The 144179-nt window shown below is 38.6% G+C and overlaps 1 pseudogene; it reads left to right on the top strand.

Moving 5' to 3' along the window:
* The first annotated feature begins 38546 nt into the window (after nt 1-38546).
* LOC131820963 (small nuclear ribonucleoprotein E-like) lies at nt 38547-136052 on the top strand (annotated as a pseudogene).
* The last annotated feature ends 8127 nt before the right edge of the window (nt 136053-144179 follow it).

Genomic DNA, 144179 nt, shown 5'->3' with positions numbered 1-144179 from the left:
GTTATTGATACTTATATGTCTGTTATCTAGGTGTATGTGTTGAACAAGGTGAATCTGGGATCCTTCTACACTACCATCTTCCCCAGAAGTCCTACAAGTAACTCATTTTAGAAATAAAGAGAAAAAAGGAGCTGAAAATGAAGGGAAGGAAAGATATTCTATTCAAATGCCAACTCAAGGAACGTAGAATTTTCTATATTTATGTCAGACAAAACAGACTAAATAGAAAACCTATCTTTTGAGATAAAAACCATTATATAATGATGAAAGAGTCAGTTCGCCATGAAGTTGTAACAATTATACAAACACAGGAAATCAAACCGCTTAACCACATGACACAAATATTGACAGATGTGAAGGCAGAAATTGACAGCAATAAAATAATAATAGTATGTTTCAATACTCCACTTACAATGATGAATAGAACAACTAGTCATTAAAATAACAAAAACAAAAGCAAAAAAAACCTAAATAGCTTGCCTGTAAGAGAAAGAAAAAAAAAAAACACAAGATACCACAGAAATACATAGTGCGATAACAGAATATACTAACAAATCAGATAACTGGGGGAAAAAATATAATTCTTACAAACACAAAAGTGGCTGAGACTGAATCATGAATCTTGAATCCAAGAAGTAGGACATCTTAGATCAACAGAGAAAGAAAATGTAATTAGGAAATTAAAATCTCCCAGTGTAGAAAAGCCCAAGACCACATGGTCTCATTGGTGAATTCTACCAAACAGTAAAAAATAATTAATGATAATCTTTGTCAAAATACTAAAAATAATGATATAGAAGGACCACAATCAAAATCATTCTATGATGTCAATATTATCCTGATGCCAAAGCAAGATAAAAACAATACAAGAAAAAAATATTTAGTTTTTCTGATATAAATATTGGTACTCCAGATTTCTTTTGACATACATTTGCATGATAAAAGTTTCTCTACCCTGTCACTTTCAATTTTCAGGTATTTAGTTCTTAAATGAATGTCAAGGGGGAATTGAGATGGAAGCATAGTAGGAAGCCTCGGGCTTGTCTCATCTTTCAGTCACATCTATCAAACCATTCTGATTACCCAAGAAATTGACCTGAAGACTGATAGAAGAAACTGCAAAACTAGAGGGAGAGAAGAGGCCACATCAAGGAAGGTAGGAGTATGTGGTTTGGGGGATAAATGGATCTCAGGTGCTGCAGGAGGTGGAGCTCTGGTCATGGAGTAAAGTGAGAGAAAGAGCACACAGTGGAATGCACAAGGAGAACACTGCCCCAAAGTCATTGGCTGGAAAAATAAGAAGGGCTAATTTTTGTGGGTGGGGTTTGAAGACTGGAGTTTTGCTAGCAGAGTTCTCTGGGATAGAGCCCTGAGAGTCCTGCCCTACTCCTAGAGAGAAAGCAGGCAAACAGCAAGGGACAGATGGCATGATATGAGAAATGACTTGTGAACACAGAGGAGATATGATTTGCTCTTCTTGGACCATGTCCATGAGAGATATCATTTATGGAGATGCTGTTCTGGGCACAAAGGAGACAGTAGCAACATTTCCATTCTCTGACCCTCAGCATAAATGAAGATCCACCTGTCAGGAGTAGCTCAACCTTGACACTGGTTGCCTAACCTTCTTGCTTCTGTCCCCCACTCTGGTGTGACTGCCCTTCTCAATCAAAGCTCCCTCAGTCCCAGCACAGTAAGACCCTCTCCCAGAAGACCATCAAAAACCCCTACCACACTACATCCTTAAAGTTCTTAGTTTTAAAAGTCAACAGGCTCTGGTCATCTGGGTGTGATAGTGGGTTAAAGCCTCTGCCTTTGGCTCAGGTCATGTTCCCAGGGTCCTGGGATGAAGCCTCACATCGGGCTCTCTGCTCAGCGGGGAGCCTGCTTCCTTCTCTCTCTCTCTCTCTCTTTCTGCCTGCCTCTCTGCCTACTTGTGACCTCTATCTGACAAATAAATAAATATAATCTTTAAAAAAATTTTTTTTAAAGTCAACAGGCTTGCCAAGGGTAGAGATAAGAGGGCACTGTCCTGCTCCTGGAAGAAGGCAGGTAAACACTTCAGAGGCAGACAACATGAAGATAGCAGTCTAAAAAACAACTGTAATATATAGGGAAAGATTATTTACTCTTCTGGGAGCACTTCCCTGACAGCAGAAAGCATAGAGACCTCTCTCCAGAGACAAAGGAGCTTGCTGATGCCTCCTCCACCTCTTAGCATAAACACAAAACCACCTTCAGTTACTAGCACAGTGCAAACATGGCTACCAGCTGACACCAGGTCCCACATACATTCACTCTGCCTGTCCAGGCATTCTAAGTCCTGTTTGATTCAGTCCCAGTGTGGCAGGTTCCTTTTTAGAAGACCAACATAAACCCCTTCCCATTTTGAGGTTATCTTTGTGTATGGTGTTATGGGGTGGTCGAGTTTCATTCTTCTAGATGTAGCTGTCTAATTTCCCCAGCACTACTTAATGAAAAGACTGTCTTTTTCCCACTGGATTTTTTTTCTGATTTGTCAAAGATTAGTTGATCACAGAGTTGAGGGTCCATTTCTGGAGTTTCTATTCTGTTCCACTAATTTATGTGTCTGTTTTTGTGCCAGTCCCATGCTGTCTTGATGATCACAGATTTGTGTTTTTCTTTTGTGTGTATGTGTGTGTGTGTGTGTGTGTTATATTAGTCACCATACAGTACATCATTAGTTTTTGATGTAGTGTTCCATGATTCACTGTTTGTGTATAACACCCAGTGCTCCATGCAATCCGTGCCCTTCTTAATACCCATCACCAGGCTCACCCATCTCCCCACCTCACTTTGTTTCACAGAGTCTCATGGTTTGTCTCCTACTCCGTTTTCTCTCTCTTCATTTTTCCCTTCCTTCTCCTAATATCCTCCAAGCTATTTCTTATGTTCCACAAACAACTGAATTTAAAAAATATATATATATATACACTGAAAAATTAAAAAATATTTAAAAAATTAAAATATATACACCCTTATATGCTGATTATTGCAGCATTATTTGTCACAGCCAAGTTATGGAAGTAACACAATTGTTTATCAAGAGATAAATGGATGAAAAGATGTGGTTATATTTATACACACAATGGAATATTATTCATCCATAAGGAAGAATGAAATATTTCCATTATCAGCAACATAGAGGGATCTATCAAGTAAAATGCTAAGTGCAATAAGTCAGTCAGAGATAGATATGATTTCACTCATGTGTGGAATTTAAGAAACAAAAGAATAAGGACAGGGGAAGAAAAGACAACAAACAAACACCAGACTCTTAAATACAGAGAACAATGTGGAAGTTACCATAGGAGAGGTTGTTGGGTGGGGGATTAAATAGGTGAAGAAGATTAAGAGTACACTTACCTGTGACTAACATAATAATAAAAAAAAATACTTAAAAAGGTAAGAAGGGCACCTGGGTGGCTCAGTTGGTTAAGCGATTGCCTTGGGCTCAGGTCATGAGCCTGGAGTCCCAGGATGGAGTCACACTTTGGGCTCCCTGCTCTTCAGGGAGTCTGCTTCTCCAGCTGACCTCTCTCCTCTCATGCTCTCTCTCTTTCTCTCTCTCATGCCCTCTCTTTCTCTCTCTCAAATAAATAAATAAAAATTTAAAAGATAAAAAAGGGAAAGAATAAGGAGGAGGAGGAGGAGGAGGAGAAGAAGAAGAAGAAGAAGAAGAAGAAGAAGAAGAAGAAGGAGGAGGAGGAGGAGGAGGAGGAGGAGGAGGAGGAGGAGGAGGAGGAGAAAGAGGAGGAGAAGGAGGAGGGGACATACAGATAACCCAAAGACACATGAGAAGATGTTCAACATAAATCATCATCAAGGGAATAAACATCAAAACTATAGTGAGATAGCTCTTCACACCTGTCAGGAAATGGATAGAGTCAACAACACAAGAAGCAACAGGTGTTGGGGAGGACATGAAGAAAAAGGAATCCTCTTGCACTTTTGGTGGGAATCCAAACCAGTCCAGCCACTGTAGAAAACAGTATGGAATTTCCTCAAAAATTTAAAAATAGAACTACCCTATGATATAGTAATCACACTGTTCGTATTTACCCAAAGAATACAGAAATATTTATTCAAAGGGATATGTGCACCCCTATGTTTATAACAGCATCATAGTAGTCAAGATATGGAAACAGCTCCAATTTTCATTGACTGATGAGTGTATAAAGAAGTGGCATATGTGTATACACAAACACACACACACACACACACACACACACACACACGCACACACAAGAATATTACTCAGCCATAAAAAAGGAAGAAATCATGCCACTTGCAATGACATGGATGGTGTTAGATAATATAATGTTAAGCAAAAAAAGTCAGAGAAAGAAAAAAAGCGTAAGATTTCACTCATGTGGAATTTAAGAAACAAAGCAAATAAGTAAAGGGAAAAAGAGAGAGACAAACACATTAAGAAACAGGCGCTTAATTATAGAGAACAAACTGATGGTTATCAGAGGGTAGGTTGGTGGAGGGATGGGTGAAATGGGTGATGGGAGTTAAGTAGTGAATTTTTGATAAGCACTAGGTGATGTATGGAATTATTAAATCACTGTATGGTACACGTTAAACTAATATAGCACTGTATGCTAACTAACTGGAATTAAAGCAAAAACTTAAAAAAAATAAAGTATATTATAAAAAGCCTAAAAAGAATACACACACAAAGAAGAATACACTTACACTTACCTTGATGAGCAGTGAGTAATCTGTAGAATGGTGGAATCACTATATTGTACACTTGAAACTAATATAACATCGTATGATAATTATACTGAATTAAAAACAAACCAAACAGCTTAAAGGATCATTACAGAAAAAAAAAATAAGAATCTGTCAATACAAATGTTAAAAATCAATAACACTGGGGCACCTGGGTGGCTCAGTTGGTTAAAGGACTGCCTTCAGATCAGATCATGATCCTGGAGTCCCAGGATTAAGTCCTGCATTGAGCTCCCTGCTCAGCGGGGAGTTTACTTCTCTCTCTGACCCCTCCACCTCCTCATGCTCTCTCTCTCTTCTCTGATTCTCTCTCAAATAAATAAATAAAATTTTAAAAAACCATAACATAATAGACATTTTTATCATGTGCATATGGTACGTATTCTAAAATAGATCACATGTTAGGTGAGAGTAACAGTTTCAACAAATATAAGAAAATTGAAATAATTCCAAGAATCTTTTCCAGACACAATTGAATGAAAATAGGAATCAATAACATCAAAAAAGAGGGAGATTCACAAATAAGTGGAAACAGAACAACATGAGCTTGAACAATCAATGGGTTAAACCAGAATCTGAGGGAAATTAAAAAATATCTCAGACAAATGAATTGAAAACACAACATTCCAAAATATATGCAGTGCAATAAACATAGTAATAGAACAGAAGTTCACAGCAAAAAGATGCCTACATTAAGAAAGAAGAACGATCTCAAATAACCCAATTTCATACATCAAGAATGTAGAATAAGAATAATAAAATAAGCCCCAGTTATCAGAAGAAAGGATGTAATAAAAATTGGTTAAAAGCAGCTAACCAGTTCTTTAGAATATGCTCTCTAGCCAAGTCTAACTTTATTTAGACACTGTAGATGGACAAGCTTGATTGTTTGAACCAAAATGGGAACATTAAACAAACATCACAGCCCTCACTAATAACATTGTAACTTTGCTGTCAAGTGTAGAATCCTTCCTTCAAGAAAAAACTTGCGACCATTTTGTATGGCTTGTCTGGAAACTTCTGTAAATCTTATGTTTTAGTAAAATATTTTTATATTTAGTAAAATATTTTTTGTTAAAAAAATTGGAGCAAAACGAAATAAAATAGACAAGAAAAATATAGAAGAAAATCAAGAAACCTAAGAGTTGATTTTATGAAAAGGGACATAAAATCAACAAATCTTTAGCTAGACAAATTAAGTAAGAGTATATTTATATATTATATTATATATATACAAATATATATGTGTGTATACTCATATATATACACATATGTACATACTCATATATACATACACAAGTACATGTATACATATATGTATATATGTATACATATAACATGTATGTGGTATATTACATGCATTATTATTTAAAAGTAGGAAATACCACCATTTGCAAGGACATGGATGAACCTGATGGACATTATGTTAAATGAAATAAGGCAATACAGAAAAAAAATTATACATGGTCTCACTTTAATGTATATAATCTAAAAAAAATCTAATTTAAACTTAGATCTCATTTCTCCATATGTAATCTTTTAAAAAGTAAAATTTAAATAGATAATAATGGTTGTTTACCAGGGTGGGAAGAGGGGAAATTCAAAGATGTCAGTCAAAGAATACATTTTCAGTCACACAAGGTGAAAAAGTACTTGAGATATAATGGACAATAAAATGACTATAATTAAAACTTTATTGTATGGATGAAATTCACTTCACTAGGTAGATCTTAAGCATTCTTACTACAGGAAAAAATGCAGTAACTGGTTTTGTTATCTTGAAGGTTATAATTATTTTGCAATGTATGAGTAGAACAAATCATCAAATTATACACTTTAATGTGTTTAATTCTTTTTTAAAAATATTTTATTTATTTATTTGACAGACAGAGATCAAAATAGGCAGAGAGGCAGTCAGAGAGAGAGGGAAGCAGGCTCCTTGCTGAGCAGAGTGTCCAATTCGGGGCTTGATCCTAAGACCCTGGGATCATGACCTAAGCCGAAGGCAGAGGCTTAACCCACTGAACCACTCAGGTGCCCCAGGCAATAGTTTTTTAAATATGTCTCCAAAAAAACAAATGACAGTATTGCACACCTAAAACTAGCATTACACTGTATTTAAACATAATTTAAGTTAAAACTAATTTTAAAAATTGGGAAATAAAAGAATAAATAAGTTGGTTCTCATAAAATTAAAACACTTTTGCCTCAAAGAACACCATCAAGAAAATTAAAAAGTAAATACACATCAGACGACACAGATACATATTTGCATATCTTGCACCTAATGAAGGCCTGTGTATACAGAGTATATCACAGAACTCTTACAACTCAATGAAAACACAAATAAACCAATTAAAAATGGCCAAATTATTTGAATACACATTTCTCCATAGAAACTATACAAATGAAAACATGAACAAGAAGAGTAGCTCAACATAATTAGTCATTAAGGAAACACAAATCAAAAAGATAATTGAATACCATTTAACACACATTAGAATGCCAATAATCATGAAAATGGAGGGAAAATATTACTAGCAAAAATATGCAGAAATTGGGACACTCATTTATTGCTGTTAAAATATAAAGTGATGCAGCTCTTTTGGAACAAAGTGTGGCCTTTTCTCAAAATGGTAAACTTAGAATTATCATATGAGCCAGGGAGCAGTTAAGATGGCAGATGCATAGGGTAACCCTAAGCTATTCTAGTCCCATGAACACTGCTAGATAATTATCAAAACATTCTGAACACCCAAGTAATCTATCTGAGGACTGAGGAGGAAAAGCTGCATGGCTACAAGTAGAAAGGTGACCAACTCTCAGAAAGCAGGTGCTGCAGAGAGTTGATTCAGGGGAGAAAAGAGCCATGGGCACTGTAGATGGAAGGGAACCCTGAACACAGACAGAAGAGAGAGGGGGGAAGACAGAAAGAGAGAGAGAAAGAAAGAGAGAAAGAGAAGGAGTGAAAAGAAAATGAAAACACACTCAAGGGACTGCACAAGACAACTCTTCCCCCAAACCACTCACTGGGTGAAGGACAAGAGCTGAATACCACAAGTCTTTATAAATGGAGCACAAACTGAAATTTTAGAGGTCTTCATCATTGCCAAGGTCATGCCTGGCAGGTTTAGTGGTGTTCCAGTGGGGAAGGAGAGCACAGACCTGAGAGTGAGCAGCATGGTCTGAGGATCCCCTGAGTCACAGGGGGAGAAATAGTCCCCCTTCTTGCGTGGCATTTGGGAGACATGTCAGAGCCTCTCCAGAGACAGAAGACCATGCAGCACTATTGAGCTGCCCCATTCACCAGCATAGGAATAAAGATGTAGGCTGAAGGCAGTGAGACTTGGTGCTGGAATTCTTCTTCTTTTTTTTTTTTTTTTTTTTTTAAGATTTTATTTATTTGACAGATTGCACAAGCAGGGAGAGCAGGAGAGGGCGGTGGGAGGAAAGCAGGCTCCCTACTAAGCAGGGAGCCCAATGCGGGGCTTGATTCCAGGACCCTGAGATCATGACCTGAGCTGAAGGCAGAGGCTTAACCCACTGAGCCACCCAAGGGCCGCTCGGTGCTAGAATTCTACTGTGCTTCATCATAAACTCCAATCTGCTGTGTGACCATGCAACTGTTTTCTGGGACAAACTGGCACCTGGCCACAGTGCAGTGAGACTCTACTCTAGAGGATCAGTGCAGGTCCATGACATGTGTGTGTGGGGGGGGTGTCTCTGAAATTTGGAGTTTTGAAACCCAGTCATGTGCCTGAGATAAAACAGGATGCTGTGTTGCTTGGCAGGTGGACAACTTGGACAAAGGTAATGTGAAAGCAGGGATCTGACAGAATCCGGGGACACCGGATTGTTTACTATGTTGTGAGGGCACCCTGACTAGTGGGTGCTAACCCACTTCTTAGGAGAGGAGAGAGTGGGGTGAAGCCATTTTCCCTCCCTTCCCATCAATATTGACAAAATTCGGTGAATAAAACAGTGCCACCAAGTGGTGGCCAGAGCCACTACACCAAGTCCTGCCATGCTGCACCATTCAGGTTCACCTCCAATAAATAGGGCAAGTCCTCCTAAGAAACAGTACAAAAACCTCACAGCAGAAAATGAGTACAAACCCCTCACATGTACCAAGTCTACTGATTATACAATAACGAATACCTTCAGTTCTAGCTGAAACAATATCTAGATTACCTTCATTTTTTAATACTGAAAAAAAAATTTATTATTTTATATTTTAATTTTTTTTTAATTTTTGTTTTTTGGTATGTCAAATTAGCCAACACATAATACATCATTAGATTTTCATGTAGTGTTCAGCGATTCGTTAGTTGCGTATAGCACCCAGTGCTCATAACAACATGTTCCCTCCTTAATACCCAACACACAGGTACCCCATTCCTCCCACCCACCTTCCTTCTGAAAACCTCAGTTTATTTCCTGGAGTTCAGAGTCTCTTATGGTTTTTCTCCCACTCTGATTTCATTCCCTCCCTTCTCTATGGTCTTCCGTACTATTCCTTATATTCCACATATGAGTGAAACCATATAATTGTCTTTCTCTGCTTGACTTATTTCACTTAGTATAATCCCCTCCAGTTCCATCCATGTTGATGCAAATGGTAGGTATTAATACTTTCTATGGATGAGTTATTCAATTGTATATATGTACCACACCTTCGTTATCAATTCATTTGTTGAAGGACATCTCAGTTATTTCCACAGTTTGGCTATTGTGGACATTGCTGCTATGAACATTGGGGTGCAAGTGCCCTTTCATTTCACTACATCTGTATCTCTAGGGTAAATACCCAGCAATTGAATTGCTGGGTCAGAGGGTAACTATTTTTAATGCCTTAAGGAACTTTCATACTGTTTTCCAAAGTGGCTATACCAACTTGCATTCCCATCAACAGTGTAAGAGGTTCCCCTTTCTCTACATCCTCACCAACATTTGTTGTCTCCTGCATCATTAATTTTTGCCATTCTAACTGGAAAAAGGTGGAATCTCACTGAGGTTTTGATTTGAATGTCCCTGATGGCTAATGATGTTGATAATTTTTTCATGTGTCTGTTACCAATTTGTATGTCTTTATTGGAGAAATGTCTGTTCATGATTTCTGTTCACTTTTTCATTTGATTGTGTTTGGATGTTGAGTTTGAGAAGTTCATTATAGATCTTGGAAACCAGCCCTTTATCTGAAATGTCATTTGCAAAAATCTCCCATTCCATGGGTGGCCTCTTTGTTTTGATGAATGTTTACATCGCTGTGCAGAAAAATCTTATCTCAATGAAGTCCCCAAAACTCATGTTTGCTTTCATTTCCCTGGCCTATGGAAACATGTCTTGAAAGAAGTTGTGGCTGATGTCTTGAAAGAAGCTGAGGCTGTTGTCAAAGAGGTTACTGCTTATTTCTCCTCTAGAATTTTGATGGATTCCTGTCTCACATTAAGGCCATTCATCCATTTTGAGTTTGCCTTTGTGTATGGTGAAAAAGAATGGTTCAGCTGCATTTTCTGTATGTGGCTGTCCAATTTTCCCAGTACCATTTATTGAAAAGACTTTTTTCCACCGAGTATTTTTCCTGATTTGTCAAAAATCTGTTGACTATAGAGTTGAGGGTCCATTTATGGGGACTTTATTCTTTTGCACAGATCTATGTGTCTGTTTTAGTGCCAATACCATGCTGTCTTGATGATCACAGCTTTTTAATAGAGCTTGAAGTCAGGTGACCTGACACCTCCAGCTTTGATTTCTTTTTAAACATTCTTGTGGTGATTTGGGGTCTTTTCTGATTCCATACAAATTTTAAGATTGTTTCTTCTAGGTCTGTGAAAAACATGAATGTTATTTTATTTTATTTTTTTAGGTTTTTACTTATTTATTTGACAGAGATAGACACAACAAGAGAGGGAACACAAGCAGGGGGAGTGGGAGAGGGAGAAATTGGCTTTCCACCAAGCAGGGAGCCTGATGCAATACTTAATCCTGGGATCATGACCTGAGCCAAAGGCAGAACCTTAATGACTGAGCCACCCAGGTGCCCCGTCAATGGTATTTTAATAGGGATGACATTGAAAGTATATATTGCTCTGGGCAGCGTACAAATTTTCACAAAGTTTATTCTTCCACTCCATGAGCATGGGATGTTTTTCCATCTCTTTGTTTCTTCTTTAATTTACTTCATAAGTGTCCTGTACTTTGTATAGATCCTTTATCTCTTTGGCTAAGTTTATTCATATCTTATGGGTTTTGGTGCTATTGTAAATGGATTTTTTTATTTAATTTCTCATTCTACAGTTACATTGTCAGTGTATAAAATGCAACTGATTTCTCTGCATTGATTTTGTATCCTGAAACTTTGCTCAATTGTTGTATGAATTCTAATAAATTGGGGGTGGAGACTTTTGGGTTTCCCATATGCAGTATTATGTCATCTGTGAAGAGAGAGATTTGGAATTCTTCCTTGCCAATTTGAATGCCTTTCATATCTTTTAGCTGTCTGATTGTTGATGCGAGGAATTCTAGTACTATTGAACAATAATTGTTAGAGTGGGCATCCCTGTCATGTTCTTGACCTTGAGGGAAACATTCTCAGCTTTTCCCTGTTGAGAATGATGTTTGCTATGGGCGTTACATAGATGACTTTTATGATACTGAGTTTTGTTCTCTCTGTCCCCACACTTTGAAGAATTTTAAAAGGAAAAATATGCTGTACTTTGTCAAATGCCTTTCCTGCATCAGTTGAGAGGATTATATGGTTCTTGTTTTCTTTTTTAACAATGTGCTTTATCCATTGATTTGTGAATGTGGAACCATCCTTCCAGCGCAGGAATAAACCTCACCTGGTCATGGTGCATAAAACATTTAAAGTACTGTTAGATCTTTTGATGATTATTTTGGCATCCATGTTCATCAGAGCTATTGGTATGTAATTCTCTATTCTGATTTGGTCTTTGCCTGGTTTGGGATCATGGTAATGCTGGGCTCTAGAATGTATTTTGAAATACATTCTGTAAAATAGGTATGATTTCTTCTTTAAATATTTGATAGAATACCCTGGGAAGCAATTAGGCCCTGGAATCTTGTTCTTTGTTTTTTGTTATTTTTGAAGGTACTGTTTCATTTTTTTAAAGTACTGTTTCATTTTTCTAACTTGTTATTGGCCTATTCAGCTTGTCTATTTCTTCCTCTTTCTGTCTTGTTACTTTATAGGTTTCCAGGAAGGCATCCATATCTTCCAGGTTGTTTAAATTGTTGGCATATAGTGGCTGGTAATAATTTTTTAAAATTTATTTCTTTTCAGCATAACAAAATTCATTGTTTATGCACCACACCCAATGCTCCATGCAAAATATGCCCTCCACAATACCCACCACCTGGCTCCCCCAACCTCCCACCCCCCACCCCTTAAAAACCCTCAGGTTGTTTTTCAGAGTCCATAGTCTCTCATGGTTCATCTCCCACTCCAATTTCCCTCAGTTCCCTTCTCCTCTCCATCTCCACATGTCCTCCATGTTATTTGTTATGCTCAACAAATAAGTGAAACCATATAATAATTGACTCTCTCTACTTGACTTATTTCACTCAGCATAATATCTTCCAGTCCTGTCCATGTTGATACAAAAGTTGGGAATTCATTCTTTCTGATAGAGGCATAATACTCCATAGTGTATATGGACCACATCGTCCTTATCCATTGAAGGGCATCTTGGTTCTTTCCACAGTTTGGCGACTGTGGCCATTGCTGCTATAAACATTGGGGTACAGATGACCCTTCTTTTCACTACATCTGTATCTTTGGGGTAAATACATACTAGTGCAATGGCAGGGTCATAGGAAAGCTCTATTTTTAATTTTTTGAGGAATCTCCACACTGTTCTCCAAAGTGGCTGCACCAACTTGCATTCCCACCAACAGTGTAAGAGGGTTCCCCTTTCTCCACATCCTCTCCAACACACGTTGTTTCCTGTCTTGCTAATCATGGCCGTTCTAACTGGTGTAAGGTGGCATCTCAATGGGGTTTTAATTTGAATCTCCCTGGTGACTAGTGATGATGAATATTTTTTCATGTGTCTGAAAGCCATTTGTATGTCTTCATTGAAGAAGTGTCTGTTAATGACTTCTTCCCATTATTTGACAAGATTATCTGTTTTTTGTGTGTGTTGAGTTTGAGAAGTTCTTTATAGACCCTGGATATCAGCCTTTTGTCTGTATTGTCATTTATGAATATCTTCACCTATTCTGTGGGTATCCTCTTTGTTTTTTTGCCTGTTTCCTTTGCTGGGCAGAAGCTTTTGATATTGATGAGGTCCGAAAAGTTCATTTTCGCTTTTGTTTCCTTTGCCTTTAGAGACATATCTTAAAAGAAGTTGCTGTGGCTGATATCGAAGAGGTTACTGCCTATGTTCTCCTCTAGGATTCTGATGGACTCTTGCACCACATTGAGGTCTTTTATTCATTTAGACTTTATTTTTGTGTACAGTGTAAGAGAATCATTGCGTTTCATTCTTCTACATGTAGCTCTCCAAATTTCCCAGCACCATTTATTGAAGAGACTCTCTTTTTTTCCACTGCATATTTTTTCCTGTTTTGTCGAATATTCTTTGACCACAGAGTTGAAGGTCCATAACTAGGCTCTCTACTCTGTTCCACTGGTCTATGTGTCTGTTTTTATGCCAGTACCATGCTGTCTTGGTGATCACAGCTTTGTCGTAAAGCTTGAAAGCAGGTAACGTAAGGCCCCCAGGTTTGTTTTAGTTTTTCAACCTTTCCTTAACAATTCGGGTTCTCTTCTGATTCCATACAAATTTTAGGTTTATTTGCTCCAACTCTTTGAAAAATACCAGTAGAGTTTTGAAAATAATGGCATTAAAAGTATAGATTGCTCTAGGCAGTATTGACATTTTAACAATGTTTATTCTTCCGATCTAAGAGCATGGAATGGTCTTCCATCTTTTTGTGTCTTCCTCAATTTCATTCATGAGTGTTCTGTAGTTCCTCAAGTACAGATCCTTCACCTCTTTGGTTAGGTTTATTCCCAGGTATCTTATGGTTCTTTGTGCTATAGTAAATGGAATTGATTCTGTAATTTCCCTTTCTGTATTTTCATTGTTAGTTTATAAGAAAACAACTAATTTCTGTACATTGACTTTGTATCCTGCCACATTGCTGTATGAGTTCTAGTAGTTTGGGGGTGGAGTCTTTTGGGTTTTCCATATAAAGAATCATGTCATGTGTGAAGAGAGAGAGTTTGACTTCTTCATTGGCAATTTGGATACATTTTATTTCACTTTGTTTTCTCATTGCTGTTGCTAGGATTTCTAATACTATGTTTAACAATAGTGGTGAGAGTGGGCATCCTTGTCATGTTCCTGATCTCAACGGGAAGGCTGTAAGCTTTTTCCCATTGAGGATCATATTTGCAGTGGGTCTTTCATAGATAGATTTGATGAAGTTCAGGAATGTTCCCTATATTTACAGTGTTTTAATCAGAAGGATGCTGGATTTTGTCAAATGCTTTTTTCCATCCGTTGAGAGGACCATGTAGTTCTTCTCACTTCTCTTATTGATGTGTTCTAGTACATCAATTGATTTGCGAATGTTGAACCATCCTTGTAGCCCAGGAATGAATCCCACCTGGTCATGGTGGATAATCTTTTTAATGTGCTGTTGGATCCTATTTGCTAGATTCTTGTTGAGAATATTAGCATCCATTTTCATCAGTGATATTCGTCTGAAATTCTTCTTTTTGGTGGGGTCTTTTCGTGGTTTGGGGACCAGGGTAATGCTGGTTTCATAGAAAGGGTCTGGAAGTTTTCCTTCTGCTTCAATTTTTTGAAACAGCTTCAGGAGAATAGATGCTATTTCTTCTTTGAATGTTTGGTAGAATTCCCCAGGAATCCGTCAGGTCTTGGGCTCTTGTTTTTTGGGAGGTTTTTGATCACTGCTTCAATCTCATTACTAGATATCGGTCTATTCAGGTTGTCCATTTCTCCCTAGTTCAATTTTGGGAGTTTATAGTTTTCCATGAATGAATTCGTTTCATCTAGGTTGCTTAATTTATTAGCATCCAACTCTTGATAATAACTTCTGATGATTGTTTCTATTTCCTTGCTGTTAGTTGTGATCTCTCCCTTTTCATTCATAATTTTATCAATTTGAGATCTATCTCTTTTCTTTTGGATTAGTGCAGCCTGTGGTTTATCAATCTTACTGATTCTTAAAAAAAAAAAAAACAGCTTCTACTTTCATCGATACGTTCTACTGTATCTCTAGTTTCTATGTCATTGATCTCTGCTCTATCCTTGATTATTTCCCTTCCTCTGTGTGGAGTTGGTTTAAATTGCTGTTGATTCTCCATTTCGTTAAGGTGTAGAGAAAGCTGGTGTATTCTGGATTTTTTAGTTTTTTTGAGGGAGGCTTGGATGGCTATGTATTTCCCCCTTAGGACCGCCTTTGCTGTATCCCATAGGTTTTGGACTGAAGTGTCTTCATTCTCATTGGTTTCCATGAATTGTTTCAGTTCTTCTTTGCTCTCCTGGTTCATCCAAGCATTCTTAAGCAAGGTGGTCTTGAGCTTCCAGGTGTTTGAGTTCCTTCCAAACTTTTCCTTGTGATTGAGCTCCAGTTTCAAAGCATTGTGATCTGAGAATATGCTGGGAATAATCTCAGTCTTTTGGTATCAGTTGAGCCCTGATTTGTGACCCAGTATGTGGTCTATTTTGGAGAAGGTTACATGTGCACTTGAGAAGAATGAGTATTCTGTTGTTTTAGGGTGGAATGTTCTGTATATGTATCTATGAGGTCCATCTGGTCCAATGTGTCATTCAATGCTCTTGTTTTTTATTGATTTTCTGCTTGGATGATATGTCAATTACTAAGAGAGGCATGTTAAAATCTCCAACTATTAATGTATTCATATCTATATGACTATCTTGATCAACAGTTTTCTTATGTAATTGACTGCTCCCATATTGGGGGCATAGATGTTCATAATTGTTAGATCTTCTCGGTGGATAGTCCCTTTAAGAATTATGTAGTGTCCTTTGGTATCTCTGACTACAGTCTTTAGATTGAAATCTAATTTATCTTATATGAGAATTTCTACCCTGGCCTTCTTTTGCGGCCTATTGGCATGAAAGAAGCTTCTCCATCCCTTCACTTTCAGCCTGGATGTATCCTTAATTTCAAAATGGGTCTCTTGCAGACAGCATGTAGATGTGTCCTGTCATTTTATCCAATCTGCAACCCTGTGTCATTTTATGGGCACGTTTAGGTCATTCACATTGAGAGTGATTGTTGATAGATACGTTTTTATTGCCATTGTGTTAACTTTGAAGTCTTTATTTCTGTAGATTGTCTCCATATTTCTGTTTAATGATATTCTTAGGACTTTTCCTCTTTTACAGAACCCCCCTTAATATTTCCTGCAGTGTCTGCTTGGTGGTCACATACTCTTTTAAGCCTTGCCGGTCTTGGGAACTCTAGCTCTCCATCCATTTTGAATGTCAGTATTGCTGGATACAGTATTATTGGCTGCATGTTCTTCTCATTTAGGGCCCTGAATATATCTTGACAGCCTTTTCTGGCTTGCCAGGTTTCTGTGGGGAGGTCTGACGCTATTCTGATGGGCTTTCCTCTCTACATAAGGAGGTTCTTTGTCCTAGCTGCTTTCAAGAGAGCCAGTCACCAGTTATGATTCCTCATTCTTACTATCAGGTGTCTTGAGGAGTTTTGAGATTCTATAATCTTGGGAGGAGACTGTTCTGCCTCTAGTATATGAACGCTGTTTCCATTCACAAGATTGGGAAAATTTTCATGGTGAATTTGTTCCACTACATGTTCTAGACTTCTTTTTTGTCTCCTCCCCTTCAGAGATTCCAATAATTCTGATGCTGGAACATTTCATGGCGTCCTTTATTTCCATAATTCTGTTTTCGTAGCTTCTATGCTCTTTGTTCCAGGCTTCCTCCTGATTCTTTCTCTCTATTTGTCTTCCAGATCATTAATTCTATCTTCTTTCTCAGTTACCCTAGCTTTTAGAAAATTTAGTTTAGATTGGAACTCATTGAGAACATTGTGAACATCATCCCTGGTGGCTTTCAGTTCTTCCCTAATCAATTCCATTTTGTCATCCATCGCTTTCTCCAACCTAGCTATTGCCTGGATAATTGTTAGCCTGAATTCCCTTTCTGACATCCTGTTTATGTTCATATCTAAAAGCTCTGATAGAGGGCCCAGTCTCTGAATTTTTCCTGTGTTGGGCATTCCTCCTCCTAGTCATTTTGGTGAGAGATGACTGAACAGATGCAGCTGGATGTATCAACTGTGGTGCAGTCAAGGTGCACCCTGGAACACTTCTGAGCAATCAAGAGTCCCCACCCAAATGAAAGAAAAAAGAAAGAGAGAAAAAAGAAAGCAAAAAGACAGAGAGAGAGACAGGTAAAAAATAAAAGATAAAATAAAAAAGAAGGCCCAGTCTAAATGGGCCCCAAGGTAAGATTTATGAAGTATACAAACCAAAACAGACAAACAAAAAGACTGATAATAGTATATGACAAGAAAAAAAAATATATATATATATACATATATACAAAACAAAAAAAGAGCCTTGTCAAAAAGAACCCCAAGTACAAGATTTATATACTACCAGGACAAACATAAATACACAGAAACACTGGCAGAATAAAAATATGGCAGAGTAGTTATAAATTCTCAGTGTGGGTGAGCAAGGTTATTTTGATTCTTCCTGGATGTATCTTGATATCTTTGTTAAAGGACTCAACTTTCCTAAGATAAAGGGGGTTAAAAATTGGTATACCTATAGGGGTAGCATTGATTGGGGAAAGGGGATTACCTTGAAGTTTAAGTCTATAAGAATATTAAAAAATAAAAATAAAAAATAATAAACTAAACTAAACTAAAATGAAATTTTTAAAAATTTAAAAATATAGAATAGCAAAAAAAGAAAAAAACACACGGGTATATGTATTAAAAATTTTAGGTTAAAAGATTATTATGAAGTTTGATGTACTGGACATCTCACTGTGATGGTAAATAGGTTAAAAAATTATCTATATAAAAAAAATGAACCAGAATAGTGGGAACGAATTAAAAATGAAAGTTGTATCTTTGAAGTAGTTGTGGTTGTTCTCTTGTCGTTCCCCCCCCCCCCGCAGTTGGGTTTCTGGGGGAGGGGCCTTCCACGTGGGTTTTCAGGTAGTGTTTCCTGAGTTAAGTCCTCCCACCCCCCTCAAGGGGGTTGGCTCTGAGGAAGCAGGTCTTTCAGGCTTTTGTTCTCTAGAGGTTTTCTTGTTTGTTTTTTTCTTTTTTTTTTTTCTCTCACCTTGACAACTTTTGATGGTTTTTAGAGGTTTAGAGGAAAGCAAACTGCACCCAGACTTCCCTTTCAGAGAGAAGCCTCAGTCTGTTCCCCTCTGGGTGCTCCAGAGCACAGAAATTCCCCCTTGGCTGCTGGCAGAGCACGTTCCCAGTCGCGGTCCCTGGGGTTCTTGCTTGTACCCAAAACCATGACAGCGGCAGCTGTCTGGGCAGCTGCAGACCACCAGAGAGGTCCCAAGCAGCGATAGCATACAGAGATTTTCCTGCTAGCCTGGGCTGGGAGTGCTCAGTCTTTCCGGGTCCAAGAGCAAGGGGGCTGGCGCCTGCACACACCTTTCTCGGGGGAGGGTGTGGGGCGTGACTCAGACTCTGATAGCAAGGCACAGCGCATGCGTGAAGAGTGCAAAAAGACTGTGATTCTGCTGGCTGTCAAGGCTCCGAGCCCCTCACGGGAGCCACCACCCAGGCACCCTCAGGCTCGCTCATGGCTAAGGGACCAAGACCTGGTTTCTTCACCACACTCTCTCTGGCTCAGCACCAGGGGTGGTTGTCCTCAGTCTGGGGACTTAAGCCACTGTCCCTAACCGCCCCAATTCCCACAATTTCCCCCCACGATCCTTTGCTCTTTTTGAGTGCTTTCAACCAGACTCCAAGTTAATGCTGGTCGCCAGTCACAAGGCACTCTCGTATTGGGGTATTACTTTCCAATGGGTCGCTTTCAATGGCTCCCTGCCCCTTGTGTTTATTTTCAGATATCAGTCCAACGTTCTCACTCCGCTTTACCTGCCCATTGGTGTCTTCTGCCCCCATAGAAATCCAGACATGTATAATTCTAATCTCAGGCTGATTTCATGGGTGATCAGAGTTCTTTGGTAGGTAATCAGCTCACTTTAGGGTGCAGGTTGAAAAGGCACCTTGTCTCCCCACTGGTAATAATTTCTAATAAATGTTTCTTCTTCCTTGATATTAGTCATGGTCTCTTACTTTTCATTTTTTATTTTATTGATTAGGGTCATTTTCTCTTTATTTTTGTTAAATCTGGTCAAAGGTTTATTGATATTATTAATTGTGTCAAAGAACTGGCATCTAGTTTCTTGATCTGTTCTGTTTTCTGGTTTCTATTTAATTGATTTCTGTTTTAATCTTTATTATTCCTCTTTTATTTGGTTTAAGTTTTATTTGCTGTTCTTTCTACAGCCTTTTTAGGTTTAAGGTTAGCTTGTGCATTTGGGATTTTTCTAATTTTTTGAAAGAGGCTTGGATGATTATGTATTTCCCTCTTAGGGCAGCCTTTGCAGCATCCCACAGGTTTTGGACAAATGTGTTTTTATTCTCATTAGTTCCCATGAAAAGATGGAGTTCGTCTAAAACTTCCAGGTTAACCTAATAATTTTTAATAGGAAGATCTTAAATTTCCACGTATTTGAATTTCTTACATTTTTTTTCCATTTGATTGAGTTCCAGTTTAAAAGCTTTGGCCTGATAACTTACAAGGAATAATCTCAATCTTTCGATAGTGGTTGAAATCTGATTTGTGACACAGTATGTGGTCTATTCTGCAGAAAGTGCTTTTTAAAAATAAATAAATTACTTTTTTTCAGTGTTCCAAGATTCATTGTTTATGCACCACACCCAGTGCTCCATGCAATATGTGTCCTCCTGAATATACACCATCAGGCTAACCCATCCCTCAAATCCCTCCCTTCCAAAACCCTCAGTTTGTATCTCAGAGTCCAATATCATGCTTCATCTTCCCCTCTGATTTTCCCCAACTCACTTTTCCTTTCCTTCTCTTAATGTCCTCCATGTCATTCCTTATGCTGAACAAGTGAAACCATATGATACTTCTCTTTCTCTGCTTGACTTATTTCACTTAGCATAATTTCCTCCAGTCCCATTCATGTTGATACAAAAGATTGGTATTCATCCTTTGTGATGGAGATGTAATATTCCATTGTATATATGGACCACATCTTCTTTATCCATTGGTCTGTTAAATGACATCTTGGCTCTTTCCATGATTTGATGGCTATGGTCAATGCTGCTATGAACACTGGGGTACAGATGGCCCTTCTTTTCACTACATCTGTATAAATACTCAGCAGTGAAATTTCAGGGTAATAGAAAAACTCTATTTTTTTAAAATTTTCTTTTATCTTCTTTTTTCTAAATTTCTTTTCAGTATTTCAGTGGAAACAATAAATTCCAGAATTCGTTGTTTATGTACCACACCCTGTGTTCCATACAATACATGCCCGCCATAATACCCACCACCAGACTCACCCAATCTCCCACCCCCTTCCCCTTCAAAACACTCACAATGTTTTTCAGAGTCCACAGTCTCTCATGGATTATCTCTTCCTGCCATTTCCCCCAAATCCCTTTGCCTCTCCATCTCTCCATGTCCTCTGTGTTATTTCTTATGCTCCACAGATAAGTGAATCCACAGATGATTGACTCTCTCTGCTTGACTTATTTCACTCAGCATAATCTCTTCCAGTCCCATCCATGTGGATACAAAAGTTGGGTATTCATCCTTTCTGATGGAGGCCTAATACTCCATAGAGAATATGCACCACATCTTCCGTATCCATTCATCCATTGAAGGGCATCTTGGTTCTTTCCACAGTTTCACAACTGTAGGCTTTGCTGCAATGAACGTTGTGGTACAGATGGCCCTTCCTTTCACTACATCTCTATCTTCAGGGTAAATACCCAGTAGTGCAATTGCAGGGTCATAGGGAAGCTCTATTTTTAATTACTTAAGGAATTTCCACACTGTTTTCCAAAGTGTCTGCACCAACTTACATTCCCACCAACAGTGTAAGAGGCTTTGCTTTCTCCCCATCCTCTCCAGCACACGTTGTTTACTGTCTTGTTAATTTTGGTCATTCTGACTGGTGTAAGGTGGTATCTCAATGTGGTATAGATTTGAATCTCCCTCGTGGCTATTGATGATGAACATTTTTTTCATGTGTTTGATAGCCATTTGTATGTCTTCTTTGGAGCAGTGTCTGTTCAGGTCTTCTGCCCATTTTTGGACATGATTATCTGTTTTGTGTCTGTTGAGTTTGAGCTGTTCTTTATAGATCCTGGATATCAGCCCTTTGTCTGTACTGTCATTTGTGAATATCTTCTCCCATTCTGTGGGTTGCCTCTTTGTTTTCTTGACTGCTTCCTTTCCTGTGCAGAAGCTTTTGATTTTGAAGAAGTCCCAAAAGTTTATTTTAGCTTTTGTTTCCTTTGCCTTTGGAGACATACCTTGAAAGAAGTTGCTGTGGCTGATATTCAAGAGGTTACTTCCTATGTTCTCCCCTAGGATTCTGATGGACTCCTGTCTCATGTTGAGGTCTTTTATCTATTTCAAGTTTATCGTTGTGTATGGTGTAAGAGAATGGTCGAGTTTCGTTCTTTTACATATAGCTGTCGAATTTTACCAGCACCATTTATTGAAGAAACTGTCTTTTTTCCACTGTATATTTTTCCCTGTTTTGTCGAAGATCATTTGACCATTGAGTTGAGGGTCCATATCTGGGCTCTCTACTCTGTTCCACTGGTCTATGTGTCTGTTTTTATGCCAGTACCATGCTGTCTTGGTGTTCACAGCTTTGTAGTACAGTTTCAAATCAGGCAACATGATGCCTCCAGGTTTGTTTTTCTTCTTCAACACTTCCTTAGCGATTTGGGGTCTCTTCTGATTCCATACAAATTTTAGGGTTGTTTGCTCCAGCTTTTTGAAAAATACCAGTGGAATTTTGATCGGAAAGGCTTTGAAAATATAGATTTCTAGGCAGTATAGGCATTTTAACAATGGTTATTTTTCCAATATATGAGCATGGAATGGTCTTCCATCTTTTTGTGTCTTCTTCAATTTCTTTCATGAGTGTTCTGTAGTTCCTCAAGTACAGATCCTTTACCTCTTTAGTTACGTTTATACCCAGGTATCTTGTGGTTCCTGGCACTATAGTAAATGGAATAGATTCTCTAATTTCCCTTCTGTATTTTCATCATTAGTGTAAAAGAAAGCAACTGATTTCTGTACATAGACTTTGTACCCTCCCACATTACTGAATTGCTGTATGAGTTCTTGTAGTTTGGGGGTGGAGTCTTTTGGGTTTTCCATAAAAATTATCATGTAATCTGTGAAGAGAGAGAGTTGTACTTCTTCATTGTCAATTTGAACATCTTTTATTTCACTTTGTTTTCTGATTGCTGTTGCCAGAACTTACAATACTATAATGAGCAAGAGTGGTGAGAGTGGCCATTCTTGTCGTGTTCCCGGCCTCAAAGGGAAGGTTATCAGCTTTTTCCCATTGAGGATATTTCCTGTGGGTTTTCCATAGATAGATTTCATGAAGTTGAGGAATGTCCCCTCTATCCCTATACTTTGAAGAGTTTTAATCAGGACCGGATGCTGCATTTTGACAAATGCTATTTCTGCATCAATTGAGAGGACTATGTGGTTCTTCACACTTCTCTTATTGATTGGTTCTACCACATTGATTGATTTGTGAATGTTGAACCATGCTTGCAATCCAGGGATGAATCCCACCTGGTCATGGGGGATAATCTTCTTAATGTCCTGTTGGATCCTGTTTGCTAGGATCTTGTTGAGAATCTTAGCATCCATATTCAGCAGGGATATTGGTCTGAAATTCTCCTTTTTGGTAGGGTCTTTGCCTGGTTTGGGGATCAGGGTAATGCTGGTTTCATTAAAAGAATCTGGATGCTAACATTCTCAACAAGATCCTAGCAAACAGGATCCAACAGCACATTAGAAAGATTATCCACCATGTCCAGGTGGAATTCATTCCTGGGCTACAAGGATAGTTCAACATTCCCAAATCACAATCAATGTGATAGAACAAATTAATATGAGAAGAGATAAGAACCACATGTTCCTCTCAATTGATGCACAAAAACCATGTGACAAAATTCAGCATCTGATCCTGATTAACACGCTTCAAAGTATAGGGATAGAGGGAACATTCCCGAACTTCATAAAATCTATGAAAGACTCACAGCAAATATCATCATCAATGGGAGAAAACTTACAGCCTTCCCTTTGAGATCAGGAACATGACAAGGATGCCCACTCTCACCACACTTGTTCAACATAGTATTAGAAGTCCTAGCAACAGCAATGAGACAACAAATTGAAATAAAAGGTATCCAAATTGGCAATGAAGAAGTCAAACTCTCTCTCTTCGCAGATGACATGATTCTTTATATGGAAAACCCAAAAGACTCCACTCCAAAATTACTAGAACTCATACAGCAATGCAGTAACGTGGCAGGATACAAAATCAATGTACAGAAATCAGTGGCATTCTTATACAATAACAATGAAAACACAGAAAGGGAAATTAGAGAATCGATTCCATTTACAATAGCACCAAGAACCATAAGATACCTGGGAATAAACCTAACAAAAGATGTAAAGGAACTGTACTCGAGGAACTACAGAACACTCATAAAAGAAATTGAAGAAGACACAAAAAGATGGAAGACCATTCCATGCTTTTGGATTGGAAGAATAAACATTGTTAAAATGTCTATAATGGGGGGAGGAGTCAAGATGGTGGGGAATTAGCAGGCTGAGACTACTTCAGCTAGCAGGAGATCAGCTAGATAGCTTATCTAAAGATTGTAAACACCTACAAATCCATCAGCAGATCAAAGAGAAGAAGAACAGCAATTCTAGAAACAGAAAAACAACCACTTTCTGAAAGGTAGGACTGGCGGAGAAGTGAATCCAAAGCAATGAGAAGATAGACCCCAGGGGGAGGGGCCAACTCCCAGCAAGTGGCAGAGCAATGGATCACAAAATCAGGACTTTTAAAAGTCTGTTCTGCTGAGGGACATCGCTCCAGAGGCTAAACCGGGGTGAAGCCCACGTGGGGTCAGAGTGGCCTCAGGTCCCGCAGGGTCACAAAAGGATCAGGGTGTCTCAGTGTTGCAGAGCTTACAGGTATTACAATGGGGAGCCAACAGTGAACTCACAGCTCGGGTTTACCTTGAACCAGTCGCAGGCTCGGTGAGCTCAGAGCACGGCCAGATGTCAGGCAGATGAGAGTTACTGGGCGCTGTTCTCTGAGGGCGCACTGAGAGGGGCCCTGGGCTCTCGGCACCTCTGGGCCTGAGACAAGGAGGCCGCCATTTGTATTCCTGTCCTCTGGAACTCTACGGAAAGCACTCAGGGAACAAATGCTCCAAAAAGCAAACCCAAGCAATTACTCAGCCCGGCCCCTAGTAAGGGCGGTGTAATTCTGCCTGGGGCAAAGACACTTGAGAATCATTACAACAGGCCTCTCCCCCAGAAGATAAACAACAAATCCAGCCAAGACCAAGTTCACCTACAAAGGAGGGCAGTTTCAATACCAAGCAGAGCAGCAGAATTCCAGAGGAGGAGAAAGCAAAGCACGGAACTCATGAATTTCTCCCTATGATTCTTTAGTCTTGCAGTTAATTTAATTTTCTTTTTTTGTTTTTTACTTTTTTTCTCTTCTTCTGGGAAAAAAATTTTTTTTTAACTTTTACCCTTTTCTTTTTTAACGGTTTTTAACTACTTTATCTAATACACATATATATTTTTTTCTTTTTTATACTTTTCTTTATTCATTTTCTTTTTAAAATTCTTTTCATTCCTTTTTTTTTCTTTTTCTTTTTTTCGGTCTGAACCTCTTTTTATCCCCTTTCTTCCCGCTCACGATTTGGGAGCTCTTCTAATTTGCTTAAAGCATATTTTCCTGGGGTTGTTGCCACCCTTTTAGTATTTTACTTGCTCCTTCATATACTCTTATCTGGATAAAATGACAAGGCAGAAAAATTCACCACAAAAAAAAGAACAAGAAGCAGTACCGAAGGCTTGGGACCTAATCAATAAAGACATTGGTAATATGTCAGATCTAGAGTTCAGAATGACAATTCTCAAGGTTCTAGCCGGACTCGAAAAAGGCATGGAAGATATTAGAGAAATCCTCTCGGGAGATTAAAAAAGCCCTTTCTGGAGAAATAAAAGAACAAAAATCTAACCAAGTTGAAATAAAAAAAGCTATTAATGAGGTACAATCAAAAATGGAGGCTCTCACTGCTAGGATAAATGAGGCAGAAGAAAGAATTAGCAATATAGAAGACCAAATGACAGAGAATAAAGAAGCTGAGCAAAAGAGGAACAACTACTGGACCATGAGGGAAGAATTCGAGAGATAAGTGACACCATAAGATAAAACAACATTAGAATAATTGGAATTCCAGAAGAAGAAGAAAGAGTGGAGCAGAAGGTATACTGGAGAAAATTATTGGGGAGAATGTCCCCAATATGGCAAAGGGAACAAGCATCAAAATTCAGAAGGTTCAGAGAACGCCTCTCAAAATCAATAAGAATAGGCCCACACGCCATCACCTAATAGTAAAATTTATAAGCCTTAGTGACAAAGAGAAAATCCTGAAAGCAGCCCGGGAAAAGAAGTCTGTAATATACAATGGTAAAAGTATTAGATTGACAGCAGCTTATCCACAGAGACCTGGCAGGCCAGAAAGAGCTGGCATGATATTTTCAGAGCACTAAACGAGAAAAACATGCAGCCAAGAAAACTATATCCAGCTAGGCTATCATAGAAAATAGAAGGAGAGATTAAAAGCTTCCAGGACAAACAAAAACTGAAAGAATTTGCAAACACCAAACCAGCTCTACAGGAAATATTGAAAGGGGTCCTCTGAGCAAAGAGAGAGCCTACAAGCGGTAGATCAGAAAGGAACAAAAACAATATACAGTAACAGTCACCTTTCAGGAGATACAATGGCACTGTATTCATATCTCTCAAAAGTTACCCTGAATGTTAATGGGCTAAATGCCCCAATCAAAAGACAGAGGGTATCAGAATGGATAAAAAAAAAAAAAAACTCATTTATATGTTACCTACAAGAAACACATTTTAAGCCCGAAGACACCTCCAGATTTAAAGTGAGGGGGTGGAAAAGAATTTACCATGCTAATGGACATCAGAAGAAAGCAGGAGTGGCCATCCTTATATCAGATCAATTAGATTTTAAGCCAAAAACTATAATATGAGATGAGGAAAGACACTATATCATACTCAAAAGGTCTGTCCAACAAGAACATATAACAATTTTAAATGTCTACGCCTCCAATGTGGGAGCAGCCAACTATATAAACCAATTAATAACAAAATAAAAGAAACACATCAACAATAATACAATAATACTAGGGGACTTTAACACTCCACTTACTGAAATGGACAGATCATCCAAGCAAAAGATCAATAAGGAAATAAAAGCCTTAAATGACACCCTAGACCAGATGGACATCACAGATATATTCAGAACATTTCATCCCAAAGCAACAGAATACACATTCTTCTCTAGTGCACATGGAACATTCACCAGAATAGATCACATCCTCGGTCATAAATCAGGACTCAAGCCGTATCAAAAGATTGGGATCATTCCCTGCATATTTTCAGACCACAATGCTTTGAAGCTAGAACTCAACCACAAGAGGAAGTTTGGAAAGAACCCAAATACATGGAGACTAAACAGCATTCTTCTAAAGAATGAATGGGTCAATCAGGAAATTAAAGAAGAGTTGAAAAAAAACATGGAAACAAATGATAATGAAAATACAACGTTTCAAAATCTGTGGGACACAACAAAGGCAGTCCTGAGAGGAAAATATATAGCGGTACAAGCCTTTCTCAAGAAACGAGAAGGGTCTCAGGTATACAACCTAACCCTACACCTAAAGGAGCTGGAGAAAGAACAAGAAAGAAACCCTAAACCCAGCAGAAGACGAAAAATCATAAAGATCAGAGCAGAAATCAATGAAATAGAAATCAAAAAAACATTAGAACAAATCAATGAAATTAGGAGCTGGTTCTTTGAAAGAATTAATCTAATGGATAACCCCCTGGCCAGACTTATCAAAAAGAAAAGAGAAAGGACCCAAATAAATAAAATCATGAATGAAAGAGGAGAGATCACAACTAACACCAAAGAAATACAAACAATTATAAGAACATACAATGAGCAACTCTACACCAATAAATTTGACTCTCTGGAAGAAATGGATGTATTCCTAGAAACATATAAACTACCACAACTGAACCAGGAAGAAATAGAAAGCCTGAACAGACTCATAACCAGTAAGGAGATTGAAGCAGTATTCAAAAATCTCCAAACAAACAAAAGCCCAGGGCCAGACGACTTCCCGGGGAAATTCTACCAAACATTTAAAGAAGAACTAATTCCTATTCTCCTGAAACTGTTCCAAAAAATAGAAGTGGAAGGAAAACTTCCAAACTCATTTTATGAGGCCAGCATTACCTTGATCCCCAAAGCAGACAAGGATCCCATCAAAAAAGAGAGCTATAGACCAATATCATTGATAAACATAGATGTGAATATTATCACCAAAATACTAGCCAATAGGATCAACAGTACATTAAAAGGATCATTCTCCACGACCAAGTGGGATTTATTCCAGGGCTGCAAGGTTGGTTTAACATCCACAATTCAATCAATGTGATACAACACAACAATAAAAGAAAGAACAAGAACCATATGATACTCTCAATAGATGCTTAAAAAGCATTTGGCAAAGTACAGCATCCCTTCTTGATCAAAACTCTTCAAAGTGTAGGGATAGAGGGCACATACCTCAATATCATCAAAGCCATCTCTGAAAAACCCACTGCAAATATCATTCTCAATGGAGAAAAACTGAAAGCTTTTCTACTAAGGTCAGGAACATGGCAGGGATGTCCATTATCACCAGTGCTATTCAACATAGTATTAGATGTCCTAGCCTCAGCAATCAGATAACAAAAGGAAATTGAAGGCATCCAAATCGGTAAAGAAGAATTCAAACAATCACTATTCACAGATGATATGATACTATATATGGAAAACCCAAAAGACTCCACTCCAAAACTGCTAGAACTTGTACAGGAATTCAGTAAAGTGTCAGGATATAAAATCAATGCACAGAAATCAGTTGCATTTCTCTACACCAACAGCAAGACAGAAGAAAGAGAAATTAAGGAGTCAATCCCATTTACAATTGCACCCAAAACCATAAGATACCTAGGAATAAACCTAACCAAAGAGGCACAGAATCTATACTCAGAAAACTATAAAGTACTCATGAAAGAAAATGAGGAAGACACAAAGAAATGGAAAAATATTCCATACTCCTGGATTGGAAGAATAAATATTGTGAAAATGTCTGTTACCTAAAGCAATCTAGACATTTAATGCAATTCCTATCAAAGTACCATCCATCGTTTTCAAAGAAATGGAACAAATAATCCTAAAATTTATATGGAACCAGAAAAGACCACGAAGAGCCAAAGGAATATTGAAAAAGAAAGCCAAAGTTCATGGCATCACAATTCCGGACTTCAAGCTCGATTACAAAGCTCTCAGCATCAAACATCATGGTACTGGCACAAAAACAGACACATAGTTCAATGGAAAAGAATAGAAAGCCCAGAAATAGACCCTCAACTCTATGGTCAACTCATTTTCGACAAAGCAGGAAAGAATGTCCAATGGAAAAAAGACAGCCTCTTCAATAAATCGTGTTGGGAAAATTGGACAGCCACATGCAAAAAAATGAAATTGGACCATTTCCTTACACCACATACGAAAATAGACTCAAAATGGATGAAGGACCTCAATGTGAGAAAGGACTCCATTAAAATCCTTGAGGAGAATGCAGGCAGCAACCTCTTCGACCTCAACCGCAGCAACATCTTCCTGGGAACATCACCAAAGGCAAGGGAAGCCAGGGAAAAAATGAACTATTGGGATTTCATTAAGATCAAAAGCTTTTGCACAGCAAAGCAAAGAGTTAACAAAACTAAAATACAACTGACAGAATGGGAGAAGATATTTGCAAACGACATATCAGATAAAGGGCTAGTGTCCAAAATCTATAAATAACTAAGCAAACTCAACACCCAAAGAACAAATAATCCAATCAAGAAATGGGCAGAGGATGAACAGACATTTCTGCAAAGAAGATATCCAGATGGCCAACATATAAAAGTGCTCCATATCACTCGGCATCAGGGAAATAAAAATCAAACCCACAATGAGATATCACCTCACACCAGTCAGAATGGCTAAAATTAACAAGTCAGGAAATGAGAGATGCTGGCGAGGATGCAGAGAAAGAGGTACCCTCCTCCACTGTTGGTGGGAATGCAAGCTGGTGCAACCTCTCTGGAAAACAGCATGGAGTTTCCTCAAAGTGTGGAAAGTAGAACTACCCTATGACCCAGCAATAGCACTACTGGGTATTTACCCTAAAGATACAAACGTAGTGATCTGAAGAGGCACGTGCACCCGAATGTTTATAGCAGCAATGTCCACAATAGCCAAACTATGGAAAGAACCTAGATGTCCATCAACAGATGAATGGATCAAGAAGAAGTGGTATATATAAACTATGGAATACTATGCAGCCATCAAAAGAAATGAAATCTTGCCATTTGCTGTGATGTGGATGGAACTAGAGAGTTTTGTGCTTAGTGAAAAAAGTCAAGTGGAGAAAGACAACTATCTTATGATCTCCCTGATATGAGGAAGTGGTGATGAAACATCAGGGCTTAAATGAGTAGGAGAAGAATAAATGAAACAAGATGGGAGTAGGAGGGAGACATACTATAAGTGACTCTTAAACTCACAAAGCAAACTGAGGGTTTTGGGGGGAGGGGGGTTGGGAGAAGGGGGCGATTATGGACATTGTGGAGGGTATGTGCTTTGGTGAGTGCTGTGAAGTGTGTAAACTGGGCGATTCACAGACCTGTACCCCTAGGGATAAAAAAATATTATATGTTTATAAAAAATAAAAAAATATAAAAGATTTTAAAAAAATGTCTATACTGCCTAGAGCAATCTATACTTTTAATGCTATTCTAATCAAAATTCCACCAGTATTCTTCAAAGAGATGGAGCAAATAATCCAAAAATCTGTATGGAATCAGAAGAGACCCTGAATCACTAAGGAAATGTTGAAAAACAAAAATAAAACTGGGGGCATCACAGTACCTGATTTCTAGCTTTATTACAAAGCTGTGATCAGCAAGACAGCATGGTACTGGCATAAAAACAGACACTTAGACCAGTGGAAAAGAGTAGAGAGCCCAGATATGGACCTTCAACAATGGTCAAATTATTTTTGACAAAACAGGAAAAAATATACAGTGGAAACAGGACAGTCTATTCAATAAATGGTGCTGGGAAAACTGGACAGCTATAAGTAGAAGAATGAAACTCTACCATTCCTTTACACTGTCAACAAAGATAAACTCCAAATGGAAAAAAAGACCTCAACGTGTAACAGGAATACATCACAATCCTAGAGGAGAACATAGGAAGTAACCTCTTTGATATCAGCCAGCACTACTGCTTTTAAGATATGTCTCCAAAGGCAAAGGAAACAAAAGTGAAAATAAACTTTTAGGACTTCATCAAAATCAAAAGCTTCTGCAAAGCAAAGGAAACATTCAAGAAAACAAAGAGGCAACTCACGGAATGGGAGAAGTATTTGCAAATGACAGTACAGACAAAAGGTTGATATCCAGGATCCATAAAGAACTCCTCAAATTCAACACACACAAAACATATAATCATATCAAAAAATGGGCAGAAGATATGAACAGACACTTCTCCAGTGAAGACATACAAATGGCTATCAGACACATGAAAAAATGTTCATCATCACTAGCATCAGGAAGATTAAATTAAAACCACATTGAGATATCACCTTACACCAGTTAGAATGGCCAAAATTAGCAAGTCAGGAAACAACATGTGTTGGAGCGGATGTGGAGAAAGGGGTGCCCTCTTACACTGTTGGTGGGAATTCAAATTGGTGCAGCCACTTTGGAGAACAGTGTGGAGATTCCTCAAGTAATTAAAAATAGACCCTGCAATTACACTACTGTGTATTTGTCCCAAAGATACTGATGTAGTGAAAATAAAGGCCATCTCTACCCCAATGTTTATAGCAGCAATGGCCACAGTTGCGAAACTGTGGGAAGAACCACGATGTCCTTCAATGGACAAATGGATAAGGAAGATGTGGTCCATATACAGTATGGAGTATTATGCTTCCATCAGAAAGGATGAATACCCAACTTTTGTAGCAACATGGACAGGACTGGAAGAGATTATGTTGAGTTTTCACTCAGTCAAGCAGAGAGAGTCAATTATCATATGGTTTCACTTATTTGTGGAGCATAACAAATAGCATGGAGAACAGGGGGAGTTAGAGAGGAGAAGGGAGTTGGGGGAAATTGGAAGGGGAGGTGAACCATGATTGACTATGGACTTTTTAAAACAATCTGAGGTGTTTGAAGTGGTGGGCGATGGGAGGTTGTGGGAACCAGGTGGTGAATATTAGAGAGGGCGCAGATTACATGGAGCACTGGGTGTGGTGACAAAACAATGAATACTGTTATGCTGAAAATAAGTAAATTTTTTAAAAAGTGTCTGGAAGTTTTCCTTCTGCTTCAATATTTTGGAACAGCTTCAGGAGAATTGGTGTTATTTCTTTTTGAAAGTTTGGTAGAATTCCTCAGGAAATCCGTCAGGTACTGGGCTCTTGTTTGGGGAGGCATTTATTTATTTATTTATCTATTTATTTTTTATTGTTTTTATTTTTTATAAACATATATTTTTATCCCCAGGGATACAGGTCTGTGAATCGCCAAGTGTACACACTTCACAGCACTCACCAAAGCACATACCCTCCCCAATGTCCATAATCCCACCCTCTTCTCCCAAACCCCCTCCCCCCAGCAACCCTCAGTTTGTTTTGTGAGATTAAGAGTCACTTATGGTTTGTCTCCCTCCTAATTCCATATTGTTTCATTATTTCTTCTCCTACCCACTTAAGCCCCCATGTTGCATCACCACTTCCTCATATCAGGGAGATCATATGTGATAGTCGTCTTTCTCTGTTTGACTTATTTCACTAAGCATGATACGCTCTAGTTCCATCCATGTTGTCGCAAATGGCAATATTTCATTTCTTTTGATGGCTGCATACTATTCCACTGTGTATATATACCACATCTTCTTGATCCATTCATCTGTTGATGGACATCTAGGTTCTTTCCATAGTTTGGCTATTGTGGACATTGCTGCTATAAACATTCAGGTGCACGTGCCCCTTTGGATCACTACGTTTGTATCTTTAGGGTAAATACCCAATAGTGCAATTGCTGGGTCATAGGGCAGTTCTATTTTCAACAATTTGAGGAACCTCCATGCTGTTTTCCAGAGAGGTTGCACCAGCTTGCATTCCCACCAACAGTGGAGGAGGGTTCCCCTTTCTCCGCATCCTCGCCAGCATCTGTCATTTCCTGACTTGTTGATTTTAGCCATTCTGACTGGTGTGAGGTGATATCTCATTGTGGTTTTGATTTGTATTTCCCTGATGCTGAGTGATATGGAGCACTTTTTCATGTGTCTGTTGGCCATCTGGATGTCTTCTTTGCAGAAATGTCTGTTCATGTCCTCTGCCCATTTCTTGATTGGATTATTTGTTCTTTGTGTGTTGAGTTTGCTAAGATCTTTATAGATTCTGGACACTAGTCCTTTATCTGATATGTCGTTTGCAAATATCTTCTCCCAATCTGTCAGTTGTCTTTTGATTTTGTTAACTGTTTCCTTTGCTGTGCAAAAGCTTTTGATCTTGATGAAATCCCAATAGTTCATTTTTGCCCTTGCTTCCCTTGCCTTTGGCGTTGTTCCTAGGAAGATGTTGCTGCGCCTGAGGTCGAAGAGGTTGCTGCCTGTGTTCTCCTCAAGGATTTTGATGGATTCCTTTCTCACATTGAGGTCCTTCATCCATTTTGAGTCTATTTTTGGGTGTGGTGTAAGGAAATGGTCCAATTTCATTTTTCTGCATGTGGCTGTCCAATTTTCCCAGCACCATTTATTGAAGAGGCTGTCTTTTTTCCATTGGACATTCTTTCCTGCTTTGTCGAAGATTAGTTGACTGTAGAGTTGAGGGGCTACTTCTGGGCTCTCTATTCTGTTCCATTGATCTATGTGTCTGTTTTTGTGCCAGTACCATGCTGTCTTGATGATAAGAGCTTTGTAATAGAGCTTGAAGTCCGGAGTTGTGATGCCACCAACGTTGGCTTTCTTTTTCAATATCCCTTTGGCTAATCGAGGTCTTTTCTGGTTCCATATAAATTTTAGAATTATTTGTTCCATTTCTTTGAAAAAGATGGATGATACTTTGATAGGAATTGCATTAAATGTCTAGATAGCTTTAGGTAGCATAGACATTTTCACAATATTTATTCTTCCAATCCATGAGCATGGAACATTTTTCCATTTCTTTGTGTCTTCCTCAATTTCTTTCATGAGTACTTTATAGTTTTCTGAGTATAGATTCTGTGCCTCTTTGGTTAGGTTTATTCCTAGGTATCTTATGGTTTTGGGTGCAATTGTAAATGGGATTGACTCCTTAATTTCTCTTTCTTCTGTCTTGCTGTTGGTGTAGAGAAATGCAACTGATTTCTGTGCATTGATTTTATATCCTGACACTTTACTGAATTCCTGTACAATTTCTAGCAGTTTTGGAGTGGAGTCTTTTGGGTTTTCTACATATAGTATCATATCATCTGCGAAGAGTGATAATTTGACTTCTTCTTTGCTTTCTCTGATTGGCTTATTTCACTGAGCATAATCCCTCCAGTTTCATTCTTGTCGATGCAAATAATCAGTATTCATCCTTTCTGATGGCTGAGTAATATTCCATTGAATATATGAACCACATCTTCTTTATCCATTCATCTGTTGTAAGGCATCTCTCTTTCTTCCACAGTATGTTTATTGTGGGCATTGCTGCAATGAACATTGGGGCGCATGTGCCCCTTCTTTTTATTAGATCTTTATCTTTGCTGTATGCTTTATGGTTACCAGAGATATTATAAAACAACCTTCTATTTAAAAAATATAGAACAATATTATATTTTTTGAACAATAGTATATTTTTAATTAAGCCCAACTTAACTTCACTTGCAAACAAACCTCAACTACTTTATAGTTCGATCCTCCTAAACTTATATTATTATTATTAATTATATTAACATAAATTTATACTTATTTTTATACATTTGTCTTTTAAATCTTTTAGATGATAAAAATTTAATATATAAACCCAAATTACAAATTACTGGATTTTTTCCTGCCTTTACCAGAGATCTTTTCATCTTTACATGGCCATGAGAATCTAGAATCCTTTTTATATTTTTAAAGATTTTAGTTATTTATTTGACAGAGAGAGAGATCACAAGTAGGCAGAGAGGTAGGCAGAGAGACAGGGGGAAGCAGGCTCCCTGTCCAGCAGAGAGCCCGATGTGGGGCTTGATCCCAGGTCCCTGAGATTATGGCCCCAGCCAAAGGCAGAGGCTTAACCCACTGAGCCACCCAGGTGCCCCTAGAATCCTTTGATTTCAATCAAATGGATTACTTTTAGAATTTCTTTTTCTTATTGTTTTTTTTTTAATTTTTATTAACATATAATGTATTATTCGCTTCAGGGATACAGGTCTGTGAATCATCAGTCTTACACAATTCAAAGCATTCACCATAACACATATACACCCCAATGTCCATAATCCAGGCACCTTATCCCTTCCCCCCACCCCCGGCAACCCTCAGTTTGCTTTGTGAGATTTAGAGTCTCTTATGGTTTGTCTCTCTCCCTGGTCCCATTTTGTTTTATTTTTCTCACACTACCCCTCCCACAACCCCCCACCCTGCCTCTGAAATTCCTTTCAGAGAGATCATATGATAATTGCCTTTCTCTGATTGACTTACTTCACTCAGCATAATTCCCTTTAGTTCCACCCACATCATTGCAAATGTCAAGATTTTGTTTATTTTGATGACTGCACAGTATTCCCCTGTGTGTGTGTGTGTGTGTGTGTGTGTGTGTGTGTGTATCACATCTACTTTATCAATTATTCTGTTAATGGACATCTAGGTTCTTTCTACAGTTTGTCTATTGTGGATATTAGTGCTATAAACATCTGGGTGCACGTGCCCCTTAGGATCACTACATTTGTATCTTTAGGGTAAATACTCAGTAGCGTGATTGCTGGGTCACAGGGTAGCTCTATTTTCAACTCCATACTGTTTTCCAGAGTGGCTACATCAGCTTGCATTCCCACCAAGAGTGTAGGAGGGTTCCCCTTTCTCCACATCCTTGACAACATCTGTCATTTCCTGACTGGTTAATTTTAGCAATTCTGCCTGGTGGGAGGTTGTATCTCACTGTGGTTTTGATTTGCATTTCCCTGAAACCGAGTGATGATGAGCACGTTTTCATGTGTTCATTGGACATTTGGAAGTCTTCTTAGCAGAAATGCCTGTTCATGTCTTCTGCCCATTTCCTGATGGGATTATTTGTTCTTTGGGTGTTGAGTTTGGTAAGTTCTTTATAGATTTTAATACTAGCCCTTTATCTCATATGTCATTTCCATTCTGTCAGTTGTCTTTTGGTATTGTTGACTGTTTCCATTGCTGTGCCAAAGATTTTGATCTTGATGAAGTCCCAATAGTTCATTTTTCTTCTTGCTGCTTCCCTTGCCTTTGATACTGTTTCTAGGAAGAAGTGGCTGCAGCTGAGGTCTAAGAGGTTACTACCTGTGTCCTTCTCAAGGATTTTGATGGATTCCTATAACACATTGAGGTCTTTCTCCATTTTGAGTCTAGTCTTGTGTGTGGTATAAGGAAATGGTCCAGTTTTATTCTTCTGCATGAGGCTGTCCAATTTCCCAACACCATTTGTTGAAGAGACTGTCTTTTGTCCATGGGATATTCTTTCCTGCTTTGTCGAAGATTAGTTGGCCATAGAGTTGAGGGACCATTTCTGGGCTTTCTATTCTCTTCGAATGATCTATGTGTTTGTTTTTGTGCCAGTACCGTATTATCTTGATGATTACAGCTTTGTAATAGAACTAGAAGTCTGGAATTGTGATGCTGCCAACTTTCATTTTCTTTTTCAACATTCCTCTGGCTATTGGAGGTCTTGTCTATTTCCATACACATTTGAGGATTATTCACTACATTTCTTTGAAAAGAGTTGATAGTATTTTGATAGGGATTGAATTAAATGTGCAGTTTGCTTTAGGTAGTATAGAAATTTTCAGAATATATGTTCTTCTAACCCATTTCTTTGTGTCTTCCTCAATTGCTTTCATGAGTACTTTATAGTTTTCTTTCCCTCTTTAGTTAGGTTTATTATTAGGTATCTTATTGTTTTGGGTGCAACTGTAAATGGGATAGACTCTTTAATTTCTCTTTCTTCTGTCCTATTGTGTATAAAAATCCAAATGGTATCTGTGCATTGATTTTATATCCTGATTCTTGTTGAACCTGTCACATTGTCTCCCTCCAACCTCCAATCTTCCAATTGTCAGATGGATTTCCTGAGTGTTCCAATTGATCTGACATCAATACAGCTGTGCTGAAGGACAAGGAAAGCCCTAGTTCCCCTTAATTCTCTACCATCTTAACTTCACCATCAAAGCAATCATAAAACATTTCCAAGATCTATAAAGAACTTCTCAAACTCAACACCTAAAAAAAACAATAAACCAGTCAATAAATGAGCAGAAGACATGAACAGACACTTATCCAAAGAAGACATAAAAATTTCCAACAGACACATGAAAAAATGCTCCATGCCACTTGGCATAAAAAAATACAAATAAAAAATATAGTGATTACTTGTAATAAACCCCAACTGTTGCATGCAAATGTTGAATAGCTACACTGTATACTTGAAACTACTATTATACTGTACATTAACAAAGTGGAATTAAAATAAAATCTTAAAAAATATTAAAAAATATAGTGAGATATCACCTTACACCAGTTAGAATGATGGAAATTTACAAGACAGGGAATAGCAAATGTTGGCGAGGATGTGGAAAAAGGGGAACCCTTTTACACAGTTGGTGGGGATGTAAGCTGATATAGTCAGTCTGGAAAACATTATGAAGGTTTCTCAAGAAGTTAAAAATAGAGTGATCCTATGACCCAGTAATTTCACTATGGGGTATTTACCACCAAGATACAGAAGAAGTGAAAAGAAGGGTCACCTGTGCCCGAATGTTCATAGCAGCAATGTCCACAATAGCAAACTTTGGAAGGAACCAAGATGTCCTTCAGTGGATGAATGGATAAAGAAGATATGGTTCATATACACAATGGACTATTACTCAGTTATCTGAAAGGATGAATACCTGCCATTTACAACAACATGGAGAGTATTATGCTAAGTGAAATAAGTCAATCAGAGGAAGACAATTATCAAATGGTTTCACTCATATGAGGAATGTAATAAATAGTGCAGAGGATCATAGTAGAATGGAGGGAAAAGTGAATGGAAAGAAATCAGAAAGGGAGACAAACCATAAGAAACTCTTGATTTTGGGAAACAAACTGACAGTTGTGGAAAGTGAGGTAGGTGGAGGAATGTGGTCTGGGTGATGGTCATTAAGGAAGACACGTGAAGTGATGAGCACTGGGTGTTATATGCAACTAATGAGTTATTGAACACGACATCAAAAACGAATGATATACTTATGTTTCCTAATTTATTTTAATAAAAATAAATACATTTGCCTTCTATATAGAAAAAAAATAAAGAAAATAAAAAAAAAATTTTAGTGGTGCCTGGGTGGCTCCATTGGATAAACGTCTGGGTCTTTATTTTGGATCAAATCATAGTCTCAGGGTTGTGGAAACAAAACCCACGTTGGACTCCATGATAGACATGAAGCCTGCTTGATATTCCCTCTCTCTTCTCCCACTGCACCTCTCTTGCTCTCTCTCCCTCTCCCTCTATTATAAATAAATAAATAAATAAATAAATAAATAAATAAATAAGAGGGAGGAGAGGCAAGATGACGGAGGAGTAAGAGACTATTTCAACTGGTCCCTGAATTGAGCTAGATACCTGCTAGCACACTCTGAACACCCATGAAATCAGCCAGAGATGTAAGATTACACACTTCTGGATATCTATGAAGGCAGAGGAAGACAGATGAATTGAGAGTGTGTGGACAGATATCAGACAGTATATAGAAGGAAATCATTAGAAGTAAATCATTAGAAAGAAGTAAATCATTAGAAAGTAATACCCCAATGTGAAAGTGCCCTGTACTTAGGGACCAGGAATAGCTTAAAGAGTGGTGGCTACAAGATGGGAGGAGATTGATAACAGCACTCAAACAGAACAAAGGGACAATTGGTGGGACTGGGAAGCTGCAGCCATGGACCAAAGCCCACAGTCCCAGGATGGCCACAGCTGACATGTGCCCACAGCCAGTGTCCACCTACATCTGAGCAGGCACAGTGCACGTTCCAGTTGGTGGCCCCCGGGGATGACAGCTTTTGCAGCCACCACAGTCACGTCTGCTGCCTCCACTGCTGCTGGCACTGAAAATGTCTGGCATGGACTTGAGTCAGTTGTCCCGGGAATGACAGCAGCTGGAACCAGGCCCTCTTGGACCAGAATTGCTCATGGTTTTGGTGGAAGATGGGTACAGAGACAAACAGGGGTCTCGGGTAACAACTGAGACTATGGATGGGGGTGTGCACCACCTGTAGGAGGCTGCAGTGCTCCACAGAGATAGTAGAGGTCAGTCTGTGTATTCTGGACTATTCAGAGGGGAGCAGACTGTGAATTCTCTCTGAGCAGAGGTCTGGGTGCAGACAGTTTACTTTGCTCTGACCCTCTGAAAAGGTGCAAAAAGTCACCAGAGGACAAACACCTCCAGAGAACAAAAGCCTCAAAACCTGGTTTCCATTGAGCCCAGCCCCTTGATAGTGGGCAGAGCAACTCCACCCAAACAGTACTGACTGAAAAACTATGCAGGAGGGCCCTCCCCCAGAAAATAAGTCAGAAAAAAACAAGAGGATGACAATGACAGGGTCCCCATACAACTGGAAAACACCAATACCAGGGGGAAAAAATATACTGAGCTCCGGTATTGCCTCACAGTCTGTATATTTCTTAGAAACAATGTGTTTCTCTTTTTTAAATTTATTTTCATAATTCTTGTTCTTTTATTTTTTCTGTATTTACTATTTCAACTAGATGCATAATACAATATATTCCAGAGTAAATTTTTTAACTTGAACGTTTTTCATACATATACTTATTTTCCTTCTTTTAAATATATAGATATAAGATTCAATGTGGTCCTTTTTTTACTATTCAATATTATATCTTCATATATCCTTGTTCTAATTTCCCTGTATTGCTGGAAAGTTGAGTCCTTTAACAAAGATAATAAGACACACCCAGGAAGCAATGAAATACCCTTCCTCACCCAAATTGAGGGATTATAGAACTTCCTCTTACCCCCTCCTGTGCATTAGTTTTCCTTTTCTTTTGTCAAGCCTTCTCTCTCTCTCTCTCTCTCTGTTGTTGGTACAGTATAAATCTTGTTCTTGGGGTTCATTTTAAATAGGTTTTTCTCTTTTTTTTTTTTCTTTTCTTTGTTGGGTTTTTTGTTGTTCGCTCTTGTTTTTATACTTTATAAATCTTACACTTAGGGCTCATTTTGGCCGTTTCTTTTTTCTTTCATTTGAGGGTGCCTTCTGATTGCTCCAAAACTTGCCAGGGTATAAATTGTCTGGATCGTGGTTATATATACAGCTATATATCCACACAACTACCTCTTGCCAGAATGACTAGGAGGAGGAACCCCCCAAGAAAGGAAAAATTCAGAGACTGTGTCCTCTGCCACAGAACTAATGGATGTGGACATAACCATGATGTCAGAAATAGAATTCAGGGTAACTATTGTGCAGAAAATAGCTAGGTTGGGGAAAACCATTAGTGACAACATAGATTCTCTAAGGGCAGAAGTGAGAGATGATCTGGCAGAACTTAAAAAAGCTATCAATGAAATTAAAGATAATCTAATATAAATACTCTAACAGCTAGGGTTAATGAGGCAGAAGATCGAATTAATGATCTATAAGACAAAATGATATAAAAGAAGGATCAGAAGGAGGCATGAAACAAACAGCTTAGAAGCCATGAAAACAAGAGTTAGAGAAAAAAATGGTGCCATAAAACATTCCAATGTCAGAATTACTGGGAACACTGACAGGGTGAAGAGAAAGAGGACTAGAAGATATAGTTGAGTAAATCCTAGATGAGAATTTCCCTAATCTAGGGAATAAAACAAGTATTCATATCCTACAGCAGAGAGGACACCTCCCATACCAAGATCAACAAGGGAAGAAAGACCATCAAACATGTGACTGTGAAATTCAGGAATAATAAATTGAGAGAAATTGTCTTAAGGGAAGTTGGGGTAAGTGATTCCTTATGTACAGAGGGAGGAATATCAGAATAATGTCATGGCTGGAAAGTCCTACCAGAAAAATGGAAAGCCAGAAAGGGCTGACAAGACATATACAGGGAACAAAATTAGAAGATCATGCAGAAATAATACTTTATTCAGCAAGGCTGACATTCAGAATGGATGGAGAGATAAAAAGCCTCCAAGAATGGCAAAGATTAAAAGAATACATGACCTTATGTTTCTTGGTGCTATAGTAAATGAAATTAATTCTCTAATTTCCCTTTCTGTATTTTCATTGTTAGTGTATAAGAAAGCGACTGATTTCTGTACATTGACTTTGTATCCTGCCACGTTGCTGAATTGTTGTATGAGTTCTAGTAGTTTGGGGGTGGAGTCTTTTGGGTTTTCCATATAAAGAATCATGTCATCTGCAAAGAGAGAGAGTTTGACTTCTTAATTACCAATTTGGATACCTTTTATTTCTCTTTGTTGTCTGGTTGCTCTTGCTTGGACTTCTAATACTATGTTGAACAAGAGTGGTGAGAGTGGGCATCCTTGTCGTGTTCCTGATCTCAACGGGAAGGCTGCAAGCTTTTGCCCATTGAGCATGATAGTTGCTGTGGATCTTTCATAGATAGATTTCATGAAGTTCAGGAATGTTCCCTCTATCCCTATACTTTGAAGCATTTTAATCAGGAACAGATGCTGGATTTTGTCAAACGCTTTTGCTGCATCAATTGAGAGGACCATGTGGTTCTTCTCTCTTCTCTTATTAATTTGTTCTATCACATTGATTGATTTGCGAATGTTGAACCATCCTTGTAGCCCAGGGATGAATCCTACCTGGTCATGGTGGATAATCTTTTTAATGGATCCTGTTTGCTAGGATCTTGTTGAGAATCTTAGCATCCATATTCATCAGGGATATAGGTCTGAAATTCTCCTCTTTGGTAGGGTATTTGCCTGGTTTGGAGATCAGGGTAATGCTGGCTTCATAGAAAGAGTCAGGAAGTTTTCCTTTGCTTCAATGTTTTTGAAACAACTTCAGGAGAATAGTTGTTATTTCTTCTTTGAAAGTTTGGTAGAATTCCCCAGGGAATCTATCAGGTCCTGGGCTCTTGTTTTTTGGGAGGTTGTTGATCACTGCTTCAATTTCGTTACTAGATTTTGGTCTATTCAGGTTGTCACTTTCCTCCTGGTTCAATTTTGGGAGTTTATATTTTTCCAGGAATGCATCCATTTCATCTAGGTTGCTTAGCTTACTAACCAAAAGAGGTAAAGGATCTGTACTCGAGGAACTACAGAACACTCATGAAAGAAATTGAAGAAGACACAAAAAAGATGGAAGACCATTCCATGATCTTGGATCAGAAGAATAAATATTGCTAAAATGTCTATACTGCCTAGAGCAATCTATACTTTTAATGCTATTCCGATCAAAATTCCACCAGTATTCTTCAAAGAGCTAGAGCAAATAGTCCTAAAATTTGTATGGAATCAGAAGAAACCCCGAATCACTAAGGAAATGTTGAAAAAGAAAAATAAAATGGGGTCATCAAGTTACCTGATTTCAAGCTTTACTACAAAGCTGTGATCACCAAGACAGCATGGTTCTGGCATAAAAACAGACACATAGACCAGTGGAACAGAGTAGAGAGCTCAGATATATACCCTCAACTCTATAGTCAAATAATCTACCACAAAACAGGAAAAAATATCCAGTGGAAAAAAGACAGCCTCTTCAATAAATGGTGCTGGGAAAACTGGGCAGCTATATGTAGAAGAATGAAACTCAACCATTCTCTTACACTGTACACAAAGATAAACTCAAAATGGATAAACGACCTCAATGTGAGACAGGAATCCATCAGAATCCTGGAGGAGAACATAGGCAGTAATCTCTTCGATATCAGCCACAGCAACTTCTTTCAAGATATGTCTCCAAAGGCAAAGGAAACAAAAGCGAGGATGAACTTTTGGGACTTCATCAAAATCAAAAGCTTCTGCACAGCAAAGGAAACAGTCAAGAAAACAAAGAGGCAACCCACAGAATGGGAGAAGATATTTGCAAATGACAGTACAGACAAAAGGTTGATATCCAGGATCTATAAAGAACTCCTCAAACTCAACATACACAAAACAGATAATCATGTCAAAAAATGGGCAGAAGATATGAACAGACACTTCTCCAATGAAGACATACAAATGACTATCAGACACATGAAAAAATATTCATCATCACTAGCCATCAAGGATATTCGAATTAAAACCATATTGAGATATCACCTTACACCAGTTAGAATGGCCAAAATTAGCAAGACAGGAAACAACATGTGTTGGAGGGGATGTGGAGAAAGGGGAACCCTCTTTCACTGTTGGTGGGAATGCAAGTTGGTGCAGCCACTTTGGAGAACAGTGTGGAGATTCCTCAAGAAATTAAAAATTGAACTTCCATTTGACCCTGCCATTGCACTCCTGGGTATTTACCCCAAAGATACAGATGTCGTGAAAAGAAGAGTCATCTGCACCCCAATGTTTATAGCAGCAATGGCCAAGGTGGTCAAACTGTGGAAAGAACCAAGATGCCCTTCAACAGAAGAATGGATAAGGAAGATGTGGTCCATATACACTATGGGGTATTATGCCTCCATCAGAAAGGATGAATACCCAGCTTTTGTAGCAAGATGGACGGGACTGGAAAAGATTATGTTGAGTGAAATCAGTCAAGCAGAGAGAGTCAATTACCATATGGTTTCACTTATTTGTGGAGCATAACAAATAGCATGGAGGACAGGGGGAGATATAGAGGATAAGGGAGTTGGGGGAAATTGGAAGGGGAGGTGATCCATGAGAGACTATGGACTCTGAAAAACAATCTGAGGGTTTTGAAGGGGCGGGAGGTGGGAGGTCGGGGTACAGATGGTGGGTATTAGAGAGGGCATGGATTGCATGGAGCAATGGGTGTCGTGCAAAAATAATGAATACTGTTATGCTTAAAATAAAAATAAATTTAAAAAAATATGTGACCACCAATCTGGTACTACAAGAAAAATTAAGGAGGGGGAGTTCCTATAAAAGAAGAAATTTCCAAAAATTGATATGCATCAGAAATTTATAGAGATAAACTATAGAATCAAGGTCCTCACGGGCAACATGATGACAATAAACATATATCTTTCAGTAATCACTCTCAGAATGAATAGTCTAAATGGTCCCATAAAATGGCACAGAGTAGCAGATTGGATAAAAAGACAGGACCCATTTTTATGCTGTCTACAAGAGAATCATTTTGAACCCAAGGAAACATCCAGATCGAAAGTGAAGGGAATGGAGAACCATCTTTCATGCCAATGGACTGCAAAAGTAAGCTGGGTAGTGATTCTCATATTAGACAAATTACATTTTAAATCAAAGTCTGTAGTCAGACATACAGAAGGACACTACAGCATTCTTAAAGGGTCTATCCAACAAGAATATCTAGAAATTGTAAATATCTCTGTCCCCAGTATGGGCACAGCCAACCACACAAGCCAACTGTTAATCAAAATAAAGAGTCATTGATATGAAGACATTAATTGTAGGGGATATTAATATGCCACTTTCATTTATAGGCAGATCATCCAAGCAGAAAATCAATAAAGAAACAAGAACTTTGAATTACCCTTTGGACCAGATGGACCTCATAGATATATACTGAACATTCCACACTAAAACAACAGAATACTCATTCTCCTCAAGCACATATGGAATCTTCTCCAGAATAGACCACATACTGGGACACAAATCAGGGCACAACCTATATGGAAAGACTGAGATTTTTGCCTGCATATTCTCAGACTACAATGCTTTGAACCTGGAACTCAACCACAGGAAAAGTTTGGAAGGAATTCAAACATCTGGAAGCTAAAGACCGCCCTGCTTAAGAATGTCTGGATTAAGCAGGAAATCAAAGAAGAGCTTAAACAATTTATGGAAACTAGTGAGAATGAAGACACATCCATCCAAAACCTATGGGATATGGCAAAAGTGGTCCTAAAGGATATGGCAAAGGTGGTCCTAAGGAGGAAATACATAGCTATCCAAGCCTCACTCAAAAAAAAAAAATTGAAAAATCCCAAATATGCTAGTTCTCTTTACACCAAAAAGAACTGGAAAATCAATAACATGATAAGCCAACCCCATGCACAAGAAGCGAAATAATCAAGTTTAGAGCAGAGATCAACGAGTTATAAACTAGAGATATAGTAGAACGTGTCAACGTAATGAGAAGCTCGTTTTTGAAAGGATCAATAAGATTTAAAAAAAGCAAAAAACAACAACAACAACAAAAAAAAAAAAACACTGGCCAAACTAATCCAATAGAAAGGAGAGAGGACCCAAATTATTAAAAGTATGAAATAGAAAGGAGAGCTTATGACTAAGACTACGAAAATAAGAACAATTATCAGAAATTATTATAGACTTTAAAAAACAATCTGAGGGTTTTGAAGGGGCGGGGGGTGGGAGGTCTGGGTACCAGGTGGTGGGTATTATAGAGGGCACGGATTGCATGGAACACTGGGTGTGGTGAAAAAATAATGAATACTGTTTTTCTGAAAATAAATAGATTAATTTAAAAAAAGAAATTATTATCAACAGTTACATGCCAATAAGTTAAAATGCCTAGGGAAAAAAACAAAAAAGAAAAAGATGCATTCCTGGAAACCTGTGAACTTCCAAGACTGAAACAGGAAGAAATTGACAACCTGAATAGATCAGTATCTGTAACAAGATTGAAGCAGTGATCAAAAACTTCCCAAGAAACAAGAGTCCAGGACCTGACAGATTCCCTGAGGAATTCAATCATGCACTCAAACAAGAGATAATACCTATTCTTCTTAAGCTGTTTTTAAAACTAGAAACATAAGGGAAACTTCCAGACGTTTTCTATTAAACCAGCATTATGTTGATCCCCCAAGCAGGCTACGACCCCATCAAAAAGGAGAATTTCAGACCAATACTCCTGATGGATATGGATGCCAATATTCTCAACAAGATCCTAGCTAGTAGCATCCAACAGTACATTAAAAAGATTATCCACCATGACCAGGTAGGATTTATCCCTGGGATGCAAGTCTGATTTAACACTCACAAGTCAATCAGTGTGATAGAATGAATCAATAAGTGAAGAGATAAGAACCCCATGGTCCTCTCAATTGATGCAGAAAAGGCATTTGACAAAATACAACATCCTTTCCTGATTAAAATGCTTCAAAGTATAAGGATAGAGGGAAGATTGCTCAACTTCATAAAATCTATCTATGAAAAACCCACAGTAATATCATTGTCAATGGGGGAAAGCTGACAGTCTTCCCTTTGAGATCACAAATCTACACTTTCAAAATCATTCCAATCAAAATACCCCTGGTATTTTTTAAAGTGCCAGTATAAACAATCCTACAATTTGTATGAAACCAGAAAAAAAACCCAAATTGCCAAGGAAATGCTGAAAAAGAAAAACAAAGCTAAAGGCATCACGTTGCATGATTTCCAGCTTTAGTACAATGCTGTGATCACCATGACAGTGTGGTACTGGCACAGAAACAGACACATAGACCAATGGAACAGAGCAGAGAGCCCAGACATGGACCCTCAACTCTATGGTCAAATAATCTTGGACAAAGCAGGAAAAAATATCCAGTGGAAAAGATAATCTCTTCAATAAACGATGCTGGGAAAATTGAACAGCTACATACAGAAGAAGGAAACTTGACCAGTCTCTTACACCATAAACAAAGATAAACACAATGTGGATGAAAGACCTCAATGTGAGATAGGAATCCATCAAAATCCTAGAAGAGGACATAAGCAATAACCTCTTTGACACTGGGCACAGCAACTTATTTCAAGACACATCTCCAAAGGCAAGGGAAACGAAAGCAAAAATGAACTTCTGGGACTTTGTCAAGATAAATAGCTTCTACACAACAAAGGAAACCATCAACAAAACAAAGAGACAACCCACGGAATGGGAAGATACTCAGAAATGACACTACAGACAAAGGGCTGATATCCAAGATTTGTAAAGAACTTCTCAAACTCAACACCCCAAAAAACTGATAAGTCAAAAAATGGGCGGAAGACATGAACAGGCACTTCTCCAGTGAAGACATACAAATGGCTAGCAGACACATGAAAAAATGTTCATTCTCATTAGCCATCAGGGAAACTCAAATCAAAACCACATTGATAATTATCATATGGTTTCACTTATTTGTGGAGCATAACAAATAGTATTGAGGACAAGGGGAGATGGAGAGGTGAAGGGAGTTGAGGGAAATTGGAAGGGGAGGTGAACCATGAGAGACTATGGACTCTGAAAAACAATCTGAGGGTTTGAAGGGTTGGGGTGTGGGAGGCTGGGGGAACCAGGTGGTGGGTATTAGAGAGGGCATGTATTGCATGGAGCACTGTGTATGGTGAAAAACAATGAATACTGTTATGCTGAAAAGAAATAAAAAAACACATTGAGATACCACCTTACACGAGTTATAATGGTAAAGATTAATAAGGCAGGAAATAACAAATGTTGGAGAGGATGTGGAGCTAGGGGAACCCTCTTAACACTTTTGGTGCTAATGGAAGCTGGTGCAACCACTTTGGAAAACAATGTGGAGATTCCTCAAAAAATTAAAAATAGAGCTACACTACAAACTGGCAATTGCACTACCACTATTTACCCCACTGATACAAATGTAGTGAAAAGAAGGGCCATATGTACCCTAATGTTCATAGTAGCAATGTCTACAATAGACAAAGTTTGGTAAGAGCCAAGATGCCCTTCAACAGATGAATGGATAAAGATGTGGTGTGTATATACAATGGAATATTAGTCAGCCATGAGAAAGGATGAAGTTGGGTAACTTTTGCATCAACATAGATGGGACTGGGGAAGATTGTGCTGAGTGAACTGTGTCAAGCAGAGAAAGTCCTTTATCATTCAGTTTCACTTACTTTTGGCACATAAGGAAGAACATGGAGGACATTAGGAGAATGAAGGGAGAAATTGAAGGAGTTGGAAATCAGAGTTGGAGATGAACTATGCGAGGCTGTGAACTCCAAGATACAAACTGAATGTTTTAGAGGGGATGGAGGTTGGGATATGGGTGACCTTGGTGTTGGGACATTAAGGAGGACATTCACTGAATGAAGAACTAGGTATTATACATAAACAATGAATCTTGGAACACTACATGAAAAACTAATAGTGTATTTTATGGTGACTTACATAACACAATAAAAAACTAAACAAAGACTATAGCAAATACATACATACATACATACATACATACATACATATATACATTCATAAATACTATAGAAATGTCCAAAGAGAGCATTACATAATGATAACAGGATCAATTATAAAAGAAGTTATGACAATTGTAAATATCTATGAACCTAACATAGAAACACATACATACAGAAAGCAAATATTTATTGACATAAAAGCAGAAATTGACAGTAATATAATAATAGTGGAGAACTTTAACACTAAACTTACATCAATGGATAGATCATACAGACAGAAAATAAAGAAACCATGCCTTAAAGGATCTAAGAACATTCAACCCCAAAATAGAACAGACATTATTTTCAAGTACATATGGAAAACTGCCCATGATAGGTCACATGTTTAGCCATAAAGTAAGCATTAATAAATTTAAGAAGATTGAAGTCATAGCAAACATATTTTCTAACCAAAATTATATGAAACTAGAAGTTAATTGTGAGAAGAAAACTGAAAAAAAAAAAAAAAGAAAAATGGAAACAAAGCATTCTGCTCCTAAACAACCAATAGGTCAATTTAAAAATGAAGAGAAGATTTTAAAATATATGGAAGCAAAAGGAAATGAAAACATATCAGTTCAAAATATCTGGGACATAGCAAGAAGAGCCAAGGTGGAAAGTTTATAGAAAAACAGAACAATCAAGAAACAAGAAAAATCTCATATAAGCAATTAAATTTTCCTCTGAAGGTAATAGAAAAAGAGGAATAAACACAGCCCAAAGATAGTAGAAGAAAATAATAAATATTAGAGTAAACATAAATGTAATAGACTCCAAAAGGGGGAACTGATGAATGAAATCGACAATTGGTGCTTTGAATAGATTCTGAGTCAGACTCATTAAGAAAAAAGAGAGAGAGAGAGAGAGCCCAAATAAATAAAACCAGAGAGGAAATGGGGGAAATAACAAACATGATGGAAATACAAAGGATTATAATACTACATGAAAAACTATATATAAACAAATTACCCAAACTAAAGCAAAACAATAAATTTCCAGAAATATTAAATCTCACAAGATTGAATCAAGAAGAAGTAAAAAAAAAAAAAATCAAACAAAAATTTTCTGGTAACAGCACTGTTTCTGTAACTCCCAAGAGCTAAAAGTACAAGACCAAATGGATTTTCAGGTGAATTCTACTGAATATTAAAGCACAAGTTAATACCTATTAGGCAAGCATATCCACTCATCACTTTTTTTGTTGTTTAAAATGGTATTGTAGAAAAATATATATTAATATAAAAGAAAGTAGGAATGAAAGAGTATAGGCAAAAAACCATAAAACTCTTAGAAAACAAAGTAGCAAAATGACGGACATGAACTTTACCATATTTGTAATTACATTAATGTAAATGAATGAAATATTCCCCAAGCAAAAGAGAGAGTTTAGTAGAAGAAACATGAAACATAATCTAACTCTACTTTGTTTAACAAGAGATACACTTTAGATTAACAAAAGCCTAACATATTGAAAATAAAAAGATGGAAAAAAATGCAAGCAATAATCAAAATAGAACTGGCCAGCATAAGACAATATATACCAGCATAAGACAAAATGGACATTAAAACAAAACCTGTTGCTAAAAAGATATTTTATATGACAAAGTGGCAATCTGTCGAGAAGACAACAATATAACTATATATGCAAATATTGCAAACTGCAATAACAAAACCTGAAAATAGATGAAGCAAAATTTGAAGAATAGAATAAAGAAACAGACAATTCAACAACAGTAGGAGATTTTGTTCAAAGGCTCCATTTTCACTAATGAATAGAATGATGTGGATGGAGCTAGAGTGTATTATCCTAAGATATAGGCCAGTCAAAGAAAGACAGATATCACACAATTTCATTCATATATGGAATTTAGGAAACAAAACATAAATATACAGGAAGAAAAAACAGAGAGAGGGAAGCCAACCATGAGACTCTTAACAATAGAGAAGAAACTGAGGGTTGTGGAGATAGGTAGGTACAGAATGGGCTAAATAGGTGATTGATATTAAGGAGGCACTTGTTATTGTGATTGTTATATGCAAGTGATGAATCACTAAATTCTACTCCTGAAACCAATATCACACGAAATGTTAACTAACTAGAATTTAAATAAAAGTTTAGGGGAAAAAGAGCCTGATGCCAATATCATTATTTTTTTTAATTTTTATTTTTTTTAATTTCTTTTCAGTGTTCCAGAATTCATTGTTTATGCACCACATCCAGTGCTCCATGCAACACGTGCCCTCCACGATACCCACCACCAGGCTTATCCAACCTCCTAACCCCCTCCCCTCCAAAACCCTCAGTTAGTCCCACAGAGTCCAGAGTCTCTCATGGTTCTTCTCCCCCTTCAATTTCTCCAACTCCCTTCTCCTCTCCATCTCCCCATGTCCTCCATGTTATTTCTTATGTCCCACAAATAGGTGAAACCATATGATAATTGACTCTCTCTGCTTGACTTATTTTGTTCTGCATAATCTCTTCCAATTCCGTCCATGTTGATACAAAAGTTGGGTATTCATCCTTTCTGAGGGAGGCATAGTACTCCATAGTATATATGGACTACATCTTCTTTATCCATTCATCTGTTGAAGGGCATCTTGGTTCTTTCACATCATTTTTATTTAACATAGCTCTGGAAGTCCTAGCTGCAGGAGTCACACAAGGAGGAGGAAAAAAAAAAAAAGGAAAACCTGTTCAAATTGGTCAGAAGAAGAAAAATACTCACTATTTGCACATGATGTAATACCATACACAGAAAACCCATGATGAAGTTCCAAAACTTCATTTTTGCTTTTGTTTTTCTTGCCTTTGGAGATGTGTCGAGCAAAACGTTGTTCTGGCCAAGGTCAAAGATGTTGCTTCCTGTGTTCTCCTCAAGGATTTTGACAGATTCCTGTCTCACAGTTAGTTCTTTCATCCATTTTGAATTTATTTTTGTGTTTGGCATAATAAAGTGGTCCAGCTACATTCTTCTACTTGTGGCTGTCCAGGTTTCCCAACACCACTCATTGAAGTGACTGTCTTCTTTCCACTGGATATTCTTATCTACTTTGTCAGAGATGAGTTGACCATATGCTTGAGGGTCCGTTTCTATTCCATTGATCTATACATGTTTTTGTGCAACTACCATACTCTTCTGATGATTACAGATTTTAATACATCTTTAAGTCTGGGATTGTGATGCCTCCAGCTTTGGTTTTCTTTCTCAACATTACTTTGGCTATTGTGGATCTTCTGTAGGTCCATACAAATTTCAGGATTGCTGTTTGTTCTAGCTCTATGAAAAATTCTGGTGTTATTTTTATAGGGATTACACTGAATGTGTAGATTGCCTTGGGTAGCAAAGACAAATTTTTAAAGGTCTTTTAAAATTTATTTATCTGTTTGTTTATTTATTTATTTATTTATTTATTTGACAAAGAGACCAAGCACAAGTAGAGGGATCAGCAGGCAGAGGGAGAGAGAGAAGAAGGCTCCCCACTGAGTGGGGAGTGCAATGCAGAGCTTGATCCCAGGACTCTGAGATCATGACTTGAGCTGGAGGCAGACGCTTAATGACTGAGCAACTAGGTGCTCCAGCATAGACATTTTAACAATAGTTGTTCTTCCAATCGATGAACATGGAATATTTTATCATTTTTGTATCTTCCTCAATTTCTCTTGTAAGTGGTCTATAGTTCTCAGAGTACAGGCCCTTTACCTGTTCAGTTAGGTTTTTCCTATGTATCTTATGGTTTCGGGTGCACTTTTAAGTGGAGTAATTTACTTGGTTTCTCTTTCTTATTACTCATTGTTAGTTTAATGAAATGAAACTGACTTCTTTGCATTCATTTTGTATCATGTGACTTCCTGTATCAGTTATAGCAATGTTTTGCTGGAGACTTTTGGGTTCTCAACATAGAGCATCATGTTAACAACAATGAGTGAATGGCTGCCTTTTCTTTGTGGATTTGGATGCATTCTATTTCTTTTTGTTGTTGGATTCCTTAGGCTAGGACATCAATATCATGTTGAACAACAGTGATGAGAGAGAAAATCCCTGTCATGTTCCAGACCTTAGGGGAAAATCTGTTTTTCTTCATTGAGGATGATATTAACTGTAGGTTTTATGTATATGGCTTTTATGATATTGAGGCATATTCTCTCTATCTCTACAGTGCAGAAAGTTTTCATCAAGAAAAGATGCTGTAGGGGTGCCTGGGTGGCTCAGTGGGTTAAGCCACTGTCTTTGGCTCAGGTCATGATCTCAGGGTCCTGGGATCGAGTCTCGCATTGGGATCTCTGCTCAGCAGGGAGCTCACTTCCTCCTCTCTCTCTCTCTGCCTGCCTCTCTGCCTACTTGTGATCTCTCTCTGTCAAATAAATAAAATTAAAAAAAAAAGAAAAGATGCTGTATTTGTCAAAAGCTTTTTATGCATCCATCAAGAAGATCATATGGTTCCTTTCTTTTCCTTTATTAATTTGGTGTATCACATTGATTGATTTGAGGATGTTGAACAATCCTTGCAGCCCAGGAATAAATCCCACTTGGTTGTGGTGAGTAATCATTTTAATGTACTGCTGGATCCTACTAGCTAGTTTCTTGGTGAAAAGTTTGCATCTATGCTTATCAGGGATATTAGTCTATAATTCTCCTCAGAATGGCTAAAATTAACAACTTAGTAAACAAAAAGATGTAGGCAAGGATGAAGAAAAATGAGAGCACTCTTACACCTTGGTGGGAACGGAAACTGGTTGTATTCACTCTGAAAAACAATATGGAGTTTCCTCAAAGAGTTAAAAATAGAGCTACCCTAAAACCCACAAATGCACTACTAGGAATTTTTTTTAACGATTTTTATTTATTTATTTGACAGAGAGAGAGATCACAAATAGGCAGAGAGACAGACAGTGAGAGAGATGAGGAGAAGCAGGCTCCCTGCTGAGCAGAGAGCCCCATGCGGGACTCGATCCCAGGCCCCTGGGATCATGACCCGAGCCGAAGGCAGAGGCTTAACCCACTGAGCCACCCAGGCGCCCCCACTACTAGGAATTTATCCAAAGGATACAAACATAGTGATTCATTTTTTTTGTGTGTTTGTTGATTTTGTTTTGTTTCATTTTGTTTTTATTATGTTATGTTAGTCACCATACAGTACATCATTAGTTTTTGGTATAGTATTCCAAGATTCATTCTTTGTGAATTACACAAAGTGCTCCATGCAATCTGTGCCCGCCATAATACCCATCACCAAGCTAACTCATCCACCCAATCCCGTATTGTCTAAAAACCTCAGTTTGTTCTTAAAGTCCATGGTCTCTCATGGTTCATTTCCCACTCTGATTTTCCCATCTTCATTTCCCCCTTTCTTCTCCTAATGCCCTCCATGCTACTCTTTATCTTCCACAAGTAACTGAAACCATATGATAATGGACTCTCTGCTTGACTTATTTCACTCAGCATAATCTCCACCAGTCCTATCCATGTTGATGCAAAAGTTAGGTGTTCAGGGGCACCTGGGTGGCTCAGTGGGTTGAGCCTTTGCCTTCAGCTTGGGTCGTGATCTCAGGGTCCTGGGATCAAGCCCTGCATCAGGCTCTCTGCTGAGTGGGAAGTCTGCTTCCTCTCCCCCCGCCCACATCTGCCTGCTTCTCTGCCTACTTGTGATCTCTCTCTCTGTGTCAAAAAAAAAAAAAAAAAAAAAAGTTAGGTGTTCACCCTTTCTAATGCCTGAGTAATATTCCATTGTATATATGGATCACAACTTGTTTATCCATTTGTCTGTTGAAGGTGATTTCAGCTCTTTCCACAGTTTGGATATTGTGGAAACTGCTGCTATGAACTTCGGGCTGCAAATGGCCCTTCTTTTCCCTACATCTGTATCTTTGATATAAATACCCAGTAGTGCAATTGCTAGGTCATATGGTAGCTATCTATGTTTTTAACTTTCTGAGCAACCTCCACACTGTTTTCTGAAGTGGCTGCACCAGCTTGCATTCCCGCCAAAACTGTAAGAGGGTTACCTTTCCTCCACAACTACTCCAACATTTGTAGTGTCTTGCCTTGACAATGTTTCCCATTCTAACTGGTGTAAGGTGTTATCTCAAAGTGGTTTTGACTTGAATTTCCCTGATGGCTAATGAAGACGAATATTTTTTCATGTGTCTTTTACTATTTGTATATCTTCCTTGGAGAAATGTCTGCTTATATCCTCTGCCCATGTGTTTACTTCATTATTTGTTTTTCCTGGATATTGAGTTTGAGAAGTTCTTCACAGATCTTGGATATCAGCCCTTTATCTGTAATGTCAATTATGAATATCTTCTCCCATTCCGTGGGTTGCCTCTTTGTTTTGTTCACGGTTTCCTTTGTTGTGCAGAAGCTACCTATCTTAAGGAAGTCCGAAGAGTTCATTTTCACTTCTGTTCCCCTTGCTTTTGGAGACATGTCGAAAAAATTTGCTGTGGCTGATGTCGAAGATATTACTTCCTAAGTTCTCCTCTAGGATTTTGATGGATTCCTGTCATTGAAGTCTTTCATCCATTTAGAGTTTCTCTTTCTGTATGGTGCAATGGTCAGGTTTCATTCTTCTGTATGTAGCTGTCTAGTTTTCCCAGAAACACTGAAAAAGCACTATTGAAGAGAATATCTTTTCCCCATTGGATATTTTTTTTCCTATTTTGTCAATGATTATTTGATCATAGAATTGAGCCTTGTTTTGGTGCCAGTACCATGCTGTCTTGGTGATTACAGTTTTGTAATATAACTTGAAATCAGACATGACACCCTCAGATTTGTCTTCTTTTTCAAAATTTCCTTGGCATTCAGGGTCAATGTTCACCAAACTGTGGAAAGAACCATGATGCCCTTCAACAGATGAATGGATAAAGAAGATATGGTCCATATATACAATGGAGTATTATGTCTCCATCAGAAAGAAATAATACCAACTTTTGTATCCATATGTGTCATGGATACTGTATGTACCAGCTTTTGCATCATAAACAATATGAGCATTGGGGGATATGTGGACCTTCTTTTCACTATGTCTGTATCTTTAGAGTAAATACTTGGAGGTGCAATTTCAGGGTCATAGGGCAGCTCTATTTTTAATTTCATAAGGAATCCCCACATTGTTTTCCAAAGCGGCTGCACCAACTTGCATTCCCACGAACAGTGCAAGAGGGTTCCCCTTTCTCCACATACTGACCAACATTTGTTATTCACTGTCTTGTTAATTTTAACCATTCTAATTGGTGTAAGGTAGTATCTCAATGTGTGTTTGATTTGAATCTCCCTGATGGCTAATGGTGATGGACATTTTTTCATGTGTCTGTTAGCCATTTGCATGTCTTCTTTGGAGAAGTGTCTGTTCATGTTTTCTTCCCATTTTTTGACATGATTATCTGTTTTTTGAGTGTTGAGTTGAGAAGTTCTTTATAGATCCTGGATATCAGCCCTTTGTCTGTAGAGTCATTTGTGAATATCTCCTCCCATTCTGTGGGTTACCACTTAGTTTTCTTGACTGCTTCTTTTGCTGTGCAGAAGCTTTTGATCTTCATGAAATTCCAAAAGTTCATTTTCACTTTTGTTTCCTTTGCCTTTGGAGACATGTCTTGAAAAAAGCTGTCGTGGCCGATGTCGAAAAGTTTACTGCCTATGTTCTCCTCTAGTATTTTGATAGATTCCTGCCTCACGTTAAGGTCTTTTATATATTTTGAGTTTATCTTTGAGTTTGGTGTAAAAAGAATGTTGGAGTTTCATTCTTCTACATATAGCTGTCCAATTTTCCAACACCATTTATTGAAAGGACTGCCTTTTTTCACTGGATTTTTTTTACTACTTTGTCGAAGATTATTTGACCATAGAGTTGAGGGTCCATATCTGGGCTCTCTCCTATGTTCCACTGGTCTATGTGTCTGTTTTTCTGACAGTCCCATGCTGTCTTGGTGATCACAGCTTTGTGGTAAAGCTTTAAATCAGGCAACATGATTCACCCAGTTTTGCTTTACTTTTTGAACACTTCCTTAGCTATTCTTGGATTTTTCTTGTTCCATACAAATTTTAGGAATATTTGTTTCAGCTCTTTGAAAAATCCCAGTGGAATTTTGACTGGGATGGAACTGCAAGTATAGATTTCTCTGGACAGCATAGACATTTTAACAATGTTTATTCTTCTGATCCATGAGCATGGAATAGTCTTCCACCTTTTTGTGTCTTCTTCAATTTCTTTCATGAATGTTCTGTAGTTTCTCGAGCACAGATCCTTTACCTCTTTGGTTAGGTTTATTCCCAAGTATCCTATGGTTCCTAGTGCTATAGTAAATGGAATTGATCCTCTAATTCCCCTTTCTGTATTTTCCTTGTTAGTGTGTAACAAAGCAACTGATTTTTGTGCATTGATTTTGTATCCTGCCACATTAGTGAATTGCTGCATGAGTTCTAGTAGTTTGGGGGTGGAGTCTTTTGGGTTTTCCGTAAAAAGTATCATCTCATCTGTGAAGAGAGAGATTTTGACTTATTCATTGACAATTTGAATACCTTTTAGCTCTGTTTGTTTTCTATTGCTGTTGGTAGGACTTCTAATATCACATTGGACAACAGTGGCAAAATTGGTCATCCTTGTTGTGTTCCTGATCTCAAAGGGGAGGCTCTCAGCTATTCCCCATTGAGAATGATATTCACTGTGGGTTTTTCATAGATAGTAGATAGATCTTATGATGTTGAGGAATGTTCCTTCTATCCCTATACTTTGAATTGTTTTAATCAGGAATGGATTCCGTATCTTTTCAAATGCTTTAAGAAGATCATGTTGTTCTTTAAATGTTTGAGAGAATTCCCCAGGTAATTTGCAGATCCTGGGCTCTTGCTTTTTGGGCCGTTTTTGATCACTGCTTCAATCTCGTTGCTATATATTGGACTATTCAGGTTATCAGTTTCTTCGTGATTCAGTCTTGGAAGTTTGTACGTTTCCAGGAATGCATGTATTTCTTCTAGGTTGCTTAACTTATTGGCATACCACTGTTGATAATAATTTCAGATGATTGTTTCCAATTCCTTGGTGTTACTCGTGATGTCCCCTTTTCATTCATAATTTTATTAATTAGGGTCCTCTCTCTTTTCTTGTGGATTAGTTTGACCAATGCTTTAATAATCTTATTGATTCTTTCAAAGAGCCACCTTGTAGTTTAGTTGGTGTGTTCTAATGTATCTGTAGTTTCTATATCATTGATCTCTGTTCCAGTCTTGATTATTTCCCTTCTGGTGCATGGGTTTGGCTGACTTTGTTGTTTGTTTTCCAGTACATTTGGGATTTTTCAGTTTCTTTTAGTGGGGCTTGGATGGCTATGTATTTCCCCCTTAGGACAGACTTTTACATATCCCATAGGTTTTTGGACTGATGTGTTTTCATTCTCATTGACTTCATGAATTGTTTAAGTTCTTCTTTGATTTTCTGGTTGATCCAGACATCCTTAAGCAGGGTGATCTTTAGCTTCCAAGTGTTTAAATCCCTTCAAACCTTTTTCTTGTGGTTGTGTTCCAGTTTCAAAACATTGTAGTCTGAGAATATGCAGGGATTAATCACAATCTTTTGGTATCAGTTGAGCCCTGGTTTGTGTCCCAGTACGTGGTCTATTCTGGAGAAGATTCCATATGCTCTTGAGAAGAATGATTATTCTGTTTTTTTTTTAAGATTTTATTTATTTACATAACAGAGAGAGATCACAAGAAGGCTGAGAGGCAGGTAGAGAGAAGGTGGGGGAAGCAGGCTCCCTGCTGAGCAGAAAGCCCTATGCCGTGCTCGATCCAAGGACCCTGGGATCATGACTTGAGCCAAAGGCAGAGGTTTTAACCTACTGAGCCACCCAGATGCCCCTTCTGTTGTTTTAGTGTGGGATGTTCAGTATATATCTATGAGATCCATCTGGTCTAAAGGGTAATTCAAAGCTCTTGGTTTTTTTTATTGATATTCTGCTTGGATTATATGTCTATTACTGAGAGTTGTGTGTTAACATCCCCTACTGTTAATGTATTCATAGCAATAAGATATTTTTTTTAAGTGTTGGCTTATGTAGTTGGCTGCTCCCATATTGGGGGGCAAAATATTTACAAATGTTACATCTTCCTAATGGATAGACCCTTTAAGAAAGATGTAGTCTCCTTTATCTCTGACTATGGAATTTAGTTTAAAATCTAATTTTTCTGATATGAAAATTACTACTCCAGCTTTCTTTTGAGGCCTGTTGGCATGAAAGATGCTTCACTTTCCGTCTGGATTTATCTTTAGGTTCCAAATTTATTCTCTTTATAAATTTCTGTTCAATGTCACTCTTGGGTTCATTCTTCTTTTATATACCCCCCTCTTAATATTTCTTGTAGTGCCAGCTTAGTGGTCACATACTCTTCTCAACCTTGCTGGTCTCAGAAGCTCTTTATCTGTCCATCCATTTTGAATGTCAGCCTTGCTGAATAAAGTATTCTTGGCAACGTGTTCTTCTCATTTGAATATGTTTTGACAGCCCTTTCTGGCTGGCCAGGTTTCTGTGGACAGATCTGAGGTTATTCTGATGGACCTTCCTGTGTACATAAGGAATCTCTTCCCCCTAGCTGCCCTCAGAAGCACTTGTCCAAAATTATGATTCATGAGTTTCACAATTAGTTGCCTTGGGGTCTTTCTAGATTTGTTTATCTTGGTGGGTATTCTTGCTGCCTCTAACTCGAATGTTTGTTGTATACTCCAGATTGGGTAAATTTTCATGCAGAATTTTCTCAACCCTATCTTCTAGTCTTCTCTCTTTTTCCATCCCCTCAGGGATCCCAATAACTGACGTTGGAATGTTTCATGGCATCATTCATTTCCCTAGTTCTGTTTTCATGGCTTCTAAGCTGTTTGTTCCATGCCTCCTCCTGATCCGTTTTCTCTATCATTCTGTCCTCTAGATCACTAATTCTATCTTCTGCCTCAGTTACTCAAAGGGCTTTCTGCTAGCTCTTAGAGGATTTAGATTAGATTAGATCTCATTGATAGCATTTTTAACTTCTGCCAGGTCATCTCTCACTTCTGCCCTTATAGGTTCTATGTCGTCACTAGTAGTTTTCTCCAAACTAGCCATTGCCTGGGTAGTTGTTACCCTGAATTCGACTTCTGACATATTGCTTATGTCCATATCCAAGAGTTCTGTGGCAGAGGGCACAGTGTCTGAATTTTTCCTCTGTTTCATGTTCCTCTTCATAGTCATTTTGGTGAGAGGTGGTTGAAGGGATGTATAGCTGAATGTATCAACCACAATCCAGGCAACGTGCACCCTGGAACGTTTGGAACAATCAGAAGTCACCATCAAGAAGAAAGAAAAAAGAAAAGAGAGAGAGAGAAAGAGTGATAGGGAAAAGAGAAAACCCAGCCAGAATGAGCCTCAAAAGTAAGATTTTTAAAACAGATAAAAACTGACAATTAAAAAGAGTGTCAAAAGTAAATGTCAAGGAAACAAACAAACAAAAGGACCCAGCCAAAATGAACCTCAAGTATAAGATTTATATAATACCAGAACAAAAACCAATACAAAGAAACACTGACAGAAGAAAAAGATGGGAGGGGGGTTATATGTCCTCAGTGTGGGTGAGGAAGCTTATTTTGGTCCATCCTGGGTCTATATTGATATCTTTGTTAAAGGACTCAACTTTGCAGAGATAACAGGAGATCAAAACTGGTTTATATATAAGGGTAGCATTGATTCAGGAAAGAGGGTTACCTTGAAGCTTATATCTATATATATATTAAAAGAATAGAAAAGAAGAAAAACACAGGTATATGTATGAAAAAAGTTCAAGTTAAAAAGTTGTTATGTAATATGCTGCATTAAACCTCTAGTTGTAATGGTAAGTAGGTAAAAAATTAAAAAGAACAAGAATTGTGAGAATGAATTTTATTTAATTTTTATTAGTTTTTTTTTTTTAATTTCTTTTCAGTGTTCCAGAATTCATTGTTTATGCACCACACCTGACTTTTTTTTTAAAGTTGTATCTATGGGAGGAGGAGTCAAGGTGGCGGAGAAGTAGCAGGCTGAGACAACTTCAGCTAGCCGGAAATCAGCTAGATAGCTTATCTAAAGATTGCAAACACCTGAAAATCCATCGGCAGATCGAAGGGAAGAAGAACAGCAATTCTGGAAACAGAAAAACAACCACTTTCTGAAAGGTAGGACTGGCGGAGAAGTGAATCCAAAGCGTCGGGAAGATAGACCCCGGGGGGAGGGGCCGGCTCCCGGCAAGCGGCGGAGCAATAGCGCATAAAATCAGGACTTTTAAAAGTCGGTTCCACTGAGGGACATCGCTCCAGAGGCTAAACCGGGGCGAAGCCCACACGGGGTCAGCGTGGCCTCAGGTCCCGCAGGGTCACAGAAGGATCGGGGGTGTCTGAGTGTCGCAGAGCTTGTGGGTATTGGAACGGGAAAGCCGGCTACAGAGACAGAGCCGACAGTAAGCTCACAGCTCGGCGTTGCCTTGAACCGGTCGCAGGCTCGGTGTGCTTGGAGCGTGGCCGAAGGTCAGGCAGACGGGAGTAACTGGGCGCTGTTCTCTGAGGGCGCACTGAGGAGTGGGGCCCTGGGCTCTCGGCTCCTCCGGGCCAGGGACCAGGAGGCCACCATTTTTATTCCCGACCTCCGGAATTCTACGGAAAGCGGTCAGGGAACAAAAGCTCCTGAAAGAAAACCCGAGCGGATTACTCACCCGGGCCCCTGTTAAGGGCGGTGCAATTATGCCTGGGGCAAAGACACTTGAGAATCACTACAACAGGCCACTCCCGCAGAAGATCAACAAGAAATCCACCCAAGACCAAGTTCACATACCAAGGAGTACGGTTTCAATACCAAGGAGAGCAGCAGAATTCCAGAGGAGGAGAAAGCAAAGCATGGAACTCAAGGCTTTTTCCCTGTGATTTTTTTTAGTCTTGCAGTTAATTTGATTTTTTTCTTTTTCAGTTTTTGTTTTTCTTTTCTCGCCTTCTGGTACTTTTTTTTTAACTTTTACCTTTTTCTTTTTTAACGTTTTTTAACTAGTTTATCCAATATATATATTTTTTCTTTTTTATATTTTTCTTATTTGTTTTCTTTTTAAAAATTTTTTTCTTTTCTTTTTTTTTCTTTTTTCTTTTTTTTTTCTTTCTTCCTTTTTGAACCTCTTTTTACCCCTTTCTACCGCCTCACGATTTGGGATCTCTTCTAATTTGGTTAAAGCATATTTTCCAGGGGTTGTTGCCACGCTTTTAGTATTTTACTTGCTCCTTCATATACTCTTATCTGGACAAAATGACAAGACAGAAAAATTCATCACAAAAAAAAAAGAACAAGAGGCAATACCTAAGGCTAGGGACCTAATCAATACAGACATTGGTAATATGTCAGATCTAGAGATCAGAATGACAATTCTCAAGGTTCTAGACGGGCTCGAAAAAGGCATGGAAGACATTAGAGAAAACCTCTCGAGAGATATAAAAGCCTTTTCTGGAGAAATAAAAGAACTAAAATCTAACCAAGTTGAAATCAAAAAAAGCTATTAATGAGGTGAAATCAAAAATGGAGGCTCTCACTGCTAGGATAAATGAGGTAAAAGAAAGAATTAGTGATAAAGAAGACCAAATGACATAGAATAAAGAAGCTGAGCAAAAGAGGAACAAACAGCTACTGGACCACGAGGGGAGAATTCGAGAGATAAGTGACACCATAAGACGAAACAACATTAGAACAATTGGGATTGCAGAAGAAGAAGAAAGAGAGAGGGGAGCAGAAGGTATACTGGAGAGAATTATTGGGGAGAATTTCCCGAACATGGCAAAGGGAACGAGCATCAAAATTCAGGAGGTTCAGAGAACACCCCTCAAAATCAATAAGAAAGGCCCACACCCCGTCACCTAATAGTAAAATTTACAAGTCTCAGTGACAAAGAGAAAATCCTGAAAGCAGCCCGTGAAAAGAAGTCTGCAACATACAATGGTAAAAGTATTAGATTGACAGCAGACTTATCCACAGAGACGTGGCAGGCCAGAAAGAGCTGGCATGATATTTTCAGAGCACTAAATGAGAAAAACATGCAGCCAAGAATACTATATCCAGCTAGGCTATCATTGAAAATAGAAGGAGAGATTAAAAGCTTCCAGGACAAACAAAAACTGAAAGAATTTGCAAACACCAAACCAGCTCTACAGGAAATCTTGAAAGGGGTCCTCTAAGCAAAGAGAGAGCCTACAAGTGGTAGATCAGAAAGGAACAGAGACCATATACAGTAACAGTCACCTTACAGGCAATACATTGGCTCTAAATTCATATCTCTCAGTAGTTACCCTGAATGTGAATGGGCTAAATGCCCCTGTCAAAAGACACAGGGTATCAGAATGGATAAAAAAAAACAAAACCCATCTATATGTTGCCTCCAAGAAACTCATTTTAAGCCCGAAGACACCTCCAGATTTAAAGTGAAGGGGTGGAAAAGAATTTACCATGCTAATGGACATCAGAAGAAAGCAGGAGTGGCAATCCTTATATTAGATCAATTAGATTTTAAGCCAAAGACTATAAGAAGAGATGAGGAAGGACACTATATCATACTCAAAGGGTCTGTCCAACAAGAAGATTTAACAATTTTAAATATCTATGCCCCCAACGTGGGAGCAGCCAACTATATAAACCAATTAATAACAAAATCAAAGAAACACATCAACAATAATACAATAATACTAGGGGACTTTAATACTCCCCTCATTGAAATGGACAGATCATCCAAGCAAAAGATCAGCAAGGAAATAAAGGCCTTAAACGACACACTGGACCAGATGGACATCACAGATATATTCAAAACATTTCATCCCAAAGCAACAGAATACACATTCTTCCCTAGTGCACATGGAACATTCTCCAGAATAGATCACATCCTCGGTCCTAAATCAGGACTCAACCGGTATCTAAAGATTGGGAATATTCCCTGTATATTTTCAGACCACAATGCTCTAAAGCTAGAACTCAACTACACGAGGAAGTTTGGAGAGAACCCAAATACATGGAGACTAAACAGCATCCTTCTAAAGAATGAATGGGTCAACCGGGAAAGTAAAGAAGAATTGAAAAAAAAAACATGGAAACAAATGATAATGAAAATACAATGGTTCAAAATCTGTGGGACACAACAAAGGCAGTCCTGAGAGGAAAATATATAGTGGTACAAGCCTTTCTCAAGAAACAAGAAAGGTCTCAGGTACACAACCCAACACTACACCTAAAGGAGCTGGAGAAAGAATAAGAACGAAACCCTAAGCCCAGCAGGAGAAGAGAAATCATAAAGATCAGGGCAGAAATCATTGAAATAGAAAGCAAAAAGACAATAGAGCAAATCAACGAAACTAGGAGCTGGTTCTTTGAAAGAATTAATAAAATTGATAAACCTCTGGCCAGACTTATCAAAAAGAAAAGAGAAAGGACCCAAATAAATAAAATCATGAATGAAAGAGGAGAGATCACAACTAACACCAAAGAAATACAAACTATTATAAGAACATACTATGAGCAACTCTATGCCAACAAATTTGACAATCTGGAAGAAATGGATGCATTCCTAGAAACATATAAACTACCACAACTGAACCAGGAAGAAATAGAAAGTCTAAACAGACCCATAACCAGTAAGGAGATTGAAACAGTCATTAAAAATCTCCAAACAAACAAAAGCCCAGGGCCAGACGGCTTCCCGGGGGAATTCTACCAAACAATTAAAGAAGAACTAATTCCTATTCTCCTGAAACTGTTCCAAAAAATTGAAATGGAAGGAAAACTTCCAAACTCATTTTATGAGGACAGCATCACCTTGATCCCCAAACCAGACAAGGATCCCATCAAAAAAGAGAGCTATAGACCAATATCCTTGATGAACACAGATGCAAAAATTCTCACCAAAATACTAGCCAATAGGATTCAACAGTACATTAAAAGGATTATTCACCACGACCAAGTGGGATTTATTCCAGGGCTGCAAGCTTGGTTCAACATCCGCAAATCAGTCAATGCGATACAACACATCAATAAAAGAAAGAACAAGAACCATATGATACTCTCAATAGATGCTGAAAAAGCATTTGACAAAGTACAGCATCCCTTCCTGATCAAAACTCTTCAAAGTGTAGGGATAGAGGGCACATACCTCAATATCATCAAAGCCATCTATGAAAAACCCACCGCAAATATCATTCTCAATGGAGAAAAACTGAAAGCTTTTCTGCTAAGGTCAGGAACACAGCAGGGATGTCCATTATCACCACTGCTATTCAACATAGTACTAGAGGTCCTAGCCCCAGCAATCAGACATCAAAAGGAAATTAAAGGCATCCAAATCGGCAAAGAAGAAGTCAAATTATCACTCTTCGCTGATGATGTGATACTATATGTGAAAACCCAAAAGACTCCAAGCCAAAACTGCTAGAACTTGTACAGGAATTCAGTAAAGTGTCAGGATATAAAATCAATGCACAGAAATCAGTTGCATTTCTCTACACCAACAAGACAGAAGAAAGAGAAATTAAGGAGTCAATCCCATTTACAATTGCACCCCCAACCTTAAGATACCTAGAATAAACCTAACCAAAGAGGCACAAAATCTATACTCAGAAAACTATAAAGTACTCATGAAAGAAATGGAGGAAGACACAAAGAAATGGAAAAATGTTCCATGCTCATGGATTGGAAGAATAAATATTGTGAAAATGTCTATGCTACCTAAAGCTATCTAGACATTTAATGCAATTCCTATCAAAGTACCATCCATCTTTTTCAAAGAAATGGAACAAATAATTCTAAAATTTTTATGGAACCAGAAAACATCTCGAATAGCCAAAGGGATATTGAAAAAGAAAGCCAAAGTTGGTGGCATCACCATTCCGGACTTCAAGCTCTATTACAAAGCTGTTGTTATCAAGACAGCATGGTACTGGCACAAAAACAGACCCATAGATCAATGGAACAGAATAGAGAGCCCAGAAATAGACCCTCAACTCTACAGTCAACTAATCTTCGACAAAGCAGGAAAGAATGTCCAATGGAAAAAAGACAGCCCCTTCAATAAATGGTGCTGGGAAAATTGGACAGCCACATGTAGAAAAATGAAACTGGACCATTTCTTTACACCACACACGAAAATAGACTCAAACTGGATGATGGACCTCAATGTGCGAAAGGAATCCATAAAAATTCTTGAGGAGAACACAGGCAGAAACATCTTCGATCTTAGCCGCATCAACATCTTCCTAGGAATAACGCCAAAGGCAAGGGAAGCAAGGGCAAACATGAGCTATTGGGATTTCATCAAGATCAAAAGCTTTTGCACAGCAAAGGAAACAGTTAACAAAATCAAAATACAACTGACAGATTGGGAGAAGATATTTGCAAACGACATATCAGATAAAGGACTAGTGTCCAGAATCTATAAAGAACTTAGCAAACTCAACACCCAAAGAACAAATAATCCAATCAAGAAATGGGCAGAGGACATGAACAGACATTTCTGCAAAGAAGACATCCAGATGGCCAACAGACACATGAAAAAGTGCTCCATATCACTCGGCATCAGGGAAATATAAATCAAAACCACAATGAGATATCACCTCACACCAGTCAGAATGGCTAAAATCAACAAGTCAGGAAATGACAGATGCTGGCGAGGATGCGGAGAAAGGGGAACCCTCCTCCACTGTTGGTGGGAATGCAAGCTGGTGCAGCCACTCTGGAAAACAGCATGGAGGTTCCTCAAAATGTTGAAAATAGAACTGCCCTATGACCCAGCAATTGCACTATTGGGTATTTACACTAAAGATACAAACGTAGTGATCCGAAGGGGCACATGCACCCGAATGTTTATAGCAGCAATGTCCACAATAGCCAAACTATGGAAAGAATCTAGATGTCCATCAACAGATGAATGGATCAAGAAGATGTGGTATATATACACAGTGGAATAGTATGCAGCCATCAAAAGAAATGAAATCTTGCCATTTGCGACAACATGGATGGAACTAGAGCGTATCATGCTTAGTGAAATAAGTCAAGCAGAGAAAGACAACTATCATATGATCTCCCTGATATGAGGAAGTGGTGATGCAACATGGGGGCTTAAGTGGGTACGAGAAGAATAAATGAAAGAAGATGGGATTGGGAGGGAGACAAACCATAAGTGACTCTTGATCTCACAAAACAAACTGAGGGTTGCTGGGGGAGGGGGTTTGGGAGAAGGGGGTGGGATTATGGACATTGGGGAGGGTATGTGCTTTGGTGAGTGCTGTGAAGTGTGTAAACCTGGTGATTCACAGACCTGTACCCCTGGGGATAAAAATATATGTTTATAAAAAATAACAAATTCTAATAAAAATAAATAAATAAATAAATAGATAGATAGATAGATAGATAAATATTCTTGATATAGAAAAAAAAAGTTGTATCTATGAAATATACATGTTTTAGCACTATACTGGGAGCTTAATATATTGTTTTCCCCTGATGTTGGGGTTTTACAGTTTTATGGGTACCCTGTGGTGGTTGCTTTCTTATTCTTTTGGATTGCTCTCTAGGGGAGGGGCCTGCTGCATTGTTTTCCCACCAGTCTTGCTTGGGTTGAGTAGTCCTTCCCCCTACTGAGGGGCTGGGTTCTGTGGAAGCTGGTTTTTCAGACTTTTGTTCTTTGGAGGCTTTTGTTCTTTGGGGCTTTGAGGTGCTTTTCAGAGGTTTAGTGGAAATCAAACTGCACCTTGACCTCTGCCTTAGAGAGAAGCCTCAGTCTGCTCCCTTCTGGGTGGTACAGAACCCACAGACTCCCCCTCTACAAACTCCACTGAACAGCACAAACTCCCACAGGTGGTGCACTCCCAGCCACTGTCTCAGTGGCCCCCCAAGGCACCTGTTCATCTCTGCACCTCCGTGCCACCAAAACTGTGACTGATATTGACCTAGGGAGCCCGCTTCCATTCGTCGTCTTTGCAAGGACTGCTGTCTGGGGTCCAGGCCCAAGCAGGGTATGCTCTGACCTCACGGTTGTGCAGGTAGCAGAAGGCTGCTGCCACCAATGGATCCCAACCAGAGATACTGCCATGTCCTCCCAGGCATGGGCTAGGAGCATCCAGACCCTCGGCCAGTGGCAGAAGGCCGGGGTCCTAAAGAGCACCACCGGCATCCATACCAACCTCTCTCAGGCATTGGGGGGAGTGCACTCACAGCCTTGGTTGTGAAGGGTGTGCAGAGCACAGAAGGCCGTGGACCTAGAGAGTGGTGGCTGGCACCCACAGCAGAAGCTCTCATGCATGGGTTTAGGCCCATGCCCATGACTGCCCGATTCCACCAATTACCCCTTAAGCTCATTTGCTCTTTTTGAGTTGAGTGTCTTCAACCAGACTTCAAGTTAATTCGGATCCCCACCCACAGGGCACTTTTGTATTGGGATATTACTTTGCAATGGGTCACTTCTGGTAGCTCCCTCTCCCTTCTGCTCATCTTCCAATATCAGTCCCAGCATCCCCACTCTGCTTTACCTCTCCACTGATGTCTTCTGCCCCCAAAGAGATCCAGAAGTGTATAGTCTTACATCTATGGTTGATTTCATGGGTGCTTAGAGTGTTCTGGTAGAGATTTAGCTCACTATAGGGGACCAGTTGAAACAGGGTCTCCTATTTCTATGCTTTCTTGTCCCTCCTTCCCCAGTTTATAAAAGTTTCTGAGAAGACATCCATTTCTTCCAGGTTGCTTAATTTACTGGCATACATTAGTTGATAATAATTTCTGATAATTGTTTCTATTTCCTTGGTGTTATTTGTTATCTCTCCTTTCATTCATAATTTTGTTAATTTGGGTCCCTTCTATTTCCTGTTGGATAAGTCTGGCCAGTGATTTATTGATCTTATTAATTCGTTCAATGAACCAGATTCTAGTTTCATTGAGGTGTTCTACTGTACTTCTGGTTTCTAATTCCTTGATCTCTAATTATAATTATTTCCCTTCTCATGCGTGAGTTAGGCTTAATTTGTTGTTGATTACCCAGGACTTTAAGGTATAAAGAGAGTTTGTGTATTTGGGATTTTTCTAGTTTTTTTTTTTTTTTTAAAGATTTTATTTATTTATTTGACAGACGGAGATCATAAGTAGGCAGAGAGGCAGGCAGAGAGAGAGAGAGGAGGAAGCAGGCTCCCTGCTGAGCAGAGAGCCCGATGCGGGACTCGATCCCAGGACCCTGAGATCATGACCTGAGCCGAAGGCAGCGGCTTAACCCACTGAGCCACCCAGGCACCCTCTAGTTTTTTTTTAAGTGAGGTTTTGATGGCTATATATTTCCCCTCTAGGGCTGCCTTTGTCACATCCCATAGATTTTGGACAGAGGTGTATTTATTCTCATTGGTTTCCATGCATTGTTTAAGTTCTTCTTTGATTTCCTGGTTGACCTAAATATTCTTGAGCAGGGTGGACTTTAACTTCCGAGTGTTTGAATTCCTTCCAAACTTTTTCTTGTGGTTGAGGTCCAGTTTCAAAGCACTGTAGTCTGAGAATATGGAGGAAATAATCTCAGTCTTTTGGTATGGGCTGATACCTGATTTATGACCCAGTATGTGGTCTGTTCTAGAGAGGATTCCATATGCACTCAAGAAGAATGAGTATTTGTTGTTTTAGGGTGAAATGTTCTATATATATCCATGGGGGTCATCTGATCCAATATGTCATTCAAAGCTCTTGTTTCTTTGTTGATTTTCTGCTGAGATGATCTGTCTATTGCTGAGAGGGGCATGCTAAGATCCCCTACTAATAACATATTCTTATCAATATGTCTCTTTATTTGATTAACAGTTGGCTTATGTGGTTGGCTGCTCCCATGTTGGGAGATAAATTTTTACAACTGTTAGATCTTCTTGTTGGATAAGCCCTTTGAGAATGATATAGTGTCCTTCTGTATCTCTGACCACAGTCTTTAGCTTAAAATCTAATTTGTCTGATATGAGAATCGCTACCCCAGCTTTCTTTTGAATTCCATTGGCATGAAAGATATTTCTCCATCCCTTCACTTTCAGTCTGGATGTATCTTCAGGTTCAAAATGATTCTCTTGTAGACAGCATAAGAATGGATACTCTATGCATCCCTGTGATGTTTTATGGGAGCATTTAGGCTGCTCTTGTTTAGAGTAATTATTGAAAGATAGGGATGGCTTAGTGGTCACATATTCTTTCAGTTTTTGCTGGTCTTGGAAGCTCTTTACCTCTCCATCCATTTTAAATGACAGCAATGCCAGATAAAATATATTGGTACACATGTTCTTCTCATTTAGTACCCTGAATCTGTCTTCCCAGCCCTTTCTGACTTGCCAGGTTTCTGTTTACAATTCTGAAATTATTTGGATGTTCCTCCCTCTGTACAGAAGGAATCTCTTCCCCCCTAGCTGCCCTTTGGATAGTTTCCCTGGTTTTAAAATGTGCAACTTTCACTATTACATGTCTGGGTGTCAATCTGTTCTCCTTGATCTTGGGGGGTGTCCTCTCTTCCTCTAGGACTCAAATATTTATTTCATTCGCCAGATTAGGGGAGTTCTCAGCTACAATTTGCTTAAATGTGTCTTCTAGTCCTTTCTCTCACTCTCTCTCTCTCTGCTCTTTCAGGGATCCCAATAATTCTCACATTGGAATGTTTCATGGCATCCTTTATTTCTCTAATTCTGTTTTTATGGATTCTAAGCTGTTTAGTCTTGGTGTCCTCCTGATCCTTCATTTCTATTGGTTTGTCTTCTAGATCGCTAATTCGATCTTCTGCCTCATTTATGCTAGCTGTTAGAGTATCTAGATTAGATTGGATCTTATTGATAGCATTTTTACATTCTTCCAGATCGGCCCTCACTTCTGCCCTTAGAGAATCCATGTGGCCACTAATGGTTTTCTCCAATTTAGCTATTGTCTGTATGACAGTTACCCTGAAGTCTATTTCCAACATCTTGCTATATCTATATCCATTAGTTCTGTGGTGGAGGTCACAGTCTCTTAATTTTTCTTGTGTTGGTTGTTCAACTTTCTAGCCATTCTCTTGAGCGGTGGTTGAGGAAATGTACAGAGTCCAAATTATGGAACACAATCCAAGCGAGATGTACCTGTTTTATAGGGACCTTAGGGTTGTTGGACTCTTGTTCTTTCAGTCTCTCTTCTGGAGGAGGAGCCTGCTACACTGTTACTCAGGCAACCCTGTTTGGGTAGAGTTGCCATGCCAGCTGTGGTGGGGGATGCGCTCAGTGAAAAACGGTTTTGGAGGGCTTTTGTTCTCTGGTGGCTTTCTCTGGTGGCTTTCCGAGTTTCTTTTGAGAGTCAGAGCAGATGTGACCTTATCCAAACTTCTTTCTCAGAACAGAGAGAACACAATCTGTTCTCCAGAGAGCCCTCCAGGCCACACTGACTTCTTTTTTGTCTATGCTACTAAAAACCACAGTGTCCTGGTTTGTATACCTCACAGCAGCCCTCCCAGCCCTTGGCTCCAGGTCTAGGAATGTCTCTTCCCCTTGTGCTTCTAAAACTGCCAACCAGCCCCTATTCACACGTGTGCCCCTAGATCTCCAGGTTTCAGTTGGTGGGGTGCTACCCTGAAATCTTTTCCTTGCTGCTACTGACCTGCGAGTCTGTGCCTGGTCCCCACTGGGGTTTGCTTTTGTATTCCTATGTTATTTCACTTTCCTGGCAACAGTGCTTATGGCGGATCCCTTTGTCTTTCTATTTATCTTCCAATATCTGCCCACAGAATCACAACTCCCTGCTTCATACCTCAAAACAAGCTGCCAGAAATATTCTGTTGATATACATCTTGATATATCTTCTTACATTTCATGCTGATTTTGTGAGTGTTCAGAGTGGTCTGGTAGATATGCAGCTCAATTCAAGGGACTGGTTGAAATAGGGTCCCCTACTCCTCTGCCATCTTTCCATGCCACTCCAGTTCGACAGTTTCTTAAAATGTTAAATATACAGTTATCATACTGCTGCTCTTAACTTTTTATCTAAGAAAAATAGAATGCATTATGTCTGCACCATGACTTGCACATGAATATTAATAGCATCTTTATGTGTAATAGGGAAAAACTGGAAAAAAATAACCACATGATGAAACACAATACAATAACACAATAAATATATTATTACATCAGATAACAACATGAATAAATCTCAAATAATTATGCTGAATTTAAAAAGACAAAAAAAGAAAATATAGTGTATCATTCCATTTATACAAATTCAATAAAATGCAAACTAATCTATAATGAGAGAGAGAAGATTGGTGGTTGTCCAGAGGTAGGGATAGAGATCGGTAGGAAAGCAATACACAAGGGAACAAACTTTTAGAAGTGGTGAATATGGTCACTATTCTGAGGTGATATGTGCCTTCATGAGTATATACATATGGACTTTTAAATTTTATTTAAAAGCTTTATTTATTTATTTGAGAAAGAGAGGGCATGTGAGAGAGTGATAGGGAAAACATGAGCAGGGGAGGGGCAGAGGGAGAGGGAGAAATAGACTTCCTGCAGAACAAGGAGCAGGATGCCAGGCTCTGTCCCAGGAATCTGGGATCATGACCTGGGCTGAAGGCAAACACATAACCAACTGAACCACCCAGGAACCTTTACATACAGATTTTTTTTAATTAAGTAGGAAAAACATGTTTGGAGTCAAAGAATCCTTAAGCAATAAGGCCTGCAAGGTTTTTGACAATTTTTTAACCAATTAGCTTTTATTTTAAGTTAATAATAAATCAAAATCTTCAATACATTTTTTCTATTTCTTTATTTTAATGTGTTATTGTTTTCTGTATTCTTTGTCATATTTTCCAACTTCTTCTTCATATGATATAAACGTACTTTTTTTGGAAATTAATAATATGCATCTCAAGCAAGGCCCTGCTTTTCATTTTGATAGACCAAAACCTTGTCTGTTTCTGATGTGAACCACTTGTGAGCATAATTATGCGTCAGAATTCTAATATTTAAGGAAGGGTCTGGACTAGTTACTTATTGTTGGGAAAATGAAAAAGCAATGAGGATTGCAAATACCACTTGATGAGTCAAGTACTCAAATATGCTAAGTGGTTTAGACTGTTCCATTACCAAAAAATCCCAAAGAATTCCTGTCCACCATTCTTCTTTTACTTAATACTTCTTTATCATTCAAGGTTCCACACCAAGTTTGTATACCAGCCCATAGTAGACCTTGTAGAAAATACGTTTTCTTGGAAAAATGAGTCTTAGGCAAGATGGGTTGAGGCCAAATGCAGCAGATACCTGGGAACTTTAGAGGTCTCCCGAGCTGGGGACTAGAGACTTTGGGAAATGCTGCAGAAGAAAAATGACCATATGAGTCCACTGGGCTTTGAAACAAGAACCTTGTATTTGCCGATGTGGGATAAATAATGTGAAAACTAGTAACTTCCCTGTTGAGCAGGCTGCAGTATAAAGGCTTTCTTCTGACTATAGTAGCCATCTGCCTTGTGAACCTCTTTTTACTCCAGGCTCTGTGTTCTGTAATGAGTCTGAGTTCAGGGTTAAAAGTACAGATACATCAGGGCCAAAGCCCAGGTCCAAGTGAGTGCCCTGAAGACCACACTTCTATAGGAGATAGGAAGTGGGTGAGGACAACACTGAAATGAAAAAAAGATATGTAAATTAAAAAAAAAAAAGTGTGGATAGGTAGTGGTTTCTATTTTCACCAGATCACACTGATAAAACAAACAAACAAACAAAAAAAGAAAAAAAAAAAAACCAAGTGAAATGTAGCATATATCTTTCTGAAAAGTTGAACTGTCTTTAGGACATGAAGAGGTTTGATCTCCATCAGACCAGAAGGGCAGAGGAACAGGTCCTGCAAATTTCCCTGCTGAACTAATAACAGGGAAAGTATTCCCTGCAACAGGTTTTGCTGGCATACAGTACACCCTTCCAGAGGATGGCTTAGTTCATTAGTCCTTTGTTTAATTTATGGTCTCAGAGAAATACTGTTTAGAGCACTCTCTAGGGAGAGGATTGTCCCAGCCAGTTCCTCTTTTGAAATTCCATTCCCCTGAGCTAGTCAGAAGGTGCCAAGTTTGTGGATGGCAGCAAAACAGGGCCTGGGTGAAGTCTTAGGGTGGCCATGATATCCCTGAGTGTGGTTTGGGGTATTTGTAGAAAAGAGAAACAGAAAGGGAAAGAAAAACCTCACTCTTGTGAAATTTTTGAGGGAAAACTGGAGCTTAATGTGATGGAGCTCAGGTATCCTCAGAAACTGTATTACATTCTGACTGAATGTAGGTGAAAGGTATGGGGAAGGTTTCTGTGGTGCAGTAGTTGTCAGGTTTGCCCAAAGTGCAAATGGCAGCCACGTATAAGTACAGATTTTACCCCATTCCCCATCCCCTTTTTCCTCATTTGGACCAGTGAGAAACAACTACTTGAATTTTCAGTAACTTCTAAACTTGCTCTGTATCTTCTGCCAGAGCATGACAGGTTGAGATGAGGGGCACAAGTAAGATTTCATGTTTGTGCTCTTTATGTTTCCTACTTTCTCCACTTCTGATTTTTTGCTTGGGTTGAGGAGCGACAGGACATGGGGTCACTCCTGTTGTCACTAGGAGGATGAAACCCTTGGTGGGACCCTCCCAGCCCATGCCTCATGGGGGATCCCAAAATTCTCCTTCCTGCAGGGAGAGACACCACAGCTACACAGCCTACCTTCAAAATCCTACCCTCAAAAAGACAGATTGGAGGTGTCTATTTCCACAAAAACTGATTCTCCATGATATCTAGCAAGTCAGAGTGCCTGCTTGGATGTCCAGTGGTTACAGCTTCCCAAGTGGCAAGCCTAGAGAGTTTTTCCTCCTGTTAGTGAACAAGTTTCAGATTTCACATTTGTATCTCACCATTGCCAGGGTGGTAGCGAAGACAGGTGGACCAGGAAGCAACTCCAACCAGCATTTAAAGGACAATCTCCCCATTCATACACAGGTCCTCATGAATAAGCTCTCAGGATGCCTGGGATAAGAAACCCATCTAGTCCTATGTGAGAATGAAAGGCTGCAGGCTATTTTTTTTCTGTGGTTTCTGAACACAAGAGGTGAATATGCTTTATACATTGGTAGTACCAAAAAGAGAGTATAGCAGTGCAAGGATGAGCAACTATTCAAGTATTTTTTGTCTGATTAAGTGGTATCTTAGTCTATCTATTGAATATGGGCACACTGAAAAAGAAATTTTTTTTCTTAATTAAAATGCCTCTCTTTCTTAATATAAGTTACAAGTTTAATCACTAAAGAATGGATTGCTTGCCCCTTAAGAATGGAATACATATATATTCCATTCTTAAGGGGCAAGCATATATATATATATATATATATATATATATATATATATATATGCCATTTCTCCCATCAATTTTTGTCCATTTTGGAGCCTAAAAACAAAGAGAGAAGTCCAGTTGAGGAAAGTACAATTAAATCACTCAAACTGACAACAATAGTGCACATGTACACTTTGTTAGACTAACACAGGACTTTTCAGCCCCGTTTCTTCATGGGCAGGGCTCTGTTGGGCATGGTTTTAAATGAAATCTAAGCAACTTCGTTCTCTGTTTAGTTTAGGTGCAGCTACCAGGAATGTAGAGCAGCATTTAAGGTATAAAGTACTCTATTCTCAAGAACAACACAATGGTGTGAGAGGCAACCACACCATACGCCAAGGTTTTCCTTAAAGGTAGAGGAGATAAGCCCAGGATAGGACTAGAATGCAGGATACACAGTGTCTCTGCCCTAGCCCTAAGACAACCCCTTGTGTCAGAGCCTGGGTTTTGCAGCAAAACTCAACCCTGGGTGTTATAGACAACTAATGAATCATTGAACACTACATCAAAAACTAATGTACTACACAGTGGCTAACTGAAAAGAATAACAACAACAACAATAATAAACAACTCAGTTCTGGTCAGAGAATCCTAGGTCCACCAAGGATTCCTAAGCAGTATATTAAAGCTCCTGCAAAGGCCAGTCCTGATGCTTTAATCATTAATTTACCAAAGAAATAACAGGATGATACTATTCCCTAGGTGAGTTAACAATAACACTGGCAGTTGGGGTGCCTACTATCAATGCATACTACGAATAGAAGTGAACCCCGTAAACTGATAAAGGACAAGAAGCCAATTATTAATGTATTGCCTCTCTTCTCTAAGTTAGCCCCTCAAAGCATACTCTCTGATAATAGATGAATATTTTTAAGTATCTCTCCTTCAAAGTGAACACAATTTTATACTCTCTCAGTAGAAGACACTGGAGGGGCATTGAAGGAAGTAGTGCCTGTGATTTCTGGTTCTTAGGGGTGTGGCTATGAAACTATCCTCAGTTCTTGGCTCCAGACATCAGCCAAGAACAATTGTCTACATCAAATGTGCAATACTGATGTGGCCTGGGGATCAGCTTTCTGTGGCCCTCTTCATAGGTACATCCATTGGTACATCATACCAGGTTTGGTATCACCCAAACTACTTGCGCCCTTAATTCCATCTGATTTCCTGATCCTCTGCCCCCCTCCAAAAAATCTTACTCTTTTGTAGTTCTCCCAGTGCTGCAACCTCCCAAAATAAAGGCCCTGCTGATTCTATGCACAGGGCATTTTTAGCTCCAGGCCTCCAGCTCCATAAGCACCGCTATTCTTACGATACTACCACATACTGGCCATTACCTGTGGCTTGTTCACACTGATGTGTTTCAGAGTGTTGTTTCTTGCTTACCCTGCAACTGTAGACCAGATATGGTTGTGTAAACCACCTCTGGCAGCCACAAACCAGCAAACATCTTTGTCATCCAGTAGGCTCTCTTATACCTTCTTCAGTGAGGTGTGAACTCCAGCCTTGGAGAGGGGCCCACACTCAAAATTTGTCTTTCCTTGGGCACTCTCCCACAGCACGGATTTTATATCCTTACACATTACTGAAATTCTGTATGAGTTCTAGCAGTTTTGGAGTGGAGTCTTTTGGGTTTTCCACATAAAGCATCATATCATCTGCAAACAGTAATAATTTCACTTCTTCTTTGCCAATCCGGATGCCTTTAATTTTTTTTTTTTGTTGTTGTTGTTGTCTGCTTGCTGAGACTGAGACTTTTAGTACTATGTTGAATAGCAGTGGTGATAAGGGACATCCCTGCCGTGTTCTTGACCTTAGGAGAAAAGCTCACAGTTTTTCCCCATTGAGAATGAGGATCGCTTTGGGTTTTTCACAGATGGCTTTTATGATATTGAGCTATGTACCCTTTATCCCTACACTGTGAAGAGTTTTGGTCAAGAAGGGATGCTGTACTTTCTCAAGTCCTTTTCTTTTCTTTTCTTTTTTTTTTTTGCATCTATTGAGAGTATCGTATGTTTCTTTTTCAATTTATTAATGTATTGTATGTATTGTATCACACTGATTTGTAGATGTTGAACCAACCTTGCAGTCAAGGAATAAATCCCACTTGGTCGTGGTGAAAAAAAAAAAAAAGTCCTTTTATTGTACTGTTGAATCCTACTGACTAGTATTTTAGTGAGAATTTTTGCATCAGTGTTTATCAAGGATATTGGTCTGTAATTCTCCTTTTTGATGAGCTCTTTGTCTGGTTTTGGGGTCAAACTTATGCTGGCCTCAAAATATGAGATTGGAATTTTTCCTTCCATTTCTATTATTTGGAAGAGTTTCAGGAGAATAGGTATTAATTCTTCTTTAAATGTTTGGTAGAATTCTCCTGGGAAGCCATCTAGCCTTGGGCTCTTGTTCTTTGGGAGATTTTTGGTGACTGCTTGAGTCTCCTTACTGGTTATGGTTATATTTAGGTTTTCTATTTCTTTCTGGTTCAGTTTTGGTAGTACTTTATGTCTCAAGGAAAGACTCCATTTTTTCCAGATGTTCAAATTTGCCAGAGTATAGTTGTTCATAATATGATCTTATAGCTGTTTGTATTTCTTTGGTGTTGGTTGTGATCTCTCCTCTTTCATTCATGAGTTCATTGATTTGGGTCCTTTCTCTTTTCTTTTGGATAATTCTGGCCAAGGCCTTACCAATCTTATTAATTATTTCAAAGAGCCAGCTCCTAGTTTCATTAATTTGTTTTACTGTTCTTTTGGTTTCTATTTCATTGATTTCTGCTCTGAACTTTATTATTCCTCTTCTCCTGCTGGGTATTGGCCTTATTTTCTATTCTTTCTCCTGCTCTTTTAGGTGTAGGGTTAGGTTGTGTACTTGAGACTTTTCTTGTTTCTTGAGAAAGGCTTGTATTGGTATATACTTTCTTCTCAGGACCTTCTTTGTTGCATCTAAATATTTTGAACAGTTGTGTTTTCATTTTTATTAGTTTCCATGATTTTTTTCGATTCTTCTTTAATTTCCTGGTTGGCCCATTCATTCTTTAGTTCGATGCCCCTTAACCTCCATGTATTTGAGATGTTTCCAGCTTTGCTCTTCTGGTTGAGTTCTAGTTTCAAAGTATTGTGGTATGAAAATATGCAGGAAATGATCCCAGTCTTTTGGTACTGGCTGAGAGCTGACTTGTGACCCAGGATGTGATCTATTCTGAGAATGTTGCATGCATACCAGAGAAAAATGTGTACTCTGTTGCTTTGGGAAGGATTGTTCTGAGTACATCTGTGATGTCCATCTGGTCCAGTATGTCATTTTAAAGCTTTATTTTGTTTTCAATCTTTTGCTTGGATGGTCTCTCTATTTCAGTGAGGGGTGTGTTGAAGACCCCTACTATTTTTGTATTATTGTCAACTTTGATTTTGTTACTAATTGACTTATATAATTGGTTTCTCCCATGTCAGGGACATAGATATTTAAAATTTTTAGATCTTCTTGTTGGAGGGACCCTTTAAGTATGATACGGTGCTCTTCTACATCTCTTACTATAGTCTTTGGCTTAGAATCGGATTTATCTGTTTTAAGGATCGCCACCCCAGCCTTCTTTTGATGCCCATTAGCATGGCAAATTGTTTTCCACCTCCTTACTTTAAATCTGGAGCTGTCTTTGGTCTAAAACGAGTTTCTTGCAGACAGCATATCATTAGGTCTATTATTTTTTAATCCATTCTGATACCATGAGCCTTTTGATTGGGGCACTTAGCCCATTTACATTTAGGGTAACTATGGAAAGATATGAGTTTAGTACCATTGTATTGCCTGTATGGTGACTGTTACTTTATATTGTTTCTCTTCCATTCTGGTCTGTTACTTAGGCTCTCTCCTTGCTTGGAGGACCCCTTTCAATATTTATTATAGGGCTGGTTTGGTGTTTGCCATTCCTTTTAGTTTTTGTTTGTCCAGGAATCTTTTTATCTCTCCTTCTATTTTCTTTGTCTTTATTTATTTATTTTATTTTTCTGGAGAAAAATAATAGTTTTAATTGTTCTTTTTCCCTCATCCTGTACTACACATTGTTCTGCTATAGATATCAACCACATTCTCCGTGAATTATAAAAATAATATTTATTTATTTTATATTTTTGTATATTTTTTTATTTTCAGCGTAACAGTATTCATTATTTTTGCACCAGATCCAGTGCTCATGCAATCCATTTTCTCTATAATACCCACCACCTGATATCCCGAACTCCCACGCCCCGCCCTTTCAAAACCCTCAGATTGTTTTTCAGACCATAGACTCTCATGGTTCAACTCCCTTCCAATATCCCTCCACTCCCTTCTCCATTCCATCTCACCTTGTCCTCCATGCTATTTGTTATGCTCCACAAATAAGAGAAACCATATGATAACTGACTCTCTCTGCTTGACTTATTTCACTCAGCATAATCTCTTCCAGTCCTGTCCATGTTGCTACAAATGTTGGGTATTCATCCTTTCTGATGGAGGCATAATATTCCATAGTGTATATGGACCACATCTTCCTTATCCATTCGTCCATTCAAGGGCATTTTGGTTCTTTCCATAGTTTGGCGACTGTGGCCATTGCTGCTATAAGCATTGGGGTAGAGATGACCCTTCTTTGCACTACATCTGTATCTTTGGGGTAAATACCCAGGAGTGCAATTGCAGGGTCATAGGGAAGTTCTATTTTTAATTTCTTGAGGAATCTCCACACTGTTCTCCAAAGAGGTTGCACCAACTTGTATTCCCACCAACAGTGGAAGAGGGTTCCTCATTCTCCACATCCCCTCCAGCACATGTTGTTTCCTGTCTTGCTAATTTTGGCCATTCTAACTGGTATAAGGTGATATCTCAATGTGGTTTTAATTTGAATCTCCCTGAGGATTAGTGATGATGAACATTTTTTTATGTGTCTGATAGTCATTTCTATGTCTTCACTGGAGAACTGTCTGTTCATATCATCTTCCCATTTTTTGATATGATTGTCTGTTTTGTGTGTGTTGAGTTTGAGGGGTTCTTTATAGATCCTGGATATCAACCTTTTGTCTGTACTGTCATTTGCAAATATCTTCTTCCATCCCGTGGGTTGCCTCTTTGTTTTGTTGACTGTTTCCTTTGCTCTGCAGAAGCCTTTGATTTTGATGAAGTCCGAAAAGTTTATTTTCAATTTTGTTTCCTTTGCCTTTGGGGACATATCCATATGTTGTCTACAAGAGACCCATTTTGAACGTAAAGATACACCCAGACTGAACGTGAAGTGATGGGGAAGCATCTATCATGCCAACCGGCCTCAAAAGAAGGCTGGGGTAGCTATTCTCATATCAGATAAATTAGATTTTAAACTAAAGACTGTAGTCAGAGATACAGAAGGACATTACATCATACTTAAAGCGACTACCACCAAGATGATCTAACAATTGTAAATATCTATGCCGCCAATATGGGAGCAGCCAAGTACATAAGAAAACTGTTAATCAAGGTAGTCATATTGATGGGAATACACTAATAGTAGGGATCTTAACACACCTCTCTCAGAAATAGACAGATCATCAAATCAGAAAATCAATAAATAAACAAGAGCATTGAATGACACATTGGACCAGATGGACCTCATAGATATATCAGAACATTCCAACCTAAAGCAACAGAATACACTTTCGTCTCAAGTGCACATGGAACCTTCTCCAGAATAGACCACATCCTGGGTCACAAATCAGGACTCAATCAATACCAAAAGACTGGGCTCATTCCCTGCATATTCTCAGATCACAATGCTTTGAAACTGGAGCTCAATCTCAAGGAAAAGTTCCAAAGGAACTCAAACATCTGGAAGCTAAAGACCACCTTGCTTAAGAATGCTTAGATCGACCAAGAAATCAAAGAAGAATGGAAACAATTCATGGAAACCAATGAGAATGAAGACACTTCGGTCCAAAACCTATGGGATTCAGCAAAGGCAGTCCTAAGGGGGAAATACATAGCCATCCAAGCCTCTCTCAAAGAAATGAAAAACCAGAACATAGCAGCTTTCCCTACACCTTAAAGAACTGGAGAATCAACAAATCAAACCAACTCCACACATAAGAATGGAAATCATCAAGATTAGAGCTGAGATCGATGAGGTAAAACCAGAGATGCAGTAGAACATATCAATGAAACTAGAAGCTGGTTTTTTGAAAGAATCAATAAGATCGATAAACCATTGGCCACACTAATCCAAAAGAAAAGAGAGAAAGCCCAAATTCATAAAATTATAAATGAAAAGAGAGAGATCACAACTAACACTAAGGAAGTAGAAACAATCATCAGAAGTTATTATCAACAGTTATATGCCAATAAGCTTAGCAACCTAGATGAAATGGATGCATTCCTGGAAAACTATAAACCAAAAATTGAACCAGGAAAAAATCGACAACCTGAATAGACCAATATCTAGTAATGAGATTTAAGCGATGATCAAACACCTTCCCCAAAACAAGAGCCCAGGACCTGATGGTTTACTGGGGAATTCTACCAAACTTTCAAAGATCAAATAACACCTATTCTCCTGAAATGGTTTCAAAAAATTGGAGCAGAAGGAAAACTTCCAGACTCTTTCTATGAAGCCAGCATTACCCTGATCCCCAAACCAGGCAAAGACCCACCAAAAAGGAGAATGTCAGATCAATATCACTGATGAATATGGATGCTAAGATTCTTAACATGATCCTAGCCAACAGGATCCAACAGCACATTAAAAAGATTATCCACCATGACCAGGTGGGATTCATCCCTGGGCTACAAGGATGGTTCAACATTTGCAAATCAATCAATGTGATAGAACAAATTAATAAGAGAAGAGAGAAGAACCACATGGTCCTCTCAATTGATGCAGAAAATGCATTTGACAAAATCCAGCATCCGTTCCTGATTAAAACACTTCAAAGTATAGGGATAGAGGGAACTTTCCTGAACCACATGAAATCTATCTATGAAAGACCCACAGCAAATATCATCCTCAATGGGAAAAAGCTTGCGTCCTTCCCATTGAGATCAGGAACATGACAAGGATGCCCCCTCTCACCACTCTTGTTCAACATAGTATTAGAAGTCCTAGCAACAGCAATCAGACAACAAAGAGAAATCAAAGGTATCCAAATTGGCAATGAAGAAGTCAAACTCTCTCTCTTCACAGATGACATGATTCTTTATATGGAAAACCCAAAAGACTCCACCCCCAAACTACTACAACTCATACAGCAATTCAGCAATGTGGCAGGATACGAAGTCAATGTATAGAAATCAGTGGCTTTCTTATACACTAACAATGAAAATACAGAAAGGGGAATTAGAAAATCGATTCTATTTACTATAGCACCAAGAACCAAAAGATACCTGGGAATAAACCTAACCAAAGAGGTAAAGGAACTGTACTTGAGGAACTACAAAACAGTCATGAAAGAAATTGAAGAAGACACAAAAAGATGGAAGACCAACCATTCCATGCTCTTGGATCAGAAGAAAAAACATTGGTAAAATGTCTATACTGCCTAGAGCAATCTATACTTTTAATGCCATTCTGATCAAAATTCCACCGGTATTCTTCAAAGAGCTTGAGCAAATAATCTAAAAATTTGTATGGAGTCAGAAGAGACCCTGAATCGCTAAGGAACTGTTGAAAAACAAAAATAAAACTGGGGGCATCACACTACGTGATTTCAAGCTTTACTACAAAGCTGTGATCACCAAGACAATATGGTACTGGCATAAAAACAGACACATGCACCAGTGGAACAGAGTAGAGAACCCAGATATGGACCCTCAACTCTATGCGCAAATAATCTTTGACAAAACAGGAAAAAATATACAGTGGGAAAAAGACAGTCTCTTCAATAAATGGTGCTGCGAATACTGGGCAGTGATATGTAGAAAAATGAAGCTCGAACATTCTCTTACACCATACACAAAGATAAACTCAAAATGGATAAAAGACCTCAATGTGAGACAAGAATCCATCAGAATCCTAGAGGAGAACATACACAGTAATCTCTTTGATATCAGCCACAGCAACTTCTTTCAAGCTATGTCTCCTTCTATTTTCAATGACAATTTAGCTGGATATTCAATTATTGGGAGCATATTTTTCTCATATAATGTTCTGAATATGTCATTGTATGTTACAGACCTCTTATCCCAAGCTGCTTTCAGGATTTTCTCTTTGTCACTAAGACTTCTAAGTTTTATTATATGATGGGATGTTGACCTATTTTTATTCATTTTGAGGGGGGTTCTGAGCCTCCCAGATTTTGATATTTGTTCCTTTCACAACAATATACCTTCTGCCCCTATCTCTCTTTCTTTTTCTTCCAGGATCTTATTTTTTCAAATACTGTTTCACCTTATGGTATTACTTATCACTCAACTTCTCCCCTTGTGGTCCAGTAGATTTTTATCTCTTTTTCTCAGCTTCTTTATTCTCTATCATTTGGTCTTCTGTATCATTAATTTTCTCTTCTGCCTCATTTATCCTAGTAGGAGGCTCCATCTCTCATTGCACCTCATTAATTGATTTTTTTTTTAAATTCAATTTGATTAGATTTTAGTTCTTTATGTCTCCAGAAAGGGATTTTATTTCTTCAGAAAGGTGTTCTCTAGTATCTTCCATGAGTTTTTGGAGCCCAGCTAGCACCATGATAATCATCATTCTGAACTCTATTCCTGACATCTTACTGATGTCAATATTATTAGTTTCCTAGCCATTGGTCCTGCCTTTTGTTCTTTTTTATGACTTAGTTTTTCCTCCTTCTCATTTTATCCAGGTAAAATAGATGAACGGGGGCACCTGGTTGGCTCAGTTGGTTAAGCAAATGCCTTCCGTTCATTTCATGATCCTGGCGTCTGAGATGGAGTCCCATATCAGGCCCCATGTTCAGCAGGGTGTCTGCTCCTCCCTTTGACCCTCTCCTCTCTCATGCTCTCTCTTTCACTCTCTCTCTCTGTCTCAAGTAAATAAATGAAATCTTTAAGAAAGAAGACTAGATGAATGGGAGAACAAAATATTAAAAGGTAGTAATGACCCCAGAAAAACATACATACACTAACAAAATGGAAAAAGACCTGAAGAAATGAGGAAAAATTATATATATATATATATATATATATATATATATATATATAAAATTTATATTTACCTTTATATTTATATATTAGACTAGTGAATATAACAGACTCATACACTGGATTTTGGGTATATTTTGGTCTCTTAGAAGAAACTACCTCCCTAAATTTTTTTTTCATTTTTTTAAATTTTTATAAACATATGATATATTTTTATCCCCAGGGGTACAGCTCTGTGAATCACCAGGTTTACACACTTGACAGCACTCACCAAAGCACATACCCTCCCCAATGTCCATAAACGCCCCCCTTCTCCCAAAGCCCCTCCCCCCAATACCCTCAGTTTGCTTTGTGAGTTTAAGCGTCACTTTTGGTTTGTCTCCCTCCTAGTCCCATCTTGTTTCATTTATTCTTCTCCTACCCTTAAGCCCACATGTTGCATCACCACTTCCTCATATCAGGGAGATCATAAGATAGTTGTCTTTCTCCGCTTGACTTATTTCGCTAAGTATGATACGCTCTATCTAGTTCCATCCACGTTGTCGCAAATGGCAAGATTTCATTTCTTTTGATGGCTGCATAGTATTCCATTGTGTCTATATACCACATCTTCTTGATCCATTCATCTGTTGATGGACATCTAGGTTCTTTCCATAGTTTGGCTATTGTGGACATTACTGCTATAAACATCCGGGTGCATCCGGGTATTTTATGGTTTTGGGTGCAATTGTAAATGGGATTGACTCCTTAATTTCTCTTTCTTCTGTCTTGTTGTTGGTGTAGAGAAATGCAACTGATTTCTGTGCATTGATTTTGTATCATGACACTTTACTGAATTCCTGTACAAGTTCTAGCAGTTTTGGAGTGGAGTCTTTTGGGTTTTCCACATATAGTATCATATCATCTGCGAAGAGTGATAATTTGACTTCTTCTTTGCCGATTTGGATGCCTTTAATTTCCTTTTGTTGTCTGATTGCTGATGCTAGGACCTCTAGAACTCTGTTGAATAGCAGTGGTGATAATGGACATCCCTGCCGTGTTCCTGACCTTAGCGGAAAAGCTTTCCATTTTTCTCCATTGAGAATGATATTTGCAGTGGGTTTTTCATAGATGGCTTTGATGATATTGAGGTATGTGCCCTCTATCCCTACACTTTGAAGAGTTTTGATCAGGAAGGGCTGCTGTACTTTGTCAAATGCTTTTTCAGCATCTATTGAGAGTATCATATGGTTCTTGTTCTTACTTTTATTGATGTGTTGTATCACATTGACTGATTTGCGGATGTTGAACCAACCTTGCAGCCCTGGAATAAATCCCACTTGGTCGTGGTGAATAATCCTTTTAATGTACTGTTGAATCCTAATGGCTAGTATTTTGTTGAGTATTTTCGCATCTGTGTTCATCAAGGATATTTGTCTATAGCTCTCTTTTTTGATGGGATCTTTGTCTGGTTTGGGGATCAAGGTGATGCTGGCCTCATAAAATGAGTTTGGAAGTTTTCCTTCCATTTCTATTTTTTGGAACAGTTTCAGGAGAATAGGAATTAGTTCTTCTTTAAATGATTGGTAGAATTCCCCCGGGAAGCCGTCTGGCCCTGGGCTTTTGTTTGTTTCGAGATTTTTAATAACTGTTTCAATCTCCTTACTGGCTATGGGTCTGTTCAGGCTTTCTATTTCTTCCTGGTTCAGTTGTGGTAGTTTATATGTTTCTAGGAATGCATCCATTTCTTCCAGATGTCAAATTTGTTGGTGTAGAGTTGATCATAGTATGTTCTTATAATAGTTTGTATTTCTTTGGTGTTAGTTGTGATCTCTCCTTTCATTCATGATTTTATTTATTTGGGTCCTTTCTCTTTTCTTTTTGATAAGTATGGCCAGGGGTTTATCAATTTTATTAATTCTTTCAAAGAACCAGCTCCTAGTTTCGTTGATTTGCTCTATTTAATTTTTGTTTCTATTTCATTGATTTCTGGTCTGATCTTTATGATTTCTCTTCTCCTACTGGGCTTAGGGTTTCTTTCTTGTTCTTTCTCCAGCTCCTTTATGTGTAGGGTTAGGTTGTGTACCTGAGACCTTTCTTGTTTCTTGAGAAAGGCTTGTACCGCTATATATTTTCCTCTCAGGACTGCCTTTGTTGTGTCCCACACATTTTGAACCGTTGTATTTTCATTATCATTTGTTTCCATGATTTTTTTCAATTCTTCTTTACTTTCCCGGTTGACCCATTCATTCTTTAGAAGGATGCTGTTTAGTCGCCATGTATTTGGGTTCTTTTGAAACTTCCTCTTGTGGTTGAGTTCTAGCTTTAGAGCATTGTGGTCTGAAAATATGCAGGGAATGATCCCAATCTTTAGATACCGGTTGAGTCCTGATTTAGGACCGAGGATGTGATCTATTCTGGAGAATGTTCCATGTGCACTAGAGAAGAATGTGTATTCTGTTGCTTTGGGATGAAATGTTCTGAATATATCTGTGTTGTCCATCTGGTCCAGTGTGTCGTTTAAGGCCTTTATTTCCTTGCTGATCTTTTGCTTGGATGATCTGTCCATTTCAGTGAGGGGAGTGTTAAAGTCCCCTAGTATTATTGTATTATTGTTGATGTGTTTCTTTGATTTTGTTATTAATTGGTTTATATAGATGGCTGCTCCCACGTTGGGGGCATAGATATGTAAAATGGTTAAATCTTTCTGTTGGACAGACCCTTTGAGTATGATATAGTGTCCTTCCTCATCTCTTATTATAGTCTTTGGCTTAAAATCTAATTGATATGATATAAGGATTGCCACTCCTGCTTTCTTCTGATGTCCATTAGCATGGTAAATTCTTTTCCACCCCCTCACTTTAAATCTGGAGGTGTCTTCGGGCTTAAAATGAGTTTCTTGGAGGCAACATATAGATGGGTTTTGTCTTTTTATCCATTCTGATACCCTGTGTCTTTTGACAGGGGCATTTAGCCCATTCACATTCATGGTAACTATTGAGAGATATGAATTTAGTGCCATTGTATTGGCTGTAAGGTGACTGCCACTGTATATGGTCTCTGTTCCTTTCTGATCTACCACTTGTAGGCTCTCTCTTTGCTTAGAGGACCCCTTTCAAGATTTCCTGTAGAGCTGGTTTGGTGTTTGCAAATTCTTTCAGTTTTTGTTTGTCCTGGAAGCTTTTAATCTCTCCTTCTATTTTCAATGATAACCTAGCTGGATATAGTATTCTTGGCTGCATGTTTTTCTCGTTTAGTGCTCTGAAAATATCATGCCAGCTCTTTCTGGCCTGCCACGTCTCTGTGGATAAGTCAGCTGCCAATCTAATATTTTTACCATTGTTTGTTGCAGACTTCTTTTCCCGGGCTGCTTTCAGGATTTTCTCTTTGTCACTGAGACTTGTAAATTTTACTATTAGGTGACGGGGTGTAGGCCTATTCTTATTGATTTTGAGGGGCGTTCTCTGAACCTCCTGAATTTTGATGCTCGTTCCCTTTGCCATATTGGGGAAATTCTCCCCAATAATTCTCTCCAATATACCTTCTGCTCCCCTCTCTCTTTCTTCTTCTTCTGGAATCCCAATTGTTCCAATGTTGTTTCGTCTTATGGTGTCAGTTATCTCTCGAATTCTCCCCTCGTGGTCCAGTAGCTATTTGTCCCTCTTTTGCTCAGCTTCTTTATTCTCTGTCATTTGGTCTTCTATATCACTAATTCTTTCTTTTGCCTTATTTATCCTAGCAATGAGAGCCTCCATTTTTGATTGCACCTCATTAATAGCTTTTTTGATTTCAACTTGTTTAGAGTTTAGTTCTTTTATTTCTCCAGAAAGGGCTTTTATTTCTCTCAAGAGGGTTTCTGTAATATCTTCCATGCCTTTTTCGAGCCCGGCTAGAACCTTGAGAATTGTCATTCTGATCTCTAGATCTGACATATTACCAATGTCTGTATTGATTAGGTCCCTAGCCTTCGGTACTGCCTCTTGTTCTTTTTTTTGTGTTGAATTTTTCCGTCTTGTCATTTTGTCTAGATAAGAGTATATGAAGGAGCAAGTAAAATACTAAAAGGGTGGCAACAACCCCAGGAAAATATGCTTTAACTAAATTAGAAGAGATCCCAAATCGTGAGGGGGGAGAAAGGGGATAAAAAGAGGTTCAAAAAGGAAGAAAGAAAATAAAATAAAAAAGAAAAAAAAAAAGGAAACGAAAAGAATTTAAAAAAAGAAAGCAAATAAGAAAAATATAAAAAAGAAAATATATATATATTAGATAAAGTAGTTAAAAATCGTTAAAAAAGAAAAATGTAAAAGTTAAAAAAAAATTTAACCAGATGGTGAGAAAAAAAAACAAAAAATGAAAAAGAAAAAAATTAAATTAACTGCAAGACTAAAAAAAATCACAGGGAAAAAGCCAGGAGTTCCGTGCTTTGCTTTCTCCTCCTCTGGTATTCTGCTGCTCTCCTTGGTTGAAACCGCACTCCTTGGTAGGTGAACTTGGTCTCGGCTGTATTTCTTGTTGATATACTGGGGGAGGGGCCTGGTGTAGTGATTCTCAAGTGTCTTTGCCCCAGGCGGAATTTCACCGCCCTTATCAGGGGCCGGGGTGAGTAATCTGCTCGGGTTTGCTTTCAGGAGCTTTTGTTCCCTGAGCGCTTTCCGTAGAGTTCCGGAGGACGGGGAATACAAATGGCGGCCTCCTCGTCTCTGGCCCGGTTGAGCCAAGAGCCCAGGGCCCCACTCCTCAGTGCGCCCTCAGAGAACAGCGCCCAGTTACTCCCGTCTGCCTGACCTCCAGTCATGCTCCGAGCTCACCGAGCCTGCGACCGGTTCAAGGTAACACCGAGCTGTGAGCTTACTGTCGGCTCTGTCTCTGTAGCCGGCTTTCTCGTTCCAATACCCACAAGCTCTGAGACACTCAGACACACCTGATCCTTCTGTGACCCTGCGGGACCTGAGGCCACGCTGACCCCGCGTGGGCTTCGCCCCGGTTTAGCCTTTGGAGCGATGTCCCTCAGTGGAACAGACTTTTAAAAGTCCTCATTTTGTGCCTTGTTGCTCCGCCATTTGCCGGAAGCTGGCCCCTCCTCCCGGGGTCTATCTTACCGTCGCTTTGGATTCACTTCTCCGCTGGTCCTACCTTTCAGAAAGTGTTTGTTTTTCTGTTTCTAGAATTGCTGTTCTTCTTCCCTTGGATCTGCCGATGGATTTTCAGGTGTTTGCAATCTTTCAATAAGGTATCTAGCTGATCTCCGGCTAGCTGAAGTAGTTTCAGCCTGCTACTTCTCCGCCATCTTGACTTTGGGGAGGCTTTTGATTCCTTCTTCAATCTTGTTACTAGATATCAGTCTATTCATGCTGTCAATTTCTTTCTGGTTCAATTTTGGAATTGTATAATTTCCATGAATGCATCCATTCCATCTAGGTTGCTTAACTTATTGGCCTTACTGTTGATATTAATTTCTGATGATTGTTTCTATTTCCTTCCTGTTAGTTGTGATCTCCCCCTTTTCATTCATAATTTTATTATTTTGGACTTTCTCTCTTTTTTTTATTAGTTTGGCCAATTGTTTATCAATCTAATTGATTCTTTCAAAAACCAGCTTGTAGTTTCATTGATGTGTTCTATTGTGTCTCTAATTTCTATCTCACTGATCTCTGCTCTAATCTTGATTATTTCCCTTCTTGTGTGTGGGGTGCCTAATTTTTATTTATTCTCCAGTTCTTTAAGGTGTAGAGACAGCTGGTGTATTCTGGATTTTTCAGTTTTTCTGAGGGAGGCTTGGATGGCTATATATTTCCCCCTTAGCACCACCTTTGCTGTATCCCGTAGGTTCTGGACTACGTATCTTCATTCTCTGGTTTCTATGAATTGTTTAAGTTCTTTGATTTCGTGGTTGATCCAAGCATTTTTAAGCAAGGTGATCTTTAGCTTACAGTTGTTTTATTTCCTTCCAAACTTTTCCTTGTGTCTGAATTCCAGTTTCAAAGCATTGTGATCTGCGAATATGCACAGAATAATCTGAATCTTTTGGTATTGGTAGAGCCCTGATTTGTGACCCAGTATGTGGTCTATTCTGGAGAATGTTCTATGTGCACTCAAGAAGAGTGAGTATTCTGTTGTTTTAGGGTGGAATGTTTTGTATATATCTATGAGGTCCATCTGGTCTAATGTGTCATTCGGAACTCTTGTTTCTTTATTGATTTTCTGCTTGAATGATCTGTCTATTAATGAGTGTGGCATGTCAAGATCCCCTACTATGAATGTATTCATAACAATATGACTCTTTATCTTGATTAACAGTCTTCTTGTTAATATTGGGTGCATATTGGGTGCATAAATATTTATAATTGTTAGATATTCTTGGTGGATAGTCCCTTTAAGAATGATGTAATGTACTTCTGTATCTCTGACTACAGTGTTTAATTTAAAATCTAATATTTCTGATATTAGAATTGCTACCTCAGCCTTCTTTTGAGGCCCTTTGGCATGAAAGGTTCTTCTCCATCCCTTCACTTTCAGCTTGGATGTACCCTTAGTTTCAAAATGGGTCTCTTGTGGACAACATATGGATGGGTTCTGTCGTTTTATCCAATCTGCAACCCTGTTCCATTTAAGGGATGCATTTATGCCATTCACATTGAGGGTGATTATTGGGAGGTACATTTTTATTGACATCATGTTACCTGCAAAGTCTTTGTTTCTGTAGATTGTCTCCACTTATTTCTGTTCAATGGTTCTCTTGGTTTTTTTTTTTTTTTCCTCTTTTATAGAACCCCCCTTAATACTTCTTGCAGTGCCAGCTTGGTGGTCACATACTCTTTTAAACCTTGCTGGTCTTGGAATATTTTTATCTCTCCATCCATTTTGAATGTCATTCTTTCTGGATAAAGTATTCTTGGCTGCATGTTCTTCTCATTTAGTGCCCTGAATATGTCTTGCCAGCCCTTTATGGCTTGCCAGTTTTCTGTGGACAGGTATGACATTATCCTGATGGGCTTTCCTCTGTACATAAGAAATTTATTCTCTTTAGCTGCTTTCAAAGAGCTCCTGTCTACAATTATGATTCATCATTTTTACTATAAGGTTTTTTTGATGTCTTTCTAGATTCTGTGCTCTCAGGGGGCAGCTATTTCTGCTTCTAGGACACTTTGCCAGATTGGGAAAATTTTCATGGAGAATTTGTTCAACAATATATTCCAGTATTCTTTCTTTGTCCTCCCCCTCAGGGATTCCAATAATTCTGACATTGGAACGTTTCATGCTGTCATTTATTTCTCTAATTCTGTTTTCGTGGCTTCTGTGCTGTTTGTTCCAGGATTCCTCCTGATCCTTTTTCTCTAGCTGTTTGTCCTCCAGATCGCCAATTCGATCTTCTGTCTCAGTTACCCTAGCTTTTAGAGAATTTAGATTTGATGGGAACTCATTAAGAACATTGTTAACATCATCTGTGATGGCTTTCACTTCTGTCCTAATCAATTCCATTTTGTCATCAAAGGCTTTCTCCAGCCTAGCTATTGTCTGGATAATTGTTAACCTGAATTCCCTTTCTGACATGCTGTTTATGTCCATATCTAAAAGCTCTGATGGAGAGGGCCCAGTCTGAATTTTTCCTCTGTTGGGCATTCCTCTTCCTAGTCATTTTGGTGAGAGAGAGCTGAACGGATGCCTAGCTGAGTTTATCAACCATGGTGCAAGGTGCACTCTGGAACGCTTCTGTCCACTGGCATCTTCTGCACCCATAGAGATCCAGAAGTGTATAATTCTAATCTCAGGCTGATTTCATGGGTGACCAGAGTTCTTTGGTAGATAATCCTGGAAGTTCTATTTTAATTTCTTTAAGGAATCTCCACACTGTTTTCCAAAGTGGCTGCACCAACTTACCTTCCCACCAACAGTGTAAGGGAATTCCCCTTTCTCCACATCCTCACCAACAATTGTTGCTTCCTGCCTTGTTAATTTTGGCCCTTCTAACTGGTGTTAAGTGGTATCTCAGTGGAGTCTTGATTTGAATTTCCCTGATAGCTAATGATGATGAACATGTTTTTCATGTTTCTGTTAGCCACTTGTATGTCTTTGGAGAAGTATCTGGTCATGTCTTCTGCCCATATTATGACAGGATCATCTGTTTTTTTGGGGTGTTGAGTTTGAGAACTTCTTTATAGATCTTGGATATCAGCTTTTTGTCTGTAGTGTCATTTGCAAATATTTTCTTCCATTCCCCGGGTTATCTTTTTGATTTTTTTTTACTCTTTCCTTTGCTGTGTAGATGTTTTTGATCTCGATGAAGTCCCAAAAGTTCATTTTCATTTTTGTTCCCTTTGCCTTTGGAGATATGTCTAGAAAGAAGTTGCTGTGGTCAGTGTTGAAGAGGTTACTGTCCATGTTCTCCTCTAGGATTTTGATAAATTCCTGCCTTATCTTGGGATCCTTCATCCATTTTGAATTTATCTTTGTGAATGCTGTAAGATAATGGTAAAATTTCATTCTTCTATACATAATGCCCAATTTTCCTGGCACCATTTATTGAAGAGACAATCTTTTCCAATGGATTTTTTTCTTGCTTTGTCGAAAAGTAGTTGATCATAAAGTTGTGGGTCTATATCTGCAATCTCTAATCTGTTTCACTGTTCTATGTGTCTGTTTTGTCCCAGTACCATGCTTTCTTGGTGATCACAGCTTTGCTGTAAAGCTTGAAATCAAGCAACATAATGCAACTAGCTTTGTTTTTCTTTTTTAACATTTCCTTAGCAATTTGTGGCCTTTTCTGGTTCCAAACAAATTTTAGGATTTTTGTTCAGGTGCTTTGAAAAATGCCGCTGGAATTTTGACCAGGATGGTACTGAGAGTATAGACTGCTCTGGACAGTGTAGACATTTTAACAATGGTTATTCTTCTGATACCTGAACATGGAATGCTTTTCCATCTTTTTGCGTCTTCAATTTCTTTCATGAGTGCTCTGTAGTTCATTGAGAACAGGTCCTTTACCTCTTTGGTTAGGTTTATAACCAGGTGTCTTATGGTTCTTAGTGCTATAGTAAATGGAATCTATTCTCTAATTTCCCTGTCTGCATTTTCATTGTCAGTGTATAAGAAAGCAATTGATTTCTGTTCATTGATTTTGTATCCTGCCACATTACTGAATTTCGATATGAATTCTAGTAGTTTGGGGGTGAAATCTTTTGGGCTTTCCATATAAAGTATCATGTCATCTGTGTAGAGAGAGAGTTTGACTTCTTTGCCAATTTGAATACCTTTTATTTCTTTTTGTTGCCTGATTGATGTTGCTAGGACTTCTAGTAGTATGTTGAACAACAGTTGTGGAAGTGGGCAAGCATATAGTGACAGGGAAGGCTGTCAGCTTTTCCCCATTTAGAATGATACTTGCTGTGGGTTTTTCAGAGATAGATTTGATGAAGTTGAGGAATGGTCCCTCTACTCCTATACTTTGAAAAGTTTTAATCAGGAACCAATGCTGTATTTTGTCAAATGCTTTTTCTGTAACAATTAAGAGGACTATGTTGTTCTTCTCTCTTCTTTTATTGATTTGTTCTATCACATTGATATATTCTGCAGAGAGTTCTGATGACACTCGAGAAAAACATGTATTCTGTTGTTTTAGGATGGAATATTCTGTATATATCTATGAAGTCCATTTGGTCCAATGTGTTATTCAAAGTTCTTGCTTCTTTGTTGATCTTCTGTTTAGATGATCCTTCTATTAGTGAAAATGGACTTTTTAAATTATTTTTGGTATGATTCTTTATTTTGGTTAATAGTTGGTTTATGAAGTTTGCTTCTTCCATGTTGGACAAAAGATATTTACAGTTATTAGATTTTCTTCTTGGATAGGCTCTTTATGTATGATAGAGTGTCCTTGTACATCTCTTACTGAAGTCTTGGGATTAAAATCTCATTTATCTGTTATGAGAATTGCTACCGCAACTTTCTCTTGTGGTCATTTGGTGTTTAAATTGTTCTCAATCCTCTTGCTTTATATCTGGAAGTGTCTTTAGGTTCAAAATGAGTCTCTTGTGGACAGTATATGGATGGGTCCTGCATTTTTATCCAATCAGAAGCCCTGTGTCTTTTCATTTGAGCATTCAACCCATTTACATTAACAGTAAGTACTGAGGGATATAAATTCTTGCCATTTTATTTTCTGTAAAGTCTTTATTTCTGTATATTTTCTCTGTTCTTTTCTGATCTAGGTGACTCTTTCAGTCTTTCATCACTTCAGAATCCCCCTTAATATTTCTTGTTGCCCTGGTCAGGTATTCTTTCAGTTTCTCCCTGTCCTGGGAGCTCTTTATCTCTCCATCTGTTCTGAATGAAAACCTTGCTGGATAAAGTATTCTTGGCTGCATGTTCTTTTCATTTAGCACACTGAATATGTCTTGCCAGTGCTTTCTGGCTTACCAGGTTTCTGTAGATAGGTCTGGTGTTATTCTGATATTCCTCCCTACATATGTAAGGAACCTCCTCTCCATAGCTTTTCTCAGAATATATTCTTGGCAGTAAGTTGAGTAAGCTTCATTTTTACATGTCCTGTTGTTGATTTACTTTTACTGATTTTGGAAGGGGTCCTCTCTGCCTCTCGGACATAAATGCTTGCTTCCTTCCCAATATTAGGGAAGTTATCAGCTATGGTTTGCGCACACACACACACACACACACACACACACACACATTTTAGTCCTCTCTCTCTCCATGTATTTGTGGATCCCAATCATTACAACTTTGGAATGATTCATGGCATCATTAGTCTCTCTTAATATCTTTTTGTGGGCTACTAGTTGCCTATCTCTGTTTTCTTCAACTTCCTTCCTATCAGCTTATCTCTTATATCAGTGATTTTCTTTTCTGCCTCATTTAGCCTGACTTTTAGCCTATCCAGGTTAGACTGTGTCTCATTCATAGCACTTTTAATTTTGGCCTGATTAGATCTCTTTCTGTCCTCAGAGATTCTATATTGCCACTAATGTTTGTTTGTTTGTTTGTTTGTTTTCAAACCTAGCTATTGTCTTCATGATTGCTAACCTGAAGTCTATCTCTGTCATCATTCTTATACCAGATCCATTATTTCTCTGGCAGAGAACACTGTCTCTGTTTCTTTTTATGTTAAGAGTTCCTCCTCTCAGTCATTCTATTGTGGGATGGTTGAGTGAATTCACAAAGTCCAAATATCAACCATAACCCAAGTTAAATGCACCCTCGAAAAATTCCAAAGTGTTTGTAATCTCCCACAAATGCACAAACAAAGCCAAGATGATCCAAAACAATATATTAAAAAAAAAGGCAGGTGGAAGGAAGATTATAATCACTCAGGGTACAGAAAGCAGAGTCATGGGTGCCTGGGTGGCTCAGTGGATTAGGCCGCTGCCTTCGGCTCAGGTCATGGTCTCAGGGTCCTGGGTTCGAGTCCCACATCGGGTTCTCTGCTCAGCAGGGAGCCTTCTTCCCTCTCTCGCTCTGCCTGCCTCTCTGCCTAGTTGTGATCTCTCTCTGTCAAATAAATAAATAAAATCTTTAAAAAAAAAAAAAGCAGAGTCATCTTCCTGTTCCTGATTGATTTTTGGTCTGTGTATAAGAAGACAATATACACCAAAATTGCAAGAAATTAGAATACATACATATATATTTATGTATATGTGTGTATTCATATATATGCATGTATGTACCTATATGTATATGTGTACATACATGTATACACATATGTATGTGTACATATGTGTATGTGCATACATACACGTATGTATGTATTCTGATTTCTTTCCATTTCAATTTCATATCTATATCTATATCTATATTATAAAATTGAATACTGACAAATGGACCAGTATGGGACCTAAAACTCTAAAAAGTAGATGTGAAAAAAGTAAAAGCAATGGGCTCCCAAGTGGCTCTGTCAGTTAAGTGGCTGTCTTTGGCTCACGTCATGACCCTGGGGTCCTGGGATTGAACCCCACATCAGGATGCCTGCTCAGTGGGGTCCTGCTTCTCCCTCATCCTTTTTCTCCCTGCTTGCACTCCCACTCTCTCTCTGTCAAATAAATAAATAAAATCTTAATAAAATAAAAGTGAAAAAACAACTTAAGAACATAAGTTGGGAAATAAGAATCTATTTGAAACAGGAATAAGGTAAAAAGAAAACAAAAGTAAAGAAAAGAAAGGAAAAGAAGAGAAAAGAAAAGAAATAAATAAGAAATGAAAAATTTTAGCCCGAAGCATAAACGAGTCATGAGGGGGCACCTGCAGCTCCCTATATTATTTTCACCTGGTGCTGAAGTTTTACGGTCCTGTAAGAAATAAACTTGTCATTCATACATTCTTGCTGTCTATCTTCTGGGAGAGAGGTTTGCTGTTCAGCCTCTCAGGTATCCTTGACTGGATGGAGGTGCCCCACCCCTGTTTTATTCCCTGCTGGGCTTCCCCTTCTTTTTAGAGGGTCAGAGCAAATATATCCCTGTGGGAACCTCTGGTCCAGAGTCACAAGGTCGCGGTCCCCTCTCTTCAATAAATCCTTCAGGTCAAACCGTCTCCACTTCTGTGTGTACCAGATTCCACAGACTCATATTATTCACACCTGCTGTAACACTACTGGGGGGGGGGTTCCAGAGACCCCTGAGCTTCTCTGTGCATTGTACTTTTCAATTGCAATCTTCCATGGGCTTGCATGTACTTCCTATTCTGAGGCTCCCAATTCCCTCCTGGGTGCCACCCCAGTGTCTTTTCATGGGCCACACTGCCCTGAGGGTTTTTTTCCGTGCCAAAGTTACCAACTTTCTTATACCTCCCCTGGGATGTTAAAGAGCCTGCACATTCTAGCCCTTTTCAGGGTGGTCAGGCAGTGAGAAGTCTCCCTAGCCACCCAGCTTGTGGTTTATGGTGAATGGAGCTGGGATTCCCTTGTAGGCTCACTACCTATAACTAGTCTCCCTGCTCCACTGCTTGGGCATTCTATAAGTTCAGTATCCCTCATACTTTCTGAGTTTCCTGGATTCCTGAGACCACAATGATACACCTAGAATTCTTCCCCATTCGCATCCCATTCCCTTTCAGAAAGAGATGTCTCTCACTGGAGGAGATTTCTAAGGGTCACAATTTTTTACTCCGATTTTACATCACCTTCCAGTGACAAGCTTATGGAGGTTCCCTTTTCCCTCCATTTATCTTCTGAAAGTTTCCTTGAAGATTCAAGAGTCTACATTTCCTACCTTGCAAAAAGCAGTCATTTTTTTTTTTCTGCTTGTAGAGATCCAGACAAATCTTACATCTCAGGTTGAATTTGTTTGTGTTCAGAATGGTTTGGTAGATATGAACCTAAATACAAGGGACCAGATGAAATGAGGTCCCCTTCTCTGCTGTTATCTTTCCCCCTGATAAATTCTTTGCAGATTTTGGATTACAGCCCTTTATCTGAGAAGATATTTGCAATTATCTTCTCCCATTCTGTAGGTTGCCTTTTAGTTGTGTCAGCTGTTTCCTTTACTGTGCAAATGATTTAGCATCATTCTAAAGGATTTTCAGAATGGTAAATAAGCACTGGATTCACCTGAATGTTAGCAACTTTCTTCATCCCTAACAAGAGAATTAGAATGTCCTTTGAAGTTTTGAAGCTAGGAATTGACTTTTCTTCTCTAGTTATGAAAGTCCTAAATTGTATCTTCTTCCAATATAAGGCTGTTACAGCTACACTGAAAATCTGTTGTTTAGTGTAGCCACTTCGATTAATTATCTTAGCTAGATCTTCCAGATAACTTGTTGCAGCTTCTGTATCACCACTTGATTCTTCCACTTGTAGTTTTTGTTTGTTTATTTGTTTGTTTTCAAGATGCGTTCTTTCCTTAAATCCTATGAAACAACCCTGTCAGTGTCAAAAATTTCTGCAGCTTCCTCAATTCTCTCAGTCTTCACAGAAATGAGAAGAGTTAGGATATTTTTCTGGATTAGCCTTTGGCTTGAGGGAATATTCTAGGTGGTTTGATCTCCTAACCTGATCATTAAAATGCTCTTCCATATCATCAATATCTGTTTTGTTTTCTTATCTTTCATGTGTTCACCTGAGTAACACTTTTAATTTCCTTCAAGAACTTGTACTTTGCATTCATAACTTGGATTGCTATTTGACCCAGGAGCCCTTTCTTTTGGTATATCTTGACTTTTAACATACCTGCCTTACTAAGTTTAATAATTTCTAGGTTTTAATTTAGAGTAAGAGATGTATGACTCATTCATTCACCTGAAAATGTAGAGGTCATGGTAGGCTTATTATCTGAATTAATTTCAATATTGTATCTTATGGAATAGGTAGCCTCAACGATGATAAGAAAACAAATGGAAACAAGTGGTCAGTGGAGCAGTTAGAACATACACACTTTTTTTAAAATTTTTTATTCTTTATAAACATATATTTTTATCCCCAGGGGTACAGGTCTGTGAATCACAAGGTTTACACACTTCACAGCACTCACCAAAACACATACCCTCCCCAATGTCCATAATCCCACCCCCTTCTCCCAAACCCCCTCCCCCAGCAACCCTCAGTTTGTTTTGTGAGATTAAGAGTCACTTATAGTTTGTCTCCCTCCCAATCCCATCTTGTTTCATTTATTCTTCTCCTACCCACTTAAGCCCCCATGTTGCACCACCACTTCCTCATATCAGGGAGATTATATGATAGTTGTCTTTCTCTGCTTGACTTATTTCGCTAAGCATGATATGCTCTAGTTCCATCCATGTTGTCGCAAATGGCAAGATTTCATTTCTTTTGATGGCTGCATAGTATTCCATTGTGTCTATACACCACATCTTCTTGATCCATTCATCTGTTGATGGACATCTATGTTCTTACCATAGTTTGGTATTGTGGAAATTGCTGCTATAAACATTCGGGTGCACATGCCCCTTTGGATCACTACGTTTGTATCTTTAGGGTAAATACCCAATAGCGCAATTGCTAGGTCATAGGGCAGTTCTATTTTCAACAATTTGAGGAACCTCCATGCTGTTTTCCAGAGAGGTTTCACCAGCTTGCATTCCCACCAACAGTGTAGGAGGGTTCCCCTTTCTCCGCATCCTCGCCAGCATCTGTCATTTCCTGACTTGTTGATTTTAGCCATTCTGACTGGTGTGAGGTGATATCTCATTGTGATTTTGATTTGTATTTCCCTGATGCCGAGTGATATGGAGCACTTTTTCATGTGTCTGTTGGCCATCTGGATGTCTTCTTTGCAGAAATGTCTGTTCATGTCCTATGCCCATTTCTTGATTGGATTATTAGTTCTTTGTGTGTTGAGTTTGCTAAGTTCTTTATAGATTCTGGACACTAGTCCTTTATCTGATATGTCGTTTGCAAATATCTTCTCCCATTCTGTCAGTTGTATTTTGATTTTGTTAACTGTTTCCTTGCTGTGCAAAAGCTTTTCATCTTGATGAAATCCCAATAGTTCATTTTTGCCCTTGCTTCCCTTGCCTTTGGCGTTGTTCCTAGGAAGATGTTGCTGCGGGTGAGGTCGAAGAGGTTGCTGCCTGTGTTCACCTCAAGGATTTTGATGGATTCCTTTCTCACATTGAGGTCCATCCATTTTGAGTCTATTTTTGGGTGTGGTGTAAGGAAATGGTCCAATTTCACTTTTCTGCATGTGGCTGTCCAATTTTCCCAACACCATTTATTGAAGAGGCTGTCTCTTTTCCATTGGACATTCTTTCCTGCTTTGTCGAAGATTAGTTGGCTGTAGAGTTGAGGGTCTATTTCTGGGCTCTCTATTCTGTTCCATTGATCTATGTGTCTGTTTTTGTGCCAGTACCATGCTGTCTTGATGATGAAAGCTTTGTAATAGAGCTTGAAGTCCGGAATTGTGATGCCACCAACTTTGGCTTTCTTTTTCAATATCCCTTTGGCTATTCGAGGACTTTTCTGGTTCCATATAAATTTTAGAATTATTTATTCAATTTCTTTGAAAAAGATGGATGGTAGTTTGATAGGAATTGCATTAAATCTGTAGATTGCTTTAGGTAGCATAGACATTTTCACAATATTTATTCTTCCAATCCAGGAGTATAAAATATTTTTCCATTTCTTTGTGTCTTCCTCAATTTCTTTCATGAGTACTTTATAGTTTTCTGAGTATAGTTTCTGTGCCTCTTTGATTAGGTTTATTCCTAGGTATTTTATGGTTTTGGGTGCAATTGTAAATGGGATTGACTCCTTAATTTCTCTTTCTTCTGTCTTGCTGTTGGTGTAGAGAAATGTAACTGATTTCTGTGCATTGATTTTATATCCTGACACTTTACTGAATTCCTGTATACGTTCTTCCAGTTTTGGAGTGGAGTCTTTTGGGTTTTCCACATATAGTATCATATCATCTGCAGAGAGTGATAATTTGACTTCTTTGCCGATTTGGATTCCTTTAATTTCCTTTTGTTGTTTGATTGCTGAGGCTAGGACCTCTAGTACTATGTTGAATAGCAGTGGTGATAATGGACATCCCTGCCGTGTTCCTGACCTTAGTGGGAAAGTTTTCAGTTTTTTTCCATTGAGAATGATATTTGCGGTGGGTTTTTCAGAGATGGCTTTGATGATATTGAGGTATGTGCCCTCTATCCCTACACTTTGAAGAGTTTTGATCAGGAAGGGATGCTGTACTTTGTCAAAAGCTTTTTCAGCATCTATTGAGAGTATCATATGGTTCTTGTTCTTTCTTTTATTGATGTATTGTATCACATTGACTGATTTGAGGATGTTGAACCAACCTTGCAGCCCTGGAATAAATCCCACTTGGTCGTGGTGAATAATCCTTTTAATGTACTTTTGAATCCTATGGGCTAGTATTTGGTTGTGTATTTTCACATCTGTGTTCATCAAGGATATTGGTCTATAGCTCTCTTTTTTGATGGAATCCTTGTCTGGTTTGGGGATCAAGGTGATGCTGGCCTCAAAAAATGAGTTTGGAAGTTTTCCTTCCATTGCTATTTTTTGGAACAGTTTCAGAATAGGAATTAGTTCTTCTTTAAATGATTGGTAGAATTCCCCCGGGAAGCTGCCTGGCCCTGGGCTTTTGTTTGTTTGGAGACTTTTAATGACTGTTTTAATCTCCTTACTGGTTAAGGGTCTGTTCAGGCTTTCTATTTCTTCCTGGTTCAGTTGTGGTAGTTTATATGTTTCTAGGAATGCATCCATTTCTTCCAGATTTTCAAATTTACTGGCGTAGAGTGGCTCATAGTATGTTCTTATAATAGTTTGTATTTCTTTGGTGTTAGTTGTGATCTCTCCTTTCATTCATGATTTTATTTATTTGGGTCCTTTCTCTTTTCTTTTTGATAAGTCTGGCCAGGGGTTTATCAATTTTATTAATTCTTTCAAAGAACCAGCTCCTAGTTTCATTGATTTGCTCTATTGTATTTTTGTTTCTATTTCATTGATTTCTGGTCTGATCTTTATGATTTCTCTTCTCCTTCTGGGCTTAGGGTTTCTTTCTTGTTCTTTCTCCAGCTCCTTTATGTGTAGGGTTAGGTTGTGTACCTGAGACCTTTCTTGTTTCTTGAGAAAGGCTTGTACCGCTATATATTTTCCTCTCAGGACTGCCTTTGTTGTGTCCCACACATTTTGAACCGTTGTATTTTCATTATCATTTGTTTCCATGATTTTTTTCAATTCTTCTTTACTTTCCCGGTTGACCCATTCATTCTTTAGAAGGATGCTGTTTAGTCGCCATGTATTTGGGTTCTTTTGAAACTTCCTCTTGTGGTTGAGTCCTAGCTTTAGAGCATTGTGGTCTGAAAATATGCAGGGAATGATGCCAATCTTTAGATACCAGTTGAGTCCTGATTTAGGACCGAGGATGTGATCTATTCTGGAGAATGTTCCATGTGCACTAGGGAAGAATGTGTATTCTGTTGCTTTGGGATGAAATGTTCTGAATATATCTGTGTTGTCCATCTGGTCCAGTGTGTCGTTTAAGGCCTTTATTTCCTTGCTGATCTTTTGCTTGGATGATCTGTCCATTTCAGTGAGGGGAGTGTTAAAGTCCCCTAGTATTATTGTATTATTGTTGATGTGTTTCTTTGATTTTGTTATTAATTGGTTTATATAGATGGCTGCTCCCACGTTGGGGGCATAGATATGTAAAATGGTTAAATCTTTCTGTTGGACAGACCCTTTGAGTATGATATAGTGTCCTTCCTCATCTCTTATTATAGTCTTTGGCTTAAAATCGAATTGATGTGATATAAGGATTGCCACTCCTGCTTTCTTCTGATGTCCATTAGCATGGTAAATTCTTTTCCACCCCCTCACTTTAAATCTGGAGGTGTTTTCGGGCTTAAAATGAGTTTCTTGGAGGCAACATATAGATGGGTTTTGTCTTTTTATCCATTCTGATACCCTGTGTCTTTTGACAGGGGCATTTAGCCTATTCACATTCAGGGTAACTATTGAGAGATATGAATTTAGTGCCATTGTATTGGCTGTAAGGTGACTGTCACTGTATATGGTCTCTGTTCCTTTCTGATCTACCACTTGTAGGCTCTCTCTTTGCTTAGAGGACCCCTTTCAAGTTTTCCTGTAGAGCTGGTTTGGTGTTTGCAAATTCTTTCAGTTTTTGTTTGTCCTGGAAGCTTTTAATCTCTCCTTTTATTTTCAATGATAGCCTAGCTGGATATAGTATTCTTGGCTGCATGTTTTTCTCGTTTAGTGCTCTGAAAATATCATGCCAGCTCTTTCTGGCCTGCCACGTCTCTGTGGATAAGTCAGCTGCCAATCTAATATTTTTACCATTGTATGTTGCAGACTTCTTTTCCCGGGCTGCTTTCAGGATTTTCTCTTTGTCACTGAGACTTGTAAATTTTACTATTAGGTGACGGGGTGTGGGCCTATTCTTATTGATTTTGAAGGGCGTTCTCTGAACCTCCTGAATTTTGATGCTCGTTCCCTTTGCCATATTGGGGTAATTCTCCCCAATAATTCTCTCCAGTATACCTTCTGCTCCCCTCTCTCTTTCTTCTTCTTCTGGAATCCCAATTATTCTAATGTTGTTTCGTCTTACGGTGTCAGTTATCTCTCGAATTCTCCCCTCGTTGTCCAGTAGCTGTTTGTCCCTCTTTTGCTCAGCTTCTTTATTCTCTGTCATTTGGTCTTCTATATCACTAATTCTTTCTTCTGCTTCATTTATCCTAGCAGTGAGAGCCTCCATTTTTGATTGCACCTCATTAATAGCTTTTTTTATTTCAACTTGGTTAGATTTTAGTTCTTTTATTTCTCCAGAAAAGGCTTTTATATCTCTCGAGAGGATTTCTCTAATATCTTCCATGCCTTTTTTGAGCCCGGCTAGAACCTTGAGAATTGTCATTCTGAACTCTAGATCTGACATATTACCAATGTCTGTATTGATTAGGTCCCTAGCCTTCGGTACTGCCTCTTGTTCTTTTTTTTGTGTTGAATTTTTCCGTCTTGTCATTTTGTCCAGATAAGAGTATATGAAGGAGCAAGTAAAATACTAAAAGGGTGGCAACAACCCCAGGAAAATATGTTTTAACCAAATTAGAAGAGATCCCATATCGTGAGGGGGGAGAAAGGAGATAAAAAGAGGTTCAAAAAGGAAGAAAGAAAAAAAAAAAGAAAAAAAAAAGAATTAAAAAAAGAAAACAAATAAGAAAAATTTAAAAATGAAAATATATATATATATATATATATATATATATATATTAGATAAACTAGTTAAAAAACGTTAATAAAGAAAAAGGTAAAAGTTAAAAAAAAATTTTACCAGAAGGCGAGAAAAAAAAATGAAAAAGAAAAAAATTAAATTAACTGTAAGACTAAAAATAATCACAGGGAAAAAGCCATGAGTCCGTGCTTTGCTTTCTCCTCCTTTGGAATTCTGCTGCTCTCCTTGGTATTGAAACCGCACTCCTTGGTACGTGAACTTTTTGCTGGATGGATTTCTTGTTGATCTTCTGGGGGAGGGGCCTGGTGTAGTGATTCTCAAGTGTTTTTGCCCCAGGCGGAATTGCACCGCCCTTACCCAGGGGCCAGGGTGAGTAATCCGCTCGGGTTTGCTTTAAGGAACTTTTGTTCCCTGAGCGCTTTCCATAGAGTTATGGAGGACGGGAATACAAATGGCAGCCTCCTGGTCTCCAGCCTGGAGGATCCGAGAGCCCAGGGCCCCACTGCTCAGTGCACCCTCAGAGAACAGCACCCAGTTACTCCCGTCTGCCTGACTTCTGGCTGCGCTCCGAGCTCACCAAGCCTGCGACCGGTTCAAGGTAACACCGAGCTGCGAGCTTACTGTCGGCTCTGTCTCTGCAGCCGGCTTTCCTTTTCCAGTACCCACAAGCTCTGTGACACTCAGACACCCCCAATCCTTCTGTGTCCCTGCGGGACCTGAGGCCACACTGACCCCGCGTGGTCTTCGCCCCGGTTTAGCCTCTGGAGCGATGTCCCTCAGCGGATCAGACTTTTAAAAGTCCTGATTTTGTGTGCCGTTGCTCCGCAGCTTGCCTGGAGCCGGCCCCTCCCCCCGGGGTCTATCTTCCCATAGCTTTGGATTCAGTTCTCCGCCGGTCCTACCTTTCAGAAAGTGGTTGTTTTTCTGTTTCCAGAATTGCTGTTCTTCTTCCCTTCGATCTGCCGATGGATTTTCAGGTGTTTGCAATCTTTAGATAAGGTATCTCGCTGATCTCCGGCCAGCTGAAGTAGTCTCAGCCTGCTACTTCTCCGCCATCTTGACTCCTCTGTCGAACATACACACTTTTTAAAAGATTTTATTTATTTGACAGAGACATAGATAGAGAGGTAACGCAAGCAGGGGGAGTGGGAGAGGGAGAAGCAAGCTTCCCGCAGAGTGGGGAGCCTGATGTTTGACTCGATCCCAGGCCGCTGGGATCATGACTTGAGCTGAAAGCACTTAGCGACTGAGCCACCCACACATCCCTGTACACACACATTTTTTATTACATTTGCCATCTTATATAGGTGTGGTCCATCATGTCTCAAAACAATCATAATATAAAGATCAAGGAACACTGATCACCATAACAAGTACAGTAATATTTATGTCATTATTATATCATAATGATGACAACATTTGAAATATTGTGAGTGTTACCAAAATGTGACACAGGGGCACAAAGTGAGTAAATGTTGTTGGGGAAATGGTGCCAATATACTTGCTTAATGCAGACTTGCCACAAACCTCAAATTTAAAAAAAAAGAATAATATCTGCAAAACATAATAAAGTGAAAGATAATTAAACAAGGTGTTTTTGTATCTCAGGGATAACTTGCTTTCATTGCAACTCCTTACTATTCTCAAAGGAAAATTAATAAAAATAAGATTTAAAATGTACCCTATATATGAGGTCATGTAGAAAGAGTAATGTCTTTCAACCTTAGAATCACCAGCAAAGTCACCCAGTACTGGGTTTTTATTTGTGGGGAGACTTTGGATTATTGAAAGCTATGCAGCTTTCCAGGTGCTCAGATCAGGCTCTTTTTTTTTTTTGAGAAGCCACACTTAGCAGAGGGTGGGACTATGAATTAACTTCTCTGCCCAGGTGGAGCAGGAGAGCCAGCTCTAACCATGACAAAACTCTTTGTTCCTGGGCTTGACCTGTTCCCTAAATTCTCTGACCAAAGTGACCCACGAAGTTTGTTATGCAAACAATCATATCTCCTTGCTGGATTCTCTACTCAGTGTTACTGGACTATACAGCTTCCTAGGTGTTCTGAAAAGGCTTTCTGGTTGTGGGGAGCCAGGAGTTATGCTCAGGAGTGGATAGGGTTATATGATTTCCTCTGCCCAGGCAGAGCAAGAGACCCAAATCCAAGCAGTGTTCCAGGTGTTTCAGTCAGGCTTCCTGGTCATATGGGAATAGGAACAACACTCAATCATGGATAAGGCTATGAATTATCACCCCTGTCTCTGGACTGATCAGAGTCTAGGTCCTGCAAGGCTCTTTGTCCGAGGTTCTAAATGATGCAGACCTTTGTTCTGACAAGTTCCCTAATCAGACTGCACCAATGTCTTGGCTCTGTAGATAAAAAGAGTCACTGGTTGAGACTACTACTTGGGTGTTACAGGTATGATCTTGGTCTGCCAAGATTCAACCGATGATGTTGCAGGCCCTTCCCCACTTTTCCATCATAATCTACTTCCCAGTGATCAAACTTGACTGATTCCCCCCATAATCCCCATTGAGCAAAATCACAGTAGGACTCTAAGGAAGTAACTTGCAATGCTGGAGACCCAGACATATGCCCCAGGCTCTCTTTTCTTACAAGAGGAATTTTAGACTCAGAGTGACCTTCAGCAGCCTGGAGGATGGGCTGAGTGGTCACTGTGTAGTTGCTTCTGTTACCCTTCTAATGTGATCCATCTCCATCTTTGTGGTACAGGTATTTGCTTCAGCCTCATTCCCATGTTCTGGCATTGTTTCCAGTGGTGTCTTGTCCATCAAAACTTGTTACCTTCTGGCTACATTAATGACATCGTGTGGCCCACAAATTCTTTATTTAGACTTGTAATGATGTAAGTCTAGGCAGATCATGTATATACAAAGTAACATTTTTACTTCCACGTTCAGGAAGAATGAGTATTACCTTTTTCATAGTCATCCCAATAAGTATAGTTACTTTTATTATGAAGATAAATGATGAATTAAGAAAATCTAAACTAAGCAAAATATATGTGTCACTAGTAAACTTCCTTATAAGTTGTGCTAAAAACAATCCTTCAGGATTAATTGAAAGGTCACTAAGGAGTGACTCAAATCTACACACACACAAAAAAAAAATAAAGAACACCAGAAAGGATATATATTTGCATAGGTAAATAAAAAAGTCATTATATGAAGGTTCATATTAATATCATTATCATTCACAACTCCACTTTATTTCAATCAGATTGAAACACACATGAATAAAACAATAATTTAAAATCTACATTAATGGATACACATAGTATACAGATGTAAGTTGTGACCATAACAACATAAACAGGGTGATGAAGCAATATAGGAGCAAAGCTTTCATATCTACTGAAATTAAGTTGGTATTAATCTACAGTGTTATAAGTTAAGATACTAGTTGTGTTTCCCAAGAGAACAACAACAAAACGATTTGGAAATATAGAGCAAAAGTAAAGGAGAGGAAGATGGTGGTGTAGGAGGGCCCTAGGCTCGCCTGGACCTGGGAACACAAATAGATAACTACTAAATCCTAAATAACCCAGAAATCAACATGAAGACTGACAGAACAAACTCCATAAGTAAAGGGAGACAAGAAGCCACACTGACTAAGGTAGAAAACATGGAGACATGGTTTAGGAGAGAAAGAGATGTCAGGTACTGTGGAGGGGAGGGAGTCATGGTCACAAAGAAGGGCAAGAGAGAGTGAGGAACACACAGGGGAAGGCACAAAGATAAGGTTTCGCCAATGCCACTGGCTGGAAAATGAGAGGGGCTGAATTTCATAACTGCTACAACCAGCAGGACTTTAGGTCTGTAGATTTAAAGGTCAGTGGGCTTGGCTGGGATAGAGACCAGGGGGTACTGCACTGCACCTGGAGAGAAGGCAGGCAAACAAACCGGGGGCAGAGAGCATGGGAACAGTGATCTGAAGAACACTTGGGTCACACAGGAGGAGATCATTCACTCTATTCAGAGTGTGTCCCTGAGAGGCAGTGTACACAAGGACACATCCGTGGGAATAAAGGAGATTATTTGAGTCATTTCTGTTACCCAGCTATCAGCATAAACACAGAGACATCTGTGGGAAACAGTAAAGTGCTGACACCAGCTATCAAATGTGCATGCACCAGGCATCACCCCCACGTGCTGGTAGGACTGCCCTTCTCAGTCAAGCTTGCCTCAGTCCCAGTGCAGCAGGTCCCTCCCTCAGAATACCAGTACAAACACCTGCGCGATACATGTTGCCCAAACAGAGGCATGCAGGGCCTCAATTCTGCTGGAGGTGCTGTCAGGCCTCATTTCACTAGCATACCAGCACACACTTACTTAAAACTCACCGCATTCAGGCCAGGGACGAAATAATGTCCAGAGCAGAAAAAGAGAGCATCTGCAGACAAGTGGCCCAAAGGGTAGAGCAGAAAACAAAACAAAACAGAACAACAACAAACAACCAGGCACAAGCAGCACACCTAGAGATAATCCCTAAATTTCCAGGCCCTGGTCGCTACATGATCTCTGCTTCATAAGAACATTACTTTCAAGGGCAGAAGACCTAATGGGCTTGTGTAACACAAAGAAGAAGACAAAGACCTAGACAAAATCCCAAGACAGAGGAATTCTCCCCCAAAAGAAAGAACAAGAAAAGATCACAGCTAGGGATCTAATAGAAACAGTTATAAGTCATATACCTCATCTAGAATTTAAAGCAATGATCATAAGGATAGTAGCTGGGCCTGAGAAAAGCATAGAAAATGACAGGGAGTCCCTTACTGTAGAGATGAAAGACCAAAAACTACTCAGGCCGAAATGAAAATGCAATAACCAAGATTCAAAGCAACTGGATGTAATGACCACAAGGATGGAAGTAGCAGAGGAACAAATAAGTAATGTAGAAACTACAATAATGGAAACTAATAATGAAGCTGGAAAGAAACAGAAAGAATGGATCACAAATGTAGACATAGGGAACTCAATGACTCCATACAGAATAATAATATTCATGTCATAAGAGTCACAGAATAAGAAAAGAGGGGAAAGTGGGCAGAAGGTTTATTTGAGGAAATTATACCAAAACTTCCTTAATCTGGAGAAAGAAACAGATTTCAAAATACAGGAGGCACAAAACACTCCCACCAAAATCAGTAAAAGCAGACCAACAGCAAGACCTGTCATAGCTGAATTTATAAAACATGGAGATAGAGGAATAATCCTAAAAGCTTCAAGACAAAAGAAATCCTTAACTTACAAGGGAAGACAAATAAACTCAACAACAGATCTTTCCACAGAAACATGCCAAGCTGTAAAGAAGTGACATGAATTATTTAAGGTGCTGAATGGGAAAAGATATTCAGCCCAGAATACTCTATCGAGCAAAGTTACCACTCAGAATTGGTAATTTCGAATTATCTAATTCAGGTAGGTAATTTCTAGACCAAAACTAAAGGAGTCTATGACCACTAGACCAGCCTTGCAAGATATATTAATGGGGACTCTTTGACTGGGAAGGACAGACCAAAACTAACAAAGAGTACATAAGGCTCTTCATTTCACTACACCTGTATCTTTGGGGTAAATACTCAGGAGTACAATTGCCAGGTCATAGGGTAGCACTGTTTTTAGTTTTTAAAGGAACTTCCACACTGTTTTCCAAAATGGCTGCACCAACTTGCATTCACACCAACAGTATAAGTGGGTTCCCCTTTCTCCACAACCTCTCCAACATTCATTGTCAATTTTTGCCATTCTAACTGGTGTAAGGTGGTATTTCGATGTGGATATGATTTGAATTTCCCTGATGGTTAATGATGATGAACATATTTTCATGTGTCTGTTAGCCATTTGTATGTCTTTGGAGAAGTTTCATGTCTTCTGCCCTCTTTTTGACTTGGTGATCTGTTTTTTGGGTGTTGAGTTTGAGAAGTTCTTTGTAGATCTTGGATAACAGCCCTTTGTCTGTAGTGTCATTTGTTAATATCTTCTCCCATTCCATGGATGGCCTATTTGTTTTGTTGACTGATTCTTTTGCTGTGTGGAAGCATTCTATCTTGATGAAATCCCAAAAGTTCATTTTTGCTTTTGTTTCCCTTGCCTTTGGAGACGTGTCTTGAAAGAAGTTGCTGTGGCTGATGTTGAAGAGGTTACTGTGTAAGTTCTCCTCTAGGATTTTGATGCATTCCTGTCTCACGTTGAGGTCTTTCATCCATTTTTTTTTTCTTCCATTTTGAGTTTATCTTTGTGAATGCTGTAAGAGAATGGTCAAGTTTCATTCTTCTGTATGTAGCTGTCCAATTTACCCAGCACTATCTTTTTGAAGAGACAGCCTTTTTTTTCCACACAATATATCTTCCTGCTTTGTTGATTATTTTATCACAGGGTTGAGGGTCCATATCTGGGCTCTTTACTCTGTTCCACTGGTCTATGTGTCTGTTTTTGTGCCAGTACCCTGTAGTTTTGGGGATCACAGTTTTGTAATAAAGCTTGAAATCAGGCAATGTAAAGCCCCCAGCTTGGTTTTTCTTTTTCAACATTTCCTTGGTGATCCGGGGTCTTTTCTAGTTCCAATTTTAGGATTGTTTGTTCCAGCAATTTGAAAAAATGAAATTGAGGGGAAGTCTGGGTAGCTCAGTGGGTTAAAGCCTCTGCCTTCAGCTCAGGCCATGATACCAGGGTCCTGGGATAGAGCCCCACATTGGGCTCTCTGCTCGACGGGGAGCCTACTTCCTCCTCTCTCTCTGCCTACTTGTGATCTCTGTCTGTCAAATGAATAAGTAAAATCTTTTAAAAAACATTTAAAAAAATGAAATGGGGGGGACAAGGTGGCGGGGGAGTAGGAGGAGGTGCCTTTTCAGCCGGTACCCCAAAGTGAGCTGATTAGCTACCAAAGAACTCCATTCACCCATGTAATCAGCCTGAGATCAGAATCATACACGTCTGGATCTCTACAGGGGCAGAAGACACCAGTGGGTAGGTAAAGTGGAGTGGGAACAGCGGACTGATATCAGAAGATAAACAAAAGAGGGAGGGAGCCACCAGAGGCGACCGGTTGGAAAGTAATACCCCAATACGAGCGAGAGTGCCCTGCGTCTGGGGACCAGCATTAACTTGGAGACTGGTTGAAAGCACTCCATAAAAGCAACGGATTGTGGGGGGAAATTGTGGGAATCGGGGCGGCTAGGGACAGAGGCTTAAGTCCCCGGTCCCATGACAGCATCCCCGGTGCTGAGGCAGAGAGAGTGCGGCGGAGAAACCAGGTCTTGGTCCTTAAGCTGCCAGAGTGCCCGAGAATGCATGGGTTCTACCTCCTGTGAGGGGATGGGAACCACGCCAGTGGGCAGAATGCACAAGCCCTACTACAAAGCCTGAGATAAGCGCGCACGTCCCTCATGCTCCCCTGAGAGAGTTACAAAGGCCTGGCTGGCGCTCTTTGACCCACACCATTGTTTCCAAAGCCTAAGCCGGGTGCCCCAAACTATCCCCTGACAGAGGTGTGCAAAAGCCCAGCCTGGTGCTCTCGGACCTGCGCCCCATTCTCAGTGCCTGAGACGCACGCGTGACCCATAACCACCCCTGAAAGATGGGCATGCAAGCTGGGCACTCTTAGACCCAGCAAGACCAGGCACTCCCAACCCAGGCCAGTGGCAAAATCTCAGTTTGCGATTACTGCTTGGAACCTCTCTGGCGGTCAGGAGCTCCCAGAAAGCCGCCACTGCCTTGGCTTTGGGTACAAGCAAAAGATCCTGCGCCCCCACGGTCTGCAAATTGGAACCTGCTCTGCCAGCGGCCAAGGGGGAACTTATTTAGGCTCTGCACCCAGACTGAGGCTTCTCTCTGAGAGGGAGAGCAGGGTGCGGTTTGTTTTCCTCTAAAACTAAAAAAAAAAAAAAAAAAAAAAAAAAAAAAAAAAAAAAAAAAAAAAAAAAAAAAAGGCTGTCAAGGTGAGAGAAAAAAAGTGAACAAACATAAAAACCACCAGAGAACAAAAAGCCTGAAAAAAATCAGTTTCCTCAGAGCCCACCCCCTTGAGGGGGGCGGGAGGAGTTAACTCAGGAAACTTCATTGACTGATAACCCACGTGGCAGGCCCCTCCCCCAGAAAACAAACCAAGAAAGAAAAAAAGAGAGAGAGAGAAAAATAAAAAGGACTACAAGAGAACAACCAAACTTGATAGGAAAACATTTATTGTTCACTCGTTCCTACTATTCTGGTTCATTTTTTTTTTTTTTTTACACATAGGTAATTTTTTTAACCTATTTACCACACAGCGAACTGTACAGTACATCAAATTCCATAATACACTTCTAACCTGAACTTTTTGATACATACACCTATGTTTTTCTTTTGCATTTTTATTTTTTGAATTCCTTTTTAAAATTTTAGTTTAGTTTAGTCTAGTTTATTCCTTTTTATTTTTATCCTCTAATATTCATATAGGGTTAAACTTCAAGGTAATCCCCTTTCCCCAATCAATACTACCCCTATAGGTAAACCAATTTTTAATCCCCTTTATCTTAGGAAAGTTGAGTCCTTTAACAAAGATAAAAAGATACATCCAGGAAGAATCAAAATAACCTTCCTCACCCACACAGAGAATTTATAAGAACTCTCCCATCTTCTTCTTCCACCAGTGTTTCTGTGTTTTTGTGTTTGTCCTGATAGCATATAAATCTTATACTTGGGGTTCTTTTTGACGAGGTTCTTCCTTTATTTGCATATATATATATTTTTTCTCTTGTCATATACTTGTTACAGTCTTTTTGTTTGTCTACTTCATAAATCTTACCTTGGGGCCCTTCTGGGCTGATCCTTCTCTTTCATCTTCGCTTTCTTTCCTATCTCTCTCTCTCTCTATGTGTTTTTCTTTTTCTTTTTCTTTTTCTTTTTCTTTTCTTTTGTCTCTTCTTTGGGTGGGGAATCCTGATTGCTCAGAAGTGTTACAGAGTGAATCTTGACTGCACCACAGTTGATACATCCAGCTACATCTGTTCAGTCATCTCCCACCAAAATGACCAGGAGGAGGAATGCCCAACAGAAGAAAAACACAGAGGATGGACCTTCTGCCACAGAGCTAACGGCTATCAACATAGACAATATGTCGGAAAGAGAATTCAGGCTAACAATTATCCAGGCAATAGCTAGGTTGGAGAAAGCCATGGATGACCAAACGGAATTGATTAGGGCTGAACAGGATGTTCACCATGTTAGGGCAGAGCTTAAAGATACCAGGGAGGAGGTTTACAATGCTCTCAATGAGTACCAATCTAATCGAAACTCTCTCAAAGCTAGGGTAACAGAGACAGAAGATAGAATTAGTGATCTGGAGGACAAACAGATAGAGAGAAGGGATCAAGAGGAAGCCTGGAACAAACAGCTTAGAAACCATGAAAACAGAATCAGGGAAATAAATGAAGCCATTAAGCATCCCAGCGTCAGAATTATTGGAATCCCTGAAGGGGAGGAGAAAGAAAGAAGTCTAGAACATATAGTGGAACTAGTGCTTCATGAAAATTTTCCCAATCTCACGAATGGAACCAGCGTTCATGTACTAGAGGCTGAATGGTCTCCACCCAAGATTATACATTCCAAAAAAAATCATGACACCTGATGGTCAAATTGAGGAATTATAATTGTAGGTATAATCTCTTGAAGGCCGCCAAGGCAAAGAGCATCCTTACTTACAGAGGGAAGCCAATCAGAATAACGTCAGACCTGTCCTCAGAGACCTGGCAAGCCAGAAAAGGCTGGCAAGATATATTCAGCGCACTAAATGAGAAGAACATGCAGCCAAGAATACTTTATCCAGCAAGACTGACATTCAAAATTGATGGAGAGATAAAGAGTTTCCAAGACCAGCAAAGCTAAAACACTATGCAACCACCAAGCCGATACTGCAGGAAATATTAAGGGGGGTTCTATAAAAGAGGAAAAATCCTAAGAATAGCATTGAACAGAAATATAGAGACAGTCTACAGAAAGAAAGACTTCAAAGGTAACTCGATGTCAATAAAAACGTACCTATCAAAAATCACTCTCAATGTGAATGGCCTAAATGTGCCCATAAAACGGCACAGGCTTGCAGATTGGATAAAACGACAGGACCCATCCATATGTTGTCTACAAGAGACTCATTTTAAACCTAAAGATACACCCAGACTGAAAGTGAAGGGATGCAGAAGAATCTTTCATGCAAATGGGCCTCAAAAGAAGGCTGGGGTAGCGATTCTCATATCAGATAAATTAGATTTTAAACGAAAGACTGTAGTCAGAGATACAGAAGGACACTACATAATCCATAAAGGGACTATCCACCAAGATGATTTAACAATTGCAAATATCTATGCTCCGAATATGGGAGCAGCCAATTACTTAAGAAAACTGTTAATCAAGATAAAGAGTCATATTGATATGAATACACTAATCGTAGGAGATCTTAACACGCCTCTCTCAGAAATAGACAGATCATTGAAGCAGAAAATCAATAAAGAAACAAGAACATTGAATGACACATTGGAACAGATGGACCTCATAGATATATACAGAACATTCCACCCTAAAACAAGAGAATACTCATTCTTCTCAAGTGCACACGGAACCTTCTCCAGAATAGACCACATACTGGGACACAAATCAGGACTCGATCGATACCAAACGACTGAGATGATTCCCTGCAAATTCTCAGATCACAGTGCTTTGAAACTGAAGCTCAATCACAAGGAAAAGTTTGGAAGGAACTCAAACACCTGGAAGCTAAAGACCACCTTGCTTAAGAATGCTTGGATCAACCAGGAGATCAAAGAAGAACTGAAACAATTCATGGAAACCAATGACAATGAAGACACTTCGACCCAAAACCTATGGGATACAGCAAAGGCGGTCCTAAGGGAGAAATACACAGCCATCAAAGCCTCCCTCAAATAATGAAAAATCCAGAACACAGCAGCTGTTTCTACACCTTAAAGAACTGGAGAATAAACAACAAATCAAACCAACTCCACACATAATAAGGGAAGTCATCAAGATTAGAGCTGAGATAGATGAGGTAGAAACCAGAGATACATTAGAAAGTATCAATGAAACTAGAAGCTGGTTTTTTGAAAGAATCAATAAGATCAATAAACCATTGGCCACACTAATTCAAAAGAAAAGAGAGAAAGCCCAAATTCATAAAATTTGAATGAAAAGGGAGAGATCACAACGAACATCAAGGAAGTAGAAACAATCATCAGAAGTTATTATCAACAGCTATATGCCAATAAGCTTAGCAACCTTGATGAAATGGATGCATTCCTGGAAAACTATAAACTCCCTAAATTGAAACCGAAAAAAATCAACAACCTGAATAGACCAATATCTAGTAACAAGATTGAAGCAGTGATCAAAAACCTCCCAAAAAACAACAGCCCAGGACCTGATGGATTCCCTGGGGAATTCTACCAAACTTTCAAAGAAGAAATAACACCTATTCTCCTGAAGCTGTTTCAAACAATTGAAGCAGAGGGAAAACTTCCTGACCCTTTCTATGAAGCCAGCATTATCCTGATCCCCAAAGCAGGCAAAGACTTTACCAAAAAGGAGAATTTCAGACCAATATCACTGATAAATATGGATGGTAAGATTCTCAACAAGATCCTAGCCAACAGGATCCAACAGCACATTAAAAAGATTATCCACCATGATCAGGTGGGATTCATCCCTGGGCTACAAGGATGGTTCAACATTCGCAAATCAATGTGATACAACAAATTAATATGAGAAGAAGTACCACATGGTCCTCTCCATTGATGCAGAAAAAGCATTTGACAAAATCCAGCATCTGTTCCTGATTAAAACGCTTCAAAGTATAGGGATGGAGGGAACATTCCTGAACCTTATCAAATCTATCTATGAAAGACCCACAGCAAATATGATCCTCAATGGGAAAAAGCTTGCAGCCTTCCCGTTGAGATCAGGAATCAGACAAGAATGCCCACTAACACCCCTCTTGTTCAATATAGTATTAGAAGTCCTAGCAACAGCAATCAGACAACAAAGAGAAATAAAAGGTATCCAAATTGGCAATGAAGAAGTCAAACTCTCTCTCTTCGCAGATGACATGATTCTTTATATGGAAAACCCAAAAGACTCCACCCCCAAACTACTAGAACTCATACAGCAATTCAGCAACGTGGCAGGATACAAAGTCAGTGTGCAGAAATCAGTGGCTTTCTTTTACACTAACAATGAAAATACAGAAAGGGAAATTAGAGAATCGATTCCATTTACTAAAGCACCAAGAACCATAAGATACCTGGGAATAAACCTAAGCAAAGAGGTAAAGGATCTGTACTTGAGGAACTACAGAACACTTATGAAAGAAATTGAAAAAGACACAAAAAGATGGAAGACAATTCCATGCTCTTGGATCGGAATAATAAACATTGTTAAAATGTCTCTACTGCCTAGAGCAATCTATACTTTTAATGCCATTCTGATCAAAATGCCACCATTATTCTTCAAAGAGCTTGAGCAAATAATCCAAAAATTTGTATGGAATCAAAAGAGACCCCAAATCGCTAAGGAAATGTTGAAAAACAAAATAAACCTGGGGACATCACACTACCTGATTTCAAGCTTTATTACAAAGCTGTGATCACCAAGACAGCATGGTACTGGCATAAAAATAGACACATAGACCAATGGAACAGAGTAGAGAGCCCAGATATGCACCTTCAACTCTATGGTCAATTAATCTTCGACAAAACAGGAAAAAATATGCAGTGGTAAAAAGACAGTCTCTTCAATAAATGGTGCTGGGAAAACTGGACAGCTATAAGTAGAAGAATGAAACTCGACCATTCTCTTACACGGTACACAAAGATAAACTCAAAATGGATAAAAGACCTCAATGTGAGATAGGAATCCTTCAGAATTCTAGAGGAGAACATAGGCAGTAATCTCTTCGATATCAGTCACACAACTTCTTTCAAGATATGTCTCCAAAGACAAAGGAAACAAAGCAAAAATAAACATTTGGGACTTCATCAAAATCAAAAGCTTCTGCACAGCAAAGGAAACAGTTAAGAAAACAAAGAAGCAACCCACGGGATGGGGAAGATATTTGCAAATCACAATACAGACAAAAGGTTGATATCCAGGATCTATAATGAACTCCTCAAACTCAACACACATGAAATAGGCAAACATTTTAAAAAATGGGCAGAAGATATGAACAGACATTTCTCCAATCAAGACATACAAATGGTTATCAGACACATGAAAAAATTTTCATCATCATTAGCCCTCAGGGAGATTTAAATTAAAACCACATTGAGATATCATCTTACACCATCTAGAATTGCCAAAATTAACAAAACAGGAAACAACATGTGTTAGAGAGGATGTGGAGAAGGGGAACCCTCTTCCACTGTTGGTAGGAATGCATGTTGGTGCAGCCTCTTCGGAGAACAGTGTGGAGATTCCTCAAGAAATTAAAAATAAAACTTCCCTATGACCCTGCCATTGCACTCCTGGGTGTTTACCACAAAGATACAGATGTCGTGAAAAGAAGCGCCATCTGTACCCCAATGTTTATAGCAGAAATGGCCATGGTCGCCAAGCTATGGAAAGAACCAAGATGCCCTTCACCGGATGAATGGATAAGGAAGATGTGGTCCATATACACTATGGAGTATTATGCCTCCATCAGAAAGGATGAATACCCAACTTTTGTAGCAACATGGACCGGACTGGAAGATATTATGCTGAGTGAAATAAGTCAAACAGAGAGAGTCAATTATAATATGGTTTCACTTATTTGTGGAGCATAAGAAATATCATGGAGGACAAGGGGTCTTAGAGAGGAGAAGGGAGTTGGAGTAAATTGGAAGGGGAGGTGAATCATGAGACACTATGGACTCTGATAAACAATCTGAGGGGTTTGAAGTTGCGGGGGTGTGGGAAGTTGGGGTACCAGGTGGTGGGTATTATAGAGGGCACAGATTGCATGGAGCAATGGGTGTTGTAAAAAAAATAATGAATACTGTTTTTTGAAAATAAATAAATTATTATAATTTAAAAAAATGAAATTAGCATTTTGATCAGGATGGCATTGAAAGTATAGATTGCTCTGGGCTACATAGGCATTTTAACAGTATTTATTCTTCCTACCCATGAGCTTGGAATGTTTTTCCATCATTTTGTGCCTTCTTCAATTTCTTTCATGAGTGGTCTGTAATGTTCATAGAATCAATGTCAAAAATAGCCAAACTGTGGAAAGAGTCAACATACCCTTCAGCAGATGAATAGATCAAGAACATGTGGTCCATATATACAATGGAATATTACTCAGCCATCAGAAAGGATCAATACCCAACATTTGCATTGTCATGGATGGGACTGGAGGAAATTATGCTGAGTGAAATAACTCAAGCAGAATAAATCAATTCTCATATGGTTTCATTTACTTTTGGTACATAAAGAATAACCTGGAGGACATTAGGAGAATGTAGGGAAAAGTGAAGGGTGGGAAATCAGAGGGGTAGATGAACCATGAGAGACTGTGGACTCTGAGAAACAAACTGAGGGCTTTAGAGGGGAGGAGATTGGGGGCATTGGTCAGCCTGCTGGTAGGCATTAAGGAAGGTACATATTGTCTGGAGCACTGTGGGTTATACACAAACAATGAATCATGGAACACTACATCAAAAACTAATGGTGACTTACATACCATAATAAAAAAAAGAAACAAAACCGAGAAAGACTAGAAAGGAACATAGGATATTAACATAATCAATGACCAAAAAGTAATAAAATGGCAAAAAATGGAGTAAATACTCTAATCCAAAGACATGGCATGTCAGAATGGAATTAAAAAGAAAAAAAAAGATCCATCTATACGCTGCCAACAAGAGAACTATTTGAGACCTACAATCACATGTACACTGAAATTTAGGGATGGAGAATGATTAACTGTGCAAATGGATGTCAAAATGAAGCTCAATTAACAATACTGAATATCAGACAAACTAGAGTTTAAGCCAAAGACATAAAAAGAGATTAAGAAGTACAGTACAGCATAATAAAGAGGTCCATTGAAAAAGAAGATCTAAAATTTATATTTATGCTGCCAACTAGGGAGTACCCAAATCTATAAAGCAATTAATAATAAATATAAAGGCATTGATAATAATATAATAATAGTAGGGGACTTTAACATCCCACTCACAGCAATGTGTAGATCATCTAAGCAGAAAATCAGGAAGGAAATAATAGCTTTGAATGACAAACTGGGCCAGATGGACTTAACAAATATATTCAGAACTTCCCATCATATAGAAGCAGAATACACATTCCTTTCAAGCACACATGGGACATTTTCCAGAATAGATCACATTCCAGGTCACAAATCAGCTCTTAAAATGTACAAAAAGATTTATATCATACCATGCATATTTTCTCCTCACAATGCTATGAACTTGAATTCAATCACAAGGGAGAGAAAATGGAAAGACCACCAATACATGGAGGCTAAAGGGAATCCTACTAATTCATGAATTGGTCAATAAGAAATTAAAGAAGACAATTTTAAAAGTTCACAAAAACTGGTGAAAATAAGAACATAATGATCTGAAACCTCTGAAAATCAGCAAAGGCAGTCCTAAGAGGTGGGTATATGCCAATAAAATCTTACCACAAGAAGAAAAATCTCAATTAAACAATCTACCCTGACACCTAAAGGAGCTAGGAAAAGAACAATTAAACCTCATCCCAGCAGAAGGGAAATAATAAATATTAGACCAGAAATACACACACACACACACACACACACACACACACACACACACAGGATAAGAGGGAGAGAAGATGGCAGAAGAATAGGGGACCAATGTTTCTTCTGGTCCCTTGAATGCAACTAGTTTTGAATGAAATCATTCTGAACACCTGTGAATTCAACCAGGGATATAAGAAAAGAATAGCTGCATTTCTCCAAATAGAGAAGCAACCACTTTTTTGCAAAGTAGGAGGTGTGGAAACATGAATCTGAGGGGATATATTGGAAGATAACCACAGGAGGATGGATTCTCTGTAAGCTGGTTACCAGAAAGAGATGTAACAGTGTAATTAAGTTCTATCAGAACTTTTAGAAGTCTGATCTTGTGAGGGACATACATCCCTGCCTGTAACATGCTCAGGTGGCACAGTGGGGCAGAATCCTAGATGGGACAGTGTGGTCTCAGGATCCCCAGGGTCACAGAAATAATGAGGGTGCCTGAGTGTGGCAGAGTTCCCCAGTACTGGAGCGGGAGAAGCCAGGTATAAAAGCAAATCCCAGAGTGGACTCTCAACTTGGTGTTGCCATAAACACTGAACCACAGTGGGATTGGGAGACCACTCTCTGAACAGGGAAACAGCAAGTGACAACTGCTGAGAGGCCATGCTCCTTCTCCTGGGAGAAGGGGCATTAGAGTGCAAATAATCAAGCAACTTCCCCCTACGAAAAGCACAAGGAGTCACAGGGCTGCAATAAGACTCCCCCTCATCCTCTCTAGGATTTGTGTGGGTGTGCACCATAGGGATTTGCAGACTTTGGCCCACACAAAAGGGATTGGCTGCTTTTCCCGGAGGGTACATGGAAGAGTGGGGACAGCCACCATTTGTCTCTGGGATGGACAGAGGGGCATCATCATTCTGCCCCCCCCTTTTTTATTTTCAAACATCTAAAGTGATACAAAAAGCCTTCAGGAATTTTGTTCGGAATGGCATTAAAAGTACAGATTGCTCTAGGCAGTATAGAAATTTTAACAACGTTTATTCTTCCAATCCAAGAGCATGGTATGGTCTTCCATATTTTTGTGTCTTCTTCAATTTCATTCATGAGTATTCTGTAGTTCCTCGAGTACAGATCTTTTACCTCTTTGGTTATGTTTATGCCCAGGTATCTTATGGTTCTTGGTGCTATAGTAAATGGAATCGATTCTCTAATTTCCCTTTCTGTATTTTCATCGTTAGTGTATAAGAAAGCCACTGATTTCTGTACATTGACTTTGTATCCTGCCACATTACTGAATTGCTGTATGAGTTCTAGTAGTTTGGGGGTGGAGTCTTTTGGGTTTTCCATATAAATTATCACGTCATCTGCGAAGAGAGAGAGTTTGACTTCTTCATTGTCAATTTGGATACCTTTTATTTCTCTTTGTTGTCTGATTGCTGTTGCTGGGACTTCTAATACTATGTTGAACAAGAGTGGTGAGAGTGGGAATCCTTGTCGTGTTCCTGATCTCAATGGTAAGGACGCAAGCTTTTTCCCATTGAGGATGATATTTGCTGTGGGTCTTTCATAGACAGATTTGAGGAAGTTCAGGAATGTTCCCTCTATCCCTACACTTTGAAGTGTTTTAATCAGGAACAGATGCTGGATTTTGTCAAATGCTTTTTCTGCATCAATTGAGAGGACCATATGGTTCTTCTCTCTTCTCTTATTAATTTGTTCTATCACATTGATTTGCGAATGTTGAGCCATCCTTGTAGCCCAGGGATGAATCCCACCTGATCATGGTGGATAATCTTTTTAATGTGCTGTTGGATCCTATTTGCTAGGATCTTGTTGAGAATCTTAGCATCCGTATTTATCAGTGATATTGGTCTGAAATTCTCCTTTTGGTAGGAAACAGTCAAGAAAACAAAGAGGGAACGCATGGAATGGGAGAAGATATTTGCAAATGACCGTACAGACAAAAGGTTAATATCCAGGATCTATAATGAACTCCTCAAACTCAACGCACACAAAACAGACAATCATATCAAAAAATTGGCAGAGGATATGGAAGACAGTTCTTCAATCAAGACATACAAATGGCTATCAGACACGTGAAAAAAATGTTCATCACCACTAGCCATCAGGGAGATTCCAATTAAAACTACATTGAGATATCACCTTACACCAGTTAGAATGGCCAAAATTAGCAAGACAGGAAACAACAGGTTTTGGAGAGGATGTGGAGAAAGGGGAAACCTCTTCCACTGTTGGTGGGAATGGAAGTTGGTGCAGCCTCTTTGGAGAACAGTGTGGAGATTCCTCAAGAAATTAAAAATAGAACTTCCCTATGACCCTGCCATTACACTAGTATGTATTTACCCCAAAGATACAGATGTCGTGAAAAGAAGGGCCATCTGTACCCCAATGTTTGTAGCAGCAATGGCCACGGTCGCCAAACTGTGGAAAGAACCAAGATGCCCTTCAACGGACAAATGGATAAGGAAGATGTGATCCATATACACTATGGAGTATTATGCCTCCATCAGAAAGGATGAATACCCAACTTTTGTATCAACATGGACGGGACTGGAAGAGATTCTGCTGAGTGAAATAAGTCAAGCAGAGAGAGTCAATTATCATATGGTTTCACTTATTTGTGGAGCATAACAAAAAGCATGGAGGACATGGGTAGTTGGAGAGAAGGGGGTTGGGGTAAATTGGAAGGGGAGGTGAATCAAGAGAGACTATGGACTCTGAAAAACAATCTGGGGGATTTGAAGTGGCAGGGGGGTGGGAGGTCAGGGTACCAGGTGGTGGGTATTATAGAGGGCACAGATTGCATGGAGCACTGAGTGTGGTGAAAAAATAATGATACTGTTATGCTGAAAATAAATAAATGAAAAAAAAAAAAAAGAAACCATCATTGAGGAAACGCAGACATTAAGATCATTACCCAAAGAGACCTATTTTAATACATGCAAAAAATGAAGGAAATAGCGTGAATTCAGCAAGGTAGCAGGATAGGAGTTTCCAGCACTTGTATACTTGCAGAAACATCAATTTAAACAGTTACCACAGACAAAAATAGTTTTCTAAGAACTAAGGATTCCAGGTGATGGATTACAGCAACTGGGAGGAGCACAGAAATAAGAAAATATTCTTCAAGGGGGATAGAAAATACTGTTTTGCATTACCCCCATAAGATCTCTCCCAAATCTGAGTTGCTCAGGGTGGAGAGAGACACTCTCCCTGCAGGTAAAAGAGTGAAGTCAGCACCCAACTTCACTCTGAACCCCAACACAAGACCCACATGAGCCCCTGTAGCCTCAATCTCTGTGCCAACTCTTACAACCTAGCCTGCATGCATGCCTCAGCACAAGCCCAGTTCCCTGGACCTAAGCTCCAGGCAGGGACTTGTGACCTAAGGCCCACTGTCTGCTACAGGACCAGGCCAGCCCTTGGGGACCCAGTTTCCAGGCCATCCCGTGGTCACTGGAATCACATCAGCCTCCATTACCAGAGTCCAGGATTGCCCCTGCTCCAAGCTACCTTCACGACCCCAGCTTCCAGCCAGCCTCAGCATCAGGTAGATACCAGAGGCCCTAGGCCCTAGGCTAGTACCTGTAGACCCAATCTCCCAGTTCACAAAAGCACCAGGCCATTCAATGTAGGTCCAGTGGCCAAGCCCACACCAGTAGCAGCCAGTGCCTGGTTAGCTCACACAGATTCATGATCCAGGCCCTTCTACATTAACCCAGATCCCAGGCCCATTTCCCTTGGCTCTAGCCTCAAGCTTGCCTGCAGATACAGGCTCTAGGCCAACCCCCAAAGACACAGGTACTATACCAACCCCTGTGGATCCAAGCAACTGTCCAGTCCATGTGGACCCAACTGCCAGACCTACCTACCTGCTGACTTAGGCATCAGGTGCCAGCAGCACCTGAAGGAACCACCAAAGAGTAACCCAGAATCTCTGGACAGGCTAACTGGTGAAGGGCTTTTTCTGCCAAAGCTAGTGTGTAAAGAATGAAAGAGGTGACAGTATCTCCAGATTTGTACACACCAACACAAGACCACAAGGATCATGAATAATCAAGGGAACAAGATGCCACCAAGGGAACTAATAAATCTCCAATAACTGATCTTGAAGAAATGGAGACCTATGAATTGTCTGACATAGTATTCAGAATAATACTTTTAAAGAAATTTGGTGATCTAAAAGAAAACACAGATGGACAACTAACTGAAAGTAGTTAAACAACACAAGAACAAAATTAAAATTTCAACAAACATATAGAAACAATTAAAAAAAATCTGACAGAAGTCTGAATGTTAATACTACAATCACAGAACTGAAGAATTCAATAGAGAACTTAAATAACAGACTTGACCAAGAAAAAGAAAGAATGAGTGAAATTAAAGTCAGGTAATCTTAATTTATCCATTTGTAGGAGCAAAATGAAAAAAAAAAAAAGAAAAGAAGAGTGAAAGAAGCCCAAGTTAATTAGTTGATGTTATTAAGAGAAGCAATTTGCATATTACTGTAATACCAAAAGGAGAAAAGAAGGAAAAAGGCGGGGGGTGGGGTGTCAGACAGTTTATTTAAAGAAATAATTGCTGAGGAGAGACCAAGATAGACTTCCATGGACACACCAAGACACCTATTTATTTTATTTTATTTTATTTTATTTTATTTTTCCAATGTTCCGAGATTCATTGTTTATTCACTACACCCAGTGTTCCATGCAATACGTGCCCTCCTTAATAACCACCACCAGCCTCACCCATCCCCCACCCTCTTCCTTTCCAAAATCCTCAATTTATTTCTTAGAGTCCATAGTCTCTCATGCTTTGTTTTCCCCTCTGATTTATCCCAATTCAATTTCCTTTTCCTTCTCCTGATGTCCTCCATATTATTCCTTATGCTCCTTATGCTTTAATTAAGTGTAATCACATGATAATTGACTTTCTCTGTTTGACTAATTGCATTCACCATAATCTCCTCCAGTCCCATCCATGTTGATACAAATGTTAGGCATTCATTCTTTCTTCCATTGTATATAGCAGCAAGGTCCACAATTGCCAAACTGGAAAGAGCCAAGGTGCCCTTCAACAAACAAATGGATAAAGAAAATGTGGTCCATATATACAAGACTATACTTATTTAGAGAACAATTCCTCCTGTCGAAATCACAATGAGTTATCTACTTCAGACACACAAAGTCTCCTATATTCAGAGAAAAGAATCCAACCGGTGTTGGCAAGGATATGGAACAGTTGGATACTTGTACTTAACTAGCAGAAATGTAAAATGGTGCTGCAGCTACTGTAGAAAACAGTTTGGCAGTTTCTGAAAATGTTAATCAAAGATTACCATATGACCCAGCAATTCCATGCCTAGGTTTATACATAAAATAATAAAAAAAACTGTTACCAAACAAATACTTACATGTGAATTTTTATAGCAACACTATTCATAATAGCCAAATAGTAGAAATAACCTGAAAGTCCATCAATGGATCAGTGGATAACCGGAATGGTTATCCACATGGTATACACATTCAATGGAATGTTACTCAGCCAAAAACATTTATTTGAAATACTAATACTTGTAACGACATGGATAAATGTCGAAAGCATTTTGTTACGTGAGGGAAGTGAGATACAAAAGTCCCCATATTGTATGATACCATTAGAGGAAATAGCTGAAATAGGTGACTCTATCAGGACAGAGAGCAATTTTTTGTTCTGTTTTGTTTCCAGGTGCTGGGGGTGGGTGAGAATGGAGACTGATTGCTTAATGGACAGGCTTGGTTTTGTTGTTGTTGTTGTTGTTGTTGTTGTTGTTTGTTTGTTTGTTTTTCCCTCAGAGGGAGGCCAACGTTTCAGAACTAGATAGAGTAGGTGGCTGCATGGCATTGAGAAAGTGGTAAAGTTGGTAGAAAAGTTATTACGACAATTTATAATGAAAATACTAAAAAAATGAAAATACTGAATCACTTGCATGTTATTGTTGTTGCTTCTATGTAAAATATTCGTGAGATGGACTAAGCCTAAGAAAGGGATTTGCAAAACAATAGAAAGTCACATTATAGATGGGATCATGGCAGTATTTTTTAATGTTCTTTTTAATGTGGTGGTATATTACATTTTTAATAATAAATAATAAAAATAATTAATGCAAGCTTCCTAAATTTGATGAGAACATTAATCTAGACAGCCAAGACACACAACAAACTTCAAGTGGGATATAGTCAAACAGACACACAACAAAGCACATCCTAATCAAACTGTTGCAAATTAATGACAAAGAGGTAAGCTTGAAAGCAGCAATATAGAATATACTCATCATGTACAATGGTTCACACAATAAGATCAGCTGTTTCTTCATCAGAAACCATGGATACAAGAAGGCAGTGGAATGAGGTACTCAAAGAACTGAAAGAACAAGACTGTTTAGCAAGAATTCTATATCTAGGAAAATCATTCTTTAAATAAATTATGGAAAAATTAGACAATCCCAGAAAAAAAGTGAGAAAAATACTGGTAGTAAACCTACTATATGAGAAATAGGAAAGGGAGTCAATCAGTCTGAAATGACAAGGCAGTAGATGGTAAAATGAATCCACATTAATAGATGAGCAACACCAATAGAGATAATTTTATAACAAAATACAAAATTACAAAATAAGCACACATTTTTTGTCTTTAACCTGTTTTTCACCATCTGGCTTAAAAGGCACTAACACAGGTTTGCCTTGGTGGCTCAGTTGATCAAGCATCTGACTCTTGGTTTCAGCTCAAGTCATGCACGATCTCATGGGTTGTGGGATCAAGCCCCACACTGGGCTCCACACATAGCAGGGAGTCTGTATGAAGGTTCTCTCCCTCTGCATTTCCCACAATTGCACTCTCTCTCTCTCTTTCTCACTCTCTCTCTCTCTCTCCCTGGCAAATCAATCTTTAAAAAATAAAAGACATTGACATAAAGCAATAAGGATAAATCTTTGTGAAAAAGCATAGGGAATAAAGATATAATTTGTGTGGCAATACCATATAAAAGGAGGAGAATATGGAGCTATATAAGAACAATGCTGATTTTAAACATTAAAATTGGATTTTTATTGATCTAAACTAAATCCTTATAAGTTTAGATGTTAATTGTAGCCCCCATAGAAATCACTAAGCAAATAACTAATATATATATATATATATATATATATATATTTATAATATTAGCTTAGTATAGTTAGTATAGTATAGTATAGCTTAGTTAGTATTAGCTTAGCTTAGTATAACTATTATAGTTATACTAAGTTATAACTATTATAGTTATAGTATAGTTATAGTATAGCTTAGTATTAGCTTAGCTTAGTATAACTATTATAACTTAGTATAAATATATATATATATATATATATATATATATATATATATATATATGTGGTAGTTTGGGAAAAAATGTGGGTGTGTGTGTAAACAAAGCAGAAATTGAGGAATAGAACAGCAGAGTTCAAAAGACATACAGAAAAAAAAAAAAAAAGAAAAAGAAAAATCCTAGATGAGAACAAAGGCAGTAAGGTCTCTGACATTAGCCAATGCAACATTTTTTCTGGATATGTGTCCTGAAACAAGGGAAACCACAACAGAAATAAACCATTGGGATTACATCAAAATAAAAACCTTCTACATAGTGAAGGAAGAATCAACAGAACTAAAAGGCAACCTAGAGAATGGGAGAAGATATTTGCAAACGCTGTATCTGATAAAGGTTAGTATCTAAAATACATAAAGAACTTCTATAATTCAACACCCTTGAAAAAAATAATCTGAAAAACAAATTTAAAAAATGGACAAAATAGAAGAACAAACATTTCTCCAAAGAAGACATCTAGGTGGCCAAAAGACACATGAAGGGATGTTAATCATCACTTACCATAAAGCAGGTACAAAAATCAGAGAAAGACAATTATCATATGGTTCCACTCATATGTGGAATTTAAGGAATAGCATGGAGGACATCAGGAGAAGGAAGGGAAAAACTGAAGGAGGGGAAATCAGCGAGACAAACCACGAGAGACTATGGACTCCAGGAAACAAACTGAGGGTTTCAGAGGAGAGGGGATTTGGGGTAAAGAGTAGCCAGATGATCGGTGTTAAGGAGGGAATGCATTGTAATGAACATTGGGTGTTATACACAATTAATGAATCACTGAATGTGATATCAAAAATTAATGATGTACTGTATGGTGGCTCACAACATAACTAAAAAAAAAGTTTGTACTTTGATTTCTGTAGTCAAAGCTACAATGAGATATCACCTCACACATGTAAGAATGGCTAAAATCAAAGCAGAGGGGGAAAAGTGTTGGCAAGGATGTGGAGGAAAAGAAACACTTTTATTTAGAAATAAAACTACCCTATAATCCAAGAATCACACTACTTTGTATTTACCCCAAAATTCAAAAACACCAATTCAATAGGATACATGCACCTCTATGTTTGTAGCAGCACAATTTACAATAACCACATTATGGAACCAGCGTAAGTGTCTATTGATAGATGAATGGATAAAGAAGATGTGCTTTATATACAAAATCAGATATTGTTCAGGCACAAAAAACAATAAAATCTTGCCACATATAATGACATGGATAGAGTTAGACAGTAAAATGCTAAGTGAAATAAGTCAATCAGAGAATGAGAAATACTATAGGATTTCATTTATGTGTGGAATTTAAGAAACAAATGATCTAGGACAGAGAGAGAAAGAGAGAAGCCAAGAAACAGACTCTTAGCTATTGAGAACAAACTGATGGTTACCAGAGGGGAGATAGGTCAGGGGAAGTGCGAAATAGGTGATGGGGATTAAAGAGTGCACTTGTGATGAGCACTGGGTGATGTATGGAATTGTTGAATCACTAAATTATACACCTAAAACTAATATATCACTGTAGTTTAACTAACTGGAATTAAAATTTAAAAAAAATATTACAACTTGGTGGTTCAGTTGGTTTAGCATCTGCCTTCAGCTCAGATCATAATCTCAGGGTCCTGGGATTGAACCCGACATCAGGCTCTCTGCTCAGCAGAGAGTCTCCTTCTCCTTCTTACTCTCCCTCTGTGCTCTCTCTCTCTCACTCTCAAATAAATAAAATCATGAGTGCTGAGTGTTATATGCAACTAATGAATTGTTGAACAGTATATCAAAAACTAATGGTTTAATACATTGCTTAATTTAATTTAAATTAAAAAATAAAACAAAACTTACAAATGAAGGACATTGACAATGAAACAAAATAGGCACTATTTAGGGGTAACAGTTCTATAAAATATTAAAACAAATTGTATAACTAAAAAAAAAATTCATTATGATACTGACTTGAGAATTGATAGATCAATTGAAAACAATGTGATGAGGATTACTTCATTAATCAGAAACAAAGAAACAACTTTTTAAAATATGATATGACTGAGAGTTTGTCAATTGTTTATTTTTTAAACATTTGATTTATTTATTCTAGAGAAAGAGAGAGAATGTAGGGGGAAGGGTAGTGGAGAAGTGAAATGGAGAGAGAAAATCTCCAACAGACTGTGCATTGGACACAGAGTCCGATGCTGGGCTTGATCTCACAGCCCTGGGATCATGAGCTGCACTGAAACCAAGAGTTGGTTTCTTAACTACTGGGCCATCCACGTATCCCTGTCAATTGTTTCAGAAAATAAGTCTGGAACAATTCCTATTGTGCCAATGATGAAATTCCAGAAAGCTTCAATAGTTAAGTAGATCAAGTTGTAAGAAGTTAAAATAATGTGGGTATGTCTCTAATTTCCTTATGAAGAAGACTTTCTAGGAATAAAAGAAATAGGAGATAAAAGCACAAGGGGAAATAGTAGTTTAAATAAAAAATAACATAAAACATGGTTTATGACTTCTTAATATAAATTTGAAAGTGTCAAAATGGCAAAGGAATAAGCTGACTACATATGGTCTTCAAGAAACACACTGAAAGACACAGGAAGTGTTAGAACAAAAAGTGAAGAGTCCATAGTCTATCATGGTTCACCTCCCCTTCCAATTTCCCCCAACTTCCTTCTCCTTTCTAACTCCCCATGTCCTCCATGCTATTTGTTATGCTCTACAAATAAGTGAAACCATATGATAATTGACTCTCTCTACTTGACTTATTTCACTCAGCATAATCTCTCCCAGCCCCATCCACGTTGCTACAAAAATTGGGTATTCGTCCTTTCTGATGGAGGCATAATACTCCATAGTGTATATGGACCACATCTTCCTTATCCATTCGTCCACTGAAGGGCATCTTGGCTCTTTCCACAGTTTGGCGACCGTGGACATTGCTGCTATAAACATTGGGGTACAGATGGCCCTTCATTTCACGACATCTGTATCTTTGGGGTAAATACCCAGGAGTGCAGTTGCAGGGTCATAGGGAAGTTCTATTTTTAATTTCTTGAGGACTTTCCACACTGTTCTCCAAAGTAGCTGCACCAACTTGCATTCCCACAAACAGTATAAGAGCATTCCCCTTTCTCAACATCCCCTCCAACACATGTTGTTTCCTGTCTTGCTAATTTTGGCCATTCTAACTTGTGTTAATTGGTATCTTAATGTGGTTTTAATTTGAATCTCCCTGAGGGTTAGAGATGATGAACATTTTTTCGAATCTCCCTGAGGGTTAGAGATGATGAACATTTTTTCATGTGTCTGATAACCATTTGTATGTCTTCATTGGAGAAATGTCTGTTCATATTTTCTGCCCATTTTTTGACATGATTATCTGTTTTGTGTGTGTTGAGTTTGAGGAGTTCTTTATAGATCCTGGATATAAGCCTTTTGTCTGTACTGTCATTTGCAAATATCTTCTTCCATTCCGTGGGTTGCCTCTTTATTTTCTTGACTGTTTTCTTTGCTGTGCAGAAGCATTTGATTTTGATGAAGTCCCAAAAATTTATTTTCGCTTTTGTTTCATTTGCCTTTGGAGACATATCTTGAAAGAAGTTGCTGTGGCTGATATCGAAGAGATTACTGCCTATGTTCTCCTCTATGATTCTGATGGATACCTGTCTCACGTTGAGGGTTTTGAAGGGGCGGGGGGGGTGGGAGTTCGAGGTACCCGGTGGTGGGTATTATAGAGGGCACAGATTGCATGGGGCACTGGGTGTGGTGCAAAAATAATGAATACTGTTATGCTGAAAATAAATAAAAAATAAATTTAAAAAAAAAGTGAAGAAATATATACCATACAAACAGTCAGGAGAATTGGACTGGAGTAGCTATACTAATATTGCACAAAAAAGACTTTAAAACAAAAATTGTGACTAGAAACAAAGAAGAGAATTTTATAATGATAAAAATTGTCAATCCATTGGTGAGATATAACCATTACAACCGTATATGCACCATAAAACATAACTCTAAATATGTGAAACAAAAACCAACAGAAGTCATGAGAATAATGGACAATTCAATAGTAGTAGTTGGAGACTTTATTACCTAACTTTAAATAATGGATAGAACAACTAGACAGAAGATCAGAATATACATGAACAACATTATGAGCAAATTGGACCCAACAGATATCAGGAGAACACTCAACTCAACAAATTGCTGCATACACATTAATTTCAAGTACACAGGAAACATTCTCTGGGATAGATCATGTACTGGGTCATAAAAGGGTCATTAATTTAAAATTTTCAAAGCAAAGTATATTCTCCAACCTAAGTGAATATAATTAGAAATACATAACACAAAGGAATTTGGGAAGTTCACAAATATGTGGAAACAAAAACACAGTTCTAAAGGGACAACAGGAAAAAAAGAAACCACAGGGGAAATCAGAATATACTTTGAGGTAAATAAAAACCTAATCACAAGCTACCAAAGCTTAAGTGATGCAGTGAAAAGAGTGCTTAGAAGAAATTTATAGTTGTAATCACCTATAGACCTTAAATCAATAACTTAAACTTTCACCTTAAGAAACTTGAAAAAAGAGGACTAACCTAAATGCAAGGGAAACAGGAAGAAAAAAATAAGAGAATTAGAGGGAAGACAGAGAAAGAACAATAGAAAAATTAACATAACTAATAATTGGTCCTTTGAAAAGATCAACAAAATTGACAAATCATGTACTACTCTGACCAAAAAGAAAAAAAATAGAGTAGACTTAAATACTTAAAATCAGTAATGAAAGGTGGGACATTACTGCCAACCTTACAAAAATGGAAAGTATTCTAAGGGAATACTATAAAAAGTTGTATGTCAACAATGAGATAAACTAAACAAAATGGACAAATTTGTAGAGAGCCCCAAAGCACCAAAACTGTCTAGGAAGACTAAACAGATAACCCACATGCAACAATGAAATAGTTTCTATTACAAATTTTAAAAAGTCTTTAAGTAGGGCATGCGTTTGTGATGAGTACAGGGTGTTATATGCAACTAATGAATTGTTGAACTCTATATCAAAAATTAATGAAAGGGGAGAGATAATGACTAAGACCAAGGAAAGAGAAATGATCATCTGAAATTATCAACAGTTACATGGCAATAAGTTAAGCAATCTAGAAGAAATGGATGCATTCTTGTAAACCTATAAACTTCCAAGACTAAATCAGGAAAAAACTGACAACCTAAATAGACCAATATCTAGTAACCAGATTGAAGAAGTTATCAAAAACCACCCAAAAAAACAAGAGCCCAGGACCTGATGGATTCTCTGGGGAATTCTACCAAACATTCAAAGAAAAAAATAATACTAATAATAATATTAAAAATAAAAACAAGTAATAACAGCTTCCCCTGAGGCTATTTCAAAAAATAGAAACAGAAGGAAAACTCCCAGGATTTTTCTATGAAGCCAGCATTACTCTAATCTCCAAACCAGGCAAAGACCCCATCAAAAAGGAGAATTTCAGACCAATATCCCTGATGAATATGGATCCCAAGATTCTCAACAAGATCCTAGCTAATAGGATCCAACAGTATATTAAAAAGATTATCCATCACGACCAGGTGGGATTTATCCCTGGGATGCAAGGTTGGTTCAACATTCTCAAATCAATCAATGTGATAGAGCAAGTAAATAAGAGAAGAGTGAAAAACCCTATGGTCCTCTCAATTGATGCAGAAAAAGCATTTGACAAGATGCAGCATCTATTCTTGATTTAAACTCTTCAAAGTATAGGGATAGAGGGAACATTCAACTTCATAAAATATACCTATCTAATAGAATGTATTCTATATAATATATCTATATAATATATATATATATACTTATTTATAATATATATTATATATCTATATAATAGAAGATATTCTATATGTCTATATAATATATATCTATAATAAAATATATCTACATCTATGTATCTATATAAATGAATCTATATATAAATAAAATGTATCTATGAAAAACTAACAGCAAATATCATTCTTTATAGGGAAAAGCTGACAGCCTTCCCTTTGAGATCAGGAACAGGACAAGGAGGCCCACTCTCACCACTCTTCTTCAACATAGTACTAGAATTCCTAGCAACAGCAAACAGACAACAAAAAGAAATAAAGTGTATTCAAATTGAGAAAGAACAAATTTAAGTCTCTCTCTTCACAGATGATATGAAACTTTATATGAAAATCCCAAAAGACTCCACCTCAGACAGCAATTCAGTAATGTGACAGGATACAAAATTAATATACAGAAATCAGTTGCTTTCTTATACAATAACAATGAAAATATAGAAAAGGAAATTAGAGAATCAATTTCATTTTCTATACCACCAAAAACCATAAGATACGTGGGAATAAACCTAACCAAAGAGGTAAAGGATCTGTACTCGAGGAACTACAGAACACTCATGAGAGGAACTGAAGACACAAAAAGATGGTAATCATGGATAAAAATAATAAACATTGTTAAGATGTCTATACTGCCCAGAGCAATCTATACTTGCAATGCTATTCAGATCAAAATTCTTCTGAAATTTTTCAAAGTGCTGGAACAAACAATCCTAAAATTTGTATGGAATCAGGAGAGACCCTGAATTCCTAAGGAAATGTTGAAAAAGAAAAAGAAAACTGGGAACATCATGTTGCCTGATTTTAAGCTTTACTACAAAGCTGTGATTACCAAGACAGCATGGTACTGGCACAAAAACAGACACATAGACCAGTGGAACAGAGCAGAGAGTCCAGATATGGACCCACAACTCTATGGTCCAATAATCTTCAACAAGGCAGGAAAAAATATCCACTGGAAAAAGGACTGTTTCTTCAATAAATGGTGGTGAATAATTTGGACAGCTATGTATAGAAGAATGAAACTCGAACATTCTCTTACACCATACACAAAGATAAACTCGAAACGGATAAAAGACCACAATGTGAGACAGGAATCCATCAGAATCCTAGAAGGAGAACATAGGCAGTAACCTCTCTGACATTGGCACAGCAACTTCTCTCAAGACCTATCTCCCAAAGCAAAGGAAACAAAAGCAAAAATGAACTTTTGGAACTTTATCAAGATCAAAAGCTTCTGCACAGCAAAGGAAATACTCAAGAAAACAAAGAGGCCACCCATGGAATGGGAGAAGATATTCACAAACGACAGTACAGACAAAGGGCTGATATCCAGGATCTATAAAGAATACTTCAAACTAAACACACACAAAACAGATAATCAAGTCAAAAAATGGGCAGAAGACATGAGCAGACACTTCTCCAATGAAGACATATAAATGGCTATCAGACACATGAAGAAATGTCCATCATCACTAGCCATCAGGGAGATTCAAATCCAAACCACACTGAGATAGCACCTTACACCAGTTAAAATGGCCAAAATTAACAAGACAGTAAACAACGTGTATTGGAAAGGATGTGGAGAAAAGGGAAACCTCTTACACTGTTAGTGGGAATGTAAGTTGGTGCAGCTACTTTGGAGAACAGTGTGGAGATTCCTTAAGAAATTAAAAATAGAGCTTCTATATGACCCTGAAATTGCACTACTGGGTATTTACCCCAAAGATACAGATGTAATGAAAATAAGGGCCATTTGTAACCCAATGTACACAGCAGCAATGGCCAAGGTCGTCAAACTGTGGAAAGAACCAAGATGCCCTTCAACGGATGAATGGATAAGGAAGATGTGGTCCATATACACTAGGGAGTATTATGCCTATATCAGAAAGGTTGAATACCCAACTTTTGTATCCACATGGATGGGACTGAACAAGATCATGCTGAGTGAAATAAGTCAAGCAGAGAGAATCAACTACCATATTGTTTCACTTATTTGTGGAGCATAGGAAATAACACAAAGGACATGGGGAGATGGAGAGGAGAAGGGAGTTGGGAAAAATTGGAGGGGGAGACGAAACATGAGAGACTGTGGATTATGAAAAACAATCTGAGGGTTTGAAGGGGCGGAAGGTGGGAGGTTGGGTGAGCCTGGTGGTGGGTATTATGTAGGGAATGTATTGCATGGAGTACTGGGTGTGTTGCATGAACAATGAATTCTGGTACACTGAAAAGAAATTTTTAAAAATTTAATATTTTTTACGAGAAGAATCAATGAAACAAGATGGGATTGGGAGGGAGACAAACCATAAGTGACTCTTAATCTCACAAAACAAATAGAGGGTTGCTGGGGGGAGGGGGTTTGGGAGAAGGGGGTGGGATTATGGACATTGGGGAGGGTATGTGCTTTGGTGAGTGCTGTGAAATGTGTAAACCTGGTGATTCACAGACCTGTACCCCTGGGGATAAAAATATATGTTTATAAAAAATAAAAAATTAAAAATTAAAAAAAAATTAATTTTTTTAAAAAAAGACAGGGATTTTAATAGAGATTGAACTGAATCTGTGTATCATTTTGAGCAGTATAGACATTTAAAAAATATTCTTCTAGCCAATGAACAGAAGACGTCATTCCATTTGTTTGTGTCCTTAATTTCTTTCAGCAATGTTTTGTAATTTGCAGTGTACACATCTTTCATCTCCTTGACTAAATTTATTCCTGAGTGTTATATTCTTTTCTGTGCCATTTTAAATGGAAATGTTTTCCTAATGTCATTTTCAGCTGGCACCTTGCTATGGTTTAGAAACAGAAATTATTTTTTTTATTTTTTATAAACATATATTTTTATCCCCAGGGGTACAGGTCTGTGAATCGCCAGGTGTACACACTTCACAGCACTCACCAAAGCACATACCCTCCCCAATGTCCATAATCCCACCCCCCTACTCCCAACCCCCCTCTCCCCAGCAACCCTCAATTTGTTTTGTGAGATTAAGAGTCACTTATGGTTTGTCTCCCTCCCAATCCCATCTTGTTTCATTGATTCTTCTCCTACCCAATTAAGCCCCCATGTCGCATCACCACTTCCTCATATCAGGGAGATCATATGATAGTTGTCTTTCTCTGCTTGACTTATTTCGCTAAGCATGATACGCTCTAGTTCCATCCATGTTGTGGCAAATGGCAATATTTCATTTCTTTTGATGGCTGCATAGTATTCCATTGTGTCTATATACCACATCTTCTTGATCCATTCATCTGTTGATGGACATCTAGGTTCTTTCCATAGTTTGGCTATTGTGGACATTGCTGCTATAAACATTCGGGTGCATGTGTCCCTTTGGATCACCACATTTGTATCACTCGGCATCAGGGAAATACAAATCAAAACCACAATGAGATATCACCTCACACCAGTCAGAATGGCTAAAATCAACAAGTCAGGAAATGACAGATGCTGGCAAGGATGCGGAGGAAGGGGAACCCTCCTACACTGTTGGTGGGAATGCAAGTTGATGCAACCACTCTGGAAAATAGCATGGAGATTCCTCAAAATGTTGAAAATAGAACTGCCCTATGACCCAGCAATTGCACTACTGGGTATTTACCCTAAAGATACAGAAATGATTTTTAATATGTTGCATTTGTATCCTGCAACTTTATGGGATTCACAGAAAGCCAAAGATAACAGGATTTCACTTACATGAGGCACCTAAAAGAGTCAAAATCATGGGCGGTCTTTGTCAGCTTCCACCATTGTGCACTGTGGCCAGGGCCAAAGAATGCAGAAGCTGATGGTTCAGCCCATCAAACTCATCTTCAGATACTTGCAAAGTAGTTCTCAGATTCAGGTGAGGCCTTGTGACCAAGTGACCATGGGGATAGAGGGCTATATCATTGGTTTTGATGAGTACATGAACCTCACATCAGGTGATGCTGAAGAGAGTCATTCTGAAACAAATTAAAGAAAACAACTGGATTGAATTGTGCTAAAAGGAGATAATATTACCCTCTTCTAAAGTGTCTCCAACTAGAAATGATCAACAAAGTGAGAAATTCTTGAGATGGTCATTTTGTTTGTTTTCTTAGATGTCCTTTGTTGGAAATGTAGGTCTAAAACTTTTGTTTGTATTGTTTTTACTACCTCTGTGTTATTACCAGAGGACAATAAATGATGTGGGATTGTTTTTTTTTTTTTTAAGATTTATTTATTTATCTATTTGACAGAGATCGCAAGTAGGCAGAGAGGCAGGCAGAGAGAGAGGAAGGGAAGCAGGCTCCCTGTGGGATTGTTTTTATTTAAAAAAAATTGTCAAGCTCATAGAATCAAAGAATAAGATGATGGCTGCCAGGGACTGGGAATGGGGGAAATGGGGAGTTGCCAATCAGCGGGCATAAACTTTTGTTGTACAACATGAATAATTCAAAAGATCTGCTGCACATCACTGTGCCTATCATTAGCAATACCATATTGTATGCTCAAAGAGATTATTTTGAGAAGATGGATCTCATGTTAAGTGTTCTTACCATAATAAAACAAAACAAAATAAAGACAACTGTGCCATTCCAAATAAAAATAAAAAATTTTTTAAAAAGTAATCACGTCAAAAAAAAAAAATGTGCAGAAGACACGACCAGACACTTATCCAAAGAAGACATACAAATGGCTAACAAACACATGAAAACAAGTTCATAATCACTAGCCATCAGGGAGATTCAAATCAAAACCACATTGAGGTAGCACCTTAATCCAGTTAGAATGCCCAGAATTAACAAGACAGGAAACAACAGGTGTTGGAAAGGATGTGGAGAAAGGGGAACCCTCTTACACTGTTGGTGGAAAGGCAAGTTAGTGCATCCACTTTGGAAAACAGTGTGGATATTCCTTAAGAAATTAAAAATAGAGCTACCTTATGACCCTGCAATTGCCCTATTGGCTTTTTACTCCAAAGATACAGATGTAGTGAAAAGAAAGGCCATATGTACTCCAGTGTTCATAGCAGCAATGGCCACAGTGGCCAGCCTGTAGAAAGAGCCAAGATGCCCTTCAAAAGACAAATGAATGAAGAAGATATGGTCCATATATAGAATGGAATATTACACCTCTATCAGAATGGATGAATACCCAACTTTTGTATCAACATGGATGGGACTGGAAGAGATTATGCTAAGTGAAATAAGTTAAGCAGAGAGAGTCAATTATCATATGGTTTCACTTACTTGTGCATCATAAGGAATAACACGGAGAACATTGAGAGAAGGAGAGGAGAAGGGAGTTGGGGGAAATCGGAAGGGGAGACAAGCTATGAGAGACTGTGAATTCTGAGAAATAAACAGGATTTTGGAAGGGAGGGAGATGAGGGGTTGTATGAGCCTGTTGGTCGATATTAAGGAGGGCATGTATTGCATGGAACTCTGGGTGTGATGCATAAACAATGAATCTTAGAACACTGAAAAAATAAAATAAATTTTAAGTTAAAATAATAATTATTTTGTTTTAACAATATATTTAAAGATCAAAACCATTAATTGTGTAATATATTTTGGCTAACTGTACATAGTAAAAAAGGGAAATTTTTAAAAGTCTAGAATCAGATAGCTTCACTTATCATTTATTCCAAACATTTGAAGAATAAACACCAGCCCTTCCCAAACTATCTCATTATATAAGACTGGTATTACCATGATATCAAAACATCATGACAGAAATCATTTTGAAAACACTAACAGTCTTAATATACCAAGTGTAAGTTTTATATACCATGATCAAGTGGGATTTATTCCAGGAACCCAAGGTTCCTTCAACATACCAAAATCTATCAGGTTATTACACCATATTAATAAACAGCAAAACCACAGGATCCTCTCAATAGACTCAGGGAAAGCATTTCACAACACCCAATACCACTTTATGATAAAAGGAAAACACACTGTAGAAAAAAACTAAAAAAAATTAGAAGGAACATCATCACCCTGATAAAGGGAATCTAAGAAAAGCTCAGAGCTAATACCCTAATAAAGGGAATCTAAGAAAAGCTCAGAGCTAATACCATCCATACTCAGCAGTGATAGACTGAAATTTTTTCACCTGAGGTTAGGAAAAAGACAATGTCTATTCTTACCACTCCTATTCAACATGGTACTAGAGGTTCTAGGCAGGCCAATTAGAAAAGAAAAACTAACAGAAGTCATTCAGATTGGAAATAAGTAAATTAAACTATTTTTTGCTTGTTTGCAGATGATATGATCTTGTATGTAGTGTACCCAAAAGAATCCCACAAAAAAAAAAAATACAAGTTGGCAAGTTTACAGGATACAAGAGCAGTAACAAAATTCATGTGCACTTCTATACACTAATACTGAAATGGATTTAAGAAGACAATTCCAGTAGTTTTCCCATGTATCTGCTCTGTGTTCATTCTGTACCAGAAAAGTTCACTCTGTGAACATGGTGATTTAAACCTATTGTGGGTCACAGCGAAAAGCTACTACAAGGATACCTGCCTTTTTCCCACAAAATACTTAGAAATAAACTTAATAACAGAGATACAAGGATTTGTACACTGAAAGCTACAAAATATCATTGAAGGAAATTAAGGACTCTTATATGTGAAAAGACATTCTCTGCCCAGAACCAGATGACTTAATATGATTAAGATGACAATACTCGGGCGCCTGGGTGGCTCAGTGGGTTAAGCCGCTGCCTTCGGCTCAGGTCATGATCTCAGGGTCCTGGGATCGAGTCCCGCATCGGGCTCTCTGCTCAGCAGGGAGCCTGCTTCCTTCTCTCTCTCTCTGCCTGCCTCTCAGTGTACTTGTAATTTCTCTCTGTCAAATAAATAAATAAAATCTTTAAAAAAAAAAAAAAAAAGATGACAATACTCAAGGGGAGAGTTAAAATGGAGGATTAGTAGTTGGACCCTGAGCTTTCCTCATCCCCCAAATACAACTAGATTAACATCCAACTATTTGGAACAGCTACGAATATGATCTGAGGATTAAGAAAGCAATCTGCACAGTTGGAGGCAGAGTACATGGCAGATTCGAGATTCAGAGCCATGAATTCAGGGAAAGGAAAGTTGTGGGGCCTCAAAGGGAAGGGAACCCTTTTTTGTGGAGCAAAATCAGGGAGAGGGAGAGGAGGACAGAGTGCAGCCAGTAGGGATTACACAATAAGCCTCAGTGAGGAGATCCCCTCAGTTCTGCCAGGAGAACTTGGAAGAGCATACTTTAGGTACATTTGGAAGAGCATAATTTACCTCTACAAGGACAAAAAGGCAGATGGGAGCCACTGAGAGACAATCAACAGCAGGGACAGAGATGTATGCAAAGGGCAGATACCTTTGTAGCAGCTTTTCTCTGTGAGCTACTAGGCTTCAATCACATTGTGCACACCAAGTGGGTGCTTTTCTGGGACAGAACTGACCAGAGAAAAGTCACACACCCAGACAGCAGATAACCTGGGTGCCACTTTCCATTGTCTGCCAAAATAGATTCAATTTTCTATATGACTGCTTCTCTGGGACAAAATGAGGAGTAGGAGACTGAGTAATGCCAGATGGCAGATAACCTTGCTGCAGCTTTTCACTGTGTGTCACAATAAACTTTAGCCTCCAGGCACACACTGTGATTGCTTTTCTGGGAGATGATGATGCTGGGTGTGCCACAAGGCTCTCCTCCATGGGAAGGGACTGGGATTGTTCCTTGCCAGGCCCTTTAAAACTTGCCAGGCCCTTTAATCCCAGCATAAGAATCTCCCTGCAAAATCAACACTACAGGGCAACACCTCTACATATTATAGTGAAGCTTGAAGATTACAAAGATAAAGAGAAAGTCCTGAAAGCAACTGGGGACAAGTAGTCCTTAAAATTCACAGTTAAATACATAAGGCTGGCAGTAGACCTGCCTACAGAGACCTGGCAGGTAAGGGAGGACTGGCATGATATATTCAATGTGCGAATGAGAAAAAATATGCAGGCAAGAATACTTTATTCAGCAAGGCTGCTATTCAGAAAGAAGGAGAGATAAAGAGTTTCCAAGACAAACAAGCACTAAAGGAATTCATGAACACTAAACCAGCCCTACAAGAAATATTAAAGGGGACCCTAACATCAGAGACAGAGACCAAAAGTCACAAGGTCCAGAAAGGAACAGAGACAATCTACAAGAACAGGGACTTTACAGGAAATACAATGGCACTAAATTCGTATCTTCCAAGAAATACTCTAAATGTAAATGGACAAAATGTTCCAACCAAAAGACAGAGGGCATCAGAATGTATTAAAAAGAAGAAACGACCCATCAATCTTCTGCTTACAAGAGACTTGTTTGAAACCCAAGACACCTCCAGATTGACAGTAAGGGGATGAGAAAAATTTATCTTGCTAATGGACATCAAGAGAAAGATAGAGTAGATACTCACATAACAGACAAACTAAATTTTGGACCAAAAAGTATAATAAGAGGTGAAGTGGGACTATATCAAAATAAAGGGGTCTATCCAACAAGAAGATCAAACATTTGTAAATATTTATGCCCCTAACTTGGGAGCAGCCAAATATATCAGTCAATAACAAAACTAAGAAAACATTTTTCAGGCAAGATGGTGGAGAAGTAGCAGGCTGAGATGACATCAGGCAGCAGGAGATCAGTTAGATAGCTTATCAAACAATGCTGAACACCTAAAAATCCAACAGGAGATCGAAGAGAAGAAGAGCAGCAATTCTAGAAACAGAAAATCGACCACTTTCTGAAAGGTTGGACTGGCGAAGAAGTGAATCCAAAGCGATGGGAAGATAGACCACGGGGGGAGGGGCCAGCTCCTGGCAAGCAGCAGAGCAACAGAGCACAAAGTCAGAACTTTTTAAAGTCTGCTCCACTGAGGGACATCACTCCAGAGTCTAAGCCAGGAGAAGCCCATGTGGGGACTGCATGATCTCAGGTCTTGAGGGGTCACAGAATGATCAGGGGTATCTGAGTGTAGCAGCACTTGCAAGGATTAGAGCAGGGAAGCTGCTACAGAGACAGAACCAAGGAGTGAGCTCTCAACTCGGGGTTATCCTAAATTGTGTGGCACAAACCACTGCTCTGTGAGCAGGGACCCCACAAGATCTTGGGATACCCCCCCTGGAAGAGCGCAGGGATCTGTGGGGTTTGGAGACTCCAGGCAGGGCTGTGTGCCAAAGACAGAGATGCTTGGTCAGAGGCTGGGTTAGCTCGGAGTGCAGCCGGAGGCCAGGGAGACAGGAGTGATTGAGTGCTTTTCTCTGAGGGCACACTGAGGAGTGGGGCCCCGAGCTCTCAGCTCCTCCAGGCTAGTGAAGGGGAGGTCACCATTTTCATTCCCATCCTCTGGAACTCTATGGAAAGCATTCATGGAAAACAAGAAGCCAAAAGCGAACCGGAGAGGATTACTTAGCCTAGCCCCTGGTAAGGGCGATTGAATTCCGCCTCGGGCAAATACACTTTAGAATCACTACAACAGGCCCCTCCTCCAGAAGACCATCAAGAAATATATCCAAGACCAAGGTCACTTACCAAAGAGAACAGTGGGATTCCAGAGGAGGAGAGAGCAAATCATGGAATTCAAGATTTTCTCCCCATGATTCTTTAGTCTTGCAAAGTTAATTAATTTTTTTTAATTTTATTTTTTCTTCTCCTAAATTTTTTTTAACTTTTACTCTTTCCTCTTTTAACGTCATTATTATAGTTATAGTTTATCCTTCATTTTATCTATTTTTTTGTAACACATAGGGTTTTTTCTTCTAAAAACAAATTAGGATACAACTTCTTCTAATAGATCAAAATATACCCTAAATCTAACACAGGGTTTTGTTTTAGTCTCCAGACTGAGCAAATTTTCTCCACTTTCTTCTTCTTTATTCTTCCAACCAACTTATCTTATCAAATTCTTTTTTAGAAATTAAAAAAAAAACATATCTTTATAGTCATATTCCATCCCTTCATCATGTTTACCCTTATATATGTTTTTTATACTTGAAAATTTTGGGAGGTAGTTTCTTCTAAGAGACCAAAATATCCCCCAAATTAAGTGAGGGGGGACAATGTTCTATTCACCAGTCTAATACATATATTTTCTTTTTTATATTTTTTCTTTTTTTTTTTCTGAACTTCTTCTCACCCCCATCATTTCCCCCATGTTTTGGGGTCTATTCTGAACTGGTTAAAGGGTATTGTCCTGAGGTCTTTGTCACCCTTTTAGTGTTATATTTGATCCTTCATATATTCTCATCTGGATAGAATGACAAGGCAGAAAAACTCACTGAAAGGGAACAACAACAAAAAAAAAAGGAACAAGAGGCAGTACCAAAGGCAAGGGACCTAATCGATATGGACATTGGTAATATGTCAGATCTAGAGTTCAGAAGGACGATTCTCAAGGTTCTATCCGGGCTTGAAAAAGGCATGGAAGATATTAGAGAAACACTGTCTGGAGAAATAAAAGCTCTTTCTGGAGAAATAAAAGAACTAAAATCTAACCAAGTAAAAATTTTTTAAAAAGCTATTAATGAGGCACAATAAAAAATGGAGGCTCTTACTGCTAGGGTAAATGAGGCAGAAGAGAGAATTAGTGATATAGAAGACTAAATGACAGCATAAAGAAGCTGAGCAAAAGAGAGTCAAACAGTTGCTGGATCACGAGGGGAGAATTCAAGAGATAAGTGGTAAAACAAGATGAAACAACATTAGAATAACTGGGATTCCAGAAGAAGAAGAGAGAGGATAGCAGAAGGTATATTGGAGAGAATTATTGTAGAGAATTTCCCTAATATGACAAAGGGAACAAGCATCAAAATCCAGGAGGCACAGAGGACCCCCCCTAAAAATCAATAAGAATATGTTCACACCCCACCATCTAATAATAAAAATTTACAAGTCTTAGCTACAAAGAGAAAATCCCGACAGCAGCCAAGGACAAAATGTCTGTAACATACAATGGTAAAAATATTAGATTGGCAGCAGACTTATCCACAGAGTTCTGGCATGCCAGAAAGAACTGGCATGACCTATACAGAGCACTAAATGAGAAAAACATGCATCCAAGAATACTATATCCAGCTAGGCTATCATTGAAAATAGAAGGAGAGATAAAAAAAATCTTCCAGGACAAACAAAAACTAAAAGAGTTTGTAAACACCAACCCAGCTCTACAGAAAATATTAAAAGGGGTCCTCTAAGCAAAGAGAGCATCTAAAAGTAGTAGACCAGAAAGGAACAGACAATATAAAGTAATAGTCACCTTACAAGTAATATGATGGCACTAAATTCATCTCTTTCAATAGTTACCCTGAATGTAAATGGGCTAAATGCCCCAATCAAAAGACACAGGGTATCAGAATGGATTAAAAAAAAAATCAATATGCTGCCTACAAGAAACGCATTTTAGAACCAAAGACACCTCCAGATTTAAAATAAGGGGGTGGAAAACAATTTACCATGCTAGTGGACATCGAAAGAAAGCTGAGGTGGCAATCCTTATATTCGATCAATTAGATTTTAAGCCAAAGACTATAAAAAGAGATGAGGAAGACACCATATCATACTTAAAGGGTCAGTCAAACAAGAATACCTAACAAGTTTAAATATCTATGCCCCTAACATGGGAGAGACAGCTATATAAACCAATTAATAACAAAATCAAGGAAACACATAAAAAATAATACAATAATAGTAGGGGACTTTAACACTCTCCTCCCTGAATGGACAGATCATTCAAGCAAGAATCAACAAGGAAATAAAGGCCTTAAATGACAAACTGGACCCGATGGACATCACAGATATATTCAGAACATTCCATCCCAAAACAACAAAATATACATTCTTCTCTAGTGCACATAGAACATTCTCCAGAATAGATCACATCCTGGGTCATAAATCAGGTCTCAACAGGTATCAAAAGATTGGAATCATTCCCTGCATATTTTCAGACCACAGTGCTCTGAAGCTAGAACTCAATCACAAGAAGAACTTTAGAAAGAACCCAATACATGCAGATTAAACAGCATCCTTCTAAAGAAAGAAGGGGTCAACAAGAAAGTTAAATAAGAATTTTTAAAAATCATGGAAACAAATGATAATGAAAATACAACTGTTCAAAATCTGTGGGACAGAGCAAAGGTAGTCCTGAGAGGAAAATATGT

Source organism: Mustela lutreola, chromosome X (genome assembly GCF_030435805.1).
Source record: "Mustela lutreola isolate mMusLut2 chromosome X, mMusLut2.pri, whole genome shotgun sequence".
Lineage (NCBI taxonomy): Eukaryota > Metazoa > Chordata > Mammalia > Carnivora > Mustelidae > Mustela > Mustela lutreola.
The sequence above is the reverse complement of the archived record's forward strand: the minus strand, read 5'-3'. Positions and strand labels throughout refer to the sequence as shown.